Raw genomic sequence first — 133,268 nt, forward strand, 5'->3', positions numbered from 1 at the left:
TAATGATAGATAGCTAGATAGACCCGAACAGAAGGGAACTCCCAGGTGTTCATTGAAGATAAGGTCTTCTCTCACATCCATCCTTTCCTAGCCTCCCTCTATGCTTCTGTCAATGTTGCTTGATGGACCTTCTATGCTTTGTCTCCCCCTTTGCATAATGATTGGTTCTACTTCCCACAGGTCTTCTCAAAGATTCGCTCAACATTCGGAGGTCGTCTTAAGACTCTATGTATGGGAAGCGCCCCTATGAAACCTGAGGCGATCATCACTCTACAGTTGCTTCTTGCTTCACCTGTCTGCGAGGTAGGCCAGAGTATAGTCTACGGCAGTTCTAGTAGTAGTAGGAGTAGTCGGGGAGTCACCTATCAGTATCTTCATGGAATGGTTCTCCTTCACATACAGTCAGATACCCATACAAAGAAGCCGAGCGTATATATGTACATATATGCGTGTGTTTGTTTTCTACAAGGCCCTATGAATGCTCTGCAAGTCGTCAAGCTCGAGAGCACCGCGGGTACATGTATCTTGTCTATATATGGATAAGGTATACAGATATCGCTATAGATATCTCGTGTACGTAGTGGTGGTGTAGAGAAAGAGAGATGTATAGAACTGCTGCCTGGACGTCCGATCACTCAGTCCTTCGGATCTTCTCTGGTATGGAACCTCAGTCAATGGATGTCTTGCTTCTTTAAATTTCCCATCACTCTCTTATTCTCAGGAGACACGGGAAAGCGATCAGGGCTTCTTTCTTAACGACTTTGTTAAAAAGTCGAGTGTAACTCAATATCTCAAATCATTATCTCTTTCCTGTCTATAGACTACAAGGCCCTATGAATGCTCTGCAAGTCGTCAAGCGCGAGAGCACCGCGGATACATGTATCTATCTACATGTATCCACGCTATATCCATAGCGGGCTGTATTACCTACCTACACCTGAAGTATCGTAAGGTAGATAAGAGAATAAACGTAAAACGACTTCATAGATCGTCATTTATAGATAGACCGTGTAAGAAGTAGCCTACAGGTTTTCATGATGTGTCATATGTGTATAGGGCTGGGGTATGACAGAGACAGGTATATGTTTTCTACAAGAAGCATCTGATAGCACGAAAGGAACGCTAGGAGGTCCGCTACCCCATTGCGAGTTCAAAGTTGTTTCTCTCCCTGATCTACGCTATTCAGCGGCTTCAGAAACTCCGAGGCGAGTCAGAATCATCTGCAGGTCATCGGAAGTCTCTCCCATTTGCAGATACCCATCCATGTGGTAGATTGAAGCATGAGGCTCCATCGTACAGTCTCCTCGGAAGATACTCAGGAACATTTCACCGTTTCTTCGAATGTCGCTCTTTGGAAGTATAGGGGGAAGAGTTAGATACCGCTTGATAAATGCTTTAAAGGCTGACACGGGCTTGGTATGTGAGAACAGTTGCTATAGTAGGCGTACAGATGCAGATTGTACGTTATCGATAGTGCTTCATGACTTACTCGAGCTCCTAAGCATGCATAAGAGCCTTGCCTGGTGACTTTTTTTTCTTTCCCCCTTGTGTATATACACCTGCTTTTCTTTTCACAGAGGAGAGCTATGGGTACGAGGTCCTTCTATTATGAAGAGATACTTCCGGAATCGAGAAGCAACAGAGGCAGCTCTAGATAAAGACGGATGGCTTCGCACCGGAGATGTTGTCGAGCTTCTCTTACCTTCAGGAGCCCCACGTATTATTGATCGTGCAAAGAATATCTTCAAACTCGCTCAGGTCAAAAAATACACTCAATCATGTGTGTACATACACCTCTCTCTCTCTCTATATATATATATATATATGGACGAGTCAGAAGTTTGATTTTCCTAGAGGGGGTTAGTTACATCAGAGGGGACTGCAGGCCCGTAGTGATTTGCATGTAGGGATGTGATCGCAGTTCGTCTTTCTTCTTGAGAAAGGAAAAGAAAATAGATGTATTATATCTGTGAGAGGAAGATGAAGAGAACGTAGGAGGCGCTGGTCGATCCGCCTGTGAGATAGCTACTTGACAAACTCAAGTGTGAGAATGACTATACAATACGAGATAGAGTTAGTCCCAAGCAAGAGCTTGATTCAGTGGTTATCAAGGTCAAGGTGGAGTTCAAGTCTTACACTTAAGTGGAGGATACTCCATTTCGTACACTAGAGAGATACCCATGAGTATCCACATGCGCAGTCCCAGTGTCATGATGTGCTGAAACGAAGCACGTAGGAGGCTTAGGCTGCATATGACTCAAACTGGAATTCTGCTGGCTTTGATTAGATAATACTTCCTTTTTTCTGCAGTCGCGTGTACAAGGCTGGTGTACGGGGGTTACTGTAGGCATCGAATGTAGGGTAACGCGGTGGCTCGGTTGAAGGGTGATCTTCTACGCCACAGCCTCTTCGTAACACCTTTTCTTCTTACGCATCTCATTCAGTCCAATTTTCCAAGCGACTCATTAGTTGGAGATATGACTTTGGCTTCTCAGAAACTTCGCTGTAGATCCGTCTTGAATGATCTCCCCTTGCTTAGGTGTGAATACACTAGCCAATTTCCCTCCTCGCTCTTTCGCTTGTTTGAGAAAGATCAGGATCAGAACGAATCGCGCTTGGTGTTTCATTCTGTCGATTGTCAGGAGAAAAGTTTTCGAAATCATACACTCATGAGAATACGACTTAGGACCGTGGTTAGCACAGAGAGAGGGTGTATGTGGAAAGTAGCAGACTATGACGTTGCTTCTTGCATGTGTACCTACGTGTCCGGGGACTTCATTCTGTCACCCCCATGGTGACCTACATATTCACATGCATTCAAACGGAGGCAAAACGTTCGAAGAGCTAGTCTTTCTGTCGGAGTGAATTTCTCTCTGTTGTCTTTATTTTCAGCGATCTATGCTAGAGTCCTTTGAGAGTCTAGTGTGTTAGAGTGGGCGTATAGAAAGCCATCGAGGTGACGTTTGAGAAGTTGCCAGGTGTGTTTCTTCCTTTCTTCTGTATGTCATGAACAAACAGGGGGAGTATATTGCGCCTGAAAGACTTGAAAACATCTTCGTCGCTTCGCCGTACGTGGAGCAAATCTATCTTCATGGAGATTCGGTTCAGGTGAGCCGTCTATAGGGCGTATGTAAGAGAGGTGGAGCATAGGGAGAGGTCCTTCCACAGCACCGCTGACAGGTGACCTTGTGTACGTAACTGTCAACAAAGAGAAGAAAGGGTTGTGAAGAAGAGGAGATGAAGCATGAGGGGGAAGGTGAAAGCTCCTGTGTCGTGTGTTAGGCCGTATCGGATGATGTAACAGATGAATGCCTACGTCCTCGATACAGTGGTGACAGGCCGTGCTTACTGACTCGCGAAACGTGTCTTTTAGAGGCGGTTGGACTTCCTCTTCCTTGGTAGATGCTGTATAGACTCCAGACGTGACTGAGGGATTTCGGAAAGGGGGGGGGGTAGATATGACGTATACGTTTGTCGATCTGCACAGCAGTGGAGGGATGGATGATTTTGCAGTATTCTCCTAGCAACCAAGTTCGGACAAAGTCTTGACTTCACCGTATAGCCTCTTAGCTCCGACTTCTCTAGCTATATATATGTTTACACATCCCGTATGTATATATGTTTGCTGGTATGCAGTATCATAGTAGAAACACCATTACATAGTCCTTGACTGGTAGGAAGGATAGAGAGATAGATCAACTGTGTACTCGCTATGCCTACCCCCCTTCGTTACTTGTTAGTCTTCACGCCTCCGTTTTCTTCTGCAGAATTGCCTAGTTGCTGTTGTTGTGCCACCCAAAGAGCCAGTCTTGGAATGGGCGAAGAAGCACGGAAAGGTAAATTGGTCTCCTCTTCTCTTCTTGTCTCTTAGAAAGCACATATAGGACCAGGGGAATGGAGGTGGTGTGAATAATGATGATGATGAAATGAATCGTAGTATGCCCTAAACCTGCTCTCTTTGCACACGTGGATCAACCCATATGTAGATCACTTCTCTCCACAAGGGGGAGGGAAGGAAGGGACGGCACAATCCGGCGTAAGAAAAACATGTCGGCGGTAGTTCTTCCTACGTCTCTGCTAAGATTTGACTGTCTAGGCATATGTATAGACACAGTGCTTACACGAAGTGTAGAGTCAACCTGTTAGCCGCTCGGGAAGACATCCGTACTTGCAAGGTATATATGGCTTTGACGGAATGCGCTCTCTTACGTAGAGACAGGCGTACTCGTACGGTACTGATGTGCGCTGCAATAGGCGGTCGAGATTTTTGAATATGCCTCGCGTATCTGACACGTAGTGACACTGTAGCATGTAGGTATGGATATGTACATCTTCAGACAAAATGTTCTGTAGGAGGGGCTAGTTAGGATTGGGGAGTCGTGCTGGCGATACGAAGCCGCGCGGGCCGGAAGGAATTGGAGCACTCCGTAACCCCGAATTTCAGACGTACAGGTTGACATAAAGACCTTCTCCCAAGCTGAGAGCACGTCTTGTCGAAAATGATGTTTCACTACGCTGCATGCGCCTGGTGTTGTTTCTGTAAACACACACGCAGGTCTGTTTGACTTGAGACGTTGCTGGGTAAGGGTAGTAGGAGGAAGGACTCCTTTGGTGCCCGACAGTTTGCGAAGCATACCACCACAAGGGACAGATCTAGAATGATAATAAAGCTTTGAAAACGACACGCGGAAGCGCCTGTGTGATTGGTGTATGCGTTCGTCAGGAGGAAGTTCCATATTGCGATTTGCTGAAGGATGTTGCACTACGCCGAACAGTGCTTAATTCTATTGCGGAGGTCTCTAGGGGACGAGTGTACCGGTTTGAGGAGCCTAAGAACGTTTTCTTAACGCCGCACCCTTTTACCACTGACAACGGCTTGGCTACACCGACTATGAAAGTGATTCGGAAGCAAGCGAAAAAAGAATTCCGCAAAGAGATAGATCAGCTATACGAGGAGTTGAAGGGTGAGCAGTAGTTTGTATCGCCCCCTATCAGCAGAGATCTGTTGATTCTCATGGGATGGCAAAGAAGATATTCACTCACTGGCCTTTTAGGAAAGTTTTCATACAAGTGATGAGAATAGTATAGTCGTCCGCCTGCCCGCTAAGTAACGAAAAACGACTCTAGAATGAGCCCCTTGATAGGTGATGACGCCAAGAGGGCCATTGTGGTCTGCTGGCGAAAGGTGACGAGATCTATTTATTGCGCCATGCCCCGACACGCCAACTGACGAAAGGGCAGGTGTGTGTCGGTGATTCTATGCCTTTTGAACTTCGTGTATACGGTAAAGAAAGCATGCGTACAGGCGTTGTTCCGTGTCCCTCACGAGTTGACGGGGGGGTCTCGTCGGGCGCGCCGGCTCTCCAAAATTTAGCCGCCGGGAAAAGACGGCGAGCTGACTTTACCGGGTTGTTCTGTGTAGTGCCCTTGCGGGGTCTTCAGCTTGATTCTGGGGTGAGAAAGGGCAAGTGAATGTGGCAGGGATAGCGTGCGTGAGGCGTGTCCATTGAGTTGTGTCTACACGGAACCAACAGAGCTACTCCGGATGTTCTTCTACTTCTTTTGCCGATCTGTATCGCTGCGGGACTAGTTTGCGGCTCAAGTCAGTGTCTCGTAAATAATCCCCCAAGTTTAGAGAAAAGATACCTTTTGTTGTTTTTCTGCGGCCGTTGAATGGTGTCCCACGACCACAAGAGTCACAGCAGCCTATCGGCCCGATCACCGGGACAGCTGGCTGTGCTTCGTTGTTCGTGATAGGGTTTAATCCGAATAGAAGCCCCCCGCTGGCGCGTGGGACGCTCCCTTGCGGTGCGCGTAGCTGCGCTAGGGCCTTTTCACTTCTCGTGTACCTTCAATGTGCGTGTTCTTTGTGTAACGGGAGGCAGATAACAAGCACGTCACGCGAGACTGGCTTTCCGAGTCCGTTTCCGGGAAGCGGCAGTAGTAGCAGTAGTAGCACGCTAGTCCTGCGGCTCGGCGGTAGAGACCTGTTGGGTGGGAGTGACCGTCATTGATCATATAATACTAGTAATTCTTCACTTTTGATTGAGGCTGCCTGTCGCTCAGGTTATATTGCGGCTGTGGTATGTATATATATATATGTATATTACGACATCCCAGGAGCGGCTCAGTATCCGTGTATAGCCGGGATGGCTTTCACGTGCGCGGGGGAGGGAGCGCCATACACTTGTATCTTCATCACGTTTGTTGGAGTTTGCTGTATGCCAGCTAATGTCCCCTTTGTAACAAGACCTTTTTTTTGTCGTTCCGCTTGTCGGGCAAGAACAATGTGCTTTCAAAATCCCGGGCCATGGTTATTGGCCGGTCTGGTAAGGAGATTCTGGGTTTGAACGCGCCACGCGGACATGCAGTACTGTGACTGGCAGTCAAAAAGGCCTCCCAGGAGCGGCCGGCGCAGTTTGACACGGAAAGAAAGTAGGCTTTGTTCAACCATGCACCACATGCCAAAGCACGTCGCCCCAGCTTCCCCGCCTTGAACGAGAGCGGGGCCGCTGTAATTTAGGGGTCAGTCTCGGGATCAGTCTCGACAGCGGAAAGGCGCACACTTCTTCTCTTTGAGCCACGTCAGGGATGTTCGCTGCGGGAGCGGTGGCAGTGGACAGCTCAGCGCCCATGGCGGTTTCCGGGTCGAGCCTGACTCCTGGTGCTATGGCGAACCAGCCTTTGGTTAGCAGCGAAGGTTGCAGTATCAGGCTCGATAACGCTCGTGCTAACGCCTGCAGCTCGGGCAGCCGGGGAGATCGGGGTGCTACCTTCAGAAATACTCCAAGTGCGAATGTTGCCGCGCGAGGAAACAGACAGATGGCTGCCCTGGGCTGAACAGTCTCAGATCTCGGCTATCGCTTCACATGTCTCAATGTAGGGAGCTACGCTGTCCTGAACAAAAACAAGGGGGGGCATTCTGCCGGTCAGAGAGCTGTCGCACCCTGCGGCTCTGCGGCATCACTCTCTATGATAGGTTGGAGAGCAACATTTAGAAGGTTGTCGACCTGCAGAGAGCATGGAAGACACACCGGCTAGGAGCGGATGAGAAAACGGGTGTTTATTTGAAGCTAACATAAGGGGCAAGGAACCCGGACAACTATGTGGTCGATGAAGAGGCCTCTGGCCGTCCTCTCCCCTTCGAGCAACAAGGCCAGCGACTTCTCGGTTAGAAAAAAGACCCTCGGGAAGCGGCAGGAAGATGGCGCCAAACACGATGTCACCTGCGTCCGCGACTTCTGCCGATATCCGGCACATGCACTCACTTCCACTCAGACCTGAAGCTGTGCGTCCACAAGGATACCCACCACGAGTGGCGTGCCCACCATCACATAGAGTGTCCCTTTCGTTCGTATATGCGTGATTGTGAGCCTGACATTCTCCGGCTCTCTCCGCACTGGCACCCCATGTGAAAAAAAGTATAGTGGAGAGGCGGAAAAAAAGGAGAGGCGCCTCCAGACGGCAGCATTACCCTTGCTGGGACACACACGCAAAAACTCGGATACTTCAGCGTTAGAGTGTGCCTGACGAGATGTCAACATAGTTTGGCAGCTGCCAACAAACGCAAAGGCGCAGGGTCCGTTGGGTGTACGGAAGAACGCGGTCGGTTACCCATCGCAGAGACAGCGCACAAGAAATACCGCTTTGTGCCTTTCACACGCAAGTGCACTTCTTGCCATCAACGGTCGGAGCCGTCAAGGAATTCTCAGGCTCGAGATGTCAGTTGGCGCAACGCTGAAAACACGTCTTACCTCGGCGCACTGCAAAAGAACGGAATCAATGAACTCATCGAGATCCGTCGTCGAACTGTCGGAACGTCCGAGACCTTTGTCCGTGCAGTTAGCCGGGGATGCGGCCTTAGCAGGCGGAACGGGCCTCTCTGGCCCTGCCGAGTCTTTTTGCTCCTCGCCACGGCGGTCCTGAAAGCAAAGTACCGGTTGATGCGTACGGGAAGGAGAGGACTATAGTGCCACGCCGGCTAGAAAGTACCGAAGTTTTGCTGTAGGCGGAACACCGAGCACAGCAGACGGAAGGAGATGGATTAAAGGACCGTACCTGTCGGTGGAGGAGTCCAATGATAGCTTCGTTCCTGGTGGTCTCCTCAAGTGCCTCCTCGATTATGGAGCAGTACTGAAGACGCCGGAGACAGTCAAACCGCGTACCCGTGGACAGGTCTCTGCTCTCCCCGGAGAGAATGATATGTACACTTTTCCGGCTGGCGGCCGCTCAAGGTACTTTACTTCACCAGGAAGTGGACGAACGCAAGCTGCTTCTCGACAGAGAGATGTCCTGTTGGTTCGAACGCAACACGCGGTGTGTCAGCGCCACCCAGGAGAACTAGGCCACGTGGACTTCAGGGTGTCACGTCACATTACTCTAACTGCGTGATATGGTATGGCAAGTGAAACAGCAACAAGTGCAGCAGACAACGGGAAACGGGACTGAATGCGCCAGCACCTGGTGAGTCTACGCGAAGCCAGGTGACCCGCTGGAACACTTTGCCTAGCGCTGTGGCACTATACTTACACAAACTCTCTGCGATAGTAACTAATCCAACAGGCCTGTGTCAGAACTTGAGAAAGCTTTCCTACGGACGGCTTTTGGTTGGAACCGATTTTTCTCTTCCAGAGAGACCCAATGCCCGGTTTCTGCACTTCGAGTCGATCTTAAACTGGCTAAGTCGACATCAATGTGGACGGCAGCGGTGTACTTAGAACCCAGAATTTCAACAGGTGTGTGGACCTACCTCTCCTATTTCAGTGTGTAGCTGCTCAAGCTGAGCCTCCGTTTCCTTCTGCTCTTCCTCCCAGACCTGCTGCATCTCTAAGCCAACGCAAGAAGCAAGACTCCAGTTGCCGGGAGCCAGCAGCATAGCGAACTTGTGTGTGATGTGCTGACTGCACGTGCAGTGGACAGCATGGGATCCTGAGGTTTAGTCGAGGTCTCCCTTGCAGCCAAGGCATTTCTGGGGTGCCTGAGAAGCCAAAGACTTTCAGTTATGGCTTGCAGACACCACAATTCAAACTGGCGTCAGGAAAAACAACACAGCTGTCTTCGGATTGCGTAGAAGCTCGAGAAGCCAGGATGCATAATTGTGGTGCTGGCTCCTGCCGAAAAGACTGCGAGCGTCTTCTCCGAAGCGAAGTTTACCTAAGCAAGTGTACGCTGCTTCTCCAGGCTTTGATAGACGGATGAAGGCACTATGGGCTACCTGCGAGGCATGCGACCTGGAGCTCCATCTTCGCAATCTCTTCCGTTAAGTTGGAAATCTGCGGCAGATCGGAAAGACCCGCTAGCGGCGCCTGCACATCTTCGAATTTGAGTCCCTGTTCTTTTGCTGCCACAGATACCGACTGCACGCTCTGAGAAGAAGACAAAAAGTTCGCGTTTTCCGTTGAAGGCGCGCTATGGCTTACAAAAGACAGTCTCCCGGAGAAGCCCGCCACCCGAGTCGTTGGCTGCGCCCTCTACTCCCAACGCCCAAGAGGCCCACACCTCTTGCTTTACCGTAGGAGATTTCGAATCCCGGTTCGAGTTTGCCCTTAGAACACTGGACGCTCGGTGTTTTTCCAGTGTGCTGTTCCAATCAGGCGCTGCGCCTGCAAAACCAGTCCTCAATCAACTACCAAGATGGCACCGGCTCGCTACCCCAGGGTCAGACGGTATCCATGCAGTGCTGCGTACCGGCTCAGCCGCGGAGCGCCTCGCTGTGGTCTCAAGTTGCCCGGTTGTCTAGCGCACCTCAATCTCCTTCCGCAGCCCCGAACGTGTCGCCTGGATTTGCTGTATGACGCTGTTGCCCCGGACGAGAAGATCGTCGAGCTCCTCGGTATTGATGGCCGGAGTCGAAGGATTGACTTCTACTTTTTCTATGTTGTTGAGTTGTTCTTGTAAGCTCTGTTCTTGTTGAAGCCTCCATTTGCGAAGATTTTCAAGGCACGTTTCCGCTTCTGTCAGGAGAGTCGTGTCTGGGACTACAGGAATGGATAGTGCTAACTGACGTGTTGGGGAGGCCGATGCGCTGCGGCTTCTTTCTTTCAGTTTTTCTCTGTCCGCCTCTCCGTCCGCACACTCGCGAGAGGTATCATGGCCTTCCACAGGCTCCACAGGCTTTGTTAACGCATCCTCGAGTGCGCAGTTGTGCGCACTCGGAGACTTGTCTTCCGGCTTCTCCATAACTGCCGGTGCCGAAGTACACGACGGCCACACGGGCCTAAATAGGTCGCGGCCCCAGTGAGCTGAAGTCCTCAAGCTATTGCTGTCTTTCTGAAGGCCTACCTTTGTACGCGAAACTATATGACACAGGCGCAACAGAAGAAGCAAAGCGGCTGCTGCCTTCTATCGGGGATCAGCTGGTCGTTCTACAATCCCAGCAGCTCAGCTGGCTCTGGGGGCCGCCACAGATCAAAACTGACTGGACAGATCTCAGTCTCAGTCTGCTGGTGAAAGATGCCCTGTGAGAGCTGTAAGCTAGTGGTCATTCAACTTAGTAAGCTCACACCCCAGAAAGGGGGAGGGGAGCCCTGTTCTTGCGTCCCCGTAACCGTGAAGGTCTCCTTCAGGGCCCCGTCAGCCCTGCTCTTAGGCCTTTCGTGCACATGCCCCACACCGTAGTTGACTGCGAGTCCCTCTTGGCTTGACCAGATCGTGGCTATCTGCATCGGCACTAACGACACCAGAGAAGAAAATGTCTGCTTGTTTGCTACCGATAAACTCCGAAGAATAGGTAGGTATCCAGCTTGAGCCAGAGTTCTTCAGTCGGCTTTTCAAGACTCGCGACGTAAGCCGCCCCGGCAAACCTCAGAAAGTCAGCGGCGCCTCCGTGAAAGCTATCATAGGCTTATGCTCGCGGGGGGCACCTGCTAGGTGCCTCTCGAGGCGGAAGCTTTCCTCCAGGTGTACAGGACCCTTGGTGCAGCGTTGCTGAGTTTCTTGATTACCCTGCTTTTGTCCGGAGCCTGGCGCAATGTCACAGGGCCTTCCTCCTGATTACACAGAGGAATGGACTTTCTGCGAGGTGCTCTTGTTCACGAGAGCCCCAGGGTCTTAGCTGTAACTATTATGATTGCAATAGCAAGTGTACTGAAAAGTTCAGTTGGCCCGGCAGCTCCTAGCCAAGTAATCATGCTACTAGGCACACAGCTTTATGGGCTGCTGTTAGCCTTATCCTGTCATTTGCCTTAGACGATACTCCAGCTACCTCTTGCGACATGCACCACACTAGAGCAGCCACTGCAAACGGCCAAACTGAGCAGCATGGTGATGACGTTCTCAGTGCCCTACGTACTACGCTTGACAGGTACACCAACACGTAGTTCTTGTGTCAACAGGTCACTGGTCTGCCTTCGTGCGCCTTAGCGATTGCATCTGTTTGCCCTTCTCGCACCTACTGGCTGACAGATCTCCCGCTTCTGTCTCGTGAAAGATATCTTTTTCTGGCTAGCGCTTGGGCTACCATGTCAGGGTGCAAGGTGACTTGCGAAGAAAGATTGGGTAGCAGCGACTGAATGTAGGGTGGCCCCAGGGGGTCCTCCCAGGACACTGCTAGACAACATCGAAGTCAGATACCTTTACAGGAAGATAGTCAAAGAAAGAAAAAGGGAGCAACGGGTCAGGGGGTTTGAAGTGCGGTTTGGGTTTCTCGGCGGCGCTTGTACTAGTACTCTCCAGTAAAGCAAAGGCCTGACACCAATCAGATAGACTCCGTTGGCGCCCCCGGGTACTCCACGTGCTCGGCTACCCTGCGGTAGGAGGCCCTCCAGCGACTGTTTGACTTTGGGTGTCCTGGAGTGGACCAACTAGTCCACGTTATCATCTTGCACTGTAGTGCAAAGTGCTCAGGAGTTTTGTCCGTGAGGTGTCTTACTGTACTTCACGCACCAACGTGGTTGCGTACTACAAGCAGGCTCACGTGCGCGGGCGGCAAGGTCTGGCCGGCGTGAATCTGCCGCCATGAAGTTCGCTTTCGTTTCCTATAGGTACAGCTGTCCTCTATATGCCCACGACAGGCAGATGAGTACGACGTGATGACCTGCGCCTCCGGGGCACTCAGTCTCAAACTGACTGAGGGGCGTAGAAACTTCTCTATTACCATCGACAGTGAATGTCCATCAAATGCCCGTTTCACGAAGAAAATCTGGACCCCCTGCAAAAAGTCTGCGATACCGTGTTGCTGAAGCCCTGTTTCTGTTTGCGGATGAACGCATTTTAGTAAAAGTAGACATGCGGGGGACTGCTCCACGGACAAACGTGATTACTCCCAGTCAGTTTCCTTCATCCACTGCAGAACCTGCTAGAGGTGCGTCAGCGCGCCCGACAAACTTCAGACCGGCAATACACATAATACTCGCGGAATGCGGGAAAACGTCCAGGGGCTGGATACATTCCACCGTATACCTGCGAACCAATCACACCACATCACGAATACGCCTCAGAAGGCGAGAGACATTCTCCACTTGGCTGCGTGCCTTACAAAGTCCGAGATTTCAAGGACAAGGTGAAAATGGGAAAATGGTTCTGTACCACCTTGCTGAATGATTACACGAGTTTGAAGAATCAAGTCTCCCACGGGAGGTGGTCTACTGCACCTTAACTCCGGCTTAACCGCATACTGGCCGGCAAGCAAGCAGGTGCGCGTCTGCTGCTTTTGTGCGTACCTGTGCACTTCGGCTGAACGGACAACTACGCTCTTACCTTGGAGCCTCTCTCGGGCATCCTTTTTCTCCTGCCCGTTTGTAAAACGCAAGAAGACGGGCAGCGCTGCTGGTGTTGAAGCTGCACGGTACCAAGCCACTGTGATTCTCGTCGGCGACTACAAGAATGAGTAGAGACGCGCTTTCTGCCCTTGACAGTGTTCTCAGACGCTCTTACCCGAGATACGTCAAGGGGACAATGTCACGCAGCATCGAAGGAGGGTAACGAGAGACATACACGATCCTCGGAATAGCAGTACGGCGCAGCCAGCGTCTCAGAGCCTGTACGGAGTCCACAGCAAGAGGCCGTCAGAAGCATCTGCTCAGGAACAATACTTTCAATGTGTGTCTGGATGCATTGCCTGTTTCACTCGAAATGCTGAACGGCAGGTGTCTTTTTATTTGTGTCCAGCCTCTTATCTTCTGTCGATGAAAAACTGCCCTTCCCATGGCGGCATTGGCTGCAATCCTGTCCAGGATACCTCTGGGCTGGGAATCGGCCCTCTGCAGACGGACTCCGGCTACAGATGCACACGGACGCTCGAGGAACAGAAACGTGAGAGTTTGACTCGCCTTGTCACATCCCAGCCGAGGCGGCTGGAGAATCAAGATGTCTGGAGATTCGAGGCCAGGAAACGACACCGGCAAGCCAAAAGGGAGCGCACTAGTACTTTCAGCGCTGATACTTCTATGACCGCCGAAATTGCCGGAATCTCCTCTCTGGCTGTTGCCATCATTTCTGTTGGTTCTCTCGCCTGAGCTGGTGCGAGGCAGAATCTCTCCACGGGATCTCTGTTCTCCTGTAGTCCCGGCTTCTGCATGCAAACTCTCTCCAGAGGAAAAGTCTTCACGAGCATCTTCACCTGCAACAAGCACAATGGTTGAAAGAAATGCGGCGGCCCAGAACGTGGATCCTGAGAAAGGGTAAACCACGCCCTGTATTTGCATGCAGAGTGGGAAACAATTTTGTACAGGATGACCTCTGACAACCGAGCACAGGGGAAGGAATGTTGCTGGTCCCGGAATCCCGACGGCTTGCTGAAAGACACACTTCCAAAGTATCCTTCTCACAAGACACTTACCGTCAAACGCTACATCATTCGTCTCCTGCTCGTACAGCCGCAGAGCGTCGTAAGCAAGAGAATTGAGCTGTTTCTGTCGTCTCCGCCTCTCCTTCACTGGATCGAACAAGCAACGAGCCAACGGGCTCTCAAGGGCACCGCCCATAGCATCCTGAAAGGATTACGCATCAATCCCCACAACAGTCAAAGAAACCTAGCATGCTGCTTCTCTAATAAAACGAACGCCACCCTGGAGTTACATGTTTTTTTCTGTCGTCCACTCATCGACGAGGTCAGGGAGCGGCGAACCACAATCGGGCTTCATTTGCGAAAGCTTCTGTAGCCTGTCTCGATTGTCCTTCGCGGCCCCCAAACGGTTGAGAAGCATGAAGTGCCTCTGTTGCGTTCAATAAGAGAGTCCTCCCCTGAAGATTTGCAACTCTTGCAGAAAAGTCTCCAAACTGTAGGTGACACGGAGCGACTAGCTTTCTGCTAAGGCAACCAGCGCTGGTCGTAATGTTCGCCCGGCTTTCTGGTAGACCGCCGACGGACGGGCTAGACATGCGAAAGCGACAACACGAAGAGTGGAGAAAAATCGAAGAGTAACATTGCCAGTGCGCAGGAAAGAGCCTAACAGCTTCTACACCTTGGATCGTGCTGTTAGTTCAGACGAGCATGAGGATACGGAGAGAGCGCACACTGTCAACACTGTGCCGGTTGTACGCGCGAGGAGGACAAAGTCTTCCCCCGAATGAAGCCAGAAGTTGCGACGTTACTACTTTTGCCAGTTAACTCCATCCATGCTACAAAGTACGTTCCCCCTCAGGTGGACTGTGTTCTGGAGTGCCTTTGAAGATCATGAAGACGACAAAAGAAGCGGGCCCTCACATGGCTTGAAACTCCCTTGTCCAGTGATGGGATGTCCCACCGCCCCGGGGAGACATACTGAGAGAGAACAGCGAGCGTGGACCTACGAGCAAGAGAAGTACACTGCACCACACACATGTGATGCGAATGTGGAGGCTGTCAGTCATATCCATGCAATATTCCAACTACCTTGATGACTTGGGCTGCTGACGACAGCCTAACGGTCGGTAACCGACCCTCAAACTGTAAACCACCGTGACCGGTTTGTTATAAACGCTGATGTCTACTGCGCGCGTGGAAGTGCTCGTCCCAGTCAGATGACCGTGAAAACATGGAGCAACGCATCAAAGATCGGAAGGCCTTGCTGTTGGAAGATTGAAAAAGCCATGGGCTGTAAGGTAAGAATTACTAGGAGACTGATTAAGATGTGCAAAGTTTGTGGCTAGGAGAACGACCAGGTAACACAGCAGATTGTGGGCCGCCTTCTCATAATCAGGCGTCGAGTGACACATCCCCGTATCCGAACACGCAGAGCTTACGCGCATACAACAACGGCATCGTGCCCTGAGAGGCCGGGGACCTTATCTGGCTTCAGCAATATGGCTCGCAGATCTTCAGAACACTGCTGTAGAGCTCCAAGGAACAAACTTTAGTAGTTACCAAGTATACGCGCTACCACGCAGTTGTCCAGAGACAACTGAGCAGCCCTATTGATGAAAACCCTCTCTCTCACCGGGATGAGAAGTCTGCGAGAAAAGCCGATCCGTTCTCGACGCTATTGAGAAAAAAGTTCTCTTCGACCTCGGATAGATTCTCTAGTCGTGAGTCAAATGCAAAAACCTGAGGCGGAGGACACAAGAAGTGGAGACACGTCGAGTGCTCTAACGCGTTCATTCCTAGATCATTTTCTACACTCCACGTAAGAAGCAGAAAGACTAGGGTTGGGCAAGCACGTGAGAAGTCTGAAACGGAGAAAACAGTTCAGGCTGTTGTTGGCTGGATGATTCCCTCGTTCTACTCGTCGCCCTCTCTGTGCGGACTAGAGAAGCAGAAAGACTGGTTCTATGTGAACGGACCCCATGGCAGTTTGGATTCCCGTGCCTTCATAGTGACAGGATACAGCGACAGTACATTAGAGTGAAAGAGCCTGGCGCACCAAACCAAGACTCACCCTCCGTGCACGATCTGCAAGGAGAACTGAGAAGACACCTGAGCCGGCAAAGAACTCCCAGACCACTTGGCCAGGCTGAACTTTTCCTAAGTCCAAGACCTTGTCGCACACAATCTTCAACAAAAAAGCATTTGTGAGAAACGACGTGCGCGCTGCGGCCAACACCATACACCGTAGCAAGCAAAAAACGCATACAAAGAGGACCTGTACGTGTTCAGAACCAGCACATGAGAAGGTCCGTAGTTCTGATCTGTCGCCAGCTGAAAGGCTATTCCCCAGGTAGGCATACTGCGAAGACTAACGCGGATGATGAACACACCTTAACTGATTCACAGCAGACCTCAAATGACTTGCGAACTCTGAAAGAGCTTTATCACGTCTGCAAGCGGGAAGGGGTGTTATAGCTTTCATACGGCGCAGGTGCTAAGGACGTAAAAAATCCGGCAAACGTTTTCACCACTTCTTACACAGCACTTGTCGGTGCTTCTGTCGAAGAGTCTGTTGGCCCGCAACGCAACAGTGACAATGCTCGACGATCTAACGCCACCGCATTCCTCTCCGGAAAGAGAACCTACCTGTAATTCGTACTATGACTTTCCTGCTGGCATCGAGCGACTGAAGCACGTGGTCTACCCCATACAAGACGACTTCTGACTGAGATGAAGCTTCCTTTCCAGGCCTGAGAGAAGACCAATCTCATAAATTTCCGACAAAATACACAATGAAGAGAGAAAGGAGAGAAACGGCCAACGGCCGCACTTAACGCCCAGGCTCTGATGTCAGTTTAGCTCTGCACTTCCACGTCACTTCCTGATGGACTTCAGGCACATGGTATGTAAGTCCTCTCCGGCTCTGTTGCTAGAGCAGACAACTTGGGCCAAGACAGATCGGCACGAGGGGTGCTAGGGGCTCTTTTCCGAGCTCAGTCATGGAACTCCTTCTATTTTCATGCCACAGAGGTGTTGGTTGTCTTCTGATAATTCTCACGGGCCCCGAGTCCTTGAGGGAGGAGAGAAGGGAGCCGGGGGACCGCTCCTTCCTAAGCCGCGTTGTGATATATTAATGTGGTTATACCAATCTGTTTATGGTGTCTTGAATAGCTACTCACAGCAGGTAGAAAGGAGTCACCATATCTGCTCCTCGTACCGCACTAAGAACACACGGGCAATAAAGGGTCAGGAATCATACTAGCAACGTTGAAGCTGCCTATATGAATCTCACCAGATAACGGGATTGGCTACAACACCAGCCAAGTCAGACGAGCAGCTTGTCGCGAGAGCATGGGCGACTTCAGAAAGAGCAGGAGGCAAGGATTCTGTATGCTGGCAGATAAAATTTACAAGGACCTTCTCTTTCCCCTCGCTGTCCACTGAAAACCAAAGAGGATGTCTGTGAGAATGTTGCCATGAGTGAGGCGACCGTCTACCTCAATCTCCGAACTGACTGGCGCCGCGGAGCATGGCCTCCCTGTCTCATTGTTCTCAAAGCATATACATTCATCAGCAGTATAAGAAAGTCCCTTGTACAACACCGACACCACGGCACAGCGCTGAGCTGTCAATTTTCACTGATAGACGGGAGGAAAAGCAAGATAAACTCCGAACATCGCAGGATCATATTCGCAGTCCTGAGGAGGTCCAATGGCATTCACAGCTGTTTGATGCTGCCTTGCGGGGAGTCTCAGATCCGCCAAGGAGAGGTCTGCGACGTGGCGTCAGATGTCCCTCGTTGACTAAATGTGTCCTCTCCAAAGTTCATCAGGACAAGCCAAGGCAGATGACAGAGAAGTTGTTAATCAATAAGGTGAGCAGGCGTCCGCGCCGAAGGCAAGACAGGAGTGAGGTAAGAACGGCACCGGGAAGGACACGAGAAAGATAGTCGGCTGATGAGGTCGGGGCTGTCAGGACTCTCACCCATCGCCCAGCTGCCTAGCTTCGGTGTCATGGCCCGCGCCTCAACCTGTCGAGAGTTACATTGCACTCTTTCCCTCAGTCCAATCATGACAGGAGATTCCTCATGAAAAAGCAATGGACCTTCATGCCCCCCGAGTGACACGTCGCCGAATGTGATGATAGTACAGCTACGAAAAGACAACACACAGCAAAGCGATGTCGTTCACTTTCTGTCGAGTGGACTCAGTTAGTGTACTGTACCTGCTGACCGGAGCGAGAGATTCTTGAGAAGGCCTTGGCCTGTGAGTGGATTGAAGATAGTGAGCTGCCCGTCTTTCAGTGCTGGGAGAAGGTGCGCGCGGGCAGCTTTGTACACTCGGCGGACTGCAGACAAAAGACAAAGTATGCTGTAGACTGCGATAGACTGGAGGTCATAGATCGGAGCTCATGAGCATCTTTACTGCAAACAAAGAGAGTCAATGCCGGACTGCTAGCCTCATATTCTGCCTTGTGTCCTTAAATTTCCGCTGGCAGGCACCTATCAGCATGCATACATCTAGACAGATACCCACCGTACACAAACAGTAGGCGGTCAAAAGAAACAACCTCTGCACAGCCCCACGTCCAGGAGAGTATAACCCTTGTTTGCATTCTCCAGCGTTTACGGTTGTGTTTTCTGACTGTTGCAGAGACGCATAGGCGGGAAAACCTAGAAAGCTACAAGTCGATACTGCGACTAGTGAAACCAGCACCAAATCTCTCTATCCACTGTGACTGGGAATGCGATCTTCTGTTGAAGAGACGAGACAGGACGGTTTGTACTACTCCGGTTCTCTCGCATTAGCGACACTTCAGAGCAAGTAGTGACGACACACTATGAGTTTTTCGACCGCGGCTCGTAAGGACTGCGGAGAAAGCACTGACTTCTTGTTTGACTGCGTGTAGGCAGACCTACAAAAGAGCTCTGGAAAGACGTAGGCAGCGTGCAGGGCAAGCTGTTGATGCCCGACACAGGAGATGAGTATTCGTGTGCAGGGTCGCACACGGGTATCATAATTCCAGCTACTCGTAGTGACCCCTTACTCCATGTCACGCGCGCGCCAAAGGCGAGCATACAGAGCGGCTCACTTGCTGCTTACCGTACCCAACTCGTGTTACCTGCTGTACGTACAATGGCACACCTCCGCCAACGCACGAAGCTTTCATTTACATATAACTACAAGCGTACCCACACCGTATGGAAACACACAGTGCAAGAGGTATCGCCCCTTTGTCCATCTCTGTGTTCTTGCCTCAGTAGTAGAACATACTCGCCAGAGAGAGCTTGGGACACTGGGGAATGTCGATAACTTCTGGCGAGCTGAAGTGAAAATGACCTAACCGGGGCCCATTTCTAAGCTGAAGGATGAAATCTGAGCGATTCCGATACCTGGAAGAAACAGAATGACAGGTGAAAAGCACTTTGCTTTCCTCGCTGCTCCATAGTACCGAGACGACGTTTCTTCTCATTTCACGTCCGGCAGGAATGTATACAGGAAGAGAAGACGGGTCATCGTTCAGAATAGCCACAGGCGTCGCCAGAGCAAACTCTTTGAGATGGCACACCAGTCCAGCGAGGGAAGAAGTCACAGGGTTGTTAAGAGTGAAGAGAGGTTTGAGTGGCTCGAGCTCACACAAGTATCGAAGATGGAGGCCTGTCTTTCTGTAACGTGTCCCCCATCAGCAGGCGCATAGCAAAACAAGTGCTCGAGGCTAGGAATCTGAGAGAGCAATTCTTAAACTAGGACGTCGAAGAAAACAAGGTGCTGAAGAAAACAAAGAAGGGCCAATGTATATCGGGTGGCATGAACAGTTTGGAACGGCAGCCCTGACGGCAGGAGAGATGGAAAAGGTTCTTTCCTTGGTCGCGGCGTTGTACAGCTCTTATCCCGGTGACTATCTAGTCGCGAGAGGGGGGGTCAACTGAAAAAGACGAAAGACGGAAAGAAGAGGCTCACGTTCTTCTAACTATCACGCCGAAGGGGGTCAAAGGAAAGCATTACTTGAAGAGATGAATGCATGCATGCGACACCAGACCATGGAGAAGAAAGGACAAGATCCGCATGATGGACTTCTCGTATGTACCTCAGAGTAAAGTGTGTTGATGCAGAATATCAGGCTCACATCAGTTCGTCAGGATGCTGACACGGAATCATCGGCTCAAGGACTCGAAGATAGTTCGGTAGATGCTCCTTCACTGAAGTCCTTAATAGGTTTTCTTTCTCTTCAACTTGACCATCATACTTCATATGTAGGAGTGAACAGCCCCCGCAGTTCCTATCAAAATGTCGACATATGGGAGTACGCTCTGACTCCGCTGTAAAAACGACGAAGAACAAGCAACTCTCTCGGGAAGAGGAAATCCTTCTTTCCTCTTACCGTTGCTTGTAAAGAGCGGTAGGTCCGACCAGGTCTTTGCTCGGACGGGAAAGCAAAAGTCTATTTAAAGGAGAAGCACAAGAGAGAGATCTCCTCTGTTCCCGCCTAAAAAATTCTTCCTTTCGGCAACCTCATCAGACGCATAATACATGAGTATAACCTGCTTCTCAGCAAAGCGATATAACCCGTGTGACTAAGAGCGATAACTGTTCTCTCCAAGAATATGCGACAGCTAATACTCAAGACTTGAATGGGATGACAACGGCTTCAGAACCACTATTCAACTACGCAGGAGATTCGAAAACGCGTTTGTAACTCTCGGCGTACATGCGTGGCCTCAGATGAATCCTTTGGAGAAGATGGAGGCTCTCACTGTACACCTCACTCACGACACAATACGATATAGAGTAGACAGATTCGCTACGTTCTGCGTTGCTTTTCTATCTAGCGCAGTTGTAAGGATACTGCGCCAAACAGCTAACGAATGTCTGTAACGTAGTCCACGTACACGGCTGACGTCAGAATCACCTAACACATGACAGAAAAGTGACTTCAGAAAAACATGCCTGTTCTCTGTCTGAAAAAGGAATGGTTTCTTCCGATCCCCTCCCCTTCATCCCCCACAACCGTCTACTATCGGAGCCCCGCAAGGAAAGTCTAAGAAAATCTCTGTGAATGTCGTTTCCACAAACCCCAAATACTTACATGGACACGTCGTCCCTAATGAGGCTATTTCAAGCTTTCTACCATCCTCACGGCGCTTAATCTGATCGATTCGCAACGTCACCTTCTCTCCTGGAAGAGCACGGAAAAAGGAGAACGAAAGAACCTGTCTCCATTCTCTCACTAGGAGCCGCACCAGACCGCGTCCCTCCCAGTCTAGTCCTGCAACCTGAGAACCCCAGACATACAGTCAGGCCTTGACCTTTGAAGAAGAAAACTCTGTTGGAGCTAACAACTTGAGCTTAGGCCTTCATCTCTCGTAAAGCTTGTCTCCAGGAAGACAGCAGCTCCCACAGCATTCCTGCTTATTGTAACCAAGACAGTCATCTTCTTCTTGTTCGTAGCTAATGTGTGTCGATCTCAGTTGGAGTAGGCGAAAAGGATGCGGCAGGACTCTCCGATGAGGAGTTTGCCCAGTAACAGACTACGTGAGAAGTCAAGGCCGAGGGCTTATCACTCGGACTGCATTCAGTGCATCCGCGGAGGTTGTCATTTTCCCCTGCAGCATGTGTGTCCATAGAGGAAGAATCTCGGGTTGAGCTTGACTGAATGGAGTACTGGAAGGCTTTCACATGACCATTCTGACAAAAGGGCTACAGGAGGCGCTCCGTGAAAGTATCGACGTATTTGTATGGACGCGGGTCTGCATACAGCGATTTCACTTGAGTGGCAGACAGCCACTTATGCAGGGATACTGCACACATAGACATAAACACTGTTACGCGGAGCACGTGCATCCACAAACACACGCAAATATGACTACATATGTATGTACACAGCTGTTTCAGATCTCTCTTAACTTATCTTACCTTGAGACCATTCAATACATCACCTTTCTGAACTCTGTTAACCACATTGAGGAGCCTTCGCTTATTTACGCTGCATCGAGGAGTGAGTGACGGTGAGGAGCTTTCCACTTCCGTAGGCGTGTCTCGTGTACAGACACTTGCCCATTCACCTGCTGCGTGGGATGGCGTGGTGTCATCGTTAACGGGAAAGCGAGTCTGTCCCTTCTGTCCTTGGGGGTCTTCACCTAACACTGATGCTGCATTTGTCTGCAGTCCTCTAGTAAAGAACGACAAGCCTGTGATGCTGGGAGTTGAATGGAAAGAAGAGGAAGCAGGGGAAGGGCTAGAGTGCAGCGCTTGTGTGGCGAAAGACGACTTAGAGTGAGAAGCAAGAGACAGGCGACGCGAAGGGGGTGGAGGACAACCCCAATGAATGACAGCCGCCAGAACTGGTCCAGGATAAGAAGTAGATGAATAAGAAGACGAAGACGAGTACCGACGAGAAAGAGACGGGATACTATCAAGGAGCCTGGATGGGAGACGAAAATCATGTCTCTGGCATGGCGCAAGATCAGACAAAGGAGAGATATCCCGACTAAAACCGAGGGCAAGCGCCACTCGAGTGGAAACACGTGAAAATGAGGACCGCAGGCAATGAGAGAAGACATAGGACCCCGCTAAAGAAAATCGAGAAGTTGGCAGATGAGGAGGCCTCACGACGCCGACGCCTAGGACAGGTTGGAAGTGAATATGCCGGAGCTTTCCAGACACTTTCCATGATGCAGACCCTGGAGACAAGGCAGAAAAATATCGACGTGTTCCTCCTTTCTGCTGATGGCTTGCAAGACGGCGATCTTCCTGGCACCCGATCCCGTCTTTTCGAGGGATCTTGTCTACAGAGGGGCGAAGATGGTTTCTGAACGGAGCGTCCCTCCCAGAAAACGTAGATCGCCTCCACTTCATTGTCCAGTCAGAAGCAACGGATTTCTCTCATTGAATAACATTTCGTCGGGGAGAGATGCAGAAAAAATTCTTGGGGTCAGTGCGGTGTTGGTCTCTGTTTGTGAGCGGACGTCAGAGACGTCTTCCACACACATGGGCCATCCAGTGTGACTGAACAGCCTCCAGGCTTCACTTCGGTAGATGCATGGAAAAGAGAAGACTGGCACGGGAATGCTGCTTCAGAAACCCGGAGGAGAATGGCGGTAGAACAGCGAGCCAAGTACAGCAAAAGGGACGAGAACAGCGGAAGGCACTATTATATTGTGTGTGTAGAGTGTCCAGCCAGACTTACCGACTAAGAAAATACAGCAGATGACCGTACGGAAAGAGTACCACTTCGCATGTGTTGAAAGAGTGTGTCCAGTCCCAGAGAACCTTACAATGAGACAACATCGTCAGCCCTGCCGTGCTAGCAGATCCGCAGGCTGGGCTGGGCGGAACCGTTTCTGTTGCTCGACAAAGCAACTTGGGACGTCTCTACTTTTGAGAAGAAAAAAAGGGAAAGAACGTTGCGTCATGAAAGACACGGATGAAGGGGCGAGAAGAAGCAGCGGGAGGGTTCAAGATTTTCAAGAGCTGCCACGTTCACACTCTCTAACAGCGTTTCTTGAGACACCAAGGAAAGTAAGCAGTGTCAGAAACTCCACATGAGAGGTTCTTTCGCGATTCTGAAGTTACTGCTGGACCCCCCGAGTACTTGCCGAGCTCAGATGAACAATAGTCATTTGCATCGACGCTTATCCCATGGCAGTTGTTCGTGTTGCAGTCATGGCAGTTACTGGTATGTATATGACCCGCCCGATGTAGTGGTGGCGGCAAATAGTGTTTGTCCTCAAAAAAGCTAACGGAGGATGCTCCTGCCTGTTACCAAGAGGGAACTCAGGTAATGCTTCGATGTTACAGAATCGGTGTTGAGCTCACAGGTGCATGCGGCGATGCAAGACTGTCCAACTCACTGTGCGAGAACAGTTTCGTCCCCTTACCTGTAGCCTGCGGATTCAGATGCACGAAAGGACGCGTTGCATCCCTGTCGTACTTCATACAGAAAAAACAAAACGATCAACCTTGAGGCGGGGGCGGCATCGCTGGAACAATACACGAGAGTTAAGCTAGCTGTGTGGTGACGACTCTTCGGTAGAATGCGGATATAGGCCGGCTCACGCCCACATGCGAGTAACGGTTACTGAAGGAGAAACTGTGTCTTGTTGCATGGAGTCTCACAGACGACTTCGGCGAGAGCGCACCACCGGTGCCTGCGCGCACGTCCACTGTCCCTGGTGAAACCTCCACATCTCCTACGTCAATGTTCCACGGTGCCCAGAGTGACAGTCACAGGCACGTCACGTACGTTCACACCTACGCAGCTTCGGGGCTCCGCCATGCGGTCCGCCAGCCTTTACGTTGACGTGCGTGTGGACGGTTGCCTAAAGTCAGGGGACATTCCGAGAATGCCAGTGCTTTTTTTTACCCAATCAGGAGCTTTTTCGCGTCCATTTGTAATTGTACATCCCTGCTGCTTCCTCCGTAGGGCTCGGCTGGCGGGAAAACACATGCTGCCTCTGCTATCTGCATTCCGGGACACCTACTCAAACGCGTCCCCGTTTACTGCCCATCGTGAACACAAAGAGGTCGGTGACGTTGCTGGTCTCAACGAGGCGGCAGTGAGCACGCCACGTAGAGTCAGTCTACGAAATCAAGACGTTTCAAGATTCACAGCATCACTGTTCTGCCGCCGCCCTTGCTCTTCGCGGGGCGAATCGCGGGAGGTTTCCGTGTCTTTCAACATGGTTTTTGGTTTCTGAGCGAAACCCAGAGACTTTGAAAGGAGGCACTCTGTGCTGGACTGGAGCTTACGCAAACAAACAACACTCGAAGAGCGCGGAAAGAGTTAAGGTAAGCTATCGTCGAGTGAAATTTCAAAGAAATTGGTGCACAAGCCCCTGAGCGGTCCACAGGGGCTGGCTAAAGAACCTGAGAAAATCAGTGGCAGATCGGCTCACTCGGCTCTTCAGCATTTCGCTGAACAAGCACTTTCACGCCGGCTCACTACTCCCGGCTAGGTGATCCCATCAGCGACAGTACGTGACCGGTGACCGGGTACCCCCCAGCCCTCCTCAGCTGTACGACAGTGCGAGACAGAGTCCTGCTAAGCAATCTGAGAACGCCCTTGAGCCATCTGCACTTGCCCGCTCGCAGATGGCCGAGTACCGGCAGAGGCGCACGCTGGCAAAAGAGCGGGGAGTCCCCGAGATCGGGAGATGATATCTCATTCAGTCTCAGGTTACGTATAAGGAGTGCCACACGTTCCCATTTTGACTTTGCCTTTCTTTCGGGACCGGAGAAAGTTTACCTTCCGGGATACGTTGGTACCTCCTTGAATATGCCGTGAGATGAATTTTTTCTGCCCGGGCTTGCACTAGTCTGGTCTGCCGCGCACAGCAGGGTAGTGCGGGCGTCATCGCTCCAATTCTCTCAGTGAAACGCTCAGGTTGAGGGTTTCTGACCCTACCGCTCACTAGCCGCGCGTCGTGTAGACTGGACAAAAAGCAGCCGCTGTGGCATGGACCCACTTTGTAGAGAAAAACAGACCGGCAGCAACTCCGTTGTCATTGAAACCTCCGCTGATACAGAATTGGCTGGCGGTTCTAAGCTATGCTGCTAGTTCCAGGAACCAAGCTTGTCCGCCCGGCAACAGGTCGCACCTATCGGTTGCCCTTACAGAAGCACGGTAACAGGGGTGTGGGGCTTCTTTTCAGAGGGAGCCTCTAGGTTGTTGGCGATTGTCCCCTAGTTGCCATGGACAAGTCCGGACTTCGTAGGTTCATCGACTGGCAGTGCGAGAGCAATCGTGACCATTACTTCGCGAGGCCCGCAAACCCGGCGGGAGGGGGCGGCTCTCATGGTCTGATGTTCGGTGACGTTCCTTTGGTCGGTTCCAAATGCATTCAGCTCGCTCAGACGAGCCGCGCAAATAGATATGGCTCAACATAGAGACCAGCGAAGTATCATGCACTGTACGTACCCGATGGGTCTAAAAAGTGCCAGGGTAACCTGCTCAGTTGCGAAGCCTCCTCATCACCTCTCTGTCCTTCTCATGTTGCTATCTCCCGGACCCTGCACTCTAGGCATTTTGGCTTTCTTAAAAACGACAAAGGGAGGTGGACATGGCTCCTCAATACGCTCCAATGACGCGTATCATAGCGGACTGCTACGGTGACGTGCCTGGCTTGTTCGTGCCTCTGTCCAGTGGGCCGTGCCTGAGGGCGGACTCCCAGTGACTTAGCCGGTAAGTAGTATTCTAGGCTCCCCCATAGTCACACACCATAGAAAATGTTACCTGCATCTTTAACCAAACAGTACCTCCGAAGGCCCCTCCTTCGTTACCCCTCACCTGAACACACAGCAGCTCCCGGTTGTCGTGTCTCGCGCGACGGCGGGGAGCCAGTGTTTCGTAGTCCGATGACGCCCTGGAAGCTGTTAGCTTTGGCCGAAGTTGTAGGTCTGGGGTAGTGTTGCTCTAAACCCCTTCGCTCGAGCGCGCAGGCAGTTTTGCAAAATCAGACAGGGCCACTTCTAATCTTCCTTCGGTTATTGATTTCCTTATTCATGCTCCAGGCTAATGTCCCATCTTTAAGGCTTGCTCTCCGTGTCGGCTGTATGTTGCTGCCGCCAACAACTGCAGCCCCCCTGAATCTGTCTGGTCTGCCTTTTTGCTAGCTTTGATATTCTGTTTTTCTTTGGGGCGTTCACGGTTCAACTCTCTTGAAGCCTTTTGCAAGTAGACGAAACCTGCTAAGGAAACAGACACATCCCCGTGATCTGTGCGTGGCTGAGGGGTCCCTACCACAGCTACTGGTAACCCGGACTGGTGTTAGAACGGCGCTGCACAAGACCGTTAGTGACGGACTGTGTTCTTTTCTTTTTGAATCTTCGAGCGTGACCGGTATTGCATTCTCGTTTTCTTCGTTTGAATTCAGTTTTTTTGTTCTTCCGTGCTGTCTTAATTTCGCTTCGTGCTGGTGTCTTACGTTCAGGAAAGAGAATCTTCTCCGATGTTGCCCGCCCCCCCCCATGCAGAGCGGCGCGGGTAGATTGATTTCCGTATCAATGGCCTTGGCTGAGAGCTGATCAAACTGGTTTTTCCCCGATGCCCCTTTTTTTAATCTGTTATGCGCTTCTATTAAGTGTCTCTTCACGGTGATCGGATGTCGCTGGTTTTCGGCAACAGGCCCGCCTCAAGATGTCACCTCTTTTTCATTTCCTGTCAAGTCAATTTGGGATGTAAACTATCGCTTACCAGAGGAAGAGACAGGCTGGAGAAACGCTCGTTTTTGCAGAATGTTCTTTGAAACGTAAAGTCCCACGCCTTTTCTCGTCCAGTTCTCCTTGCACATTGTCGTCCCTTTTTTTTTTCTTTGGGTCCTTTGAGCCCGATGAGATTCTCATTTCCACCGTCACGGACGACACTCAGCACTACGGCAGTAAGGAGGAAGAGAACATTGAAGCGGCAACAACTCCTGTTTTTCTGGGATTGGAAACCGTGGCTATTGGGTGTTAAGCCGACGTAGGTTGGGAGACATTCTCTCTTTGCTTAGCGATAAGCGAGATCACACGAACTGACCGACCGCTTGACGTGCTAGTTTCCGCGTTTTCCTCACAGTGTTTTCAAGACGACTCTCCTAGCGAACGGTGCCATAAAACGGATGGATTTTGCTTTGGTTCTGTGCGTTTTCCGGGCATTGCGTGTTTTGCGGCAGAGAGGAGCAACCCTGATCGCCGCCATTCGTTCATCAGGGGGTGGATTTGAAAACAGTTCATTCTGTATGACAGTCAGTTTACACATGCAAGTGGGCCATTTCAGTGAAATTTATCTTCTTCCCTGGTTGGTTGAGCTGTCTATTTAGTGACTATAGGAGATCAGCTTTGAAGTAAGAATTCCTTAGTCATTAGCAGCTGCTCATGGTTGGCTGCATCATAGTGTAATCGGACGTACGATTTTATCTGTGTCTCGAGATGGTCGTGCACTGTCTAGGACTAGGGGGCTTGCGAAACGATGTGGTGACGCTTTTTGTTCTCCAGTGGCTCTTGAGTCTTTCAAGACTTTCGAGACAAGTAGCCAAGACCCCGGCGTCGTTCTCTTGAGGAAGACACAGCTGGTCGATTGCATACTGAGGTTCGATCGAAGGCGTTGAGATACCGACAGAAGCTAAGTACATATACACGTGGTTTGTGGCTTCAGGAGGTCTACAGTGTAGGTTCTTGCACTCTACAACGCGGGAACGTACTCAATACCAGGAGATTGCTTGGATCTTCTCTTCAGGTAGCATGGCGTGGTATTTTCTCACTTCCCTGTATACTCTCCCACCTTGGAAAGAGCTTTTCTTGTCGTTCATTTTTCTGTCAAAGTGATCAGTCTCATGGTGTTTCCATGTCCCTGTGTTCAGTTGAGCTAGCCAAACGGGAGAGTTCGTGCTGCGAAGGTGAGAGAGAGGAGGACCCGTGGTGAAGTTCCGACAATTGATGAGGCTTCGCCCCGTCTAAGCACTTCAATTTCCCGGGTGTTTGGCAGGACACGCTTGCTCTTACTTTTCCTCGCTTCGGCTGTTGGGAGGTCTCCCGTCCATAAAGTCTTCTACAAGGCTGGCTTCATTTTTGTAGAGGGGAAGCAGAGATTCATTCGAGAGCCGCTTTCAAATCTATAGGAGCCTAATGTCCGCCTATGTTATCACCGTACAAAGCATAGGATATCATCATGAGTAATCAGGACGGCTTCGATTCTTCATTGAGAGAGCCGAGTGCGTGTAATGTGGGTAGTGGGTCAGATGGCTGTTCTACCTCTGAGAAGAGGAAGAACGAGGTTCGACCGTTGTCACCCTCTTCTTTTTCTTTTCTAAGTCCTCAGTGCTTCCCGACATCCGCTGAGTTAGGATCCATCGCAGATTCTTGCGAACAACTTCTTAAACCCTTTTATCATGGTGAACAGAGCGCGGAAGGTTCTTCTTCTTCCTCACCACCACCACCACGAGAGAACCGGACGCCAGAGGCAAATGGCAGATTGAAAGGGGAATCGAAAGCAATCTCTTGTAGTAGTAGTAGTGCATCTTCACCAGAAGGGCGATCGCACAATGAGCTAATGAGACGTCATCAGGGGATGTCTCCTCATGTTGGGACAGAACAGTTGTCTTCCGCCGCCGTCGCCGGTCACTCGGTGCCTGACAGTAAACAAGGACGTAGTTCATCACTCGCTTACAGGGAATCGGATTTTCCACAGTGTGTCTCTTCAAGAAACGTCACCTGCGAAGACCAAGAATGCACAGATTATGCAGGGTCTCTACCGCACGACCTAAAGGGACAACAACCTGGCCATCCAGATCCTGCACGGGTCAAAGGAAGCCAACGTACATCTTCAGGTTCACCTCCTCAGCGTCAGAAGCTATCAGTGACATCACCACGGCTGGACTGTCTCCCTGTTTTGATGACACCTCAAAAGGAGGCGGTTTTTTCGACTTCTCCAACGCCTCCTTTCACCAGTTCTGATCATGAAGAAGGATATGAATACCCTAGATCTCTGAAACCTTCAGATAATCAGCGCCTTCCTCTAGAGAATTTTCACAGCTCAAGTCATTGGCGCGACCGATCACCGAGCAACTGTGAAAATCCACCTCGAGAAAAATCTCATGGCTCTCTTCACTCGTCTCTGCCTCCTTCCGTCTATGGCACTGCAATGACGCCTGACGTCAAGCTGACCGTGGGAGCTTGCCATGCTTCTTCCCCTCCCTCTGTTTCACTTGCTCCATCACTGGTGGACGGCGAAGAAGAGGGGAGCCGTTCTCCTCGGGTGCCACAGCACCAGCCTCAGCAGGCATCTGAAAGCGTAGCAGAAGAAATGCAAGAGGAGGGCACCTACACATCATCTTCTCAGGACTATGGGGATGGTGGAGGAACGGATGGTGGAGTTCAGGAAGAAAAGAACTCCTTTTCTGTCGATACAATGGCGTCAACGTCCTCATCCGTAAAGGAACCCGGGAGAGGAGATGAAGAGTACAAAGGAGGAAATCACTCGCGTTCTCTTTCCCCTTCTTATTACCAGGCCCAACTAGATCGGTGCCCAAAGGTCGTCGGGGTTCGTTTCGACAAGACGCAGTGTCGATGGCTAGCTGGCATCAGTGTCAACGGCAAAACTATGAATAAATATTTTCCTGTCTACAAATATGGGTTCGATGGTGCGAGGCGTATGGCAGTCAATCATCGTCTTGCATGTCTAAGAAACCAAGGCAAGTCGGCTCTAGCAGCCTCTGTTGCAGCGGCAGCAGCTCAGTTGGAACGCGATGGTGGAGATGACGGGGTTGGAGAAGAGAGGCTGGATAATGGAGAAGATATGCTTTCAAAAGGGCAAGGCGATGAAGAGCTTCACCGATCTGAACATCAGGCAGAGAGATCTCGTCCTCTCCTACCTGGTGGGGCGACGGGTGCTTCTCAGACATCGGGACGGCCCGTGTCTAAAGAAGGGGTAGAGGGAGGCGTTGGTCTGTCAGGCAAGCAGACTGAAGGTTCCAGTAGCGCGTGGTCTGGTAGAACAAGAGGCGTGTGGAGAAGGCGAACTCTAGAAGATGATAGTTTTGAAGCGTTTTTTTCCTATGAGGGAGGAGGTGCAGAGAGAGAAGAGGAAGAATCGAAGGAGGCGGACGGGGAGTATCGCGCTCATTACCAGGGGCCTGGTTATAGATCACGGAATCGTAGCAAACCGTGCTCGACCGGAGGTTTGTATGGTCGAGGCAAGACTACAAGAGACAGAGATGGGACGGCGGATCCTGTCGGAGGCCAAAGTCACGAGGACAGGGATGCAGACAGTAGGGATGAGTCTCAAGAGCAGGACAATGTGAAGAAACAGACTTTCGAAGCTACGGAGATTAGAAGGACCACGCACAACACTGCTGAAGGGGGAGACACGGAACAGCAGCACGGAGAAGGCGGGGATAGAGAACAAGGTACTGAAGGTGGAGAGAAAGAGGCTTTGATAGGGGCAGACGATTGTTCGCCTTCGTTCACAGGTCCCGACCCGTGGGGGTGCAATCGAAGAGGTTCAAAGTTTCGTAATGGCAGGGCTTCAGTAATTCAGCGTGGAGGAAGAGGCGGTCCGATAAAGTCTTTTGCGTCGCGGCATGCAGGGCAAGCTCCTTTAGAGAACGAGTCAGATTTCGCTGACGGAGAAGGTGAGGGAGAAATGTCTAAAATTACGGACAAAGGGGTGGATAAAGTGAAAGAAAAGGACGGAGAGAGAGAATCACTTGAGGCAGATGAAAGAGAGGTTGAAGAAGGACGGTTGTCTCCTTTGTCAGCCGGAAGCTCTGCGTCACCTCCCAAGAGTGGAAGCTGGAGCAGTCGACCTGATACCAGGTCACGCCCGAGAGGAGACGGATCAGCAGAAGGGGGAGGGAGAGTCAAGGGAGGTAGAGGGGTGGGAGAAGGATACAGTGACAGAGACGGGGAGGATGGCAGCCGCAGTGCAAAGAAAAGATGCATAGGTAGCCAAAGGACGCCAAGCATCAGCGGGGGAGAAGAGGAAGACGGGGATATGATGAGGAAAGAGGAAGAAAATGGAGGTGAAGAACGAAAAGGTACTCTCGATCTAGAAGGAAATTCTATACAAGAGAAAGCTGCCCTTGCCGAGAATCTCCGGCCGTGGCCTGAAGGTATGTCAGAGTTTCTTCTTCCCTAGCGTCTCGATTCTTTTCAGAGAAACGTTACACCCACAACGAAAGAGCGGTACACGACACTAGGATAGCGAGTATCAGACATATACCTGTTTTGGACAAGATCTTCAGCTTTCTCTTCCCATTCTTACAGATACGGATATATATATATATATATATCAACTCGTTTGACTCCGTGTTCTGTGCAAAGGCCTTAGCAGGGACCAGGGCCTATGTCTTTTTGTTCGGGGGGCGCGGTGGGGGGGTGTCTTTCGTCAGCTGAGGGGCGGTCAGGCGGCCTTTGTAGTCGGACTTGAATGGCAGAACGAGAGAAAGCATAGAGAGGGAGCCTGCGGGATACTGTCTTCTTTGCAAACCAAGCTCCCTAGTGAGCTACCGGTGCTCTTCTCTCGGCTGTACTGTACTCCGACTTTTTCCAAGGAGACTACACTGTCGTTGTGGGATTGTTTTTTGCTCACGCCTTTACTGTGTCTGCTCTCGATGAACGACGGTGGTGTATTACGGTTCAGTTATTTCATACCAGTATCCACACACGACAGGTGGGACTGTGAATGAGGAGGTTCTACGAGGCAAAAGAGTAGTTTGTGGGTGAGTGGTTGGTCGTGAACACATCGGTTTTTGTCCAGCGTTTCTCTCAGTCAAATTCTTATCGGCGTATCTCTTCCGGGTGTCGCAAGCAGTCCTTTACCTGATAAGTTATACCGCGGTAGGAGGAGAATCAGGTTTAATGGCTACTACAATGCTTGCCGTCATCGTGTGTTTTGCGATGTAGGTCTATGGTGGTCTCGAGCTGACAGTCGGTGGGTCGTTGTATGTCCGGGAGATGCGGGTGATTCTTCAGAAGGGCGCAAATATTTCATCGCGAACAGTGCTGGAGGTGTTGGAGAAGCGTACCGTCTTGCGTGTGCTTTCTTGGATGAAGCGATGAGAAAAGTCGGAAACAATGGGTTGTCAGACGGATCTCTTCTTCCGTCAGAACGTGACAAGGGAGTGTCGTCGCTGTCGCCACGTTCTTCTTCCACTTCAGCCAGCGGCCCGAGCAGTACCCGACATGGAATGTGTACTCGAGGAAGCGGGAGAGAAAGAGGACGTAGCGACGAAGGCGTTTCGGCTTCTCAGAGGCATGACGAGGGGGAAACAGATGCAGAAGATGAAGATAGCGGAGAACATGTAGCAGAGGGCGCGGATGTCTTGAACCGTGATCGAGAGAGTACGGGATCGGATACCGTTGGGAATCTTCAACTGCATGCGAAGGGAAGAGGTCATACGAACGCTAGTGATCGAGGTGAGAGTAAGGGCGGACAAGAAGGAGAAGGGAAGAAGCGGCAGAGTCCCGTTGGAGATGGACGACAGGGGATCTGTGCTGAGCAAGAAAAATATGGGTCATCTGTATTATGGCGTGTTAAAGAAGATACTGCAGCAACAGAGGGAATCAAGAAGAAAGAGAGATTTCGAGAAAAGGAAGAGGACGACAATGAGAGGGGTTCTTCCCACACCGACGAAGGGATCAAACTTTCTTCTCTTGTCCTTGAAGGAAAGGCGCTGCACCACAAGTCGACAGATGTGAGTGAAAGAAAATATGCTTCAGACGAAGACGGACATGAACAGTCGTCTGTGGGCAAGGAATGTGAACATTCTTCTGCCGAATCACCGGCGCATCGACAAGAGTCTTTTGATGTTTCGGATTCAGCAGACTTTCAGACAAGTTCTTCAGGAGCGAACAAGATTTGTACCCGTGGTATGTCTTCTGCTTCGTTGAATGATCGGTCTTGCTCTAGATCGGGTCATCACTTAAGACACCAGTCTACTTCAGCGCTTGCATCGAGTGTCTCCACAGCTCTTGCTAGGCGTCGATGGGGTTCATCTGCTGCGATTGTAGCAAGCGGAGCAGATGCTTGGGCAAGACAGGCGTTAAAGTTACCTCTGTATCCTGGTATGCAGTACGATGCAATTTCAAAATGCTTTCGAGTCAAGCTCCGGAATCACAGGAGAGCCTTTTCTGTTGTGCGTCGTGGTGTGAGAGAGGCTCACATATTAGCAGTGGAAGCTCTGATGAGCGAGGGACTGCTAGATAAGAAAAACGAAGACGATTTCAGATCGTTTTATCGTGAGAAGGAATCATTTGCATTACCTGATGCTGCCGAAGGGGGAGGTAAATTGGGGGATAGATCTCTTCTCCCCTCAGGGGACGGGGGGATGCCTGGCTCGGCTGGGATGAACCATACCGGTGGGTTTACTACAAGGAGGAGTTTTTCTCATCATTCTCGGGGATACCGTGACAGTCTAGGTGACCACTTCGAGGAGGAAGGACATAAAGCGTCATCGTCTCGAGGGGGATGTGGAGGACGTACTCTAGAGGAACGTTACCACGGGGGTGGTAGAGGACGAGAAGAGAGTGTTTTGTCACCTCCCACGTCTTTTTCTCCTCATCCCCCTCGCAAAGGGTCAGGTGGTGCTACGGTAGGAAGCACTGGGGGCCTGGGTTCGACCTCGTGTCATGGTATGGCCACTCGTGGTAGTGGACAAGGGGCAGGAGGGGGTGTATATACACAGTCACGTGGGGGAGCAGGAGGCTATCAGGGAACAGGTCATCCTTCTTCAGGAGGAAGTTCGCGTGGGAGCTACTGGGGTAGTGGGGTTTCTTTTCATCAAGAAGGCAGGACAGGAGACACTGGAGCCAGGCATGCGGCTCAGGCGAGTAACCATAATAATACTGTTGGTCGGCATAGTAATAGTAGAGGCGACAAGTGGAGAACGTCGTCTGCGGGGACAAGCGGAGGAGGATCCTTCGTCGGAGCGGCGCCTGGGTTTGATGAAGAGGGAGACAACAAGGGGGATGATGATGCGTTTTTACCACTTGGAGGTCTAGGGCTTACAAAAAATGCCATAGTGATATGTCTGACGGACATGCGCGATAACTGTCTACCTATGTGTTTCGCGAGCTTCAATGAAAGGGCAGAAAGGCGACGTATGATTCAACGGCATATTGCTCACATACAAGATGCTACGAGACGGGAAACAGTTCTACCTTATCTTCATCTGTTTGAATGTCTTCTCCTCCTCAACCGGCTCCCTCACGAAGTTGAATACAGTACGCAAAGGATTCTTTTCAGTGCGCTGGACATGCATGCGAGAGCAGCCATCCATACATACTTCCCTGGGTATTTCACCGGCAGTGCGGGTGCCTTAGGAGTCTTGTGGGGCGAGGACGACAGTTGTCGTGAACCAGTAGATCCAAGCAGTCTTGAAGCCGAGCTTGTGATGGATGACGATGATTACATGCGCCGTTAAAGACACTGCTTTCCTTTCGTGTCGTAATATGGTATCGCATTTCAACCAATGGCTCCGGAGAGCGAGTCAACATACTTCGACAAACTTATGTTCTTTCGCATGCGGTTATATGTTTGCCTGTGAGTATATATATATATATCTACACGGTTGTGTGTATACATAGGTGCTCTCAACAAACAGCATGTGATGTAGGATGCCGCCTCCTGGCGGAGGCCACGTTGGCTCCTTCCACGTTCAGATAGTATGGCCTTAGTGCCTGTTTACCAGGCATATCCGACCGATGAAGGGTGGTAGTACCTGGTCCAATCGGACTCGAAAGGGGACGGAAACCACTTAGCTTCTTAGGAAAAGCTGATCTGCGTGACAAAACTTTTACACTGAAGGGTATCCTGGGTGGGGGTAGTGTCTTTCTATAGCTTTAGAGCCACATGTGCTCCGGGTTCTCCAGCAGTTCGGAGTGCAGTAGTGCCGCACAGAGGGAAAGTGTGTCCCTTCATTCTTCTGATGTAGCGGATCTCATCGTCGGATAATGGCGCAATGATGGATCAGCGGATTTTTTTTCTGTCTAGAACTGAGTGATCGAGTGTGGAGAGTAGGCAGGGAGAGAAGAAAGTTTCTCGTGGCTGCCTGTTTACCAAGTTTCCTGTTAAGAGTGATTCAGTACAATATCCTTATAATGCATGTGGAATCAAGTGTGCATACACGTCCAAAGTGTGTACCAACAAATACGGAAACAGGTATGTGCTTTTTTTTCTTGGCTATGGAGATCTTGACTACCCGGCTAGTACAGAGGAGACGCCACCCAATATGAATTTCTCTTTTTTGTCAAGCTGAGGGAATCGGAGTGTCTTGAAGTGAGATGATCCAGTCAAAGCAACACGCTGTTTCGTCCGTACTTTCTTTTCCGGGGCCTTGTCATCGTGGATTAACCGTCGAGCTCGGGATCCAAAGACAGGGGACAGGGATCTAAAGTGGTAGAACCTTCTTTTTAGAAAAGTCCCATCTCCTGGTTTGCTAGGCAGTCGCATATACGCAGCTATTTTGAAGCGGAACAGGACTCCCCAGAAGCGAGGAGTTCTGTCCACGCAGTCCGCTGAAGCTGCTGGGGACGTGTCATGGTTCCTATGGGGGACCGAAATAAGTAATGTCAAACACTCCGTTCTTGCATCTACCCTTGTAGGGTTCTAATGCTGGTGTCTTTCAGAGGAACCAGTGGGGGGATTCTCATCGTTGACTGTTTTCACTGCCGCTGTCTAGCTATAGAATGTGACGGTCTCATTGCCACAGAGGCAACTCCGAGGGTTTCAAGTAGTGCTGACGCCGGGGTCACGAATACTGATGGCTCTCTGAGTTACACGTGTTTTTTATGGGTAGGAAAAAATCCGCGACGAATGTGTGTGCATTTTTCTTATGGATAGGCGAAGTACGAGTTTTTCTCGGAGGTGTTGATGGTAGTGCGCGTAGATCCATATCTTCACGTCCGACGTTTGGGGATTCTATGATGACACCATTGGACCCGACGGAACTTGGTGTCAGGCGCGCTGAGACTTTTTTTGAAGACTTCTTGCTTTTTTTTCATCAGGAAGAGGCCCAAGAGCGAAATCTTCCTTTGCTCTTGGGGATCGTCATCGCGTGCATTGAGAGATACCACGGGGTCTCGGGTTGCAGCCGTGGTTACATGTCATAGATCGTCGTGCAACGAATCTGGGTTTCCCCGTATGACTGGTGTTTCAGTAGCACTCCGTTTACCGTGGTTGACCATTCTATACTAGCTATAGACTAGTATATGGCCAACCAAATGAGTGTCGTTTTTTGATTCACGATGTGCGCCGAAACGTACACGGTTGTAGACTTCGGTGAATATCTGCCGTGCCCCGTAGGGTTGTAGAGTTCGGAGAATACCTGTCGTGTTCCTTGTTTATACCTGTGGAGGGGACTTGAAGATGGAGAGGTGGTAGTCGCTGCCTCCGTCCATGGGGCAGAAGGATCAATGACGTTCACATTATGAGGATAGCCCGTCATGCCTTTCTATCCAGTGGGGGTCGAGGTGTTACATTCCTCTGCGTCAGGTACAACCACCGACAATGTCTGCGGCTACAACAAGAAGTTTCAGGATTGACAATGAGGAAACCAAGAATCACTACCGCATGTCTACAGTCAACCGGTCCTCTTCCACCTTTCTGCTTTGCAGCTTTATGTTGGCGTAGTTCGAATTCCATGTCGCGAGTGCGTATCGGGTCTGCTGACCGGTGTTTCCTGTCTTGTCTGAGTTGACATGAAAGACGACCACATGCGGTGGTTCGATTGTGGACTTTTCTTCTATCGTGCTGAGAAAGTCTACAGCATGTTTTTCCATAGAAGAGGAAGAGAGAAAAGAGAAAGGCTGGGGTCGTGACATTGCCATGAACACAATACCGGCGTCACGAGGCGTGTGTGCTGCAGCCCACACTCCACACCTCAACCTGACCGAAGAAAGAAGAAAGTATAGACAGCGAAGAATAGCGAGATCGGGTGTGTGTCTTTCACTAGATACTTACATTGCTTCGTGACACTCATCTCTTCGGAGTACCGTCCGGCCGTGCGGAATGGTGATCGAGCAGGTAGGTGGCATTTGGAGCGTAGAGCCGTTGTCGCGCCAGGGATTTTCTTCCACCTTTCCGCTTTGCAGCTTTCCATTGCCATAGTTCTAATTCCATATCATGAGTGCGACTGGGGAAGCTGGACTAACGAGAAGGAACGGCACACTGCGGAAGAGTGAGGACGGCAGTAGAGTATCGAAGGCTATATCGCACGACTATCGGCTTTGCCAATACCTTCTGGTACAAACGGCTAACGTGGAATGTCGGGACTACGCGAGAAACTTTCATTCTAGGAGCCTGTTAAAGAAGGAGGGACCACGTAGTGTTGTATTTGACTAGGACCGGTGTAGACCATGGTCACTGTACGGCACGGCACACCTCTGCCCGCCGCAGAAGGCCTTACCCCGGCAACACTTCATCCCACTGGAATAAACCAACAGCGTGACAGGGGCCCGTCGCCACGGCGCAAAGCTTGCAGCATAGAACAGCAAGGTACACCGCCAGGCGGACCGTTGTGGCTAGCCGCCGATACAGTTCGGTGCTGCTCCGGGCCGGGACTTCCGCATCCCTGCTGGGTCCGGAGATGCATTATACCCTGCGAAGTCGGATCGATAAAAGCAGGACTCGCCCTCAGTTTTTGTCGGCCATACAATGCAGAGTCTGCGTAGGAGTCGGGGACAGCAGCACGGAAGGCACTCAGGCGACAGCCAGCCGCAGCAACAAAGGATGGTAACAGCAACAGTAGGCGGAGTTGGAGCAAGGGGATAGAAAAGGAGTGCGACATATCTGTTTTGGCTTCTCCTGGAAGAATAGCCCCAGTGTTCAGCATCCATCCGGTTTCAACGCGAAGGGCGTCAGAACAGACCACCATGAAGTCACCGCGGACAAGCGTGTCAAAAACTCTGTGGCACCGTCCCCGTGGAGAGCACCCAGTCCCGTCCTCAGGGAGCGAGACAAAACTCTTCTGGTGTGGGGTCTCGATGAGATCGTCCCTGAGGAAGAAGCTTTGCGTAACCAACCCTGCTATCCTGCTACAGGCGCTCACAATGCGACCGCTGTGAGCCCCACCTCCGTGTGGCGAGGCGTGTGATGCATCCCTCGTCTTCACTGAAACTGCCGACAGCAGAATCAGGCAAGTGGTAATCATGGGCCCAGCGCTTTGAGGGTCTTGCTGTCCTCTCAAATCTTTGAGCCTTCTAGGAGTCCAAACTGGAGCTCAGGCACTCCGGCAAAAGCTTTGCCGTCCCAGCGCGCCCCTCCCCCTGGCTGGCGAGATCCCGGTTCCACTAGGACTTCTTCCTCAGCCGTGGCTGAGCAACGCTACATTGTCCAGCACCCCAGAGAACCTAGAATCCACCTTTCGTAGGTGGTTTCGTGAGTGGCAGTTGCACCCTCTAGTGCTTACTGCTAGTGGCGACAAGCTAACCTGTTACACAAGGAGGGGCCTACGCCTGACAAGACACGACTTACACGTGAGCTCCTGTCCCCCCTCCGCTTCTAAAAAGATACGTCAAGAGGCCCACTTGACGGCAGGCGGCAATTTTCAACGTACTACTCTAGTCCAGATACGCTCCCCCGCCGGCAAAGGTCTGCCTACCCCGACAAGCGGACCCGGCAGCAGGAAAAGCGCATCGCTCTCTACACTCTATCCTGCCGAGTATAACGCTGGATCACTGGGGTACTTTCTCTGAAAAGAAGCCGAGGTATTCATTCCATAGAGTACTATGGACGCTGGCTGGTTCGGGGCTTCGTCAGGATGGACTGCCAACAACCAGCTGTGTAGTTTCGTTCCACAACTCGCGCATGAAAAGCGGGTCGTCACGCTCGGGATCGGGGGGTGAAGGCTGTAGAGGCATCTACTTACGGGTCCACAAACAGGCTACAGGTTTGTGGCAGAAACGGTGAGGGCTTCGCCTCCTCATTCCAGCGAACAGAAAGTCCTGCCCTAAGCCTTGAGGGCCGTTTAGGCGTTTCCAGTCCCTCCTACTAACTGGACTGTCACCCCGGGCGCATACACTCTTTATTTGGGAGTGCCTTGCTCTTCTGTGGCTGCCATTGTTTGCCTCGTGTCCTCTGGTCCGTTTCACCAGCGTTCTTGTTTCTTACACTCGATTCCCCTTCGCATTTTTGCAGGCTCTTGTTTGCTTCTTCGTTTCCGAGTTGAAGTCAGTAACACTTTCAGTGTCTCTGTTTGTCGCCTGTTCCACCGTAATTTCTAGGCTTTCTGCTTCCTTTGCATGACCCGTTTCCGAGAGGACGCGACTCGAGCGCTGGCCGCACGCAGCGTTACTCTCTCTGGGATATCTTGGCGCTTTTTCTTTCCCAATTTAAGCGACTCTGCATCTGCCGTCCCTTCTTGCCGTCCGGTATGTTCCTTTCACTTCGCGTGCTCTCGGCATCCCCCGTTAGTTAGACCTGTAGAGAGCGAGTTCGAGAGCTCTTGTCCAAGACTCTCGCTTTCCTTGCACGGCCATCGAGACTTTGAAAGCAGGATTAGCTGGTAGTTTTGTTAAATCAGCATCTCGCTGTGGCTTCTCCCCAGCTGGGTCAAAGCTCCGTAATGGCCTGGATTGTAAAAGAACCTCTTTTTTGGTCTTGGCCGTCCGTCTCCCCTTCTTCTGTTTTTCAGTCCGGTCATGGTTCCTGGCTGCCGATGCGTCATTCACCAGTAAACTGCTTTTCTTCGGCTCTCTTCTAGGAATGGTTTGCGTCGTAACCTCTCCTCGTTCCCGCCACTCCTACGTTTTCATACCTCTTCCACTTCCGTCTCCACGTCTGAACTGGGAGACAAGCTCACAGAGTGGGAGACTCCTGGATTGAACCTGGGTGGGTACGGGAATCCCGAGAACTCTTGTGTGGCTTCTCGGCAGGGAGGAGCAGATATTATGGTTTGATTTTCTGTCTGTTTGTGACCTCGTAACGGGGCCCGAGGACGATAGGGGAAAGCATTCTGTGTTTGCGGCTCCAGAGCTGTTCGGTTTTGCTAGTGTCCTCACTTGCAGCCACCTTGTCGGTGTTGGTTCGGTTTCATAGTAGGACGTCTGAAGAAGAGGAAACGTCCGTCAACGGGCGGCGGCCGAGCCGTGAGTAAAACGGCTGCAATTTGTTCCGTGTCACCTTCCCCTTGGAGAATATCTGCTCCTCTCATGCTCTCTGCCTGCTTCCGCGTGAATTTTGGGGTTTTCGGTTTCCAAAAGAAGATAGCGTTTTTCATTACTCCGTGCTGGGGAGACAGGCACTGGATGTCTGTTCGCCTCGTTGGCCATTCTCCGAGCTTTTTTTTCTACCAGTCGCCGTAGTCTGCCTCGTGTCTTCGTCACGAAGATGAGCTGCAAGCTCCGGGAATTTATTCGGAACACTCGGGCGGCCAAGACCGCTGCCGATGAGCGGGCCGTTGTTTCGAAGGAATGTGCAGAGATCCGCACGGCATTCAAGGCAAGTGACTACGCCAAAGCTTCGGGAAGCATGTCTGCGGTGCCGTGACACCTTGCAACTGCTTCTGTTTTTCTCAGCCCTCACACGTGCTGCGTCTTTCTCGTACAGAAACACTCAAGTCGCCTTCTCGGGTGTAGCCTGCGTTTCTCATCTTTTCTGATTCCCGGGATTCGCTGTTAGCTTAATGGATTCTCGGATAGGCGCCCGTTTCACCATGTTACGCCTACGGTCTGCGTGCACACGGGCTTGCTTCCGTGGAGTTTTAGCGTCTGCAGCTGCTATCTAATGAAAGCTCTCATTGTGACGGACCAGCATGTTGTTCAGAATGAGAGAAAGGCGGATACGCGGGCATGCATGCCCCTGCTTGTATGGGGGGAGGGAGGTACTTCAGTGGCTTGTGGGACTCAACGTTTCTCCGATTCAACTGTGCTCTTGAAAGCAAGTGCATGCGTCCGATCGTGTTCCGTCTGTAGAATGGATCTGTGCTCACACCACTTGTACGTAGCTGTACCTGGTCTCGGGCGAGCACGCCTCGTCAGGCAGTGCGCAACTTGCTTTGCGGTAAGTAGAGGGTACAACGTAGTAAAGCATTCAGATAGTCTTCTATCGAGATGTTTCATTTGTTTGTGCAGCATCGGACTTTGGTTTGTACTATCTTCTTGCATCCAGCCTAGGGGGTGAATTTACCCTTTTGTGGTATTCAAGTGTATGTGAGTGTATGTCCGTATACAAACGTACGTACTTCTAGTGTTACCCTCTTGTTTCTTTTTCTCCGGCGCGTGTACACGGGCGTGTACAGTCTGAGGGCGGGACGGCCTACTGCGTCAATGACAGTTGTGTTCCTTGGACGCAGGCATCACGGCTGGAGGTTGGAAGCTTAAGGCGGCCACCCCCAGAACCCACTGAGGGACCGGAGTGGCTCAGTCACGGTTAGGTACCTTTTGGAGGCTTGGCTGTCCTGATTCCTTTGTTCCCAGGAGGGCGACGGACGGTACCGGCATCGGAATGTGGCGAAGGTGCTGTTCATATCTATGCTGGGGTACCCGACGCAATTTGCTCAGCTGGAGTGTCTGAAGCTGCTGGCGTCTCCGCGCTTCGCAGAGAAGCGAGTGGGATATCTAGGCCTAAGCTGTCTCCTTGATGAGCAGTCCGAAGTTCTTATGCTGGCAACAAACAGTATCAAGAATGATCTACAGCATCCCAATCAATATGTGAACGGAATGGCGCTGACGGCGTTAGGGAATATCGGCACATCTGAGATGTGCGCAGCTATCGCGTCTCAGGTTGAAGATCTTGTACGGTGTAGCAACCCGTTTATTCGCAAAAAGGCAGCCCTTTGTGGTGTTCGGCTAGTCAAAAAAGTTCCTGATTGCGAGGACAAGTTTGCGGCTTGTTTGCCAGCCCTGCTAGCGGACAGAAATCATGGCGTACTGATTTCTGCATGCGCTCTTCTCATGGCGTTGTTAGAAAGAAATCCAAGCTTGGTTGAGTCGCTTAGGGTGCATCTCCCTGCTCTCGTCAAAAGTCTCAAAGCCTGTCTGACAGCGGGGTATGCACACGCCGCGGAGTATGACATCGCCGGCATCACTGATCCTTTCTTGCAGTGCAAGCTGTTAAGAGTCCTCGCACAACTTGCCAAGGTAAGAGAATAAGACTTAAAGCTGGCCTATTATGATAACTTGGAGACGCTGTTTTCTCAGCAGGTTCTGTGGGCGGTCGTAGTCGACCTCAGGATGCAGTGATGTGTTCCCGGCCACATTCCGGCAGGGAGCTGTGGTGGGCTCAGGAGTTACCAGGTTGGGGACATAATCCATGAGGCATCTGGAGACAGAAGAAACAACACCTGGCTGTCGGGTACCTTGTCTCGTGGTCCAGAAAGAAAGGTAGATTTGATGTTGGAGTGCCGAGAAAGGCAGGCAGGGCGGGAGTAGTGAGGTCAGCGCTTGCGGTTGAGCTGTCTTCTCGTCGTCCTGGAAGGTGTGCCCGGGAATCGCTTCGCTCGCCCCGGCTAAGACTAGAGAGCTCCTGTGTTTTTGTTTGTCCGTCTCGTTGATATAAAGTTCTCTCGGTGCAATAGAGCCAAACGAGTGTTTGTAGCCGAGTGTAATGTTCCGGTGCTGCGTGCGATCAAGGTGTCAGTTAAAGAAGCGAGGGGGGGGGTGGAGCAGCTGCTGGCTCGGAGACTGACAGGAATGCCAGTGAGTTTGCCCGGAGATGGTGACGATACCAATATTTGCTTCTCAAGAGCACAGGTCCTGTCACCGCACGAATAATAGAAGCTATAGGGATTAGAACTTGGAGTTCGTTGTGGTTTGAAAGCCGTCGCCCTACAGACTACTCTGGGTGAGTGTGCCTTTCGCGTGTCGGGCTCGTGCAGGGGAATGCAGCTGCGAGCTCATCCTTGAGTGATGTTCTCGCTCATGTTGCGACGAACACGGAGGGTGCGAAGAACGTTGGAAACAGCGTCTTGTATGAGTGCGTCCAGACTATTATGGCAATCGAAGATGATCCAGGTAAGGTGAAGCGCGGCAAGGCTTCTCTTTCAGCCGGTCTCGTCGGCGCTTTCAGTAGCTTAGAGGTGTGGCCTTCCCTATCTGCTTGTTATCTTCCACGTTTCTTGTTGGCTGTATACGAGCTATCACACACACGAACAGCTCTTGCGGGCTTTTCCTTAGGACCTCATGAGTTGGTTCACGCATCTCTGCGATAGTCTCAGTCGCCGCGTGCGCTTTGATAGGCTCTAGTTGATGGCAGTGGAGTGCATCGTTTGTCTGTACATTGTCATCCCTCTTGATACCTGGGAGACTTGAGCAGTGGAGACAGTGTCTCCAAGAGCGAGGAGCCCTCGCTAGTGCGCCTACATGCCGCACCGCTTTGCGATTCTAAGTATCCATGCCTATGCGGACTTTGGCTTTTATACATTTTCGCTCTCCCAAACCGAGAGTGAAGGCCACAAGGGATGCCGCCGCCGTAGATTTCTTGAGAGCCGAGCAGATTCTCGGATGCAGGGAACCGTTCTGGTGGGGTTCGACACTTTTGCTCGACTCAAGTAGGCGGAGAAGGCATTCTACTCGCGCTGTATGTTGATGGTCTTTTCTGCTTCGTTGGTAATTACAGCTCGCCCGGTTGTAATAGTGAAGCAGGCTGTTTTTTGTTTCCTATGAAACGGACGAATGAGCTCTGTACTCCTGACTGCCGTGCCGGTGCAGTCTGGTGTACGAACCTCTACTTCGCGCACGTCTACAGAACCGCCATCGTGAATGCAAGAAGAGACGTAAGGCTTCGCTAGATATAACTCTGTGAAGTCATATTTGAGTAGTAGGTGCGTCGGCTTCTTGATGTGGAGCGCATAGCGCCGTGGTGTGTCTTTTTTTCCATCTGCCCTTGCCAACCGGCTCGATTAAGTGTCTGTTGCTGTGCCCTCTTTTCACCTGGATGTGCAAAGCGTGAATCAATTCTTGCTACAGTGATGTGTAGGTAACTGACGGTGTACGAGAAGTTTCTCAAACCAAAGTGAGCTGTTATGCCTGTTGCGGGTTCGTTCCCTGGTGTGTTCGCTCAGGTTTACGAGTCCTCGGTGTGAATTTGCTCGGACGCTTTCTCTCGTCACGTGAGCTGAATGTGAAATACGTTGCTCTTGGAACCCTTCAACAGGTGGTCAAAGTGGATAGCAAGGCCGTAATGAGACACCGCGACACGCTGCTCGAGTGTCTGAAGGTGAGTCCTGAGGATTCGGACTTCATGGTTGATTTTGAACTGTCGGCCAAGGTGCCTCTCATGGTGGAGGTGTTGTATGGTGGCAGGGCAGTGTTGTACAGAGGTCGTACATTTATGTTGTCAGGGCTTTACTGGAGCTCGAGCGCGCCACCTAGCCACGGGCTCTGCTGAGTACTTATAGCGCCCCCCTGGCTCTTTTCTGGAAGTTCACTGCAGACGCGGGCCTAGCATCAGTCGGCTTTCAGTCCCATTGCTTTCCATGGAGGAGTGGTGCGACACGAGACTGTGGAGCCACTCGCTTCGTCCGATGTAGGTTTCTGCGGTACCGCGGTGGGCCAGGTACAGCGGGATCAGAAAAGCGTGTGTTCTAGTTTCACCCTCCTCGGGGGTAACAGCGAATGTATTCAGTTTCCGGGAAAATTGTTTCTCAACTATGTTAGTCTACCCTGCTGACATGAGCACGTGATCTTACCGGGCTTGCACCGTCGGACGAGCGCGGCACTTGGTCTTTTTACGACTTGCCTCAAGATTCCATGTGTGTAAGGCTGGTCTCCGGGGTCTGTCAGAGAATCAGGAGAACTTGGAGAGATACCGACGTCTCTAGGAGGACGCATCATAGAAGAGCGTGTTACGTTGAGATGATGCGGTCGAGTCAGTCGAACTCAGCATCTGGAATGTCTAGTGATTTTCTCTATTCTCGCTCTTTCTGTCTGTCTCGTGTTTCTGTCCGTGTCATTATAGGACCAGGACCTCTCCCTCCGACGGCGTGCGGTGGACGTGATCTTCTGTCTGATAACAGACGACAACGTACGGGGTCTCGTGAAGGAGCTGCTGAACTTCCTTCTGATGCTCAATGATGCAGATTTCAAGCAGCTAGTTATCAACAAAATTGCCGTAGCGACTCACCGCCACGCACCGACGACAAGGTGGCAGGTCGACACTCTCTTCAAAGTCATGGTCCTCGCAGGTAAAAGTCGTGCGCTTCTGCTTCAGGCGTTTGTGCTGTAGGAGATAAATCAACTGAACAGAGGAAGGGAGGATATCAGAGAAACGTTGGAAACTGTGTCTGCATCGCCACTGAGAGGCATCTACAGTGCCCGTGTGAGTTGTTGAGTGAACACGTCAGAAAAGGCGAGAGAGAAACCCGCGCCAGTGTGGCATGCGCTAGCGCGGGAGTCTCCTATCACGTGTCGGTGTGGTCAAATTACAGTGATGCATCTGTGGGCAGCGTGGATGCAGGTGTACTCAGGTAGTTTGGTCTCCGGCGGTTGCTTGACACGCCTAGTAAGCGTTGCTTACTGTGGAGGGGTTTCAAACCAAGTATCGTCCGATGTACAACCGTACCTCCTATCTGTCTTCACGTGTTCGCCCGCTCCGAAACGTGCAAGTCATCACTTTGAAGAGCGGCCTTCTCAGCTGGCGCTTCTTCTTTCGGAGTTTTGCACTTCTGTTCGTCGATTCCGGAGGCGGTGGGCGGTAACAGAGAGATTTCAGCACAGCTTCGCGCGCGCACTGCTGTTTCGTGGTCTGACGGAGGGTGCGTGTCGCAGGGTGCTGTGGCGTTGTTCTGTCTGCGGATTCTCTCGCTCGAGTACCTCCTGGGCTTCGACTCTGAGCAGCGCAAACCTGCGTTTCATGAGTAGTGATGGTGACCGGCTGTTGCGAGCACACGGGTGTTGAACTTAACGTGTCCTGCTTTTCTTGGTACCTAGGCAACTCGGTAGACGACGCCATTATCTACTCGTTCGTCGACCTCGTGGTGTCAACGCCTCCTCTGCATAGCTACATTGTTCACAAGTTCTTCTTTTCTCTTCAAGACAATTTTGCAACCAACGCTGCACTCTGGCAGGTCAGGAGGTTTTCCTGCGTCTCGGAAGCCGATTTGCTCCCCCTTATTTGCCGACCATCACTTGGCATGCGGGTTCCTTAGGAGCACCTTCTGCCCCGCCTTGTCTACCGTTCATCTTCACTCCCAGCTGCCACCTCAAGTACTGTCATGTGGAATGATTGCCCGCGGTTGCACATCTTTCGTCTATTCTGAGGCTGTGTCGCGGGAGGAGGGCCACAGAAAAAATGCCTTGATCTCTGAAGAGTCGTACGTGACCTCCTAACAATGACCGTATCTCGAGTCATACCTGAATGTAGGGATCTCCACTGCTGTCCTTACTCCATCGTTTGTGTGTGGGGACGAAGTAGTCCAGGATCGGTTCTCGAACAGTCCTTTATCCGTGGGTGTCTGTGTTCTTTCTGGTCTCGAGCTTCTATTCCACGTGCACTTGCATCGGGCGTGTCTCCACCATCAACTCCTGTCTTCCTCTTTTCTCCTCACATGCACCACAGTGCAACGTGAGGCCTTGCATGGACAGACACCATAGTCTTACGTCTTCTTCACGTGCTTTCAGGCGGGCTTGTACTGCATCGGGGAGTTTGGTGACCTTCTTGTAAAATCAGACAAGCAACATCTTCTCGGTACAAGCGGCAGTGCGGGTACCGTAACGATGGAGTCTTTGCGCATTGCACCTTCCCAAGTGACAGATCTGCTTTTCAGCTTGGCAGACCAACTGTCAAAGTTCCCTGAGCAGAAACGTATTCTTCTGACGCAGACCCTGCTAACCGCTGCTGCGAAACTGGCTGCGAGATTGCCATCGGAGGTGAGCCGCAGCGGGGTGAACGAACGGGAAGACCAAGACTTAATGAATTGTATAAGTATATGTCAGAGCTGTCTGGGCCCTTGTACACACCCTCTCATGCGTCCGAAGGCACCAGAGTGTCTCCGGTTCCTTTTTCCATATGGATGCGGACGGACAAGGTACCATTGTGTGTGCAGAGTCTCTCCGAGTGACTATCGTCGTAGGTCTGAAACACGAGGGGAGCACTCAGGGCTAGAACATACCAGGTTCTTGTGTTTGGAGACGGTATTTAACCGTCCTTGCTTTTTACTTTGGTGGAATCTCTTTGCGTATAGCACGATCGCCTTGTCGGGCTATTGAAGAAGTTTGAATCGAGTTCGAGTGAAGAGGTCCAACAACGCAGTTCCGAGTATATCAACTTGCTGGTGACAGAGGAGTGGCGACAGAATGGTACGATCTTTGATCGCATGCCGGTAAGCGACTCCGCTAAGTTGGCAAGTCGTCGCAGCCTCGAGACGTTAGGGGATGGCTTCTCCAGTACATCGGCCATTCTGCGACCGTCACGGACTACGAGCACAGAAGACAACAGCAACAGCGCCACTCCTCCCCCGTCTCGACCTGTTGGCGAGGTATGCTTTGACGCCACCGATGTACCTCTCGACACTGGTGGGCTCACTGCTTCGAAGAGGAGCGGAGGAAGTGCGACCGCTCCGGCTGCAGCTGGAGAAAGCTCTGAGAGAGTCGATGGGGATCGGCAGACAGCGGTTCACAATGGAGTTAGCTCTGGTACACACACGAAAGCGCCATCTTCCTCGCAGGCAGGCGACCTTCTCGATTTAGTGGACTTAATGGGCCTTGAAAGTAATTCCTCGTCTTCGGCTTTACCCCAGACAGCAACTGCTGGTGCCGCGCCCAAAGTTCAAACTTCTGCTCCGACTAAGACAGACAGCATTGACATCCTTGCGGATCTGCTAGGAGGAACTTCTATATCCAGCACAGGGACAGGGCCCGTACCTCCTGTCGCTGTGACCAACAGTACCTTCGACGTCATCTCGACAAATTCTTCAAAGGCGGGGGGTGCCGGTGACTCGAGCGGATTAGATGATGTCTTCGGGTTGTCAAGCTCGACGTCACCTGTTGGGCCAGGGGCGGGCATCTCTGGGGAGAAAGCACCTGGGACACCGTCTACGCCGTTTGATGACTTTGTAGGAGACTTGACAGGAAGTCGGAATGGCGGCGCGGGGGGTAGGAATGGTAGCGGCCCATCGGGTATGCGTATTTTGAATGAAGATGATTTGTGCGTAGATTTCGTTTGCTCGCGGGAGCAACAAGGGGGGAACCCAATGTCTGCTACTGTGAAGATTCGCGCAGAGTTTGGCAACCAGGGCGAGAAAGACATTTCCAACTTACTCTTCGAGGCCGCAGTACCCAAGTACTTGAAACTATCCATCTTGCCGGCATCGGGAACGTCCATCCCGAGGAAGAGTAAAGCGGCTGTGACACAGGAAATGCATGTGGTTTCTTGTCCGGAGAGTGGTGTTGGAGGAATGGGAGCCAAGGGCAAGCCTTTGCTGATGAAGTGTAGGATCTCGTTCACAAAAGACGGAGTACCTCAACAGAAGTTTGTGAACGTGTCAGACTTTCCTCCTGGACTTCTTTAGTACACACGCTAGATGGGTTATAAAGTTTTCTAAGCGGGGCCGTCAGCACGTACTGTTCTCCTGTCGGCGTGCCTACAGATCGTCGCTCTTTTCATATGCTCGATTGCATTCTTCATACATCAGCTTTTTCTTTTCGTTTGTTTGGTGTTTTTCTGAGAAGGTTTGTCGTGCTTCGTTGGGTGTAGAGTCCATACTTTTCATCCTACACTTATAATGCTGCCTGTCGTACTACAGCTTGGGCAGCTTCGACGCGACTGTGTGTGCCAGTCCGGGGGACATCATGAGTTCAAACGAGCGTGTGACCCGAATTCTGTGCGGATGGCTAACTGGACATTTGCAGGTGCTGGCATTTGACTGACTAAACTGCCGGGTTTTCTGAAGAAGTGAATTTACTGGGAATGAACTCGCCGAAAAGGCTGAGCATAATTCCTCCAACTCATGACGTGAACAATTAGACGGGACCTGCCGTCTAAGCAGGGAGCCCTGAGCGCCGCTTGGCCTCCCCAGACTGTATAGCCACCCTCTCCAAGCGCAGAGGCTCTTAATGCAGCCAGTGCAGGGGATCGTGTCCCGGAATCGACGCTTGCTTTCAGAAGGCACTGCCAGCCACTGGGGGAGCAACAGCTTTTATAACGTAGGGCGGCACGATGAGCTGGCTTAGCACACAGCGTAGCTGAAGACGGAACCTGCTCGACACTTCTCGTTTCTAATGCTGGCACACTCCGGCCGTCACCAGGGCGTCTCTCCGTCCTAGTCAGCGCTTTGCTTCTGCCCCAGTGGACCGAGGACGTCGCACATACTCTCTCCCCGGTCGCGGGTCAAGGGCCTGCCTGTAACAGAAGCAGCCACCGCGACACACCACGGGCTCCGAGCTCTTAAGAACACGTCCACTGGCGTGGAAGCTGCTATCGCAGAGATTCTACGGGGACACTGTCAGGGTGTAGCCATGGCCGCCGCCACAACGCTCCTGGACATTTAGACCAGCAATAAGGTGCAGACTAAATGGCTTGGGTCTGTACTCTGTTACAGTCTTGTGCAGGCATGTCTCCATACAAAGCTGGATGACAAGGCCCTGTCAACGAACATCATGTTACACTCGAAAAGACCTTTTTGTTTCTTCGAAACTCAGCTTCAGCAGCTCTTCACTTGAGCACGAGATTCAATTCACATATCCAGGTGCATTTCCGGTTAGTCCTTTGCTACGCGGTTCAAAGCATCAAAAAATTGAAGCGCAGGAGGTCATGTAGGAGTTCCTAGCATTCCGTAAGATGTGAATACCGTTTGCGGAAGACTTATACCAAACAGGAAGGAAAAGTCGGTAACCACGCGCAACCCCGGGTCGGATACGACCACCGGCATCGCCCTAACGCAACTACGAGAGATCTGGTGAGCGGCACACCCCTGCGTGACGCTGCGTTTGAGGCCCATAGCTTGTCAGGCGCGGCTCCCTGTCATAACTCTACTAGGATAGGAAGACAGCATTGCTCAGCACGACGTCCGACTAGAGCAGCAGGAGTGCTCTGCTGGCCGGCTCGGCTTTCAGGACCGCTTCCTGGAACTCATTTCCTGACAGGGGAGTTGGGCCAAGAAGCACCTCACGGGAACAGTTCCCTCTTTCGGCGTAGAAGCGTTGACGTATCATGCCGCTGCCATTCACCTGCACTCAGCCGAGGCAGACTCTGTTTTCGCACCCGTAGCAGACGTAAAGAAGTATAGTTGCCTCCTTTCCCCGCCTCCGACTACAGAGGGCTGTGGGCACGGCGGCTCCGCTGAAGTGCCAGTGACACAAGAGTGCTGTGGGTCGCCAGCCGTCGTCTGTTCCCCATGCTGAAAGGAAGCGCACACCTGCCTGCTGGTAGAAGTGCGGTCGGGCATTCTCGGGAGTGTGTTATGTGATACCCCTGTGCACCTGTACCGTTATATCTGTAGAAACAGGGGCAAGCAGTCCAGAGGACTAGAGTCGTTCTCTTCCGGCCCGCTCGTAACCGCCGTGGGGTCCGCTCCCGCTGACCGAGACACTGGCACTCCCACCGACTGGCGAGCGGCTTTAGCGGGCTCACGCCGGTATAACCTCCAACGTGGTGGGGGTCCCACCGGAATCTGCACAGACCAGAGCTCTTGCATCAAACGGCATTATTTCTGGCTGCTGGGACACCCTTGGTGTAACAGTTCAATGCTCACTGTTGCCCAGTCGACACTCTCACCCTGACACATATGCCATTTGATACCGCCGTTTTCGACAAGTCAACACAGGTTGCAGAAGACTGCTTGCGTGGGACGCAGGTACATCAGGCACTCCATAACACATGGGGCCACAACGCCTGACAGAGATAGTTCATCCGTACTACACAGGCACGCCGCAGTGCTTACTGCAACGCAATAACTCTGTAGCCATCCTGCAAAGATGCACACTCCGATCGGGACACTACGCAAGACAGTTGTACCGCCGGCATGCATGCAAGAAATAATGGGATGTATACTCGCCGGTATTCCACGGTCAAGATCACTCGGATTTCCGCTTCTTGCTTCTTTTCCCTTCGGTATAGACAGTCGAAGGTCGAAGGTTCTCAGGTTTGTTCGCCTTGTATGTTGAGTATTCTGCTTCCGGCGCTTGCTATTTGCGGCCCTGCCTGTATCCATCCCAAACCGAGCTATTCTGGTCTTGCTTCTGGAGTCTATCAAGACTGTCTCTGACTCCTGCACTTTTTGGGCTTTCGACCTGGTTCGTTAGTACATTTAGTGACGGCTTAGTCCACAGGTCGCGCCATCGTCGTACCGCGTATCTCGTTTGCGCCCGGCCAACAGACACTGCGTTTCGAGGCGGAGCAAGGAAAATGCTCGGTCGCTTTTCGGGTTTCCAGTTGCGTTGAAGCGAGACCATCACTCGTGCGTGCTTCAAAGAAGCGCGAGAAAAGACCAGGTGGGTCACCCTTACGCGTAGGACTGTGTCCTCCGGGTGACTGCACTCCAAAAGTATCCAAAATCATCGACACCCTTCCCTGCGCTTACGGACGTCGGCCATTCTTCATTCGCTCAAGAAGACACCCCAAAATCTCAGTACCGTCTCCGGACTTCGAGAGGCGCGTGATGGCGCACGCGTCTGCAACTGCCGTCCGCTTCAATGCGGGTCACGTTAATTGAACAGACGATTGCACCATCACGCGTGGGCTCTTTCTCGATTCATTTTCCGACTGCTTCGTGAATGACTCTCTCTGCGTACTCAGTTACTTTGCTGAATTGTCTCTCCTAGGAGTTGCATGGGGGCACACCGCTTAGTTTCCCGGCGGTGTGAGTCATCTCGTTCTCACCATGGAGGGTGCTGGAGGGGACTATTCTCTGTTTGAGAGTGAACCCGGAGATAATCAGGAAGGCATTCCAACACAGGAGGTGTTCCAACAGTCGCAAGGGGGGAGTCAAGACGATGGAGCTCACTGGACAGATGAAGAGGCTTCTAGTCACATTATGGGCATGACGGCCAACCAGTATCAGGCTTCTGTCGAAGAAGGGATACCAGGCGACTCGGTCCCACTTGGTGAGCATACAGCCGAGACTATCAGTCATATGGGACACCCACCGAACCAGGTGAGTCAAGGGACGGAGGGGGGAGACGCTGAGGAAGACCCAGAAGACCGCGACACTCAGCATCTGTCAAAGGAGGAGCGGCGACGATTGAAGAAGGAAAAAAAGAAGAAGGATAAAGAAAAGAAGAAAAAGAAGAAGAAAAAGAAAAAGTCACACCATGATGAAGATGGAGAGGGAGAAGCGCATGATTTCCATGAGAGAGCTGAGACATCAGGACAGGACGGGCTCGCAAAGGACGATCTTGAAGATGACACTTTAGGAGGCTTCATCGAGAGAGATCCGGAAGCGGCAATACATGAAGCAGAGGATGAGAAGATACCGGTAGAGGGAGGGATCAACAGTGATGTAAGTCACCTTCAAATTCTGTTTATATGTAGGACGCCCGTCATCTGAGGTGGCCGAGGAACCTTCGCACGACACCTTTTATGCAATACAACCGCCCTTTGTTCGTGTGCTCGGCGTACACGGTGACTCGGTGGGGCATCGTCAGAACTTCGCTTAGCTTTGTGCCTACTCAAACCATGGAGAGGCATGTATGCGGGGTATACCTTTTGTTTACAACTTAGCCAGTCATCATCTGCATACTCTACTCCAGACATTCACTTTTGAGTGAGAGAGTGAAGGCCGAGCTCGTCGTCTCTATGTCTCTCTCCTAACAGGAGAATTCTGAGGTCCATGCCGACAACTTCGGTTTTACCGGCTGTCTAGTGGGCGGAGCACTGCAGAGAACACAAGCCACCCGTTCTTCTCTCCTAGGGTAATCAAGTAACAGCGTACTGCAGACGCTCATGTGGTCTTAGCAGCTGTGACAACGCTCCCGATGACATCGGCCAGATCGGCTGTTTTATCCGGGGTATCTTAGGGGAGCCGAGGAAAGAAGATCTGTTAAGTGTTCACCATTTCATCACCCAGTACGTAGCGTTTTCTCTCTTCCTGAAACAGAATGATGCGTCAGATCGCGATGGCTATGGAGAGCATGGAGGCCGGACACGACCTGTAACAGAATTTGACAGAACCTTGGAGCGATTGCGTCAGCGCAAGAGGAGAAGACAACCGATGTCTGATGGAGATTGCCAGCTATACTGTAATCGCATGCTTCAGCAGATGTCTGACGCTATGCAGAAAGGTAAGGCTCCTGGTGAGGAGAAGTAGGTGTCCGTGGTAAGAGACAGTTGAGAATTACCGTAGCCCAGGAAGTCATCCGTCGGGTTGCAGAAGGAAGAAAGAATACCACACTGGAAGCTCCATGGTAGCATCGTGTGTCTCTTGATCGCTCGCTGGGCGTCTTTTGTCGTATCTTAGAAAGGTGAATGTACGCAGGCTACTAGCTGCACTACTCTCTGATGCAAAGGTGGGGGCGCCGCTGAGGTCTTAACATGTGATAGGACGGGGGGATCTTCGGGAAGAAACGGTAAGGAAGGAAAAACGATTCTTTTCATATCTGCGCATATAACCTCTGTCCATGTTGTGCCGGGAGCGACTCAGTCGACTTACCACTCCGCGTTATATCAGGTTGGTAGCCTATGTCAACCGATTCAACTGTTGCAGCGATGGCCTATTCTTCAAGGAGAGATCAGCTAGTGAACAACATCTGATGTTCTTCTTACCGAGTGCTAGTGGAGAGTTGAAACATCGCATGACTGAGGAAGTAACTGTTGTCCTATTGTTGCTGTGTACGGGTCCCGGGGTGTTGTGTGTCAGACGAGGATGCGATTGAGAAGGGAAAGCCCGCAACGGCTAAACTGGAGATGCTTGATCGCGTATGCACGGAGCTCGTGAAGGTGAGTGCTGGGAAAGTATTCATAAACAGGACGCACCATCAGTCATTGGTTCGTCGCCAGTCTTCCTCTCGTGATTGTTACTCGGAGAAGGATATCGTTGTGAGGGATCCTGTCTCCATGGACGTGTTCCCAAGCTAGCTTCTTTCACATTGGCTCATCGGTCTCCTCTGTCTTTCTTATAACAGGTATGCTTGGTAGTCTTTACTTCCCGTCTTACCTTCCCGCAACTTTATTCATTCTAACTTGTCTCCGTCTCATCTTTAGGGCAGGGGGTCAAGGTTGGAGACCCAAGAGATTCATGCGTTGTACATAAGTGCTAACAGACCACCGGTTTCACTCACGCCAAATATATGCGTAGGTGTGAATATAAAATGATACGTATAGAAGCATGATGTTTCAGTCGCCACCGAGGACTTCAAGGTATTGATCAAACAATTCCGTTTGGAAAGTTAACTTTTCTGGCTCGTCCTGCTCCTGTCTCCTGTCGACAATGTATCCCTTTCCTCTTTGTTCAGCCCAAGTGGCGAAACTGGTTTCTTACAGAAGGCTGCTGTCAGTGCATTGCAACGTGGCTCGCGCCTTTCAAGGATAACACCCTATCCAACTTCACACTCCGAAACCGGCTGTTGCGTGTCCTAGCGAAGCTCCCGATCTCCAGTCAGGAGCTCATGAACAATGACTTAGGAAGAGTTCTTGTTCTCCTGTGGCATCATCCAGGTGGGTCCCCAACGTCTGCCGGTGTGTTCTTGTTCTACCATGCCAGCCGGACGAGAACGCTGAAGGTCCTTCTTCAGGTTTCTTAGACTCAGGGCATCAGCGAACATTTCAGAATTCGAAAGCGCATTCATATCCATACCATTGTCGTTAAGTTTGTCTCATCGACCGAGAGAGCGAGTGACTGACAGCCTTTCTTCTTTACTTACGAAAAAAAGAAGGCGATGTAGCTTCGAATTCTTCAGGATTCACCATCTCGCTGTCGAGCACGGAGAGTAGGGTCTGTCTCGCTTCGAGAACGCAAGGGCATGACGCCCTCTCATGCCGTATACTCTCCACCTGGTGAAGATTGGTTGTGTGACCAATACTGCTTTCTGTCATGGCCAAGCATATAACCTGATTTTTCTCCCATCGAGAGATCTGCCTCAAGGAGAAAACGTGAAGATACCTAACGAAAAACCTCCGGTGCAGGACCACGTTGCACTTGGTGAAACGCAGCACGGATGCTGATGCCTACACGATAGCTGACTGTCTCTCATTAACATCATCGTTTGTCCGTAGCTGAGGTCGCCGTAGGGAGAGAAACGAGTGACGTACTTCGAGGAAATCAGTGGCATTCTGAACAGCTCACAGTCTCTTCCTAAGATAAGATGGTGGGTAGGCACCTCTCACCGAGTTGTCACCTGCGAAACATTGTCACGACTTGGGTTGTGAGACTCGAGGTGTAGCCTCCTGTGAAAGGAAGAAGAATGTAGGCAGCTGGATTCTCCGCTGTGGTGATGCGTTGTGTTTGTGCATGCGTGATAGACGAAAGCGATGAGAACCGTATACTCATTCGGCAGCTCATTCAGAGATGGACTAGGCCCATGCTTGGTCTAGGATCCAGCCATCGGGAGTTCCTTCAAGAGCGTGATCGGGCCTTCGAAGCTAATGATCTGGAACTTCAGCAGAAGCTCATCGCGGTAAAGTCAATTCCCGGAATGGGTCACTTTCACATTGTGATGTGTCCCTTCTTCGTCGACTGTCCAAACGGAAGCACTTCGGCTCAAGCTCCTGGATGCTAGCGACGCTTTTTTTCGCCCTGTCAGTAACCTAACCTGTTCGGGTCGTGACCCAGTCGCGGGCCCTTCGCTTCCGGGTGTCTCTTCACTCGAACACTGTGGTTAGCACGTGTTGTTCCTTGCGGGGCGGCAGACCTCATTTCAGATTCCTAGTTTCGCAGAAGTCCCAGTAGCTGTTACGGTACTAGTGTCTCTACTGCTGGTCTGTGAAGGGCACAGCCTGTTGTGAGTTGATATCTTCGCAGGCGGCGAAGGCAGTACAAGCGTCACACCCTCAGAACGATGGTGAGTCGGAAGGCTCAGGGGACCGCCGCCCTGGCTGATGCCTTGCAGCGTCAGAGAAATCAGTACTACTATTTTACAGCGACGGCTGACTAGAACGCGGAGATGGCTGTCATTACTGTTCGATATCTCGTGGGAGTATGTATCGAGACATGAAAAAGACAGGAGGGGCTAGCGTGTGGCCAGAGTGGTGCGGTCTCGTCTATGTGAGAAGACAGCGCAGGGTGGGCCTTGGCTAATCTGGTGTAAATGTGCTTCTTTATCCCCTTAAGTTTCTGGACAGTCGGATCTTTTTATGTATGGGTACAAATACATAGGCCTTCTTACCAACAGCGGACATATTAGCTTGTATAATTGACGTGTACGCGTTCAACGGTAGATCCAGGGTAACCTCTGAAATCTCTTCACCGTTCATTCGCTACGATGGTCTCGTTTTGCTTTGTGTCTGTGACGGACAGACGCGGAAGAAGGAAGGAGGCGTCACGCACGGATCCCTGTAAACTCCGGACACAATTTCCTCGTGAGTTTCCTGTGACTAGATATCCCCTCGCTAGCAACATGCCGCCGAATGTACACCCCACTATATACTGCTGGAAGACCTTGAGGTCTCTTTGTTCTGCTGTACTGGTTAATTTCTAATGGCGGTTCAATCACATGAGGTGAGGAAACTCTCCTCCTGCTTGCTGCATAGTTCGAGTTGTTATGGACCGAAAACACACGGTGTGAAGACAAGAATAGCCAGTGTACCCGCGACTACCGTGCTTCCACCCCGGCGGGACTGACCCGGGATATCTTGAAGGGAATAGACAGTCGAGTTCGAATGTATTAGTCTCCGTTGTAGTAGGCTCCTTGGTTCTACCTTCTAAATTTACGGCATGTGGCTACGTCACTCGTGATGATGCCAAAGGACTGTTGTTGAATGGCAGGATTCCTAAGAACCTGTCAAAAAAGGGGTGGGGGATCGCCTTGGTTCTGAGGCAATCGCTGTTAGTCGAACTGAAGAAGTGGTGTCTGAGGTTGTGCTGTGTTGCCTGTATTCTGAATGCTTCCGCTGCAGATTCAACCCAAGTCGGACCTCGTCATGAACGAGCAGCCGCGGAGCGGAGAACATGCTGCATCTCAGTCTTCGGTGAGCAGTAGTGGTGGTGGTACTAGCTTACCCTGTCGACTGCGTGTCTAGTTCACGGACGGCTGCATAGCTTATGACTCGCCGAGACTGCTAATGCACTGGAAACTACGTAGGCGTCGATAATCCGGTCTGCTGGGGTAAATGCGAACTGCTGTAGGAATATGTATTGAAGAGTGTGTTCACTTCTATAGTTTTTCGGTCTCTTCATTCCATCGACGGCATCGTCCGTCAGCGTTAGAGGAGTGACCAGCGCTCGTACTCTCACGCCGAGTGCGAGGTACATATCGTGAGGATGATGGAGCCGTCCAACAATTTCAGGTTTCCAAAGCTGAAAGAGCTTCTTTCGATCGTCCTGTATGCGTTGTCATTAGAGAAACTGACCGTTTGTCCTCGTTGCTGTTGCTATCATCCAGCGGACCCTGCACCGGCTCATGGAGGCGAGGACAGTCAGAAAGCCGACCAAGGCTCAGAAAGTTTCGATCGAAGGACGTGGCCTGTAGCTCACCCTCGGTGAACTTGGCAAAGGTTTTGGAGGCTGTGTAGACATCGTGCAGGCCAGGGGGTGGCGTCATTCATCCGGTCCCGAGCATTTCCTCTCGTTGGTGCTTCCTGTAAATACCAGGGCTCACAAAATTTCACGTGCTTCTTTTTGACTGGCGGGCTGCTTCGTGGTGCAGTGTATGTAGTCAGTTGGACGCCATAGTGTTTGTGCGCAAGCTGGGCCACAATAAGAAACCTCGTGTTGCTTTTTTTCTTTTGGCTGCTGGTAGATTCTCTGCTTGTCGTATGGTATCGGTGGCATGTTTCGAAACTGCGGGACTGTCGAGAGGAGCTTATCAAGACGACAGTCTCTGGTGTATGCCGCATGCATGCCGTTTGGCTTCTGAATCGTCATTCCCGTGGTCCCTCATTTTGCGAAGACACGCAGCCGAACATTCCGTAGGATATTCTCTACTTGCCGGGGGCGGTTACACTAGCTTATTCTCATGCTGCGAGGTTGATGCTTTCTCCTTAAGTAAATCAACGGGAACAACACACGCTTCTGGTGCCTGCGCTTGAGTCACTACTCGTTTCCGGTTTCTAGCGCTCTCAACAACTCACTCCTTGGTTTAACCCGGGTGAGATTCCTAGTCGAGACACGAGTTCAGCAGCCTTATCTGACTCTGAAAGCAGACCTAGATTTGATACACGTTATTAGACGGCCGTCGCATTTATCCACCGTTAGAGGTAGGCAAGTAGTGCTCCTCGTGGTAAGGCTGAAGATGATGAATTGCCGCGCACGCAGACCACTCAAACAAATTTCACTGCATAGGAGACGAAAAAACGAAAGCACACTGAGAACAAAGATGTCTTTACATTCGGATGTGGGCCCTGCTCGACTCGAAAGTATTCTACTAGTCCAAATCTGACCCCGGTGTGGGAAATACACAGAACGGAACTGCTGACGTGAACTCGCTCATCACGGATGCCTCTCTCACAAGAGACTTTGTGCCCCCGAATAGTCTCCGTAGCTAACAAAGGGATGGCGGTCACCCCTAGATTCGCAGAAGCGTTTTCTTGGGTCCGGTGTTCAAGACCAACAAAGGAACTAACTCAGCGGCTGCTCCATTCAGTTGACAAGCCCGACCAGGCGAGTCCTGGCTCATATAAGAATCCCTCGCTGCCTTGAAACTGAGGAAACTGAAGGTCGTCGCTTCCTGGAGGGGAGCAACAAAGTTTGCTTTCCGTTACGGTATTCCCCACATCATAACGGAAAAGGCTAGGATTCTTGATGCGAAATGCCCTCCTTTGGTTCTTGGTCTTCAACCGCCGGATGCTGAACATTCCATGGCAGCGTCTGGGGAGAAAAGTTCGTTGATCCTTGAAAACAATGCAATCTGATTCTTCAAAAAAGACTCGGCTCTCTGGCCCCAAGCATCATACCAGTGGGGGCGGTCTTCCTCATTCTTACACCAGGATTCCAGCTTGCTTAAAACTGCACCATACCGGGAACAGTACGCACCAACAGGCAGCAAAAGAGACAACGCGTCAAGCGGGACAGCATCACATACACTCCAGCCACCCCTGGCACCGTCTGAGACAAAGAACATCAGTGTGCACAGTATAGAAATGGGGTATCATGTAAATTGCTGTTATGTCAGGAAGCTGAGCTCAGGCAACTTCGAACCGAAGTGGCGAAGATACACAGCTGGCGGCTCACACTGGATGTAGACTCTCGTAGAAACCGTGGTGCCACCGTACGTACATGAGGGAACTCCTGGAGTCAGAAACAGCTGCAGGTGTGCTTAACTACTGGACCTCTCTCACTACCATCTCAAAGTACTCAAGCCGTGCGGTTCTAGATAATGGAATGTGTGTGTCATGTCAACTCCGACAGCGAAAGCGCACTTGACGACAAGCACAGCCAGCCCAGCGCACCTCATGAGAACAGACCAGCCCCTCCGCTCGTGGCGGGAGACCGAATACGCACGAGTCGTTTACTCAGTCACTACAAAGAATCGCTTGTCTCTGATGGCACCCGTATACAAAAGCAGGGAGCAATGAAGCCACATTCCGCCCTGCCCCCGTACCTTCTTCGCGCGCTTGTAGTAACTCACGAGCAGTCTGGGTAACAGGGATAGTATGCATATCGCCGGAGTTTTCCCCGTCCCCCTGATCGCTGCTTTCAGGTACTCTGCTTTTGTCCGTGCTCTCACGCCTCTCGGCCCCCACCCCCCCTTCTGCCTGGAAACCTGAAGAAGAACCATACACCTTCCCGATTCGAGAAGCTGGCCTGGTGCTTGGGCCGGGCCTTCCCTGGTTGAGATATTCTGCGAGGATGCGCTGATGACGGCACAGGGACAGAGAAGAGCTAGTTGCCCCGCCAGCCTCGGACGAAAGAGCACTACCTGCAGTTGTACTAAGCGGCTCATCGGATGTGCTGGTTGTTGCTGTATGCTCGTTGAACCCAGCACACGGCAGCTTTGCAACCAGCTCGTCTATATCTGGGTGAAGAGAAATCTTCAGGCATTCGAGAAGCCTCGACGAGAAATGAGGAGCGCCTGTCCGTAGAAGGGCCTCGGAGGGGACTTCACAGAGGCGAAGAAGCAACCGGCGCGTAGCTTCATCCGGGTCGTCATCCGGGGGCTCGAAAGAAAGCGTTAGGGTATCGTACGGGTTTCCTGTAAGTTGTAAAAGGACACCAGTCAGGCTTGTAGAGGAACAGAACGCAACGCGCAGAAGCGGAAACGGTACTAACCATGACTGTGACCGCGAAGCTTCCCCGCATCTTACATAAGCCCCCCTTCCATCTCCTCCCACGCTCACAGGTCTACGGAAGCGCAACCGCTTTCACCGGGAGTCTTAACTCCGTACACGAAGCACGAAGTCGGAGAAGGCGCCACCCGCCGCAGCACAGTGGCACCGGAGGCAAAACAAGCAAAGGATTTACAGCAGATTGTTCTCACCCAAATGTCGACGTGACAAAAGGCAACGATGGAGGCAGATCAGAGAGTTTAGGGTTTAGAGTAGTACGCGCTCCGAGCCAATCAGACAGTCCTCTGTCGGACTTGGATCATAGAGGTGGTCTCGAGTCATGGGGGAGAGAACAGCTGCAGCCTCTTGAAGCAGGGGCAATGGCCTAAAGCCTGACACGTCTCATACCGCTTGCGCAGTCCCCAAGTCACTACCCCGTCTGTCTGGTCTATCAGCGGTGTCTTTACACAAGCAAACACTCTAAGGAAGCTATACGGCAAAAGAGAGACGTAGTCACAAGTGAAAGCACAGTTCTCCGCACCAATCGCACCATCAAAAAGAGCTCATCAGCCCACGTAGGGGACACACCTTCCACTGTCTGGCCACCAGTTACTGCGCATTTCATTACACTCATCTCTTCTTCACCTGCCATAAACCCTCTCATTGTTCAAGAGGTCACCTGTCCGTACCTTCCTTCTCTTGTGTGAAAGACCATTCCCCGCAGCATCCTTCTCTATCACTTGTCGTCCTTGTGGCTATGTTCGAGACCCGTCCCCGGCCAAATGAGAAAAAACTGTTGGTTGTGAACCCATAATGAGCAAGCAGTTCCCAGGACTGCATCGGCCCGTAGAAAATGTAGAGCTGAGCTCCCGCGGGAATATCAGCCTGTGTCACGACACAAGCTCTTCTAGTCTGTTCGTCGAAATACGGGAAGGCACACTGCGCATGTACATGGTGATTCATCATGTCTGTGAAAAGAAGGAAACTGGTGGGGTGGTCAGGAATGCATACCAGAGCTCCGTTGTTTTCCTGTCTCGGTCCCACCGTCTCTGCACTGGGAGAGGGAGAGGCAGACAATCGTACTCGGTACAGTGGTGAGTTACTGCAACGCTCTCGAAGAGCGGGAAGAAAAGGAACAACCGTCTCTTCTTCGTCAGTCATAATGGAACCATTGCTTTCATCAGGCACCTCATCCTTCTGTCCTCGGCCGTTTGCCCGAGAAAGTTCACCATCGTCTTGCCGGATGCAGGTACGTTTCGAACACGCACCAGGGTACCCTTCGCAAACCTCTTCCCCGTTCCTTCTCTCCTTGTCATCTCCCCCGTTTGTTGCTGCCTCCTTTCCCTGCAGGAGCTCTCCGTTGCTTGCTTTCGCCCGCAGTGTCTCGTCATTCAGATGTGTCAGCTGTGTGTCTAATGCCCAGCCAGGAAGACGTGTCGGCGGAGGAATCTTTACAGAAAAAGCACGAGAGCCCATAACGCTCTGTGCCCATATACATTTCTGAAGGGTGAGAGAATTGATATACTGTTGAATCTCTTGTCGTATCGGATCAGTCATTCCCCCTAGGCCGGGAGAAAGAGCAGGAGAAGCAAAAGTCTCCTTCAATAAGGGTATCAGTTGTCTGAAAAGATTGAAAGACTTCAGGTGGGTGTCTTCTATTGTTCGTATCAACGGGGTATCCCCCAACATTTCAGGCACTTCTGGAGGCCCGACGATGAGAGGCTGCTGCATCTCGCCACGTGGAGCGGGAATCATCTCTTGAAAGAAGAATCGAAAGTGTGAAGCATCACCCTTCTCGGCCTCAAACAGGAAGTAAAAGAGACACACAGTATCCGTGTCGACCCATGGCATACCAACAGAACATGTACCAGATGAGCTGACAATGATCCCCTCATTTGCAACTCTTTCGTGACAGGGAGACAGAGCGAAGTCTCCAGGTTCCTGTACAACCCCACTTGCCAGCTTACTCGGCGGGACTGCTCCACTTTCAGTGCCCAGATGAGAAGAAACAGGAGGGCTGCTTAGCTCTACGTCATCTGAAGCCTTGATATGTTCTCCACTAGCACCTAGAACCTCATCCCCGAGAGCTCCATGGCCTTTCCTCAAATTGAGAGAATCAACAGGACACTTCTCAGGCACCTCCCCCGCAGCTTTGCATTCTCCAGTTGAGTCTTGTTGACAATCAGATCGTGACTGTACAGGCTGGAGAGTCAAGAGAAAGCGAGCGATATGACCAAAGACAGGGTCTTTCAAAGCTGCATAAACATTCAAGATTGCATTCTCAGGAACCTCAATGAGAGGTGTTCCAGCTGGTATGGACTGGGCGGCGACGAGACCCTTTCCCGCATTTCCGCACCGAATCACATTCACTGCGGGATGAACGTATACCCCAACTTTCTCCGCCTCACTATGATACCTTCGCGAAAATTCCAGATCAGCACAAGAATCTTCATTGTTGCACTTCATGACAGCGTTTGCCGGAGCACAAAATCGATTGATCAAGTGCTGAAGATGCTGTATGTAGGGCTGGAGTGCACCCGAGACGTCGCACAGAGTCAAAGGATCACAGGAGCCCGGCGACGAGGGAATCTCGTTGCCGAAGCGTGACTCTGCGGTTGTGAGGTCACCATTCTGATATTCCACCTGTCGGCATTTTGACAGTTGCAACTGACTCTGGCCGGACATTTCGACGAGCCGAGATTTGAGTTCGAAGAGGGCCCGACGCAGATTGGAGGGCGACTCACATCCCGCCAGCAACCCCCACTCCTCCATAAGACCAGGGTCATCCAGCACGACAGGAAGACGTTTGCCTTCTAGATCACCCTGGTGTGTGCTAGCGTTAGCCTCACTTTCCCACGGCTGTTTCGGCGTTGTATTGTCCTGGGTCGAGACAGTGCATCGCTGGTCTGCGGCTCTCATCTCTAACTGTTCCACCCTGTGCTGACTTGTACGTCTCTGCAGTTCGCGTGCAACACTGTCGGCAAAATATAAGTCCTGGTCACTCATATAACAGATCCGGAATGCGTCGATGAGTTGGGCGCACAGTTGTCGAATCAGTATTGGTGAATCTGTCAAGTGGATTTTAGCGGACTTTACTGGTAGGTTGAGACGAGCTAACAGCGCCTTGCGAAACTCGAGGCGCGACGGGCAAGAGGTCTGAGCGGTAAGAGGCAGAGGAAGATCCAGGCTTCCCGGGGAAGTGCACGAAATGCACAGAGCCTCGAACCCACCGTGACGGAGAGGACGATTGCCCGCCATGGCTAAGGAGAGGTGTTGGGCGACACCTGTTTGTAATGTCCGACAGCGGTGGTGAACAAAGACAAAAACAACCGAGAACGCTCCGCAGAGTGAGACAGCGCGTGGCAGTTCACGCAACTCGCGGACACAGCCGAAGAGCTACCGGGCGCCAAAATGTGTACTCGAACCAGCCACCGCACCGGAGAGCGAAAGTCCACCGAAAGCCGTCGCTCCCGCTGAAGTACGGTGGCGGTTGACGGCAAAGAGGAGCACCCGTCTTAGAACTGTGTGCTTCGTCCGGTCCGGCACAGTGGTTACAATAACACGCCACCACTCCTCAAGACCTTCGGTAATGCTTCATCCCACCATCAGACCACCTGCTCTTGGGCTGCGAAGTTACCCACTAATTGCTGAGTTCCATTCCTCTTGAGCACAAAACCCAAAAGGGGCCGAGATCGTCCGTCCAATCCGGACGCCTGTGCTGCAGTACGGTCGTGTTTGCTGTGGGGGAATGGACGACTTTTATGAAGGGACGGCAGGAATGCCGGTAAAACACCTCGACAAGAAAAAGTACTTGAACAACCGCATAAAACTGCAGAAGCTCCTTATCGCCGGGGACAGCCGGCAGAAAGAGACAGACCTCCTGTACTGAAGCGACCGCGGAGTATGCCGCCGACAACAGAACCTACACCTCCCCCTTGAAAACGGAAATCTCCCTTGTGCGGTAAACAAAACGAAAGTGGATCGGTGATAGAGTAGTCTCTGAAGCATCGAGATGACTGAAACCGAACTCGATTCAGAGCTTCGACTGATAGGGGGCTCGCATGCATATGCAAGGCGAACGAGCTGTAACACTGCATCTGCCCTGGACATGAGACTGGTCTCATCTTCCGGGTAACAGGGAGTACGTAGGTAAGCCGGGTACACGGATGCGAGCCGCAGGTTTCCTGGAAATTGCTGGCGACGCTCGGGGATTCTCACGAAGTCGCGCGCTCCTCAGGTTATCGTAGGCTTCGCTCGACTGCTGTCGACCGAAGGCAACAATCGAAGAGACCGACGGCATACTCAGCCAAACGGTAACGGGATCGGTGGGAAGGTCATCGGGAAGAAGCATTGGTCGCCGAGCAGTTCTGAGCTCCCCGGCCTCTCCTGGTGAATACAGCAGCCGTCGCCGTCCGACCCACAGTTGGAAATGCAGACCAACCCCGCGTCCGACGACGCAAGGGGTTTCGGTGGCAGTGGCCCCGATGTAACGACCAGTGTCAACACCCCGACGATCGGCATGGGGCAGGACTCCTCTTCTCTGTCTCACTCGTGAACCGCGCATTCGAGTTGTGCCACTGCCTGGCAATATGGGTATTTCAATGAGACAAAAAAGATGGTTTTCTGTTGTTGTTTTCACGCTGAGACGCGTATCACGGTTTTGTCTCTCCACTACGTCGAAACCCACGGCCACATGCCTGCAGGGATGACGTGTGGTGCTCCGCTTTTCTGTTCTGGGGCTTCGTCTCCCTTGATGTCTAAAGTCCCTCCTTCCCGTCGTTGTCTTTTCACTATTAAATATTCTTAGTATGCTTCAGGATCTTTAGGCTGTTTTGATTTCCGTAGGACAGTGTGGTGCGCCCGCCGGGTGGTCGTGTCTCTTTCGCCTCCGGCTCCGGGGGTGGCGCTCCTCTTGTTTCTTGGAGCGGAGTTGGGCCTTTGGACGAAGAGAGCTTCGTAACCTGCGATCTTGCTCGCCTTGTACAGCTTAGATGCGTTCGAACCCTTCTGACTTGATTTAGTTTCTGCCCTGTAGAAACAAATCAAGGACGACGAGGCACCTGCCCCTGTGGTCGCTCTCTCTCTGGGGTTAGAAGGGGCTCTCGCTCATTATTGTTCGTTTACGGCGTATTCCGCCCCACGGCTGGAAGTGAATTGTCTGTTCGTTCCCGAGTTTCGGTTCATTTGGCTCGTCGAGTCGACGCCATATGACGATGCAGAGCCGCTCTGAGAGACTTCGTTTTTTTCCTCTGAGGAACCTTCCTCTATATTTTTAACATTCGTAGAGAGCATCCCCATGTATAGCCTCATGTACAGCCTCATGTATAGCGTTGTTTACAGGGTTGCGGTAGACTTCGGCGCATCCTTCGCGTGTGATCGATGGTGCGAGATGATAGCGGCTTCCTGATTGTGGCGAATGTACGGGGTATTTCTCAAATCTTTCGCTACGTGTGACTGTTAGTCGAATTGTGGGTTCCTCCGCGTTGCTTTAGGTCGTCGGACAGGCTTGAGACGCAGTGAAAGTGCGAGTTCTATAATATGCTCGCAAGTCACCTGTTGTACAGATGAATTGAGGTTGTTCTCTCGTAGATTCCTGTTGCTTTGTTACTATCGCTGCTCCGTGTAGCCATCATGCTCTCTCCTGCGTCGCCTGAGTCGCCGCTGTCCCCCAGGGACTCAGACGGCGGCTCTGAAGAGTTCCGTTGTTACTACCTTGATGTTGCGTTCGATTACCCGCCAGAGAACGGATGTTCTTCAGATCAGGCGACTGATCCTGTGTTTACTCGTGTGCCGCCGGACAAACGTGACAAGTGTACTGGTGCGGACGGTGTTCGCAAGTGTTCCCGTGTAAGTGAAATTCCATATGTGGTCACCGGTTTTCCAGTTGCCAGTCCGGACACCGTTGCGCCCAAGGCACGCGGACGCGGCTGCAGCAGAGGCACGAGCGAAGAGGAGCCCACTTACCAGTGTAACTCGGTTTTTGGAGTGTACAGTACACGTGTACTTGTAAGTGCTTGTATCTTTCTCACCTCCTGTGTGCTACAGTTTTTACTCCTCTATCTCGCCGGCACCATTTCTTCTTTCCAGTCACCCTTGGAGAGTGGGGGGTCTTCCGGCACGGACTCACAACGCGCCCGACATCCCTCCATCCTTGCCCGTCACAGTTCTACAATCTGCAACATTCTTTACAATGTCTTTTTTCTTGGGTCGGTGATTCGACTGCTCTTCATGACACCCGGTGTCGCTTCCGCAGTGATCATACGTTACCTCATTTGTGTGTCGATCGCTCTCCTTTTCCGGGGTAGTTGGGCACTTGTGTCGGCTTTAACTGGAGAGATCGGGCCCTTCAGGGAAGGTTTGCATAGACACGCACTTTGGATGTTGCTGGACTCTGTTGGCTTTTGGGCCACCACCGACACGAGTGTGTCACTGTCGGCGGTGTCCTCACAGATGTTGATTGCGTGGATTCTAGTCTCATTTTGGGGCTACTATACTAGCAAACAGCGTGTTCTTGTCTATCTGATTATACCGGTCTTCGTTTCCGGCTTGACGGGGCTACGAGTTGCAGCAAGTGGACAGTTCATATCGGAGACTGCTGCCACACTTTTTGTGTCTGGCATCTGCACGATGTACCATCTGTTGCTGGATATCGGAGTGCAAAGGTACATCCGAATACAATCCTTCTCCCCATCCGCAGGTTGCGTTACAGCATTCAGTGCTCGGAACCCTGTTGGCGATGTACTCATTCAAGCCTTGGCTTCTTTGGAGGCGCTCAAGCTCAGGTTGGAGTGTGTGTTATGTAGCCCCTCTCCCGCCATTGTCACTCACATGAAACTGTCGGCCGACCCGTCAAATGGAGTCGCAGAGGAGATCATGAGTCAGCAGATCACCAGGGAGGATTTGGCCAGTCGTGTGATTCTTGCCTATGCTGGAAGTGGAGATTTCGATGCAACCAATTGGAGAGCCCTCGTGAAGAGCCTACGGAGACGAAGGCCGGAGCGGGATGAGGACATTGGAGCTATAGCAACGGAGTGCGAGATGGAGGTTTTCGCTAATGTTGGCTCACATGCGCGTATGAGCAACGGTGCAGAAGCGCCTTGACACATGTCAGCCTCTCCCCTAGCGGGAAATGTGGATAAGATTTGGGTCCAGCCCTTGTTTGCGGTGCACGGCCTCTTTCAGTCTCAGCGGGCTGTGCGTAGGGGGTTGGTTCCACACTTGAGCGACGGCGTGCTCCGTTTGTGCTGAGGGTATGGCCTTGAGGTCCACGATTCGGGCAAACAGGGGCAGTCCTGCTACGTTGTAGGAAGTCGGGGACGAATTGAAGCGTCGCGGTTAGTTTAGACAAGGGTCATCCTCGATGGTGAGAGGCCCTGCTCTTATACAGATTCTTCGTCAGGCGGGTGCCATTCGTATCTCCGAATCTGTGCCCGAGGTGGCCTGCGTGTCGCGTGCCCAGTAGGTAGAGCGGCAGAGACTGTCTTTCCGGTGAGCCCGATTTCTTTGAGCTCGCTCATGTTGAAGGATAGCAGACGAAAGTGCCCACTGACGTGTCGCAGCGGGCGCAGCACAGGTTCGTGGACTTCTCTGAAGAGCTATCGTCTTGTTCCGACGGTGCGATAGGACAAAAACGGAGGTCCATGCTCGTGTGTTCCGAGATTTGCGTCTAGCTTATTTTTGTGCCGGTGATTCTCATGCAGGGACGTTCATGGGGGCTATATGTTCGAAGGGCTAAATCCATTCGTGGAACTCTCCATGGAGGGCCTGTAATGAGCTATCCATGTATGCGCGGATTTTTTGTCTCCGGTATGGTTCCCGAGTGGCCCGTGCTCGTCATTTTGGCGGATTTTTCCGTGCTATCCTCGTCGCTTCGTAAGAGCACTTCTACGGAACACTGAACTAGATAAGTATACTGCAACGCCGTGTGAATGCTTTGTTGTGTCGTCGGGAAAGAAAGGCAAACACGCTAGAGAGTCCGGAACTATTCTTTACGAAGCAGCGCAACAGTCGACTGAAACACCCGGCTGTGCGAGATGTCCTCTTGCCGTTGCGAGAGGTCGTGGTGAATGGGTTGTATACAATCCTAGCATAGCGTGTCGGGGAACGGTGCTTGTGCTGTTGAAAGTGATGGAACATCAGCCGGGCTTGTGGGCTGCAACCGTTGTGTCAGGAATTGCCTTCGAAAGCTACACGCCAACGACCAGGAGAGAAGAGCTACAGTAGTCATTCCCAGCTAGGGTGTACTCGACCAGTTGTGCTTCAGAACAGCGCAGGTGTCCGTCAATGAACACGAAATTGGCAAGAATAGTGGACACGTGAGATCGTAGACAGACAACGCTGCATCACAGCCTGTCAGCGATGATGAACGGGCAGTCGAAGCTTCGCACTTGCGGTAAGTACTGTCCATTCTCTAGGAAGGATCATGCGGTTCTGCACGGCTGGCTCGAAGTTGTCCACATCGCTGCCTGTCAGGGACAGGCGTATTGCGTGGCCCTTCAAGAATGTCCAGCTGACGGGCTCCAGAGGCATCATCAGTTCAATAATCTCTCCGGCAGCTGAACGATAAAGCAAGATAACGCATCGGACACCAGCAGGTGTCCGCTGTCAGCCGTTTTGGTTGTGGTGCGAGACAGTTACGAGAAACTTACTCCCTTAACCTGAACGCCTACCGTTAAGCGGAACTCGCGACGACTTTGTGAAAGACCTGAAAACCGTGTCGGACGAGCCGATGGGAGACTCCTCCTTCACTTTCACAGGACGGTGCGATACGACGATCTGAGAGCAGAATTGGAAATTATCAGAAGCGGGCACGCTGGCCGCGACGTCGGATGCACAGGCGGTCAGCTACGGCGGAGGCAACTAGGTGCCACGTCGTCATACGTCTTTAAAGAGCCGCAATACTGTAGACTGCATGCGGAGTGAACGGCTACAGGGGTGGCAAGCGGACGGTTATGGCGCGGTGGCAATCAGCCGCGGTGCTAGCAGTCACTTACCTTCCCTTCCGTGACATAATGAGAGTAACCATTGTTCACGTCAACGGCCTCTAGGTAGACAAACACAGAGACGTCCGTGCAGCTTTTTACGAACAATTGGAGGTGCACCCAAGCACTGCCGACAACGTCGATATTCTCCAGGAGAACGCCAGACGTCCACGAAAGCAGGCTAGCGTGGACTGAGTCAAGGTAGAACGGAGACGGATGGAAAGACTCCCCCGCGGCCCCCGGAGGCGGTGACAAGTTGATGGGAAAATCCGGCCTGACCCGGCGGGGGAACAGACGGTTGCCATAATGCACAGCTTGACGAAACGGATGTTGAGCAATTACCCAGCGGCTGAACACTCCTGTTGTAGAGAAGTATTCGACGTTGTAGTGCACCCGCGGCGACCGTTTGGAAGGAAACTGCAAGCAGAACAAGAAGGCGCGTCGTTGAACGTGCCGTCGCCAGGAATGTACGAGGCCTTCTTCTTTGCTACAACTTGAATACGGACACAATGTCCAATGGTCGGTGTCAAACTCCCGGGGGAAACAACTGCAGCGGGCGAAATGAGACTGAAATCAACTCCGATTTAGAACCTATCATAGCAGTCCTGGCTCGAACCACGTAACGATCCTCTGGGCGTCTGAATACTCCGCAGCGATACCCCGTCCTGCAACATAGTGGCCTACCCGTCGAAGCAGCAGGCGTTGCGCCAACGTTGGCCTTGGCCTAGCCATAGCGACGGCAGTCTGGCTCTGTGCTTGAGGTGTAAAGCTGATGGGAATTTCCTTGGCAAGCGATGGGCGCACATAGGACTCTTGGGCGGCATTCAGAGACCCGCCTTCAAGACTCATCAGGTACGCGTTGGGATCGCTTTCCAGAATTGAGAAGGAGTCTTTCAGTCTCCCAACGACAGGCTTCTTGGTCATAGCTCTTCCATTATACGCCGTTCCTTCTCCCCATTCATCCTGGAACCCAACGAGAGCGACCCCGATCAAGTTTGAAATCGTTAAGGTCTGTAAAACCTCGTTGCCCCTTTCGTCTTCCGTCCTCAACTGATGGTCCCGTGCTTGGCGCAGAAGCAATTCCACGTGGGTCTGAAGCTGTTGCCAGTATAGAGCAACATTCTGGACAATGTCGTGAAGTCTGTGTTCAAACGTGGACAACTGCAGATTGAAAGTCGCAGGTAAAAGGACGGGTAAACTAAACGGCGAAGAATCGGCTATTGTAGAGTTCGAATGGGCAGGAGCCATAGTTGGCCCCGTCAATTCTACCGCTGGGCTGCTACCTCGATTGTCGAGACGTTCCAAACTGTGTCGCTGTGGGCGCCGGGCCTTCACAGTGAACGGGGAGGTTGGAAGAGGGCACTTGGGCGCGACGCTGCTGTCCAAAGAGAAGAGAGGAGATAAGCACACATCGGACGGTGTGCCACCCAGGACAGGGCGCTGTTGGATGGGCGCTCTTTTGCAATCAAGCCGATGCAGATTGACGAATTTCTTGTTGCTAAGGTGAAAGTCCACATAGCTCATGTTGGTTTCTGGAGGGTAGTATTCTGATGTCCGCCATTCCTCGGCCCCCACCTGCAGCAAAAGCGAAAACAGACGCACATGGCACTAGGTGGTGTTCTAGTCGCGCTAATGGCTGAAAGCTCGCACTCGGCTCCAAAGTAGCATATACGGGTAGGTGATTTCGCAGCACCTCCATGTTTCGTATTCTCTTTCCCCTCTTTAAAAAAGTAGTCCTCGGCACCTCGGGTTGCTTCTTTTCCAGAATGTGCTCGCCGTCTAGCCTCGCCACTGCAGCTGCCCGTGTGAGAGTTACCTGCCAGTAATGGACTGAGGGCTCCTCAAGTATTCCCCCCCAGCACTCCTCTTTCAGGCGGCAGTCGAAAAACCGCACCGCGTCCAAGTACAGGTCAGCCTCAAAACAAGGAAAACTGCCTGCATATGGACTGCAGGACCGCCGCGCACCATGAGTCCAGCTTCCGAGTAAGAGCTTGGATCTGAATCGAAACGCAAATGCAGGACGAGCCGTCCCTCCGACGCTACAATACCTTATCTGTCCCACGCGGGAAATGCGTCCCTCCAAACCGTTTTGGCAGACGGGCGACCTGGTGGCAGCAGTCAGCTTCAAACTGAAGCGAAAGATGTCAGTGACTCATCCTGCCCGCGGTTACCAGGCCCGTATATGCTATAGATAGTGTACTGCCATCTTCTTGCGCTTAGCTTACCCCGATGTCGGTGCGTGCCGCTTCATGTAGTCATACAATCTTGTGGCTCCGCGCACACTCGCAGAGTCGCAGTAACCGCCTACTACATAAACGCTCACCTGCAGCGCCGCATGTACACACCGCGATGTATGAGAACTGGTCAAAGCACCAAGCGGCCACTGAAACGCATTTCCAGGATCTTGTAGCTGTGACCCGGTGGCGCCCTGGACTAGACAAACTTCTGCATTTCTCAAATCACGTGCACAAGAAAGCTCTCCAGCCCACACACCTGCCATCCCTTGTAGGCACCCTCGTTCGGCTGTGTAGTCGTTCAGTGCGGAGTGCCCATAGAGAAGAAATCAGCACGACATGGCGGAACCGCATTCCGGCGCGCTTACATTTCTTTCAGCTAGCTTTCTCATCACTGCTTCATGAATGCCGAACTCCGCTGCGCTGGCAGTCTCGTTGTTGTGGAGCGTGACAACGTCATCGTAGTATTCCACCATCTTAACTGTGTGCGCCATGTCCCAGTTCTTCCGGTGGCCGGCGATGGCACGCGTCAAATCGCCCTCTCGGCCGAAGACTCCACTGGCGGTACCGAAAGCTACCGTGAACTGCACCCAGACAGTACAAGAACCACACCTGAAGGGTGAGAAACAGAGGCGTCCACGTTGTTCCACCACGGCAGTCAACAGCAGTCGAGAGAGCGCGCACAAAGCGGCTGTCCTGTGTCCAGGGGGAGAAGAACAACGCAACCTTGCATTTGCTCAGCTGACGGACGAATCCTAGGCTGAGAAGACTCACGCCAAGCAAAACGTGCAACGGGTATTTCCAGGGATTGTTGAGCATGTGACCAGCTGGGGTGCCCGTTCTCTCAAAGCCGTAAGTCATCCCTGCGTAGTCCTTCAAAAACGAAGAGCAGATGACTCCTCCGGGAACAAGCAAGTCGCCAAAGACGTGCATGGGAGTGAAGAGTGAGAGAACCGCGTCCACTCCGCCAGCAGCGGCAGCGTTGAGTCCCGTCATACCGTCGTACGATACTCCTCCGCCACCGATCTTCCCACTTGCGAACCACTGTCTCTTTACCCACTGAACAACTTCAGATAGATCTTGGATTTCAACTTCGCTCAAATCCACATACCGTTCTCCAAAGGAAGCGCCTGCACGCAGTACACCAGGCGCACGGCGTCGCAGACCATGGTGGCCTCCCTTCCGCCTTCGTCTGTGAGGTAGCAAACGAAGAGAAACCGCTTGGGCTATCCCTCAGACAGCGAAATCTTCCCTGCCGTTCGCGTTTCAACCACGCGGACCATGCGGCTGCATAAGCGCACCTGTTCCTCTTGCGTCCACAACGACTACTGCATAACCGTTAGCCGTGAAGGCCTGCTGGGCGGAGAAACTCCACAAGTTTACTGTCGCCCCCCGTGGATTTTTCCACATACGAAGCATAGACAATGGCCAGAAAGCTTCTGTCCTCCTGTTATATCGAGTGATATCCAAGTATACTGGCAGCTGCTTGACGGAACCAAGTAGAGCATCGCGTTCCGCAGTCTCCTCTCTTAGCCTTTTTTCCAGGTGGACTTGGAAATGAAGGAGATTTCGGATCTCTTGGTACCTCTTGAAAACTGTTTTGGGCTCTTTGGTTTTGCGTTGCGCAGCTTCGTCGCGCTCTGACTCCTGCTGTAAAACCGTGAGCCTTCGCTGTGTCTTCTCCAGTGCCTTGTCCAACAAGCCAATCCTGTGTGTCCTCACCGCGAGGTTTTCCGCCGTATTGTAATATGGTTTTGGAAGGTAAATGTCGGCTGCCAGCTCCACACCGTCTCTCATGGGGATGTAAACTGAGTACAGTACGGGCGGGGTATTCACTTTATCGTGAACGCTGTCGTTGACGAAGGCAGCAGTCTCCTGTGTATGGAAGTCTACCCAGTGCTTGTCCTGCATTCCGTGATCTCAGACACAAAAAGTCATTCTTGATGCAAATGAAGCAGTAGCGGTGGCACCGGGTTCGCTATCAGAACATCCTGCGCCCGCGGAAACGCGGAACATCGACCGAACGTGAACTCTAAGCTAATGCGAACTGAAGCTTCGCTTGGAATAAGCCGCTTGATCCTTACTTTCGCATTGCAGGCGGGCAGGCCATGAAGGTTGATTGCAGCGTAGCCCATGACCACGGTGAGCACCATCCCGGGCACTAGCAAGTCCCGCGGCTTCAAAAACTCTCGAATTAATCGTACCTGCGTCACCCAAGCAAAAGTTGAACCACCAGGGCGCCCCGGCTGTAGGCTACAAACGGAGAGTTTCGAGCCAAGCTGTCACACGTGCAGACATACCTTCGTCCAGGTGCCCCAAACGTCCAAAAGAAATCCAAGAGCGGTGAAGACAAGAAGTCGGTAGTATACCAGACCTTTGGATGCGTCTAGGGACCACTTCTGCAGGACCGACCGGCTGCCAAAGGACGCTGCAATTGACTCCTGACGAAGTGACTTCAGTCGGTCGAGTGTCTCTTCGGCAGCTGGAGATTTTAGGACAGATCTTAAGTTCTCTGGTCCGGCCAGTCCTCCCTTCTTTGTGAGAGACCCCAGGTAAATATCGGGAAAGCCGACGGCTTTTGACGGCCAGCCCCCCCAGAGGAATGCCGTGACCGTGACGAAGAGAGACAGGAAACACGCAAGTGACACAACCCTTGAAACGAATCTCATACGACGACGGACTTGTGCGTGTGACCGGGCGGGAGGCGCCCTGCTGACTTCATCCGAGGCCCACTTTGAAAAGCTACCGTCTACTGCGGTCGACAGAGTCCGTGAGTTGCCAGGTACACATGTAGACGGGAGGCACCCCCCGTTGCGAGACGTGGGACTGGCCAGTGCAGAGGAGATATGCCCTCCCTTTTTCGTCTTGGGAGACCGGACTATGGCCAACCTTAGTAGATGGAGAAATCCTGCGTGAATGAGGGCGGCTGTGACACCTCTCTTCACAAACACCTGTATAGATGTGTTCATATAAAAGTAGAAAAATCCCAGGAGTGAATCCGGGTGTGGCAAATGGAGAAGCGGATCGGTCTGGAGGTCGGGCCCAAACCGAACGGCAGAGTACAGTGAGGGACAAAAGTGCAGTGACAGAGTATGGAAGGCAACAAAGGAGTAGGAGAACACAAGCAGCTGCTTCGTCAAGCAGTCAAGCTTCCCAGCAAAATCCAGGGAGCGGACTGGCGGCGAAGTGCGGATTCCTGTACGGCCACCGGCTGTCCTCGCCGCGTCCTTCGCTTTCGAGCCTGCTCTTGGACTCAGGTTAAGTTCAGCAAGTATGGACGGGACAATGGTAGACGCCGTCAGTCGCCGTCCCCTCCTCTCCATCTCCCGGGCTAGCAAGTCTACGGCATCTACGGGCCTCCCGGCAGGCGTCGCTGAACCTCTCAATGAGTAATACGCATTGGCCTTGTACGCGTCCCCATGGAGTAAAAACCGCGCACTCAAGCTAGGGCGACCAGGCGCCTTTGTGTCCTCCGCGACATTCCGCTGCGCATCCGGCTTTTTCGGCGCCGGGGTGGTGACGTAGCAAAGCGCGCATGGCTTGCCTGGAGAAAGACATTCCTCCGCAGCAACAGCCACCGAGGTCGTGGGGGCGGCACAGGGGCTGAGGTTCCCCAAGCTGCTGCTGAATGTGCTTTGCTCGCTGTCGCATTGTAAACACGTTGAGTCCTGCCCTCGTTGAGGGCAGCACTTCTCCGGACAGACTTCCATTGCTTGAGAGGAGCCTGGCCGCCCCTAGGGGCCTGAAAAACCTGTGCAGGGAAAAAGATGCTATCACGTTTCACTTCTGGTTTGGTTCACGGGGTCCTAACGCTTCGACTACAGAAACACGGCGGGAGACAGTCAGCGACTCCCAGAGTACAAGTACGATGGTTGGATTGATAGGCTCGATTGAGCAGCCCTTGAGAGCCGGACAAAGAAGTCGACTACCTTCAGAAAGTGGGGCTTAGCCACATAGATCGCGTCTCGACCTTACCCTCCTCCTTAAAGTTGGGGCTCGAAGGCCTTCCGTGAGACAACAGCAGATGAAGGAACCACCGAGACACGAGAATGGTTCAGCTACAAGAATACAGTGCTTGCGAATTACTCTTCAGCTGCGCTCAACAGCGGACTGAAGGCAGGGAAACGCGGCGGAGACTGGACAGTTATCGGTAACACAGGCGCTTGCAACGCAAAGCCGACTTAGATACAGCTCGAGCCCGCGTAGTCAAAGTGCTATCAGCCTTGAGAGGAAAAACTTCGGGGTATTACTCCGCAGACTTCTCACAAAACAGCGTTACAACCCTTAGGCGACTGGAATGATATGCAAAAACTTTTCGAACCTGTCAGTCAGCGCGGAGATTTCGACTCCAACGCTGTCAGCCTTGTCAGACAAGACGTACGCCCAAAGGTTGTCCGAGACAGGGCGAAAGCGTAGAAAAAAAAGAAGCAATTCTACACGAGTCACTATCTAGCAGAAGAGGCACCTGTTGCTACTAAACTCGGCACTTCAATAAGGCGCTACCTTCTGTACATCAAAAAACACTGATACTGAAGAAGGACCTACCTCCTCACGCGCTACACTGGCAGGACAGTGTCACGCTAAGGACAATCAGCACTCTCGAAGCAGGCATGCATCACAACACTTTTGTTGTCTGCGGAATCTACATGTGGCGAGAACCGCGACACAAGCAGAGGCGGATGGCAGAGCGTCTCTCTCCTACCCTGCCGGCCACGGTCCGACACAACTTGTTTTCTGCTGGCGTCCTCCTGCTACGTGCCACTGAAGACCCAAACACGAGCAACCGACACGAATACTTTTGCAAAACGTTCTTCTCTTCGCAAATCACACCACCGCTTCAACCCCTGTCAGTGGGCCTCCTGCGTGGCAGCTCACGGCAGCGCTGACGGTGCCAGGAGGGCTCGGCAGCGAACAGATCGGGTGCCCGCCCCGCATGTGAACCGCCGCCGATCTGATAGTGTACTTCTGCAGCTGCTACGTCAGTTGCACAGCTCTCCTGAACGGACGCCTCCCCATTCGGGACTCGTACTGCACTCGCGTTTCCGCAATATATTGACATCCAAACGACCTCAGGGTTCCTGCAAAACTGAGTATCACTCGGTTCTTGACGTGCTTGGGCGCACAGAACGCAGCCACCTCCTGGCAGTACACGGCTGTCCAAGTTTCCGGACGGCACGGCGAGCTGCCACGCGCTGGAGCGAAGCTTTCAGAGCAGATAGAGGGTTCTAGCTTCGCAGCCCCAGCGCTAGGTCACCGATGGCTCGGCCTACTTAGTTGGTTTTCTTGATGCAGTGCCCCTGCATCACTGCACTTCTAACGGCCCTTGTCGCTCTGATCAAAGTGTTCTGGAACGCACGGCCATTCAAGCCGGAGTCAGCCAGGCTCATCGTTGACTACGGTCTCTCATTCAGCAAAGGCTGTTGTGAAAGCGTGTCACCGACGCGTCCGATGCTGTTTCCGTGTGTCCATTATGGTAGCACTTTCCTGGTGTGCCCAATGACGCACCGCCCAGGCGCAGGTCAACTGAGCGGGTGGTTCCAATGACGCACCTGAAGGTGTCTCCCGGGCGCAGGTCGACTGACGGGGTGACTCCCCAGCACGGGCAATCTCTACGCACCGCTTAGCCACACCAGGGGTCCACCAAAACCATGAAGTCCTGCCGTTAGCAGGATCAGCAGCTGTTTCTTGACGTACGGAACCGCTGCCAGGCGCAATCCAGTATGCAGGCTAGTTATACAGACGCAGAAGCCGCCAACGGTTCGAAAATTACCCCGCGGCGCGATCAGGATAACTGCATCGAGGTACAGCTCATCCACCAGTGCTGCGTACCTGGTAGCGGCAGAGGGACCGAGCAACCGGGAGTTGTCAGGCGCCAGCCAACACGTGATGTGCGCCAATCCTCGTTTGTCTCCACCATCCCCCCCTGTCGGCACTCGACGCACCGGACCAAGATCACTTTTTCACTCATCCAACACCGGAAGTCCTGCCTGTTCGGCCCCAAATCCGGGTACAGTGCGCCGTAAGCAGCCCGCTGGCGGAGCTGAGCTCCGCATCTCATCTCCTAGGGCTATAGTGTCGGACCAATCGCCAGAATTGTTGAAATCGTAGCTTCCCACCTGTCTGGTCACCTCAGTGTCCCTGGTACACGACAGTCGTCTCAGACATCAACACTGGTTGACTCAACAATCTTTGTTTCACTTACGCCTTACACTTCGATGCGCTGCCTGACCAGTCGAAGCATCGAGGCCCATCACCACGCACAGGACACGCGCTCTGCACATATGCTGCGCGTCCACCTCATCATTCACTACGCCTAAACAATTTCCTCCTCAAGAACGAAAACGGAGCCTTCAGGTACGACAGCAACTTTGTAAGGAACGCATGGACTCTAGAGTGCTTCGGTGCCAGGGTGGTTTCCTCAGAATCCTCAAGAACCCGGCGACGGACCCGCTTCCGCTCGCCCTCGCCACTGCTCGGCACGCTAGCTGCCTCATCGTTTTTTCCTGTCCCGGAATCACTTTGCTGGATGAGGCTCTCCACGGCCACTTCCTCTGCCACCTCTGCGCCGTCTTTAGCCTCTGCCTCCACACCTTCCGCACCTGCTGCAGCTTGATAATCACCCGCAGCCTCCGCCGCCTCTTTTACCTCTTCAGCGGCGGCCTGTTCCTCGATCGATGTGTCTATCGCCTCCAGTACGGCCCCCAAATTACCTTCGCCCCCTTCACTGAATGTGTTGAGCATCGCCTCCTGCGCCGCCTGCGCTTCCTCTTGCTTCTCCTTCAGTTCCTCCTCTGCGAAGTTAAGAGCTACCTGCGGGGTCACGCTTTCTCTTGCAGTTTCTAATGCTGCCTCCGCTGCCCCTTGCGCATCTTCTAATTCCTGTTCCGCTTCCCGGACCGCCTCCTCGGCCTCCGCGATGGCTTCAGCGTCTCCTTCAGATACCGCTGTCTCCAAGGCATCGTTCGCATTTACCTTCTTCAATAAGGCGTCGTCAATAGCATCGTCGGCGCTATTTAAGATTTCCTGTTCTCCAGCTGACTCGACCGCCTGCAGGGTTTCTGTAATCGCGTCTTCCTTCATCTCCTTCAAAAGATTTGCGGCTCCATCCTGGAGAGTTTTTAGCTCAGCGTCACTTGCCTCCTTTGACTTCTCCTCCTCCTCCGCCGCCACAAGGTCTCCTCGCTTCATAGCCATTGCCTGCTCGAGCGACGCCTTCGCTTTTGTTTGCAGTATCTGAGTTATGAGGGCATTCAACATCGCCATCAGATTGTTTTCGTTGCGGTCTTCCTCAGCCAATACGTCCTCAGCAGTGTCTAGTCCCCGGTCCGCGATGGCAGCTGCCTCCTCTGCCACCTCCTGGCGAAAGCCGCTTAGCCGCATCAAATCCATTAACTCGGCAAAGGGCCCTTCAATCTGCCTGAGCGAAGACACAGCACCGAACCCGGGATGCGCTGCATGGAGGGCTTTGTCCTCTTGACTGATTACTGTTGTGAAGCCACTCTTGAGGCAGCTTCGATCTACGGTATTACACTCCCTGCATCACGCACTTGTTTGACCAAGCCTGCTCCCGTCACCCCCGCGAGACTGAGTCCACCAGAAAGGTACGAGCTAGAGACAAACGGCTCCATTACGAACAGGTGCAATACTCTGTGGCGCCGCCCCCCCACTGGTTAGCAGAATAAAAGCAAGTGAACCTATGGTCTGCTCGCCACAGCCCGACAACGCTGTATCCATTCCAGTCGACCTTCACGGCCCGCTTAGACGTGTGTGATTGACCACAGGACTCATCGTGCCTGCCCGAGAAGACGAAACCGCGCTGATCCTCAGACATGGCACGAGCCCCCGAGACAGGGCGGTGCATTTCCCAGGTTGTCTGCTCAACATGGATGCGCAACCCTAGGACTTACCCGGTCGAGTCCGACGCACTAGCGAAGAAAGGAGTGCCATCACGCGCCCAGGGAGCCGTCGCATGTAGTGACTGCAAGATGCCATACACGGCCAGCAACCTCGTAGCCTTGTTCGCCATTGTATCACACCGACTCGAAGAAAAGCTTTCTAGCTAGAATACGTGTGGCAGGAGTAAGGGCTCCGAAGCCGTTTTCGAGAACCGCAGTATCACAGCGGTGACCGGCAGTCACCTCACCGACGGCAGGGACGACCCGCGCGGCCGGGGACGGCGAAGTCAAGAGCTAACGCCTCGGTGTACTCCCTGGAATGTGTCAGCTGCAATCTCTAAGCATGCCTTTGAAATGACTGGATGCTGTCAAAGAGGAATGTTTTATAGTCTTACAACGAAGGAAGACAGCGGCGAAGTTGCGTTCCCCCACCGGAACCCGACGGCGCGAACCTCGCAGCCGCCACACCGACGGCCCGGCTGCCCGCTGGGTTCGACCTCCACTCTACCCGGCGGTCAGTCCCGGATTTGCCACCAACCTTAGCTCCCCCTGCCCACACAGACGGTCGGAGTTTGTCGCATGGCCCGCCGAGAGGCCATCGGCCGACGGTTCACCGGATAGCGCCCTAGTGGCAGGGCCGCTAACTAACAGAAGACGTTTACCTGTGACATTCCACTGGGTGAACAGTCTCAAGGACGCCGATAAAACTTCCGTAGTTAGAGTTAGGGAGGGAGCTAGCATCTTTGGTTCATGAGCCGCACAGGGGGCACGTACAGACAGCCTCGCAGAACCGTCGTCACCCCGAGGAACCGAACTGTAAACCGGAGCGCAGGCGCGCAGCAGCCCCTGTATCGACGGGAATCCGAAACTGCTGGATTGGTTCTGTGGCTGCCGCGGTTTCGTTGTGTTTGTGGGGCAATAGCCATCGGGGCCAGCAAGGTCAGCGGTCGCCCACTGCGGTCAGACGGGCGCCACTCTGGAACTAGGCTGTCAGTGCAGTCTGCAAGCACTTTCAGCGCGGGGCGCTCAACCGAAAAAGAAATCACTTGTTCAGGGCCCTGGGAGTCGCGTTTGCGAAGCTGTGCGCTTAATCTGTTTCCACTTCGAAGACCAGGTGCACGGCAGGAGTGAACACGCAGGCTAGGCGGGCGAGCCACCTGGTGTCGTGCCAGGTAGCGAGGTTCGATGGCCCGCTTCCGTGGAGAGCTGTGCCCTTGTGTCCGCTGAGGGCTGTCGACCGCGCAAGCCTCGCCTCACGTCTTCTCCGTGTACATCCCCGTTGAGGAAACCGTGCCAGAGTGAGTCGGGGGTCCTCCCGAGCGCTGCGCAAGGTGTACGGTCTTTGGCCACGAGCCTCTTCCTTGGGCGCAACCCTGTCACGGCAATACACTCTTTGAGTTTTTTTCGACAGAAGCTGCTGATTTCAGCTGAGCGCTCCACCTCTCAGGTGGACCATTATTGCATGGTCACCCCCCTTTCGCGTGGCAGAGGAAGGAAGAATGCTCCCCTGCACCCACGCGGCTGCATGCTCCTGTCGCACTCCCCTTCTTTTCTCCTATCACAGTTTCGCGAGTAGTATGGACCCAACAGGAAGAGACTTCGGCTCAGAGAGGAGCCGCCTTGCGGCTCTGCGCTACACCGCAGGGGGGGACTCCCTGCATGCGCGCGCGGCGGGAGGGATTCGCTGGCGGCACATTGAAATAGCAGATTGGGAGGAAGAGTAGTTTCACTTTTGTGAGTGTACGCGTGGTTTCTTTCCTCCGAATGCGAGCAGGATCAGTCTTGAGTAGGCGGGTCTGGGCATGTATCTTGGAGCGCGGGACCCCAGCGGCGCGACCGGAGAGTTCTGGGCCGTCACCAAAGCTCCGGGAAGGAGTGAGGATTGGCTATACGCTCGCCCAGTGTACTACCGATATTTGCAGTGGGGCGGCCAAGGTCCGCTTGGCTGTTGACCGCGGTAACAAAAGCCTGCCACCCGCCTGACTCTCCTTGACAAACTCCCGCCCCCCGCCCAGGTGCCCCGGTAACCAGTGTGCCTGGGTTTCCCCGTGCAAAATTATCTTTTTTGAGTCCTCTTGCCGACGGAACGCTCCTGCAGCGCCCTAGCAAACGAGGCGCAGTGGGGCGTGCGTTGCCGCGTGCAGCCCCAAGCACAGCAGTGCTGTCGTCAGGCGTCTTTTAGGGCGCGAGAATCGTTTAGAGGGGGGGTCGTGCAGGAAGTTGCAGCTACACTCGACTCGGGGTGGCGACTTCCGTACCAGGTTGTTCTCGTCATTCCAGCCAATAAAACAGTTTACCTTGGCGAGACAGAGCCGGCGAGTTGTCATCATTACATCCAACCGAGGGAAACTGCTCGATGTGATGGCACCACATCTGATGGCATCGTTTGCCGAAGACTCGCTGTTTTCCAGTCCCTCATGCTGTAGCGAAAAACCAGCAACTGGCATTGGACGAAGTGTGTACGCAAATGACCAGCTGCCCCAACCAGGTCACGAGCAAAAGCGAGAGGGAAAAGAGCAGAGGAGGCAAGGCGAGTACGTCAAAAAGCATACGCTTCCGACAGAGGAGAAGTGCGCGGACCCGTTGACACGTCGAGAAAAAGAAAAAGTGAATCTGGAGGTGTATGAGTTCTTCAGCGGCATTGGAGGGCTTCATGCCGGCTGGAATCGTGCCGTGGACATCTTCAATAGAACTGTGGCCGGGAATCTGCGCGAAAACAGCCAACAGGCTACTGCCGCACCCCACTTGAGCGCCCATGAACGTCCAAGCATATCTGCGGATTCCTCTCCGCAGGACAAATCCTGCAGCCCTGACGAGCGGGCATTCTGTTTTACGGGAGAAACAAGCAAACAGCACAACACGTGGAGCTATAGGGAAGTCCATGCCGGCCAGCGCAGTGCCGATGATTCTACGGCCGCTGGCAGCACCTGCAGAAGTGACGTTCTTTGTCCGAGGCGAGGCCTGGGAAGGGAGAGAGCGTGCCTAGACGATAGTACGCCGAACGGGTCTTCGGGAGGAGCGTTGTTTTCAAAGGATCACATGACGATGCTGGAAGCACCAGTGTGTCGTGCACATGACGTCAACTGTACTGCTAACGCGGTGTACGCCCATAACTTCCGGCTGGCTCCGCAAGCTGTTTCTCTTGAATATCTCTCTGCGTCGTGCCTCCTGAAGAAAAAGAACTTGCCGGACGCAGGGGGAAAGCAAATGGAGTCTGCGGATGTCTGGTTGCTTTCTCCACCCTGCCAACCCTACACAAGAGGCGGAAAGAGACTTGACGTGAGCGACTCCCGGGCGGCCGGTTTGCTGCACTTGCTTCGCCTGTTACAGGAGTTAGACGACGCACCCCGCATGCTCTTCCTCGAAAATGTTAGAGGATTTGAGAACTCAGAGAGTCATCGCATTCTCATGGAGACGTTACGCGTACGAGGCTTTCAAGTCGAGGAGTTCTTGGTCTCTCCGACACAGCTGGGATGCCCGAACACGCGAGTCCGCTACTACTGTCTCGCATGGCAAAAGGGGGGAGAGGACCGATTCTGGCTTACCCCAAGAGACCCTATTCAGCTAGGAGAGGAGATGAGGACAGAACGCAAACACGGAGCTGGAGGGGACACGTGTAGTGCCACAAACAGCATTCACGCGAAGCAAGCAGAGGGGAAGGGAAAACAGCTTCATCAGGGACATGGAGAGGCAATAGAATGGAAGCAAGAGGATACCCGGACGTCGACCCCCGAGACAGGATCCCAGTTGCATTGTTCGCTCCCCGCAGAAGCCCTCCGTCTCTGGTGTAAGTACAGCTTCGCAGAAGCTGACTCCTTGCACGGATCCACACAAGCTGACGGTGTGTTGCAGCCCCCCACGAGGCAGATAGGTGATTACCTTGATGCGGAGATGGACGAAGCCGAATATCGGAGTCTTCTTGTACCTCCAGAAAAACTCAGCCGCTTCGTGCGTTTCGCGGATGGCAGTTGCACTCATGCGTGCACTGTCGCCAAACCTCCTCGAGACAGCACCGATAGGTCCGAACAAGTACAAGCACAGATCAGCTCGTGCAGTTACCCTGGTGAGGTCGAGCCGCATGAGGGTAGCAGGAGGCAGGCGCAGGACGGGGCCAGTGACGGTGCGCCCCGGAAAATTTCTACTATCGACCTGCACAGCGTTCGTGCGGCTTCGGGATCTTGGTATGAGAAGAAAAGTGACTCAACAGCGTCAGAAGATAAGAGCATACAAATTCAGAATAATCACTGCGCCAGCTCGCCAGGTGGAAAAAACGAAAAGGGTGACTCTGTTGAGGAGACAAAAACATCCTCAGCCACCGAGACCGCTGCCGCACTTCGAGAAGTAAGCAAGCCGGTTGCGGAATGTGGCCATGCTGTCCCGAGCACCGCCAGTGGTAGTTCATGTTCATGTTGTTGCTGCGTGGCCTCACAATGTATATGCGGTGAGGTAGCTTTCCGGTTGGATATCGTGACGGCTGCCTCAACTGCAAGCAGCACTTTCACTAAAGGCTACGGATCTAACCTTCACAGGGGGGGCCCTTTGCTCTTGATCGGATCCTCTGCTGATGCAGGGTGTCCCGCTTCGTCAGCCTCTGGTTTTGTTGACTACGGCGGCACTCGCTCGGCTCTTCCGCTCCGTCAACCGGGTTCTTCTGGCGGAGATTCTTCCAGGTGGACGAAGCCGCCGTGTTGTCGCTCTCCCGCTGCATTCACTGGGTCCCACAGTACCTGGAAAGCGAGTGAAGACCTCTGTTCTCCTTTGCCGCTCTCCTTCGCTTCCGCGTCGAATGATAATGCCCACGTCTTCGCCACCGAGTCTATGGACAGTAGCCGGTTTCGGCACGCACTGAAGTCCACTGACGTGCTCAGGCTCTTTTCACCCCGAGAGTTGTTGCGGTTGCACGGGTACCCTCCATGGTTCTCTTTCCCTAAGAATGTGAGTATGCGGAAAGCAATTAGTCTTGTGGGCAACTCTGTCAACGTCGACGTTGTAAGCGTCCTGTTACTTCACATGCTGCTCTCGTATTTTGGGAAAGTTTCGAAGAGAAGCACGCAACAGGAAGGGCATTAGCCTAAGAATATCTGATCAGACATCGGCCGCGGAAAGGGGGGCAACTGGCTCGAAGACAGACGACAGAGCTCACAAGCTTGGCAAGGCCTCACGGCAAGCTTCTCAAGGCAACAGGGAAGCCCACAGGTAGCCGTGGAGGAAGCTGTGGCACTTGGACGAGCGACACGACAAGCAGTCTGGAGCGCGCGCTTCTAAAGCCGTGTAGTCAAACTATGTCCTACAAAACACGTGCGTAGGTACCTGTAGGTGTTGGGTCGTGTTTATGGACGCCGAACTGCCTTCTTCGAAAGCTAGCATCTCCAACATTGCAAACCAGATCCGCAGTGTTCTTGCACACTGTGTCGGGGTTAGACCGCTGGGGCACCGCACTTGGCGGCGAGGAAGCAGAGTGTCCAAGCGGCTTCAGCAAAGACCTCCCTTGACCTTTGCCATGTTGATGTCCGCTATCGAGGCAGTCACATTTCTTTCCCCAAGCTAGATTGCCCTGTCGTAGACCTCTTGGGTTGCTGTCTCCAGGCGTCGGCTTCTCTATGGAGTGTTTGTTGGCGACCCCGTTGGGACCGACTTCCCAGTTGTTGGCATTCTCAGCAGAAGCGCAGCTTCGCCAATCTCATAGCTATCGGTGGCATTTCCTTTGTTCGGTGTCCGCCGAAAGGAGTGGTATTCTGTACAAGTAGGTCACGGACACTTGGTGAGTCCATCACATCCCCCTGTTACGCAATATTTCACTAAACGGTCAAAAGCTCGAAAATGTTAGTTATGGAGCTAGATACCATATTAAAAACAGCAAATGCTGGATATTCAACTTGGGAAAGAGATAGCCAGGCCTGCGGTTACAGGGACGTCAGCAGTCTGCAGACCACCCCGAAGGTTTCGGTTTTAGCGTGGTTTCTAATGTCGTGTATCCTCAAGCGGTTTCGCAGGCTCGGGCAAGAGTGCAGTACCCCGCCAGCGGGCCGAGAAGCACTCGGAAGTTGCCGCCGCTGTGGACAGTCAGGTAACCGATGTGATAAGGGCGTTCCGGCTTGCGCACCAACTGGGGACTCCCGCTTCTTTGAGAGACTGCGTACGAAGGTGTCCCGGTGCCGTTCAGCTTTCTCGAGTGAGGGAGCCTGTTAACACGCGAGTGACGTACTCTACGCGACGCCCAGTTCGCAAGACGAGAGATCAAGGACGAAGCTGCTACCGTCGGGGAAAAAAAACCGTGCAGTGCAAAAGAGTGCCGAAAGACCTACCTACGTGTGACCCCGGTGACGACGCGGTTCACGAGTGTTGATTTACCGGGGCCCGACCAGCGGAAGCTCCGGGAAACTGCCGCATCTTACCTATGGCACAACAATCGAGTGACGTTAAGCAGTATAGACACTTTTCTTGGCATCAAACTAGGGCAAAACGAGTGCTGAATAGCTGATGAAGTAGTCACACTCCCGGAGTTCGTGACGGTCACACCACCACGAACAGACTGAGAGTTACTTCCTCTGTGGTTGCTCTCCGTACAGAAATACCCCAATAGACTCAGCTCAGACGAACACTACAGCTTTTGTCTGCAGTGCCACCGAAGGGTGAGCTGCATCCCCATCAGTCGTCCGGGCGCCAAGTGAATACCTGCCCCGTGAGCCAGTGCGAAAAATCACAACCTCTGTCTACACATGAAACTCAACGGTTTTGGGTGTTGTATCACAGACTCTGTCTACATACGAAACTCAAATGGTTAACTATAGGCTGTATATCTATTCTAGGTGGACTGGTCTGGGCACGTCGTATGATGATAGCAGGATTAGAGGTGGATACTTGCGCATATTTCTCTGCTCTGACGATTATGATTCCAACAATTACTGGTGGTAAGGTATTCGAATAGCTCGGAACCCACATGCAAGTAAGTATGCTACTAGGAATGATTCGTCGGTGGCTCTTAGGTTTGTTCTGTTATTTACACTGGAAGGTACTACAGGGGCAGTTACGGGCAACACAGCCCGCTATGGATGTAGCATTGCGCGGCACACATTCTATCGTAGCTCACTTCCATTCTGTGAAACCTGTACGTGCTGTACTAGCTACATCTTTGATTCTGTACACTATGCTATAGATATGTTTGAAAATATTTCTAACTTCTTCCCTGTAACGAGTGGTTCACATTTCCTATTGGGTTCTTCGTATTCCTACGTGATATTAGGCTCATGTTCATGCCTAGGCATACATTATGTCTTAATGGTGTATGTGCCTCGAAGGATCCCAGATTACGTCGGCTTCATTACTGATATCAACACTATGTGTTCGACTGGTTCAGTTTCTATCATCGCAGACATTATTTTTTTTTCTAGGCTTTTATAATACAGTACGATTACAGGCGCATGTAAACCAGTGTTAGACCTGCCGAGCGCGTCACGTAAAAGAACGAGTGGTGAGTCCCCTTGGGTGCTCGTTCTGGCCAGACTTCGACTTGTTCAGTGAGCCTGCTGTCACAAAATATCTTTGTATGGTAAGATTGAGCTTTCACGCTATCTTTAATGCCTATCGAGTCGCTCAAGGAAGATTTTATCCTGTTTATAAGTCAAGGGATGTAAAGGTGCTCAGGGTCTAAGCGTCGGACCAAATCAGTCCTCATATTCAAAGGAAGTTCTATTTTAAAGAGTGTTGTATGAACGACGTACAAGTCGAACCGACTTTTCCGGACGACGATATGTAGCCGGAAAAAGTTTCCTACCTTCGGAACGTCACAACACAGCCACCGTCTACACATTCCTGTACCGGGCAGATACTATATGGTAGCTCCTCACCGGAGTTAGCAACCCCTAGTGTTGATGTACGACCGACTCTCTCCGGTGACCGATGGAAAAGGACTAGGTTATTTACTAAGCTCGAGTCGTTGTTTGCTTTCAAGACTCCAGGGGAGGTACGTGTGGCACTTCATGGAGGTGTGACAGCTCTTCCTTCTCCTGCTTCTCCTTCGCGGCCTCTTGAAGATTTCTACACGAAAAAAGTAGACAAAGCAATTAGAATGGCTTGCAGCGTACGACTGCCGTCACGGGGTAGCCATGCACCTGTACAACTCGCGATGACATGGGGTGCAGTATTGGTCTCCTATCCGTTAATGTTCCCCGCCACGAAAGACTTTGTCTCTGTAACTTTCTCTCAGCAACACTCTCACGAGCAAAAACGAATGGGAGCGCTTTCATGCTTTCCTCAGCCGACAAGCGAGTCGTCGCTTAACAGGGGCTCTCTTTTTTTTGCTCCGCAACTCACGCGCCTGTAAACACCGTTAGTTTACGATTCCACCCATCTCCATATAAGTACGGAAGCCCGGACGCTCTACAGCTCCGCACCTGCGTTTCCTAGCAAGTCCCTGCTTTGCTATCCGTGCAACCATCTGCGAAAAGATCGTCTTTCACAGTCTGATTCTTCAAGTCGCAGGAAAAGGCATTATCTGTGAGCCATGCTGTATACGGACGTCTTGCGACGGTTATGAATGCACCAGCACATTCTTATACAGGAGGTACCAAGAGGCTTACCTGACGGTTTCCAGTTTTTGCATCTCACACTAATAACTACTCACCAGTATGGCTCAGCTGAACAGGGAGCAGAAGCTTACTTGGGGAATTTCCAAAACGGGACCCGTTCCAGAACGCCTTCATATTCCGTGACAGAGTGAACCCCTAGAGCTTGCAACCGGGCGACGACCTTCGCGGTAGTCGTTTCAGGAGTGGACGCTGAAGAGGTCAAAGCGATCTTCTTCACCCCTGTCAACCAACTGGGATCAATCATATCTGGATGGTTCACCAGGTACGCTCTGAAAGCGAGAGCAAAAGCCCATGAAATGACTGCCCGGATATGTCGAGTTCAATCTCAACCGCGGCGGAATGAGTAAGAGACTCCGGAAACCAGCACAGACCGATCAGCGTGCTGCCGGCCAGGCAGTTCAGATATCATCAGCTACGGTCAGTGGGCCCAAGACATGTCAGCCTTCCAAAAAATTGATGAGACAGAAAGCACAAGGCTACACTCACAGACGTAGATCCGTATTCATGGAGCCCAGTAAACAGACACCCATGAAGCTGCCGAACGCCGGCTAGAGAACTAGTGTTTCGTACACTCTGTCGGGACGAAACGCCATTCAACGAGCACCCCGTACATGCTGCGAACTCTGCGTATCAAACTCTTTGCCGAATATTGTGCTGTCCCCCCCCAAACCTGTGAACGCATAAAACCCTCCGCTCAAGGAGTTCCGTTACCGAAGACGCTTGCCGCCCCAGGACAGCACGAGCAGCTTCAAGACGATGCTTGTGACGGTAGGCACCAATTAAGATACAGGAATATTAGAAGAAGAACTAGCTTGTTGATTCATTTCTGTATCTACAGCAGATGACACACAAAAGCCGACAGCGGAGCAGTACAAGTTCGCCTCTATCAAACTCACTTTACTCCCCGGTTCGTCGCTGTTTCCACGAGTCTCTTAGCATTTGAGGAAGCGCTGCTGCCAACGACAATCGCCAGGTCGCTGAGTGGGGCAAGCTTTTGGAAGGCGGTCTGTCGATTAGTCGTGGCGTAACAAACGGACCCACTGGGAATGCATTCTATATGAGGATACTTTCGAACTAACGCTGCCTTGATGGATGCACAGTCGTCCAAACTTAGGGTTGTCTGGGTAGCGTAGAAGAGCTTGGTGGTTGGAGGATAGCGGAGTGCTTCAACATCTGCGACATTCTCCACAACTGTCACTGCGTCGGGAGCTTCGCCCTTCGTACCCATGACTTCAACTGAGGAAAAGACCAAGAGAAATGTACATAATCAGGGCGGGCTTGAGAGGAACTAAGGAAGAACCCCGACAGTTTTCCGCTGTAGCCTAACTCAGAAGTGGTTTCCGTTCTTCAGAAACTTTCGACACCTGATATCTCCTGCCGTCAGGGTCCCCTTTGTTGCTCGTATTGCGGTTCAGCTCCGTTGCAGGACACGAATTCATGCACAGCACATACATCGACCAGCGTTATCTGGTGACTGGAGATTCTCTAGACTGAGAATACATCTAGGTAGACGATGTGACCGTCGGTGTCTTTGCTTTTTTTGTGGCTGTTGATCACAGGCTGTGAAAACGTATCAACGGCGTATTTGGGAGAAATTCTCGCATGCTCACACTCAGAAAACGTGTTTCTCGAAGACTCGCCCCCCCCGTACTTCACTTCAAGCTCAATAGTGACGACTCTTGCATCCGTTCTTGTCTGACAAGTTCCATGCAGCCACAACTATGGGATAGCTAAACAGTACCCCGCCTCGGAGACCCTGATCTCTCCACTGCCACGTATAAATCCTAAGTGCAGCTTTTTCCGAGATTCCACTGTATCAACCTGGTGCAGTAGATGAAAATTCTCACCGTGGTTCTTGTGTCCGATAAGGACAATCTTGTACCCTTGCTGTGCCTTCTGTCTGACATACACATGGACCTTGGTGACAAGGGGACACGTAGCGTCGACAACTTGTAGGCCTCGAGCCTCGGCCTCGGCTCTCACAGCAGGAGAAACCCCATGAGCAGAGAAGATCGCGACTGCGCCTTGCGGAATATCTTTAATTTCCTCTACAAAGATAGCGCCTTTTCGCTGTTGCAGCAACACATGCACCAAACTGACGTCGTAAGAGGAGGAGTGTGAGGAGACTGCACCGGGCTCCGTAGCTGACATACTTCGTACATTCTACCAACCTGTATGCAAGGTATACTGTTTCGCCGACAAACGGAAGCCGGACAGACAACTACAAGGGGGCTTTCACCACACCAAGTCAGCACAAGCACAGGACTGATCACATCTCATATACAGATGTATGTATGTTGGCCAACGCATGCCAGGGCACGCGTAACCAGATGTTTGTGTTATGATGCCGCCTCCTCATGCTTTCGTGAATGCTAAGAGGCTCGCAGTGTACACGGCTTCTTGAAATCATGGAGGCTCATCCTCTCACGTGTTTCTTGGGTTGACGGCAGAGACAAAACCCTCCCCACTAGCATAAACAGCCAGGGGAATAGTGTTGAGGTGGTGTGTATCAAGAACAAGAGAGGCTTTGTGAGACACACTCTGCAAATAGCCATCAGAGAACGGTCGCGGCACGGGTATCGGCTTCATGTCCGACGGCAGTAGCATAGTGCCCCGGCTAAACTCCACAACCCTATGAACAGCGAGGAACAACTATAGGCGCCTCACGCGGCCATCTCCTTGTGGCTGTGTGCTCATTTGGAAACCAACGAAAGAGATGAGAGGAATGGATGTAAAGACGTGAAGATGCGCATGGGTTATCAGCTCGCAGGGGTTCGAAGACATACACACACACTGACTGTGCCTGCGGGTATATTCCCTCCATCTGTTGGTGAACACACAAAAAAGCCGTGTACATCCAGACACGGCGGCACTGAGTAGTCCGTGGTATATGTAAGGAGGCCTGTTCAGTAGTGTCTTGAAATATTGTATAGTCCGCGGAGAAGAAAGAGGAAGGAGTAGCACGGACGAGGCTAGGACATGTTGTCGAGAGGCAGCATTTGCTATTGGGGAGCTCCATTTCATCACAAAGAAAGCTGTAAAAGAACTTACGCGTAAATCATCACAGACAACCTCATTGTGAACAATACTATGTTTCACAAATACAGGGGGTCCCCAAATACGAAGAGCTTCTTCGACGATTCCGATGGCACGAGACACGCCGGCACAGAAGCCACGGGGTTTCGCGAGTGACAGCTCCACATCTTCAGTCTCCCTCGTCTCCTTTTCTTCCTTATCTTGCAGTGAAGAAGACGTACTGGAAGATTCCCCCCTCGACACCGTCGCCAGCAGTGCGCGGCGGAGATACGGACGGGAGAAGAAACAGGATTCACGTGAGGCCGCGCACGCCGACGAGGGCAAGAACTCTCGGGAAAGATACAGGGGGGAAGAGGAATGAGCAAACATCTGTGAAGAACGACAGGAATTCCTGACTGACGATGGAAATGAGGAAATGAAAGACAAAGACAACACGCGTCGCCTGGCGGGATTGATAGTTACAGCAGCGAGGTATGGCATGCATTGTTTCACCGAGTTGGTAAGCGAAAAACAAGGTGTAGGCCTTATACTCATCAAGGTTTCCTTGTCTGAACTCTCTCGCTCTCCCTTCAAGTTTACCTGGTCTATCTCCGTCTTTCTTACCCAAAGTCTGCTTAGTCTTGGACACGGATTCGTGGTGCTTCGGTCACCAGTAACTATCACTGGAAAGTGTTGAGATGTCCCAAGAGGCGACGAAGTCGAGCCGGACTTGAGTGAATTCGACGGAGTCTTGCCGTTTGCGATGTATAGACACTCCCCACCAAAGGAAGATAACAAAGTAACGGCAACTAGAGAAGCAATAACTAGAGAGGCCAGTCGGGCAGATCCCTTTAAAGAAAGCCAACCAGAATAGAAAAGAACGGAGCTAAGACAACTACAGGCGGAGAGGAAGTCTCTAAGGACTGGAGGCAACCGCGTAACGAACCATTGTTGCCAACTGAAAGGGGACAGCCAAGAGGAGAAGTAAGGAGGCCTAGGAAAAGGCAGAGAAGGAGAACATGATAATGTCCCACGAGGGAAATGCGGCATATGAACAGCTGTTGTATCTTCCGGAAGCGGTAAGAAGATCGTCTTTCCGAACGTTTGCGGCCTGTTCACCGAGAGAGGACGGAAGACAAAGGACGAGGAAGGAAACCATGAAAATGACGAGGATGGTAACCCGATGTCGAGTTCTTCATTTCTATAGGGGCCAGTCGCTAAAGGTTTAGACGAAGCTCTAGGTGTGCTGAGCGTTCTATGGTATCTCCTTCCTGTATCGTCCGCAGACGATTTGCGTCGCACGTCCGCCATGCTGAAAGCCTTGTCAAACTTCCGCTTTCCCGTTGTCTCCTGTTCTTTACTCTGCTTCCCTCCCGGACTGACTTTCCCGTTTCCTGGGCTGCGCCACCAGGATCGAAGAAGTCCAGGCTTTGCTTGGGCCGGGAGATGTGGTGAGTGAGATATGAAACTTGTGCAGAGAGAGGAGGACAGGCACGTCGATGGCCAACGTGCGGAGATCACACCCGATACGCACGGGGTTACACTCGGAAGCGCGACGGATTTGTGCAGGTCGCAGTTCCTCGGGGAGTTTGTATGCTAGTAAGATAGGAAGTTACGAGAGACTTCAAGGTTTGTCTCACTCAATACACTTGGTGTGTAAGCGAGCCTCACAGTGCATAGAGCAGTCGGGTGAAGCCTCTCGTGTAGCGAGAAGAGCATACCATTGCGAGCTGGTGCAGTCTTCCTTCTTCCTCCTCTCTCCATCATGAAGAGCAGGAGACTGTTGCTTTACGTGTTCATTCTCTTTCTCGATGCGCTACAGAAGGTGACAGATCCGGGTGGTCTGTAGAAAGAGATTCCGCCGCGCGTATAGGAACGTCAGTCTAAGACTGGAGCTGCGCCAAAGGGAGTACAGCGAAGGGATGAAAGGAGAGATTCCTGTCACAAGAAACGACACGCGACCCATAACTAAAGTAAAGAAGCCTATAAATATTCATGCCTCCGCGTACCCAAACGGGATCACGAGACAGGTTCGAAGTTTCAAGACACGTTCGCGACTACGGCTGAACGTAGTCCCTATCTGTCCAGGAAGTCACTCAGGCTGGACCGAGAAGAACCATGAATACCATGCATCTGTTTTCTGAAGCAACCCGTACAGCAGCCAAGATCGGAAGGCTTGCCCATACGGCGCGCAGACGACTGTCCGTCATCCCCCAACATCGACACATGTCTCCGTGTGCGCTTGCATGCAGTTGGGCTGTAACAAACCTTGGGGAGAGGACTAGCTTGAAGGTGAAACACCCGCGGTCCCATCAGGTTGAGGGCAGAGCAGACCGACTGTTTTCTATACTGCGTCCCCCGAGCAGATGGTTCCTCCCTTCAAAGAGTCACTTTCATCCGTGATTAGAGATGAACACCAATCGTTGCCCGGAGCTGCACATCTAGCATGCAGCAGCGTTCTGGTCCTTACGTCGCACGGAAGCTTGACAGCATGTGAACGTCCCAGCTTGTGAATTTCATTAAAGCCCCATTACCAGCATACCCCCGAGGTCACGCTCTGTTCGTCGATCTGACATTTCTCCTACGCTGCATCGCTTGTGTCGTCTTCTTCCTTCGGTATCCGGAGGCCTGCCGTGTTTTGCCTTCGTCACTCCAGCAACTGAAGACATCTGGGAACCTGCGCCTGTGCGTTTTGCTGCGTCGCTTCTTGCTTTATTGTTCTTCGGTCCCCGCTCCTTTGAGCGTTGTCCGGAAGCCTCTCGACCTCTCTCATTCTGCGGTGCCGGACACAGCGACACTTCCCGACTGTATAGTCTCGACCGCATCTGCTCTCGCTTCCACAGAGCTGTTTCCCTCAGTCAAAATATGAGTTGGCTGTGACCCGCGCTTTCGTTTATCGGTCCCTTTCTGTTTTGGCGCTCCGTCGCTGCTTTACGGTGCCATCCCATCCGGTCCCCGTCGTCTCTTCCCGCCGCGCTGTTAGCATCTAATGCAGCAGTGATTTCTCCCCTTGCGCCCTCTCAAGTTACGGTCAAACTCACGTGGCTTGAAAGAATGTGGAACCGTTTAGGGTGGCGGCTTCACAGTCTCTCACACCATTTTGCGCTATACTCGGAGTGACGCTCCGACAAACCCGTGGTTTGTGCTCTCTCGTCCGACTTTCAAATGAAAGACGCCGACAGGCTTTCTTTGCCCTGACGGGCGCTTCGCTAGTTTTCCCGTGCCCATGAATTGATGGGACGAGTCCGCGTCGCTGTCTTTTCTTCTTTTCCTCACCCTCGTTTTTCATCGCGAAAGACTTTCTTCAGGAGAGCAAGATTGTCCAGCGAGCTCGCGTTGGAATGATCGGGAAGCATCGTAGTACAAAGCGGTCCTCTTTCTTCTCTCTTCTGTTCTCATGACTCCGCGCACCACGTCGGCGAGTAAATACGACTCCAAGCGCCTAGTTGGACATCACATACCTCCTTTTCCTGTGTTTTGTATACGTTCACACGCGCGTGTATGTATTTTTTATCTAGGACACCGACCATCAGGCAATCTGTCACGAAATTTTGCCTGAAAACGAGGCTAGATGGAGCTTACGGAGGCGCTCGAGAAGAAAGCTAGTATTCCTTTTCACTGTTATGTCAGGGGAGGTAGTCTGTCCCTTTTGTCACGTCTTCTTCTCTTCCTCATTATCGGTGTCCAAGAGAACGATGCTCTTTGGAGAGGCGAACATTCCTTAAGGCTGGGTCGGTCTGCTGTTTTATAATGCAGTCAAGAGATGTATATGTTGGAACGAAGCCGTCATGAAGGAGAATCTTGAAAGTTCCTCGCTACCGCTGCCGTTGCCCTCTCAGCCCCTCGTTCCCACATTTCTCCTTAGGCTGACGGATGCTTTCTTTCTCAGTCCTTCTCTTTCTCTTTTCTCTCGTCTTCACCCTCGCGCAATCTGAACTTGGGGCGATTTTTTGCCATCATCTGTCCAAGCACCTTACTTGTATGTCGTCTTCCCGAAAGCACCGAAGAACACCTCAGGGACTCTTGATGCTACTGCTGCTGTGTAGACGGCACCGGGCCCTTGAATGTATCCTCTATGGCTCATTTTACTAGTGGAGACACCGAGATGAGCGTTGAGGCGGGAGTCTTGTTGCATGCGTATGCTTTGGCTACCATGATGTTTTTCCATTGTCAGTGGTGCCGTGTTATCTTTCTCAACTTCGTTTCTCTAGCTCTGATATTTGTTCAGCTGTTTGGTTGTTATGTCACTCTTCCCCACTTCACAAAACTCTTAGCCCTTCTTCCGTCTGTTTCTCTTTTACGTTATAAATCTTTAAACAACTCTTTGTATTGTCTTTTCTCGTCTCCGTGTCTTGCATTTTTGCCTCCTTTGTTCTCGTCTTCTTTCACCATATCTGTACGTGGTGCCCCCATCTTTTTCCCCGAGATAGTTACAGGCCGTTCTCCACTGTCGACGACATCTTTCACATCTCTTTCTTCTCCAGCTGCTCGTCTACCCCGGCCCCCTGCAACCCTTTTCCCTGTCGCGTCGTCTTCGTTCTTCCTTTCTGATGAAGGCCAAGCTTCTTTCTTCTCCCTTGTCTCGTCGACTCCTTCTCATGATGGTTTTCCTTCCAATGATGTCTCCCGAAGAAAAGATGAGATGAAACGTAAGAAGAACCCCTGGCTTTCCTCAGAGGATCTCCTGTTTCACAACTTGCCCTCCGCACTTGGCGATCGTCACACTCTCAACATTGACGAAGAGACAAGTCGAGAGAAATTCAGAGAAGAGAGCCAAGGAGAGACCCAGCAAAATTTCAAGACAGATTCCAGTGTATCATCATCTCTCCCTGCTTCCTCGTTCTATGTAAATACTTCCCCAGCTTTTTTCGTACCTTCTTTTCAGTCTCAACCAACTACATCCACAACTGCTATATCTCCAAGTCCGATATCTTCTCACCCTCTCAGAGAAGTTTTTACTTCTCCCCCGTACTCATCTGAGCTGTCTTCAACTGGCCTGGCGTTCCCCTTACCTAGCATTTCTACCACGTCCACGTCGATCCCATCTTCTAGCTTGCAGGTGTTATTCTCCTCTGTGTTATCAGCAAGCGACAGGACGGACGCCGGGCTTTCGCATGAGAAAAACGTCAGTCCAGCGAAGTCTGTATCTTCACTAGACAGTGCAGCAGAACCTGGCGTTCATCCGCATGGCGATTTTTCTTCTGTAACCCCGGGATCATCTATTTTGGTTGACTTGCCAGCCTCTAGTTCAAGAAAGTCAAGTAGTTTCAAAGAGAGAACGGCTGACAATGGTGAGAACACGAAGCAAATTCCTGGAGACGATTCTGCGTTGGTCGGACCTCGGTATACCCCTCTTACAGGCTCGGTTGAGGAGACGTCTAGCGTCTCCCCCAGACTGCCTGTGTCCCGCCTGCTTTCTTCACACTCATTGGTTATTCCAGAGAAGTCGCAGCGAGATGCTCTGTTAATTCATAAGCGAGATGGGTTGAAGGAAAATCTGAATGGACACATATCTACACAGATATCTCCAGGAATTTTGGTAAGGGGCTTGTTGTCGTCTGAGAAAGAAGACGGTAGGAGTCTACCGCATTCTTATGGAGGGGCTTCGAGAGAGCACGTGGAAAACTTGCCGGGTGCGGGTGATCAAGGACAAGCGGGAAATGCTTTCGACGAGGACGCAGAAGTAAGAGGATTGATTGGTACATCTGTTAATGGTGGAGAGGCTGTCCGAGTTACTAACGAGCAGAAGGACACACTGTTATTCTCCCCTAGCCATGGAAACAAGAACAAGGGTGTCTCCAACACGCGGACCAGTAGGAACTCGGATGAGAAGGGTAGAGGACTGAGGAGCGAAGATTCTGCACCAAGGAGTGAGGTCTTTCTGAAGAGGTCGCGAGGCCGCATTGATCACGTCGACGGTGACCGGACTGAAGGTGTTGAATCGGTACACCAAGAAATAAAGCACATCGATGTCGTCAGCAACTCAGAAAAAGAAAAAGGGTTGGAAGAGTGGAGCGGCACTTCGTCGTTGTCGCAGGAAGATGATCTGAGTGCTCGGGTAGAGGCCTCTCCCTTTAATCAAGAAGAAGATGGTAAAACTCCTCATCCTGCGGGTGTACTTGCAACTACGCAGGCTCGTAGTGTAGACGCTAAAGCAGCACTTCTTAAGGAGAGGGGTGACGTTCCTGCAGTTGAGTCAGATGTCCGCACAAGAAGTGAGAGCGCAAGTGTGTTGAACAGTCCTCAGATACTTCCTAGGTTAATTGGAAGCCATTCAGTTCCTAACAATAGTAACGTCGAGTCCGGTGTCGAGGCCTCTCAGCCCCGAGTCCTTAGTGACGAAGCAGCAGGCGTGACGGAGTCCTCTTCGAGTACCCAGGTCGACTTCTCTTCCACGTCCCCCGGGGATCTAATAGAATCGCTCAACAAAGAAACCTCAGAGAGTTCGCGGACACCGGGGTCTGCTCCTGTTAACAGCTCCAGTTATTCAGTAGAGGAGACCGCCTCAGGTGCACAACAGGTAGAGGCGGAGGCCACTGTGAGAGGGGACCTAGTGCGGGGTGGAGAGTCAGGTAGAGGATGTGCGGGTAGCGATGTACTTGGAAGTTGTCCAGGCTCACGAGAGGACGGTGAGAGTGAAAGACAAGGAAATACAGAACAAGTAGTAGAACCGAATGAGGAGAGCGTTTCAAAACCAGGGCTGGTAGGAAGCCAGGAGAAAGAGGGAGTGTTGCTTGCGAACCCTAGTAGCCCTGCTGAGGAGCGGAAGGGAGAAGAAGGGGAGGAGACTCCAGAAGAAACAACGGATCAAGAAGAGAAGACTTCTCTCAGTGGTGAAAATACACAACAGGGAGAAGGTAAAAAAGAGGAGACGTCAGACAATGGGGGTTCAGACGGTACAGGAAGTGATAGTCCGCAGGAACAGGAGAAGAACGGGAAAGAGCAGGACAATCACCTCGTACAAGACGAAATACAAGAGGGTAGTGATGAGAGCTCAAGTAATGCTCAGTCCCCTTTTTCGATAGTGGATGGTGGAGGGGAAGGAACTTCCAGCAGAGAAACAGACGAGGAAGGAAAAAACGGTTTTCATGTCATGCAAAGATCGGCCACCCCCGGTGGAGGAGAAGGCACATTCTCAGTAGACACTACGACGTCGTCTGCTGACGAGGAAGTGTCCTTGAGAGATGGTCATCGAGGCGATACAGAGCAAGATGAAGGAAATCCGACTGGAAAAGTAAAGGAAGAAAAGGCTCGAGGTGAGTCATCCGAAGATGACTCCGTATTGTTTCCTCCCATGAAACAGGTGAAAAAGAAGAGAGGCTTTACACGAGGAGGAAGATACTTCGGGTCTTCGGCACTGTCGTACTTTTCCTCTCTATTCCCGACTTCCGGTGGTTCCACACCACCACATCCACTACTGATATCACTTCTGTATTCTCAGCCTGACAGTGCGCACCATGCTCTTGTGAAAGATGGAGACAGTCGTTTGCTGAATGAAGAAGAAGAGCAGGTTTTTCTAACTGTGGAAGGTGCAACGGAAGATGCAGGAGACTCCTTTGTCCGGGGAAAGCAAGCAGATCCGACAACTGGAGGGACCAAGTCTGAAGGTTTTCAAACCGACACGGATACGTCTCGAGGAAAGACTCCCCCTCCTTGGGGGTTACATTTCGCAGAGACATTTGAAGGACAGATGATGTGTTTCCAGTGGAACGTCTTCAATGGTGCATTCTCTTTGGCACTCGCTTATCTATGCTCTCCTCTGTACAGACACAGCGCGGTCTTCACAAATCAGCAGACACCGCGGGGTGTCTATCGCAGCGGGGGCGGCCATCCTCAGTATGGGCGGTCAGGATCAGAGGAGTCATCTTTCATGAACACGTACACAAACAATCACTGGGGCAGCAATAGCTTGCCTTTCTCGTCGTTGACGAGCGCTTTATTTTGGTCTGCGTCGTGGTTATCTCGTCACATACAGAGTGCCTTAAGAAGCTTAACTGTGAAATGGGTTCACAATTATGTTCCAGTGCCCGTCCTACCGTCTTTCTTGCCTCTTGGTTCTTTGTCGGGTGTACAGCATCCGACGACCTCCGTGTCGAGTGATGATTTTGGAGAGTCGTTGGGTTCCCCAGGTGATGAAGTGTTTTCTTCTGCCGTCTTCCGTTCAACTGCGACAGCGTCTCCTGCTCTCTCGTCACCAGGATTCTTCTCCAATTCCTTTCGATCTTCATCGTCCTTCACGAGCTGTTGTGGGGATATGCCAAATGGAGGGAGTCCCCCTCAAGCCCGATTACCACCACTAGATCTTAGCTATGGGTCCGTAGCTGGATCTCGTGGAGCTCCCGATAGTTACAGTTTGCCACGGGCTATGATGGCTGGGCCCTTGTTCTTTCAAGGGCCTGGGATGACGGGGGGACGGTTTCAAGAAGATAACGGTTCTTCGAGCATACCGTTGAGATCTGCATGGCGATTGGCGTGTATGTCGGCTCAGGCTTTGCAGTCGTCGTCTGCTGTGTTACAGTCCTTTGGCTGTACATACACATCTCCTGCCTCAACGACGATAGGGTGGTTGCTCGCAACTCTGAGCATGGCTAGTTCTTTTTTGCATCCAATGCTTTCTCTCTTCAGCAACTGCGTCTCTGCTGCCTATGATGTGTATGCACTTGTATGGTAGTCAAACTGACGCCGGTTCCCGTGTTGAAGCGCACGCGAGAGCACGGTTAGGTATTCAAGAACAGCTCATCCTCAACGATCTGTCTTGCTCTGGGTGACATTGCCGAGTAAGTTTCCAGATACGAGGTCAGTCGAGACCTTCCTACGTCTTGTACAAGTCGCTCGAGATTCCTTCGTCTCCGCTAATATGTTTGGGTCTTCAACTGGGTGAGTTCTTACTTTGTCGCCAGGGCTCGTTGACACGGGTACCCGTGTACCGTAGACTTGGCCGGCAGTTTAAATAGATGCGCGACGGAGCTCGTGTGGTAATGGATGGGGTGGACACCGCAGCCGCTGATTTGTTAGCCTTGCATTTGGGTTTGTTCCCAGGTTCTTTCCTAACATCTGCTACTTTCAATCACCAGTTAGTTTTCCTCTCTTCAGCCTTCCCAATGTGCGGAATCAGAGCTGAGAGTTAAGTCTGTCGTAGACAGGTCTCTCCTCACTTGGATGTCTTTTTCTTGCGTGTCGCCTTTATTTGTTGTATGTCCGTCAAACTTTTTATCTCACTAAATTGAAGGGCAACGAGTTGTATGTCCAGATAGTTTCTCTGTTCAAGTTTAACCCTGGCAAGAGGTTGTCTCTTTCAGTGATAGCAGGAACTGAACCACTTCTGCTATTTGAGAGATTTGGCTGGCGGTTGTCGGACTCGTTCTGAACAAGAACGTGCAGATGCTTTCTTTGTTCTGCGCGGGTCCGACACACGCTATCTGCGTTCACACATGGATAGTACTTGGCACACAAACAAGGGTGAGGTGTCCAGGGCGCCTCTCATTAACAGGCTCACCTAGGCTCCGCAAGGAGTTCTGCTGGTGTGAAGACGACTAGAGGAAGTTTCGAAAGTTCTAGGACAACAGGTCCTGATTGGCAGCGCTGAGGATGTGTTACCTCGTAAGTTTCTCGAAGCGGTTACGCGACGCTAGCTTATTTTGCGAGCGTAGTCGCGCACCTCCGTGGTTTGCAAATGCTACCAAAGGGACACGTGTTTCCGGCGGAAGCCTGATCAGCTTTCTCTAACCGCGGGCTCAAGGTCTGAAGTGAGCATAATTCGCTACGCTGGTAAGCCATAGCGAACCATGTTCACTCGAGGGTAAAAAGAGGACTTAGTCCTCTACAGGTTGGCACTGGCATCTTGCCACTGTTTCGTAATGGAAAAGGCGAGTACCCCACCCTTTTATTGGTTCTTCCCCTCTTTTCTATGCAATCCGTTGAACCGCCAAATGGCTGGGGGTCGGAAACAATTCGTGCCCAAGCACCTTGTGGGTCGTGCGGATACTGGCAGGCGAAGAGCACGAAGACGATCCTGGACTTTGGTCTCCAGGTTCAAGTTTGTGGTGGTGCGGCTGGCGAGCAAATCCGACGGCCGGCGCTGGAAAGAAACTGGGACAGCCTTTTTGTGGTCCCCTACGGTTGCAAGCCACGAAGACTTCACTGCCTTCGTTACACAGGAAGTAGAAGCGCGGAATCTCGGTTTTTATCGTCTTCGCTGAGGAGACATGATCCCACCTCCCTGTCCGTGATGCCTCTGTGCGGTTTTCTTGCTATCGTTTTGAGACGAGAGCTGTCATACAGCCAGGCTCTCATTGATTGGGCGGACACAAAAAGCAGTCTTCTTTTTGGTCAGTCTCAACCGATGACGCACACGGCAGGCAGCGGAAACTCGCTGCTCAGGTCACTACTATTCCAGGTTCACATCAACTGCGGACTCTGACAAGTTCGGAAAGCACAGAAGCACCCTGAACCTGAAGTCCCGACTACACTCACCACATAGACCGTCCTAGTTACGCAGTTTACAACCCCTCCCTTTGTCTAGCGTGCTGAAGCATGTGGTGTGCATCCGTTGGCACGGACAAGCTCTTCTACGGCAGAGGTCCGAGACGGCTTTCGCGAATTTCCCGTGCTCCAACCTGCCCTGCTCCTGGTGAAGCAGGAACGGGACAACAGACACTCGGGAACACAAGGTACACGAGAGCGTTTTTGCTTGCGGCAGACATACTATTTCCAGTCCTCTTCCGAGTTAACAATGACATCACCGCCGCTTAGCCCAGGTTACTCCGGATGTCCGCGTCCCCCGATGTGGGGATACAAAGGAAGTGTTAGTATATCACAAGAAAGGAGGAGCCGCACAGGCGCGCTGCAGTGAGCTTGTGGAGCGCGTGGGCCCCCTATATCCGCTGACCCCTGTGTCTCCTGGTACTTCAGTTGGTGGAAGGAGGATCATAAGCACTTCAAACCTGTCAGCACAATCTCGTTGTATGACACAGCATTGGCTCCTCTGTGACCTGCGTTGTCCGACCACCTCCTCTTGATGCTTCCTGGGGTGTCAAGAATGCTTGTATGGAGGATGCAAGTCTTGGGACCTATCCGCTCCCAAAAACGCTACCTAATTTGTTCATTAGATGGAACATAGGCAGCCGTTTCTGCAAGCTTCTCAAGGTCAGTCGTGAGGCCCATGAACTTTTTTCGACTTTCGTGAAGACCTTCATTGCACAGTTGCGCTAAGCATTCCCACCGCTTCCGGAGCTCAGCAGCCCCCTTTGACGTGTCATCACGGAGGAGCCCGCCTGCCATGTCTCGAACCTTCAATGCAACGTCGGTACGCTCCACCGCCACCTCCCCTCCATGGTTTTCTCCCCGGCAAGTGTCCTCGCCGTCCGCATCATCAGTTGGCGCAGCTTCAAGACAAAGCGACTGTGTTGTGCTCCCGTTTCCTCTTCCGTGCGGTAACTGTGTTCTATCCTTCGTCGCCGCCGGAAGAGGTACTATCCAGCAATCACCATTGAGTAATACGGGCATTGCCAATTGTACACTGCCAGTCAGTTCTACTACATACCTTTCACTATTTCTTTTCCGACCACTGCCTGTCTTTTTCGCATTTTGTTTTATGCACTTTTCTGATCCAGAGTAGCTCGCACCTGATTGGTTTCGCACGCTAACAGACTCTGTTTTCTCTTCGCCGTTTCCAGTTGCTGTAGAGCCCCCTAGATCATCCGCTGTCGAACATAAATGCTCAGGCTTACGGGCGGCTGGAGAGCCACAACCGCCTGCCGGGGAGACAACGGGTGAGTCGACAGTAGACTGAAGGACTTTGCGCTGGCGAGACAAAACAGCCTGTGACTTCAAAGACGCCAACTGCGAGACTGGATCACCAGTTCGCGGGTCCTTACGCGTGGATGAAGGATCGCCCTCAGCTTCTGTGTCAAGAGCATCAGCAGAAGAGGAGGAAGAAGACACATGAAGGAGAACAGCCCGGTGAGCGTACGGCTTTGCTACTTTAACAAGGGATAGCGCATCTTGCAGTGTCCGGCAGCACACGTGTAATATGGGGGCCTCCACTTTCAGCCTGTGAAAAAAAAAACATGACATTGGCAGCATCTTCCGATCTCGCCTCGACGGAGATCCCAAGAAAGCCTTTATCTGAATCCTGAAACACTCCGGAAAAAAGGGCTGCTCATAACTCACACTCACGCCATTCTGTAAAACAGGAAACGCACGGGGCACGGGGCGGTACTTCTTCCTTTCGCTCAAGGAGATGCTTGTACATGTTCCTATGATCGACAGCAGACGAGGGGGCGGTCCTCCCCTCTTCAAGCAATGACCGGCTACCCTTCCAACCGGCAAAAGAACGGGAACTGGAACTTCATAGCGGACCTTCCCGGCTGGGTTCTGCACATCGTCAACATCTAAAGAACAGGATAACAATATTCTCTTGGCCACATGTAAAAGCAGATCCTAGCATCTTTCAATTCTGTTACTCTATACTTGCTCCGCGTACACAACCGCTGCAGTGAGACTGAGAAACTCTCAAGTAGTCATCAAAAACGAGAGTAAGCCGGTCTACAACAGATAAAAAGAGGCAGGACAGGGATGCTCTTTCAGCAGTCAGAGAGAAAGAAGGTGAGTACAGACGCTTGTGCAGCGTCTACACGCCGTTTGTGGCTGTATATGACACACCAGATTTCTTCGCAGCAGAGCGGGCACTCCCTGATAGCTTGAAGGAGTAACTCGGCGTTGACCTCTTCGTGGTGATTCAAGAGAAAGATTTTTGAATGTTTCTGGCGCCTTCGTCCCTCTCTTTTGTCTGATCCATTCTTCAAGTCTTCTTGTGTGAATGCCTCGATCCTAGCAGTTGAACTTCTGGATTGCGAAGACACCGAGCAAGATAGAGAAGCAGCAGAAGAAGGAGGAGTTGCACTACTGGATGCTGAAGCAGTGGAGCTAAGGGAAGACGCAAGAGCTAATCCGTTAGACGAACCAGACTCATCAGCGGAGGGTAAGGATTGAGTAACAGGGCTCTGGGCGGTATTGAGGGGAAGAGTCGGAGAACAGCTTGGTGTTACAGTAATGCAATCCTCTTTGGGGATCCCAAGAAGAAGAACTCTACCAGAACAGCTGCTAGAGGTATAGAAATTCTCCAGAGCATTCAGTTGATTAAGAAGAGGAAGAATCTCTTTATCGACAGATCCCTTCCTCGACCGATCTCGTGGACCTTCGACAACGGGACGTATCTCTTCACTTCCGGCGACGCCGGGATTTTTACCTGCTTAGACAGAAATCAGAACGGCTTCACGGTTATGCTAACTGACGTAACGTCCTCGGGCAGGAAGTATCCCCGCACCGTTAGGTGCACCCGGAAAGATTCCAGTGGGTTAAGTAACGAAGATACGTACAGAGTGTATGAGCTATTCACAACACCATGCTGTAAGAAACCTCCCCAAGTGGCAGCAGCAACATACAGTTCGACAAGAACTTGACAACACCGGGACACAGTACAAGTGTGTCCCGGTGTTAAGTGAACTCTCACCTGATGATAGTCGTCGCAAGCTTCGTGATCGAGGACCTCGGAAAGAAAGTGGAGGAGACATCGAGGAGGCAGGTGGAGAGGAATCTTCAGCAACTGGGTGTACTGGGGTATCAGTCTGGTCAGAAAAATAAATCTGTGAAGAAAACGCAGCACCTTAAATGAGAGAAGTTGAAACACGTAAACAACATGCACTGGCTTTCTTCGAATGAGGGGCTCGGGCAATAAAGCAGCGTGCTTCCTTTCAGTTTTTCTGGATGCTAACTGTCATGAAGTGATAAAAGCCATCTCTTCCTTTCCTGTCTCCCCGCATGACAGCTCAGAGCCCGCGCTGGTAGAGAGGAAAACCAAAAAGTGGATTGAAGCATCGTCTGCAAGGGAGAAATCAAAGACACAGGAATGAATAAACAGAAAGGAGGACGCCAAACGAGATGTTAGACGAGCATGCGGATCAGGTCTGTACAGCCGTCGTGTTAGCTTCTTCCTGCCTATATACATAAAGGCTCCATAGTCTTCCCTACGACTTACCGGTGTCAGGGCCGCAATCTTTCTCTCGTCGAACGCTGTCCTACTAAGAGGTTGCTTCAGCTTTGATTTATCGAAGGCTGGAGGCTCCAGTGGAGAAGAAGGAGATGCTAGGGATGGAGAAGGAATAGATGAAGGAGAAGACTGGCAGAATGGAGAAACTGCGGGAGATGAAGAAAAAGAGAATTGAGAAGCAGGAGCAGCGAGACGAGGCGTCCACGGGTACGTTTTCTGAGCAAAGTGAAATAAAGGGGAAAACGAATAGAGAGAGCATGAAAACAGAGGACGAAGAGGAAACAGTGGAGATGAAAACGGATGGTACCATGTCACAGAAAGGGAATCGACGGCAGACGGTCGAAGAAAATCAAAAGAGGTACTTTCAGAGAAACATACAGGAGAACCGTTGGAAGATGAGCTGGTGTCTATAGACGGGGGCAATGCAGTTTCAGCAGTTTCCTTCACCAGTTCTTCCTTTCCCTTCGATAGCTTGGCGTAAATCGCGTTCTCCGTCATACGCGGCTTAACTTCTCCCGAGTGCAGCGGCGTTGTCTTTCCCCCCCCAAGTGCTTCGCTGTCTACTACTTTGCCATGTACCGGAATGTCGCAACTTCTTGAATGGCGGTGACTATGAAGTGCGGATGAACTGCCAACAGAACAGAAGCTATAGATCTTTGCTTGAGCGTCTGGGCGGCTACAACACCCTCTTCTCCCTTCCGTTGACTGGCCTTCCGAAGACAAAGTCTGTCCCTCAGAACAGCCTAACCTAGCAGACGCGGGAACTCTGTTCTGAAACAGGAAATGTCCGCAACCAGGGATGCGAGGTCTTCTAGGTGCTCTGGCCGTAGGTGACTGGCGTCCTGCTTTGTGTGTATTGTTGGGGGGGTGGTGACACAGGTGTCCCCATCGAGGGTTGGGACGTGTCATGCTTTGCAGGTTCGCTAAGAGTGATGTTTTACATAGGCGCCGATCTAAGGGAAAGTCGACCGACGACTTTAGCGGAGGATGGGGGACCAGCCAACGAGTAAACGAACGACGAGAGAAAAGAAAGGCTGCCGGCCCCCATAGGCGCATGATGAAACATTTGGGAGATAACATGGAAGAAGCTGTTCAAAGACGGTGCATGGCATACAGGGCAGGCACCCAGCCTTCTGCTGGGCCAAGAAAGCAAACTAAAAGCGGCAGCCGGAAGAGGATGGTTGGAGAGCAGGGAACGCTGCTGCCCCCCGCACACGGCAGCAGGACACGAGAGGACGCGGGGTGGAAACGTGGGAACATCAACCCGAAACTTCAGGGTGCGTTCCAAAATGACTTTACTCTTCACTAAAAAACAAGCTACAAGGTGGAAATGCACAGAAAATCAAGTAGGAGTGAACTGCGTACGGTTCACAGGTTTCGCCTAAAGGCACATCGACACACGTCCGGAGGTTTAACGCCTCGCGGTGTGCGTGTCTTCACACTGTGCATTGTCGCGTGGGTCCAAATGATGAAAAAAGCTGGGTGAAGTTTGACCCGGCTGCCATGAACGTGTTCTACCTCCTACTGGACCAGGTATATTTGGCGCTTCTCCCTACTGAACTGCAGAATCGACCCCAGCCGTCCGGCACTATAACCCTCCACCGTTGTCCGGCAGATTTCAAGCCGGCGCAGACAATGCCTGCCCACCCAACCAGCAATGCTGACTGTGACTTTCTGGTCCTAACCGAGTTCCAAAGGCTTCTGGCGCGTCCCGCCCTCTTCCCGCGGACGTCACTTGTGGAGCTCGAGCGAGTTAGTCGGTGGCTTCCTAGACAAATTTGCGGCCACCCGCTTGTCAAGTCTGTCTACGCAGGATGCAAACTGCGCCTGTAGGTTTTTTGTTAAGAAAGCTTGCAGCACTTCGAGTGAAATTGAATTCAGAGGCTGCAATAGACCCTAGTAGATGCAGAAGAGCGGAGATCCTGTTGCGAGCTGGCTTCTACTCATTCTTCTTACAATTGGAGTACGCTGCATGCGGGGGACTGTTGGCTGGTTGTCCAGGTCCAACTTTACTACAGTGGGTACTGCCCATTCGGATAACCACCCAGGGGCGCTTTCGAACCGAGCGTGCGGTGTCCCCCACCCAAGGTGAGGCTCGGGTTACGCGAGTCCGACAGCCAGGGCTGCTTCGTGTGCATGCCTGTTTCTCTCTGTAACCATCACCTCCTCTCTTCTGTAGTTTCTGTGTTGTTCTTCTCTCGTGCTGGACTGGAAAATGGCGCCGCGTCTGACTTACCGCCGACACAATCACTACGCGACCGCCTCCAACAGAGTGCGGCGTGTACGTACACCTGGAGCCCGCGTCGTTTTCCACAATGTGGGCAAGCAGCCTTCCCGACAGAAGTGTGGCAATTGCCACCGCGCATTACCAGGGGTGAGTTTGCTGTCTCACGTTTTCTTTGTCGGCAACTAGGGCTGGTCCGTCTCACTCTTTTACTTTTGCTCAAAGTATGGTGTTGTATCGGGTCCCCACAGTTCGTACCTCTTGATGCCAAATGATGCATGCCCGGCCTCCTTTCTCTTGAGATGCTGGTCGACGCCTCGCCAACGAGCGAATCTTGCTCGGCGACGCTCTGCGTACCCAGTTTCTCCCAGTATCAGGCACCGTATGACTGGCTAGTCGTCGGTGGACACACCCTTACCGGGAGAACACTGTCACATATCTCCATGAGCAATGCATTTTTTGTCTCACGCGATGACGCCGCGTTCTCTCTGCGCTCGAAGTGTCGTTACTTGGTTGAGTAGGCCTCTCTGTGGCCAACGCCTGCGCCTCCCGGTTCCGAGAAGGCTGCAGCGTCTTGATTTCGGGCGTGGATCGAGGGGGCAGCCGTGTGATGTGAAAGTGTAACGCTCGTCAGTTTTTCCCGTTGCGCACCCAGGCACGTATTCCACTTGGTTTGAGTGTTTTTCCTGAAGGCAGTTCTTCCGGCTCGGCACCCAGATCGGGAAACGATCTTCCACTTAAACTGATGTGATCATCTATCAGAGCAATCGGCTGATTTGTTTGATATGGACAATGAGAGGAAAGTGTCGTTTGTCCCCCTCCATTCCCGCTGTCATATCGTCCTCGGCTGACTGGTTCTTTCTGGCATCGTGTACAGATCCCTGCGGTTGCTCCGCACAAGATGAAGCTGCTCAAGAAGAGAGAGAGAACCGTTCACCGTGCTTATGGAGGGACTCGCTGCCACGCCTGTGTCCGTGAAAGGTGAGGAACGAGAGACAACGATCACGTCTGTTATAGTCTGTGTCCTTACTTTGTTTTGATCGGGAAAATCACGGTACCTGAGGCACAGACCGTCGTATCCCTCGACCAGAGAAGCAATTCAGACATCGGGCAACAGTGCTTACGGTCGCACAAGTTCTTCGAAGGCTTCATGTTAATGAGGGGCCATTGTTCCATTTTAGAAAATTGTTCTGCCTTTGTTAGAACCACTGGCGGCAGCGCCTGATCAGCAGTCAAACAGTGGAGTAGTGTGTAGGCATACCCGTGGGACCCCAGTCATTGATTATACTGAAGGTGCTGTGTAACTATCGCTCTTGGCTGCGAACCCGCCCCCGCGTCTCCAGAGGCGCCTGTGTCTTCGCGTGAACCACTGCAAACTTTCCAGCAGGTGTGCAGCGAAGAATGCGCACGGCCTTTCACTGGAGAGGCTGTTTGTTTCCGGAGTCCATAGCAGTGCTGTAACTGCGTGTGTCTCCTCTTTTTTCAGGATTGTCCGTGCGTTCTTGGTAGAAGAACAGAAATGCGTCAAGCAGGTTCTTCAAGTAAAGGAGAAGCAGAAGAAGGACGAGATGAAGGCGGAGGCGAAGAAGTCGAAGCCAAAGAAGAAGACCACGAAGGCCTAATCTGTTATTCGCTACTATGCGTCACGTTCCCTGCATTGTCTTTTTCTTCGCTCAGTAGGTGCTCTTCTGTGTCTACCGCACAAAACTGTACTCGCTGCTGTATACCTGCACTCTCATCGAGGATGGATCAAGCATCCCTAGAGCCGCCAGCTGGATCTCTAGCAACTGTTGTGCGGTTCCAGGAACAGCTAACCGGCTCTCCGTCAAGATCCTCGGCGCTCAGCAGCGTCACATGATTTCGGTCTCGACATCGAAAATTAGAAACTGTCAGTGTCTGGCAAGTGGGCTTAGTATCATAAGTAGTCCCTAGTGTAACTTCGTCAAGTCCCACGGTGTAGAACTCCACAGTCAACTGCGTTGGAGGGTTTACTGCGTAAGCTGAGCACCCGGTCGTTATCGTGATCCGGGACCCCCTAGCTAAACGCGGGCCCATCTTCACTTGGTGAATGTGCTGAAGTCAGAGTTCTGCATCCGCGAGGAGTTCAAAGCCGCGGTGTCGAGCGAGCACAGTCATCTCTACACGGAAGTAGCTCCGAAATTACGTGGGAGTGCGGACAACCTGTACTTCTCGGGGGGGATAAAACGTGCAGTCGCATGCTCGGCGATCGAACACCGAAGGGTTGGCTGATCTGGAAGCAACCTTTCTACTGCCGGGTGCGACCACCACTTTTACTACGGTGTGTGCATGGTGATTGTGTACACATATCAGTGGCGTCGCAGCAAAAATAAAAAAGGCACGGGGTAGAGGTCACAAAATTTGTAGATTGCGCAAGATGAGACCAAGCTTGTGGGAGTGCCAAGGAACAAGACACCCACCCTGGACCACAAGCGTGAGACACCTCCCGGAACTGTTAGCTGCAAGTGCCCCGCACTTTCCATGAGCAACTCGGCTCGAGCTTGATACGAAGTGAGGAACATCGCTCCTGCACTTAAGCAGCGGGTGCCTGCGACTTTGTGTAGGCTTGCGCAGGGTCCGTAACTCAGCAGTGGCGTGGCGTTCACGTGCCGGACCGCTTGCCTCGTGCCGAAGGCAACTCGAAGGCACTAGTGCCCAGTCAGTGGACAACGACTCCTTTACGTCAAAGAACAGGCGTCACACAACCTCGGGGGCCCGGTGTCCTTGATGTTGCAGAAAGATGCCCTGTAGAGCTTTTGGGATCTCGGCCGAGCTAAAACTAGTCTAGCACGTGCTTCAGTCGAAACACATCCTGCCTCTCACAGTTCCTGGGACGTGTGAAGAGCTACTAAGAAAGAAAATACAAAAACACTGCCACGCTGCCCTGGCTCTTGTGCAGCCTTCTTGCCCACTGGCAACGCAGCCGATAACGAACGCTGAGGCGACAGCGTTTCCGGGGCTCTTCCATCCCCACAGGGCCTTGAACGTGAGAAGCTCTTCAAACTCGATTCTAAGTATTGTACGCGATTATTCACTTCGTCGCTCACGTCCCAAGAAAAAGCACGTGCAACTGCATAGTTCGATCGAGAATTCACTCCTGTGACAAACAAATCTTCACCTCCGCGGTCCGCATCAGATTCATGAACACGGAGACACTGCCGCCAAACAATCGGTGTCCCTTCCAGTTGAAAATCGAGGCTACAGCCCTAAAAATCTAGGCACTATGCACGCACTGCGAGTCGGCACAGGTCCGGGAAGTTCTCTACTGAGCGAGTGACGAGGGGTGGGCAGTGTAGTTCTTATTTTTCGTAGAGGGCCTTCAAGCGTCGACTCAGTCCGGCAGCAATCTCATATCTGGCTTCGACACCACTTTAGGAAGGACGAGAACTTCTCGGCCTGCCGTCACGGACTCACTACCAGGTATTGGAAGCCACTCATTGTCTCCTCCGGACTCCCAATAACGACGACCCGTTCCCTCTGTCCCCGCGTTGTTTTCTCTTGCCAGTGCTGAAGGACGAAGTCCAGCTGCGCTATTATGTCGGCTGTGACAGCCAAAGCCGCTGTTTCTGGGATCGCTCGGCCGTATGTAAACCCGGACGACAGGGAGAAACAGAGAGCCTGCCCGGAGAGGGATCAGCTGGAATCGCACCTGTGCTTGGGAACGAGCCGGCAATAATGTAGTGCGACATTTTGAGCCGACCTGAGAAAAAATGAAGACAATGGAGTTCAGAAGCACTCGCGCCTACAGACTTGAAGAAGCTTTGGTGTCCTTACGGCTGTGTGTCGACAAAGCTGGGAGTCCAACCCTGCAAACTGCAGACGCTAGCTAGTAGCCCCCGACCTTGCTGTTCACACTGACAGAACAGGAGCTGATTCATGGATTCAAAAGCGAAACCGTATTTCTTCTTTGAAGGAAAGCGCGCTCGTTCCAAAGTGCTACGGCCAGGATGATGTCCGAGACCCTCACCATGAGCCAGTCGTGACATTCTCCAAGCCTGGGTGAGTTGGCTGTTGGCCCGGCCCCACCACCCCCGCCTCTCGTCTGACCCGAGGCGGAACTATCTCGCCTGCCCGTTGATTTCTCCAGGTGCTGCCTGATGCTTTCTGAACGCGAATCTCCCTTCAGAGTCCGCCGTTGGGTCGCGTTACTCAGGCCCCGGCCGCTCCGACGAGATGAACACGCTTCATCGAACTCCAGCGATACCGCGTGGCAAACCTGCAGTGGCATCTGAAGGCAGTTTGGCAGACCCCCAAGGCAAAGAGAAGTCAGCTCATACATACGAACATGGTCTAGACTTTCTACAGTCAAAGTGACAGAATACTAGAAGAGAACTTCTACGTATGAGATGGCAACCCCATATGAACGCAGCACTGCGTAGTCATGCAGTTAATGAGGAAAAGATCCCGCATCATAGATAGGTAGCCCCATTTCCGACCTGGTGAAAGGCAACTTGAAAAGAACGTCCGTGGTGATTTGGCAGACGAGGAACAACCCTCGAAACATTGCTGCGTGACGACTGGATCCGATGACTGCTAGTGTGGGATGCGTAAGCCACCCCTGGCACCCCCAGCGAGACTGACACAGGGAACTACAATACCAGTTCTACGTCAGAGTCAACTTGGTAATCTCTTCCCCCAAATCCAAACTGAGAAGAAGCCAAGAGAGAAATGAAAAAGCAACATGTTAATACAAGAAGTGTCATAGACTCTCTCTAATGATGCTTTCTCCTATTCACTACATCCAGAAACAGAGCACGCAGATCTTCCTTCCTGATGTTCTTAAGACACTTACAGCCGAGCAATTCGAGAAGAGCAGTGCGACAACAACAGCCGTAGAAACACGTCCTGTCCTTGGAGCGAGAACCTTGACATCGACAGGGAATTTCTGAACCGGCATGAGGAGAGGGACCTGGTATAACAAAGGCTTGTCTTCTTCTTCTGCCTCTAAGCAGGCGCCCGGGTTGGCACCATACGGTAAAGGCAGTCCGCGCCAATTGTTTTCAGGTCCGGCTCCCGCTTTAAGGAGATCATCCAGGCCTGTCATTGTTTCTTTCGAGAATGCAGCTAACAAGCCTCGACGTGCTCCCTCTTGTCGCTGGCGTGCAGCGCGCAGCTTCTCAATCTGTAGAAAGCGATAACGGATGGAGAGGAGGAATGTCTCTAATCGTGGCCAGAGAGAAGCCTCCTCAAGCTCCTCCCCATCAGGACATGAGCTGTCGGGACACTGTTCCTCACTGGCAGTTTTCATACCACCGCCTGTTTCCCCGTTTAAGACTTTGGCAGCTTCTCCAGATACGGTTCCGTCTTCTTTCTCCGATACACTTTGGCGATTGTTGTCTCCTCCTCCTGTACTGCCGTGATCTCGCTTGACTGCGACATCGGATGAACCTAGAGCACCTGTTTCCTTGTTACCGGATTCCTTCTTTACCCCCTCCTCATATCTCTCCGACAGTCCTTCCCCGTCCGTTATGTTCTTACGCCGCTGTTCAGCGCTCTTCTGTCGTGAGGCTTTCGGAAGGGAAAGTGTCTGGAGTGCTGAATCACTGCGTTCCGTAGAATAGGGGAGCTGGGAAGGTAACCCCTGACAGGAGATTGAACGAGCTGAGGTGTTCATGACGCTCCGGCTCTTATGCTGCAAACGGACTATAAGAGTTGTCACTTTCCCTCCGAACAGCACTGTGTGGAGCTGTACTGATGCTATAACAGTAAGACACACACTCATCACAAGAAGACGACAAGAACATACCGTGCAGCTCTTCGGAAAAATGTTGAGAACGAAACGCACTACACACGCCCTTTTCAAAAGTCTCACCTTTCCTGCAGACCACCAGGCAATCCAAGAAAGAAGGAACTCACTCGGGCCAGCCGACCGGAATCCAAAACGTCCGCCCAAACCCGCAACTCGTGCCACTGATCATCTTGCTACACAGGAGCAACGGCTAGATGACCGTACAGCTATCATGCAAGTCTGCTTTTCCCGTTGCGAACGAAATAGAGAGGAACTGAGATATGCGTATTTTTTTCATTAGAGGTGAAGGTGTCTACATCTGAAAAGTAGGCAGAAACAGACTCATCGGATGTGACAGGTCCGACATCGGACTTCCAACGTACCTGCTTGCTGGCAGATGTCCACAGGGGCGAAAGGACCTCCGCCACCGAGAGGAGTGGGCGCAATGAGTGTGACAGAAATACCTCTTCCGGCTCCCTTTCTATAGGAATCACTTCCTCTGCATGCACCTGATGCTATCCTCAGTCCTAAGTCTTCGCTGCGTAAAGCGCTTAACTGCGAAAACGAGGAACCACTGTCGTTTCCTTCCGCTCTCGCCCAGTCGGCTGTCTCCTCCATGGGATCTTTCATATTGTCCATATCAGTCAGTCTTGTTACAGAAGCAGACTCAACTAAGATCGCTTCCGTCGGTGAGCAGCTCCTTAGCATGACTTGCTGAACGAGAGTATCTCCTGAGAGGCGAAAGGACCGATGGGAATGAGCTAAGGCAGCTCGTATTCCAAGACAGTGTACTCGAGATGTCTTCACTTTAAGCACTGCTACCGGCTGAGGATCACCAGAGCCACTGGTAGAATCGGCCCTGCATCCGTCATCCCCATCTTCGCTTGCTGATTCATCTTCTCCGTCACTCGTTGTCGACGTGTCTAGAAGATACCCTTGACTCTCGACACAACGACGTTCTACATCTCCTCTTCTCTTGTCGTTTGTACGTGTTTTTCTCATCATATCGCCGTCTGACTTCCCTTTGCGACCATATCTCTGTTGCCACAAAGCACGCGTCCCCGAAGGTGACCGTGTAACAACATCGAAACTCTCCTCGAGGCCATCAGCGGCAACCAGCGCCCCCCCTCCGGCTCCTCCACACCCACCCATATCACTCAGACACACACTTTCAATTTGCCCTACTCCCGGGTCATCAGCCCGAGAAGGCAAAACACCAGGAACGTTGTGTCCACCCTCGAACGACGAGGATCCTTTGGAATCGAAGGAAACAGACGCACAAGGTCGAGAATTTAAATGTGACGAAGACGGACAGCCATGCTGTTTCGGCTCTACAACAGGTGTTGAAGTGGCTGAACGGGGATCGAACGAATCAAATTCGGCATCCTGACATGAGGGGCCATGAAAGACTGATGGTATAAAGACGCCGAGGCTGGAAATTTCACATGACCCTTGAGCTACATTCGACCCTCTCATGTCAAGAACATTTGGTTTACAAATGTTACTACTAGCAACACTGAATGTGGCGCAACCTGCCGTGGCCACTCCATCTTTCGTTTGACCGCATGCGCTCGTGGTGGTAAAAGAGGTTGAAGAACCATCTCTCTTGCCTGGTTGAGAGCCTGCTGATATTGTTTTCTCGCATGGCTTCTGCTTGTTCTGCCCTTTCTTTGTGCTTTTTCTTCGGCATTTCTTGAGAACCTTCCGATCCACTCCTGTACTGCTATAGAACTGAAGGGAAGCAACTACGTACGCATGGGTCTCCGTCGGTGGAAGAAGTCCTGAAGAAAACAAATCTTGCTGGTTACTCGACTCTCCACATCCTCCTGCGAAGACGGACTGCGTCTCAACAACATCTACCTGACCTTCCTTCAATTGACGAGTTCCGCTGCCGAGAAGCCTGCCTGGCGTGTGTTGTGCTCTCGAACGCCAACGGACAAGCGATGCATGCCGAAGGTACTGCTCATGATGCGCCAGCCCACTAGGAGAAGCGCGGTCACTAAATCCCGAGAACGACCGCATGAGAAAGCCAGGGGCTGTCGAGTTAGTTCTTCCCGACGGGCTCCCCTGCCCTACCGGGTCTGATCCTTGAAGGAGACACCCAGCACGGCTCGAAGGCTGACGCTGAACGCAAGTACGAATACATACAGCTACAGCTACAGAGTAGATAGAAATGACAGAATCCACGCACTACCAAAAAGCAAAAGAAAAGAACTCCGGGCTCCAAAAACAGATGGAACTGAATGGTATCATCAACCTAGTGAAGAAGCGACCCGTCGAAAGATCTATCCTTCCTGTGATCACTTAAGCTTGCAGCTGGAAGACAATGCTCTACAAAGGGTAATATGCACGGCACTTATCTATGCTCCACACGGTCAGAGAGGTTCTTTCTTACAAAACCATCTTCAAACAACACACATTTGCACCCGTAAGCCTTCTCTACTCACCGGAGCCTGGTCCCCCCCTCCCCACGTCGCCTTTCCTGAACAGCTCAAGGCTGCCGATCTACTACGACCTACATGCAGACGGCTGTCGTAAGTCCGTACCGGAGAGAGATTTTCTCCCTCGGGGGACCAGGTATTGAGTGACTCCAGAGGTGCTAGAGGCGATGTAGAAGCTTCTCCGATAAAGCCAGACTGCACAGGGACAACGGGAACTAGGACTTCTATACTTTGCCTGAAAGCAGGGAGATCTAACCAGCCTTGGGATAGAAACATGTTTCCAGTTTCCCTTTCTTTTCTCTCGCCGTCTACCCCAGCCATGTTGCATGGGCTCATTCCTTCCCTCGTACTATTATAGGTGTTCTGCCTATCGCCACCATCATTGTTGGAGGGGGAAGAGGCCTCGAACTCCCTTCTCTCTCGATCATCCTCAAATGTTGCAGCACTCCTTCGTGTGTCCGGAGCCCGGTCCAATCCCAGATGTCGGCTGTTCGCTGATCGCCCCGCTAGTCGCCTTGGAAGGAGAGCTAGGACATCGGCATCTTCCTCATCGTCAGCACGTATGCGAATGAAATCAAACTGGTCAACCGCGGTACCCGCCGCAGGGGTGCCTCCGCCGTTAGAAAAGTGATCGCTCATCCGGCTTCCCACATAGTCCGTTCTCCGTTCCTCGTCAAGTCCAGCACCGACACTCAACGCGCTCGGCAAACGTCTGTGATCTCCATTTGCTGTCAATTTGCATGTTCTCTCCGGGAGCGTGTTTTCATCTACTTCGCTTTGGGCCAGGTTCCTTCCGTCGATGCTTTTCTTCCCTGGTGTGACCCCATTTAGGGCGCTTGTTGTATCGTCACCTTTCCCATTCTTCGATTTTACTGGATGCTGGTCTTTACATAGGCGCAAATTCACGAGTTGTCCGTCAAGTGACACCGCGACTGCGTCTTCCCAATGGAAATTCAACTGAACGGGAGCGCCTTCAAATATCTGCTCGTCACCATCCCAAGACTCCCCTCCTACTGAGTGAGGCCTCATCTCGCCACTTGACATAGGTGTTTGACCTCCCTCACCCCCCCATACAGATGGCGGGGTATCTGCTGCTGAACTTGGGAGCGTCAATAAGTCAGGTAGACCGTCCCCCCGTGGCCACAATAGTTCTCGTCGTGATCCCCCCCCGCGTGGAGGAGCACTGCGAGACGTCATCTGCGGTTGAAGTCGCCGAGTTGTTACGGAGCCATTCCTACATCCCAACAAACCCGCATCAGTGCCAGGAGCACTTGTAGAGGTAGCTCCAGAAATCTTGGGCGCCGTGCTTGTTGTTAACGCAGCTGAATCTCCACGAGATACTTCTCGAATAGAACTCACGGTTGTGCCGTCTCCTACCGGGCCGGGCTCCCGGGAATCTGTCAAACGTCTCTCACTAGTAGTTGTACCATCATCCCATGAGTCTGGAGATTGCCGTACTCCCTGGGAAGTACCAGCAAGCCGCTGACCTCCACTTTGAGAAATGGTTGGGCCCACCCTGGTGGGCACTGAGGTCGCTGGTACGAAGGCGGAAGCGTCAGGTGGGAAATCCTCGTCATCGAACTCATCGTCTCCGAGACCGACGGATCCGTTGAAGGCAGCCGGTAAGAGACATTGGAGCACGCGAAGGCGTGCCGGCTTAGGAAACACCAAGAGACCCGGCAGAACATCAATGCGAATCTTGAGAAAGTTACGAGCCTCTAAGAATAAAAAGTTATCATTTGGACCAGCAGCCTGTACAGACACATGTACGGCCGTTGCCGGCGGGCGAAACTCTAATATAAGTGGACGTAGCATACGTTCTAAGGGGGCCTCAGGGTGCGTCAAAGTTGCACCACAAGGAGAATAGCCGGAACGAAAACCGATATCAGGAAGAGGAGCCATGCGGTCCTCAAAGGCCAGAGCCGCTGCCACATCACCCCAGTCTGCAAATGAAAAGTAGGGATTAGCGACAAAAGTGGAGACTCGCCGACGTCTTCGAAGATGACTCGAGCCTTGGATGCGGGGGTCTGCAAGCTGATGACAGGATCTCTTGGCCTCGACTTCAATATTTTCCCCTCCTGTGCTGTTGACCCCTCCTTCTTTACGATCAACAACGTCTACATTTTGGTTCATCCGCACAGAGTCAACGGCATCCCGAATACTTGCAACAGCGTCGCTTACAGCTTCCGCGGCTATCCTATGTGTACGAGTTGCCTGGCCAGACGGCGTAACGGCACGGATTCTCCCATATGGAGTCGAATAACTCGAATCCGCCCTGCCTCCTATGAACTGTACGGAACCCAAGACAACACTCTGCATAGCTTGACGCACATCATCCAGCATACCTGGGGGAGGCAATTCGCACGACCATTGCACCAGCACGACTGCTCCTACAACGATACACACTTGCTCAAGCGCGAACAGTCCTTGGAAACGACTACTCCAAAATAGCGATACCGCATTCACTCCCGGCCGTAGCTGGAAGGGCCCCTCTTGTTCAAGTCGGGAATGCATGAGATCCTGTTCTTTGTTGCTGGCAGAGAGACTGTCAGGAGATTGTTCATATCCGGCGGGCGAAGCCACGGAACTCTCCTTCGCTGCCGTATGACTGCATCCTCTCAGCGAGGACGGAGGCCTCAGAACCAACCATATAGGAGAAGACGACGATTGCTGGCTATGAGTTTCTTCCAGGTGTTCTCTGGCTGAGAAACCTCCTCCTGCTAGACTAGCGCCAGCGAAGCCCAAACCTCCTTCACGCATCGAAGGTTTCGATGGACTTCCGGAAGGAAAATCCGACGACGGTAACTCCGACAGTCGGAGAGCTATCGCATCTACTGCTACTGGGGCAACCCAGCTAGAATGTATGTACAGCTGAAGCTCGACACATTGTCCAAGGCTCACGGATAGACTGGGGATTGCTGCTTGCGAACTACCCATCTGAAGAACAGAAAGCGCACGCGAAGACCGGTATACAGTTGCTATCGAGTCCTCGCGCCGTACTCGGAGCCGGCTATCAGATTCGTCGTACGCTGTCTCCTTCCTAGAGCCTTCGTGGCTCGGCGGAAACGACACCCTCTCTACCGTGGCCTCTCCCTCAGCCGCGTCTCGGACGCCTGATCCTTGTTCTCCAGCGCCTTCGCGAGATGACTGCGCATAGGTGCGAAACTGTAAAGAAAGGTCTGGCCCGGATAAAGGCCCAGGACGAGCAGCTAACCCTTCTCCAGATTTCTCATCAAGCCGTCGCGTTGCAGGATGTCCAGTTGGCCGCGTCGAAGCACGATTTTCAACGGATCCAGAGTTCATGGCTGTTCGGGATGTACTTGGGTCGCTGCTGTTTGCACTACTCAGGGCAACCCCTTCCTCTTCATCTCCGGTTTGTCCATCGGCATGCTTCAATGAGTCAGAAGAAAACAGCCCGTGCCCCAGACCTGTCGTAGTTGTAGTAGGAGAGTTCTTTTTCCTTCCTGTTTCTTCCCCTGCACTCAGTGATGTCGCGGAAGACCTCCGACGCCGAGAAAGAAGCATAGACACCCGGCCTCTACTTGCCCCTCCCCCTCCTTTACAGTCATTTCCGCTGCTACTACTACTACTGCCACTGCCAGTGCTAGCTGGTTTCGTATCTGTTACCCCAGCAGTAGAAGCTTCGGCAGCTCCTGCACTGTCCCCCCCAAGGCTACCTCCGTCTTCTTCAGTAGACAGGCGATGATGCTTGTCTGCCGAAACTTTCCCGATATCACTTAAAGTTCTGCTTCGTCTCCACTTCACCTCTTTTCCTCCTCGAGACGATTTCCTATCAGAGTCATCCACTGTACGGAGACCGTCTGTCTTGTTTTCTTCACCGGTGATGTCCTGCGATGCTGTTGTCCGTTTGGGCTCTTCACTTGCTGCACGGGGGGCCTGTGATACAGACGGAGGTCCAGTGTTATCATTCCTTCCTTCGGATGATTCACCCGGCATATCCTCCCCTGCTTGCGATACCGCACTAAGACTGCCTGAGCGTCTTCCCCAAGGGGTAATCTGCTGTTTAGTACCGCTGCTCTTCTCCGATGGAAAGGCTGAAGACAAGAAACGCTGCTGTTGCAACTGCCCTAGAACCTGAGCAGTTGACTTCGGCTTCAGTCTTTCCAGTGTGGTCGAATAGGCTAGGACACATGCATGCTGTGGTTCTAATTCAGGATGACATGATAACCTATACAAAGGAAGCAGATCAGCTAATTGACGTAACACAGCATGCTCTAATAATTCTTGGTCAGCGGCAAGAACACCAGGTGGTGGCCTTGAACGAGAGCTCCCCTCAACACGAGGAGATGCTCCTACGCCTCCTCCCATACGGGCACCTCTAGCGCATGCCGCAGCACCTGCCTGAGGGTTGAAGCCGGCGGCAGGAGAACGGCCATTGAAGTGTGAGTAAGAAGGCGTCCCAGGCCCCCCGCCGGGTGGAAATTCACGATAATGAGGAGCATGTCGAGGAGTACAGTACGACGCCCCCCCTACAGAGCTTGAGGAACCATGACGCCTGAAGCCTTCCGCGGCTGCTGTAGCTTCAGCAAATGGATTCACTACCGTATGACAAGCCGAGCCTGCTGACGTTGATGTAGGCGTCACAAAGGCCATTGTACATGGAGTGTCATCGGCTGAAAAGAAATGGCTTCCTTGACCAGCTACTGGTACGATGTCTGGCGCAAGCTGAAGACAAGGCAGGGCAAAAATCTCTGTGTATGATTCCATTATCATCTGTGAAGCAAGTATGTTGGTTTCAACTCTCGTCTCTTAACCCGGTCCTCACTGATGTAGCAAAGATGCTAGGCTGCGCACAATCCCCGCGTTGACGACGACAGTACTCCACGGAACTGTCACTACGGAAATGTGTGAAGTCCTGCCTGTAGTAGGCGTCGCTCCAGAGCTGGGCCGATGAGAAACACACAGACAGCCGGCTTGAAGGTAGACACTTGCTGCTCTACATACTAAACACGCTGCCCTTGGTGACTATTGCTCTGTTCCATTACCTGAGGGAAAGATGCGAGAGGAAGTGCTGGGCGCCTTCTATTCATGCCCTCCTTCTGAGATACCCGTCTCCCAACAACAGGTTTAAGCGCTGCCCAGCAATAGATATTTGGTGCAGCACTGAGGTGAAGCTGGCCATGCCTTCGGAGTATCTCAGGCACCTCAAGCCCCATCCAGGATGTTGACGTGAGCGTAGGAGAGCGTGTGAAAGTAGGAGGCTCGTCACCCTTTTCAGATCTTTGACAAGAAAAGGAGGAACCAGGAGATGTTTCATCCCCATGTGCAGATGGTTCCGGAGGTCCATGTGGCTGGGGTGACGGTTTAGCATCTGAAAGACCTCCGTCTTGTTCAATGGTGTCCCCTGGGGAACCCGTACTCTCTCCGTTTTGTCTTGCAAGAGATACAAATCGTTTCAAGTACACATCGGGAGAGAACAACACCGGGGAGACACTCTCCGCTTCCCCCGGAACCCCTTCACTTCTTTCCTCCTTTCCGCTATCACACGTAGATGACTCAGGCAGTCGGCGTGAGGCAGAAGATTCTCTCAACGCGGCACCATTGGGTACTGTATACTGGGTCATACCACGTCCAGCTGCATGCAGCTTCGAAAGATCAGATGACGAAGACGACCTAGTAGATCTAATCAACTTTTGAGACAGTGAGAAAGAAGAAGAAGAAGAAAATGCGGCCGTAGACGGCCGGGGAACCGCATTGACGTTGGACAGAAAATACGCAGAGGAGATCTCCGAGACTGTGTCTCCGAGTCGTTGATCAGCGATGGCAAGTAACTGTTGACACTGAAGCCATAACTGAAGAGGCAAGGCAAATGAATAGAACAAACTTTTCAAACGATATATCGCAAGCCACCCGAGAGCATCTGAGAAACTTCTTCACAGACGTATACAAAGAGAGTTTGTACGGTGACCATCCAGAGAAACACCTTCTCATTCTTTCACGATTGTCGAGTGAAACTAGAAGTTCCATGCTCCCGTCTGCGTTCAGATATATGACGGGCTTTGATGTCTAATAGAAGAAGAAGCTATGTGGTTAAAAATGAAAGCAAGTCGAAGCGCATGTTCATCATATGCAACAAAGTCGTTGACAACCTTTTATAGACGGAGAGTTGAATAGCATCATTTATGCCTATCTATTATGGAACCTTTCCGCCTTGTCAGCTGAAACACTATGGAAAAGGAAGTCTATGACGCATCCATGGCTGCAAACAAAGATGTTGAGAAATAACCAGATGAGCAGCAAATATAAACAGAGATCCCCAGCAGCCTTGAAACCTGCCTGTTTGGATATATTTGTGATGGCAGCACAGTAGAGGGAGGGAGTATGTCTACTCTAGACACGAAGACAACAGGTTCAAGAATCGAGCCGCGGTAACTGCAATCAGTGCTATTAGCTAGTAGGCCAGTCATACACTCACGCTATACACGTCAGCTCACTTACACATACCTACAGAGAAACAGACAGGGGCACACTTTAAGTGTATGTATGTATCTATACATATTGTATACACACAGTAACAGGCTAGGACTGAAAAGTCTTGTGCATGCAATGACCTTTGTGTCAGATGAGAAGAGATGGTCATACATACCGCGGTCCAAGGTTCTTTGACAAAGAGAGGGAGCATCTTCCATATGGCTTTCCTACATTGATCCATATCCCCTCTCTTGAAGTTTGCATGTGCTAGCTTGAACTGAAGTAGAGCAGCATGGCGATAGTACCCACAGTTAACATATTGTTGGCCAGCAAGGACATAGACGTGAACGAGGAACTCTTCGACTGTGGCAGCATTCTGTAATTCTTCTATCAATTCAGCCTTTGTACAGACAACCACAGGAAGCATTCCTTTCCTTCCTCCACCGCATTCATGGTTACTCTCTTCTCCTTCACGTGATGAGGTTACAGAGAGTTCAGAAAGAAAGAAGATCCCGTCAGGTCGTCCATCGCTATCCGATGATAAGCCTTCACTTGGCTTGAGCGACTGGCCCCCTCTTGGACTAGTTACACCCGATTTGGTAGAAGAAGAAGGGAAAGTAGACGTATCAGTAGTCTTTGAAAGATCATGAGAGGTTTCAGACTTTAGAGGAATATCTGTAAGAGGTAATGCCCATGTATTCCGTTCACGCCACGCAATCAATCGCTGAAGTTGCTGAGCCGCATAAGAAAAGAGATGCGCCGCACTTCGTGCATGACTACTAGGGATAGAAAAGACTGCATCCGAAGAGGACTGTTGTGTAGAATGACTTGGGGAAGATGACGTAGGGACTCCCCCTTCAAGATGATTCTCTATGTTTGGAGTAGCGCTTCCTCCGGGGGAAGATGATGACGAAGGATGATCTGTAGAAGACCCAGGAGGATGACCTCCTGAAGAAGACAGAAGGGATTTGCCATCCCGGGAGGATGATGACGCAGAACTACGCTGTGAAGGGTAGAGACGACGCGTCGGAGACAATGAAAACTGAAGAGGCGTCAAACGGTGAAGTGTCCTGGCTACAGCCAAACTAGGACGTTTAAGTAACGCTGGATTGAAGGAAGAGGATGTAGGAGAAGAAGGATGAGAAGAAGCAGAAGAAGGAAGGTGAACAGATGGTGAAGACGAAGAAGAAGAAGACGACGAAGACCGTGGTGACGTTGAGGAAGAACCTTCTTTTCCACAAGGAGACGACGAGGAATCAAAACTCGAGGAAAGAGACTAAAAAAAGCAAAAGAAATTACACGCACACAACGTGGGGGGTGGGCGGCAATGAGAAAAAGCCAGCGTATAAATACCTGCCCTCTGTGGCAACCTCTCAAGACGACACCCCATATGAATAGGACCTGCAGTGTATACACACTTCTAGAGCTTACTGCGGAAAGAAGGAAGTAGCAGTGTTGCGCTGCATCTTCCCCCCCGGGCAGCAGCGTACAGGCACCTCCGTAGAGCCATAAGCCCATACGTCACTCAGGTCCTCACACACACGCAAACCCTACACCGCATAGCGAGAACCCGATGAGGACGCGAAGGCAACTACAGGGAGTCCACTAGAATTAAGAGATTAGCTCAGCTCCGCCTTCACGCAGCCATCAGAGAATGAAGTGCAAGCGTCCCTGCGGTAGTATCGTGCGTTTCGAGGTTTCGGCTACGTATGAACTGTAACACAACTAGCCAGACAGGCAACGCAACGGCCCCGGTTTCCTGCCTCCTCCTTTCTCGGCCATCTCTCCGAGGAATAAGTTACCTGAGAGACAATGGTATGGCCGCAGTTGAGACACGCGAGGACTGCCCATACGTGGGCGCCAACTGTGAAGCCTTCGATGAGAAGTTCTTTGTGCAGAGATGAGGTGAGCTCGACAGCTCGACAGCCCAGTTCCTCCACTGCGGAACACAAGAAGAGAAAGAATATCTCCGAGGAAAGTATGCACTCCCATCTACTACCTGGCCAGCTTATAAGCAACTCTCAGAGAAGCCAGCTACAGGGATGTAGAAGGCTCCTTTGTTTTATTATAGTCGATCACGACGTCTTTTTTTTCAAAGGGCCGAGCACAGCGCCACATGCATAAAAGCAACCTCTGCGAATATCACACAGTACATACGACGGAGTGCTCAGATGTCTACATTTTGATAGCAGGCAACCGGTGTCATCTCTTCCTATCAAAGACGCCTCGCCTTCCCCTCCATACAGTGTCCCTGCAGAAAACAAAGAGTAAAGAAGACGAGGAAAGCTTCTGCTTCTAAGCTGCTGCGCCATCACATGGATCTTTTTGTGGCTGAGAGTGAGCGAGACTGGGCTCAATGGAATGGAGGGACTGAAGAACGTCAGACGTACATCGGCGAAGACGGATAAGAAGACCGGCTTGACGAGCAAACAGATACTGCCGAAATTGAGTATAGGAAATCGAATCATCCCGAACTCGCTGCTGGAGTTGTCGAAGACGTTCTGAACTGAGAAATAAGGGTGTCTCTTCCTCGGTAGATTCAAAGCCAAAGGAATGGAAGAGGCTCTGACAGTGCTTCATATCGATGTTAGGATTGCGCCGACTACTGCTTCCCAGGTCCATGGTATCATACACCGCTAAAGCATCCTGTACACAAAAAGAAAAACAAACCTTTAAAGCTTATGCAAGTTGAACGGTAGCCCTTTCTATTTCACTACTGTGTGAAACAAGAGAAACAAGAGCGCCTGACTAGAGAAGAGCCCATTTCCATTACAAACGAGAAACTTCTCCTTTGGATGATCTGATACTGTTCAACCATACAGATCCTTCCACCGAAGAAAAGGCGACTACAGTTTTTCTTTCTTCTTGCTGATCTTCGAACAAGAAAGAACTACCAAGGACAAGACGACGATGTATTATGGTTGAGATCATACCGTAGGACACCGACTTATCTTGCTCAGCTTTACATCTGAAAGAAGACTCAAGAGAACTGTATGAAACCTCACTCTGCCGTGTAAATACTCATCCGGCTCTTGGAGCAAGACAACACCTTGTTCCTCGTGGCTAGAGATGACTTCTCGACAAGAAGATGAATGAAAGACGTCGTCATGATAACCTATCCACGTATCCTTCTCCCTGCGCTTCCTTGTCCTCATCCCTACCTCTCTTGCTATTATACACGCCACAGTATACGAAAGCTTCCCACTCGGGATACGGAATAGAACAACCTTCTCTCAGGCAAAATCCGGTGTCTCAAGGTCGAGTTCTCCGCACTGGGATCACACGGTATCCTTGTATCGAGCGTGGGCTATCGACTGAAACAATGTGTTCCACCGCTATAGACGAAAACACAACGCGTCATTTAGTAGAGAGAGGAAGAGGAGGAGCAGAAGTGTATGTATGTCGACTATCGATGAAGCCGATGAGGCATGCATAACAGAGAAAGAAAAACCTAAGAACCTCTCAGATCTTGAGTCTTTTTCTCGGGAAAAACAAAAGGAGAAAGACTTCTTAGTTACCTCTAATCGATTGCAGCGCTCATGAAGTAGAGCTAAGTTCTCTTTCGCAACAAAGAGAGGACAGAAACGAGGCTCAGGCATCTGACTCTGTCGCTGGATATCGTCTTCGAGTAAGATATACCGTGTCTCCACGGCGGCTACAAGAGCCTCCTTCAGTCGCAGAATGAAAGCCTTGCGAAGAACAAAATAATAAGGAAGTTCACAGCATCGTCAGTTCAAAAATCCAGCACAAGACAGACCTCTGCTGACTGTGCTCTACACGCCCTCTACAGCGTGACGATGATACATACAAGTGTGAATAAAGGTTTTATCAGAGATGGAAATCTACGAAAGGCTTTCCTATCCTCTGCTTCTCTGGACACCCTTACAGTGCAAGAGAATATCAAATCCAAATCTCCGCGAAGGAACTTGGAAGTAAACAGGGAGCTAAACTCTATGCGAAGTCCATGGATCGAGGGGAATGAGGGTGAAAAGCCGAGAGACAGCTAAAATCTTTGACGATGGAATGCTGCGCGTGATGCAATAGCTTAGCTACTCAAACGGTCGGGTAGTGAGTGGCGGATCTCTGCAGAGCAAGACAGCAAGAAGTGATGGCTTCTTTCCTCCGAATATAAACCGAAGTCGAAACACAGAACAGCAAGAGAGAGTGAGTGACCCGATGAGTGAACAAGGCCCGGGGGTGATTTTCTTTACGTTGCATACGCCTTGTGGAATGACAACACCACAGCGGATGATCCCATCACCATCTATGGAAGGAGGGGAAGTTCCGCGTGCTTGCCTCTTTATGGTCGTCTCTGAGGAACGAGATATGCACTTGCACAGTTAGAGAGCCTCTTCACCCGGACATGCATGGGTAGAAATGGCCCATGCAAAGATCGCTCAGGCTATAATTTAAAAAGCTCTCCTGCCCTCGGTGTGGTGAATACACTACTTCCTAGCATCTCTCAGCGAGCGCATGCATACGACCTTGATCTCTTATGCAGAACTAATTTCGACAAGAAGAGTCATGTATGACGAGATTTTCTACCGCAGACACAAGGCATACCCTGACGCGCCCAGATGAAAAGAGACACAAACTGAACTCTTTTGTACACGTGATAGATACATAAACAGAAGTGCATTACTGCCTATCATGTCTCTATGTCTCTTTCTAATTCTCTCCCTCTCTTGTTATACAAAGCCTTACATTCCATAGCTCTTGAAACGGAGCAGAGGAGGCAAACTTTCCAGATGGATCAGCGAAGACACGTAAAACGCGTTCTTTGCTTCGTGACCCTTGAGGGTTAAGGTCACTACGGAGTTTATCAAGAATCTTCTTGCACGCCTTGTTTGTCGATTCGCTTTCGGAGTATGGAGTCACATATAAGACAAGCCATTCCTCGTGTTGCTCAGACAGACTATCCACCCATACCTTCAAAACCCTGTCCACAGGCGAAAGGACAGAAACATTGTCTTCTATGAGTCGTGTGTATAGACATTCTCCATATACATGCCTAGTTACTAGGCCAGGGATACTACGCTCTCCCTACACAGGCACTGAGTGAGCTGAAGGCTGTGATCCATAGGTACGAAACAAGCAAGGAGGGAGATCACAGCTGAGTGAACTGTCTGCGTGTTGCCCTCATCCCACTCTCTTCTTGATAATGTATAGAGGAACAGACAAACTGAGGCACTTCGTAGTGTTCCATTCTGTCGGACAGAACTCTGCAGAGATAAAGCCGCTTGAAAAGAAGATAGTGGCGTATCAGCTATATAGAACCTTCACTGCTGTCTTTCCCTTGATGTTAACTGTAAGCATTCCTTATATACGCTGTATGTATGTACAACCTCCAGCCCACCTCGTCGTCCCTGGTGCACTCCAGGCCTTCTTTCTCGCTTCATGATCGTCCCCTGCGACTACAGGCTTCTTCGTCTAGACAAACATGAACCACTGCGGACAGATGTCTCTAGACCTCTACGCAACACCCATCAGGCGACTCCTTCTGATATACTGCCTTACGACGGGCACTCAAGTATCTTCTTCTATAGCTCGGTATGATGCCCTAGCTTAAGTCACTTCGGCTAATTTCCTGCGATGAACTGCATACGTCCCGTCAACCTTCACTACCACTCACCGTCTGTGATGAGTCTTATAGACATCTATTCCATCGAACTGAAGAATCTGCAAGTAGACAAAAGGCCGATCTGCCGTTGCGCCAGCCCCTCCCGTTCTCTGTTTCCTCTATTTTCCNNCCCTCCCTCACCCCCCCCAGAGACACCCGCCCCCCCACTAGGTGCTCCTGCCCCTCCGCCTACACCAGTCGCCACTCCTGAGCCTCCGCCTCCTCCTGCCCCTCCTCCACCTGTGACAGCTACAGGGACATGAGAGACAGCGACACCTGCAATGGTCGCAAGCGCTGCTTTAACGGCCACGGAAGAAGCTGAGAGAGAGGAAGAGGCAGAAGAGCTTGTGTGGTTATGAGGGGGGAGTGAGAGACCCTCAAAACACGCCGCATCATGAGGGACAAACTGAAGTCGCAGTCCATTGCAGACGACAGGGACAGTCGGAGAAAGAGGAGTCCGGATCGGTACCGAGTCTAGGGGAAGACGGGCGTCAATGTGAGGTAACAGCAACGAGGGGAAGAGGTGCTGGCCATCTGAATAGACAAGCAGAAACGAGATGACCACAACCGCCGACTCTTAAAAGTCGTTAGAAAGACAAGACCAATCATATGATGTAGAGAGTAGAAAACAAGAAACTTTACTCTCGATGGACGAAAAGAGCGTAAATAGAGCTGCGACCTTACAGATAAAACAAAGAGATCAAGACACAAAAAGACGTAGCAAAGCCACAGGCTCTGTTATAGGGTCGTAACGGCTCACGCCGCCGACCCCACAGGAGAGAAGCCGACAGGATTCTCGGAGATGACTTGAAGACACGCAGCAGGTGCATCCACGAACCATGGCATGCCTTTCAAGGTGAGCTGGATGACTACTATGAGGCACACGAAGAGGAGATGATAAGAGTGTCTCTCTAGATTCATTCCCAATGAACGAGAGCTCGGGGCACAGCTTCTACAATAAACATACCGAAGATTGGAAAGAGGCAGCAGGACGTGCACTACGCAGCAACACGACGCTTCATCCTCATGTACTGCGCCAAGCTTGCAGCGAAAGAAACGGGAAAAGAGGTGAAAGTACAGTACAGGAGGAAGTCTCAAGCAGCACCATGCGAATGGTTCACTCAGATTTCTCCTATGTGCGGTAGTGAAGGGGTAATGAAGTTGGGGTCATGAAGGCACATACGAAAAACTTACCATAGTACGCGATCTGAAACGCTGGGGGCTGCGACATGGTGACGCCCGCCGCTTTGAGCCTAACTGTGACGTCGTGTAAATAGACAGGGAAATGACAAACTTGACGCCGATCAGTTCACACCTCTTCCTTATCACCATCAGTACAACGCCTCTGTGGAGTGTAGTCTGAAGGGGAAGTGAAATTCAAACCCGCGACCTTCGTCGTTTCTTCTCAGTCGTGACAGCCCAATAACCTGAAGAAGATCGGAAGGTAGCTCTGTCGTCTATCCCAGAGAAGAAGACGGTAAAGCCACTTGGTCACTAAAAAACCTGAAAGTGACAGTCCTCCACAAGTCCTCTCCTGGATGAAGCGAGACGAAGCTGACACTACGAGGTAGTTAGGGGGCAACGAGGAAACAACTGCGGACACCGCATCGTCATAAACCGAATGAAAAGGGGATGATCTAAGTGGCTACATCGTTCTTCTCGCCTCCCAACAGTTCAGAACAAGATGTGGGCCCGCGGCAAGAACTAGCATGTAGTCGGGAGGGCATGGATGAGAATAAGCAACTTGAATCTTGAGCCCGGGATGCATCCTGAGTAATGCAACGTAGGCATTTCGTTGCGCGCAGGAGACATGCATGTTCGTCTCTTCCGGGGTGCTGAGATGAAACGAATATCGAATCTCCACCTTAAATTGTTTGAAGAAGCTGGCAAAAAAAACTTAAACAAGACCTCACAGTTCAGACAATGTGCGCATGCGTAGTAAGCCGTATCTGAAAGATACCGCGGGTGCTTACTGTGTACTTATAGGGGAGCTGGAGAGAGTGGAATCACACCCGAGAAAGAGGCCTACTCAAACGACACGCATGACTGGGACAATGCGACTGAGAAAACAAACAGAGTGGATCTTTATATGAAAGCGCGAAGAAGAGTAAGACGGCTTAGAGACCTCCGCAGAGGCAGGGATTCGTTGGGGCCTGAACAAAAACAAGCTCGGCAGAAAGAGAAGGAAAAAAAGATATCGTAGTGTGTTAATCATACTGCCCTTTGAAAGACCTCCCACTGGCCTTAGGCTGCAACTTTGAATGAGAAGATAGAAAAGAGAAAAAGAGATCAGGACGACTACAAGGGAAAAAGGGCACGCGAGGAATACTCGAGGTGAAGACACGAAAACCGGGCCAGCAGCAAGCACATGCGACCCATACGGGGGGCCAAGGAGACGACGGCAGGGTGTACTGACTTCGAATCTGTTCGAAGGTGGATCTCAAAGTCGACATCTCTGGCTGCCCTTCGCTAAACCTCTTTGCTATTTTGGACACCGAGATGTCCCCGGCAGCCGCTAAGCGCACACAGTAAAGAAAAGGAACTTCGCTGTTTTACTTACCCGCTTGCCCCAGAGCTTTGTAGAGCCGCCAGCGGCCGCAGCCAGCATGCCCCAAAATCTCTGCTGCCGGTCCCGCCGAAGTGACGCATTCGGAGAGAGATGAACAAGGTTTAGCATTCGAACTCAGAGACTTATTTCAGTGGAACAGGGCCGGTGGCTTCGCCAAGTACGATGTGAGAGAAATGCCAGCAGTTACCGCAAGCCAAACGTACTGTGGAGACAGTACGCCGTGTTCGGCCGTTACAAGGACTCGTCGGTTCGTAGTATCAAGCGCTCTCCACGACACGTCCTTCTCTGCGCACTACCTGGTACGTGTATAGGTCTCAAGATAAGAGGAATAGTTCTGAAGTCAAGGGTAATACTACATAGGAGTTCATGCCGCGTAAGCAGAGCATCAGGATCAGCGTGGCGTGGCGGCTCGGCAGCCGTAGATGCATTCTACAAGTGGCAAGTGAGAGTGACACTAATATTGAGCGTCGACCTGCAGTCGGAGTAAAATTCAAGGGGTTCACCAGTGACGCGTGACACCTGTACATCCCAGTGAGGGGGCAAGACGTGTACTCGGTCCCTGTGTGGGCGATCCTTTGTCACTCGTCCCTGCACAGTCAGTCCAGGAGTATTATGTATACCTTGCATGTCGTCATATCTCACTATGCGTTGCGCATGATAGAATTAGCCTGCGCGTAGCTACGAGACGAGCATGAATGAGGACATGCAAGGTATATATAAGACTTCCGGATTGACTGTGCAGCGACGGGTCACAAAGAATCGTCTATACAGGGACCGATCACTCGTGACGTGTATGGAACACTCCCGTCAGAGCCACGGCGACAACACCTGCCAGCCAAAGGATTCCCTGCAGCAGAGCACACATGCCAAGTACTCTCTAGCGCAGTTAAGGCCAGGTCAAAAGTGGCGCCAGCACTGACAACTGCGCCAGGAGTCAGAGCTGAGAGAGGAAAGCCTCGTGTTGTCCAGAGGATCTCTTGTGTCCCCTGCTTGGACACCCCGCCGTCCCGTAGACCGCGATTGGAGAGACTAACGCGGGGTACAGGGTCCATCAATTCAAGGGGCTCGATCAAGCTGTTTCTCAACCGTCCGTGTATTGTCGAGAGGCTGAAGTCCCGGCCCTAGTGCTCTTGGGTTTCCTCATCGCAACACCATCTAGCCTGTCCGGCTAACACTCTTTGGGCAGGGTTCGCTGCTACCGAAAGTCGTTCTCAGCAATGCAATGTTCTACGTGCGGCTTCCTCGTAGTCGAGTGGCCTCAGCGGCTGCTGCCCTAGACGCCAACGATGGCAGCAAGCCCTGCAGGCCCCGCTGTCCCGACCCGCTGGGCTCCGTGTGGTGTGCCGGCCTTTCGCGCGTAGGGAGACGTGTGCGGAAATTTGGGCCGTCCGTGCCCCAGTTGGCTTGAGCCTGGCTCCAATAACGAAGACCAAGTACGCTTCCAGTGACACGCAACACCGGGGAGTGCCAAACAACTCCTTTCATAACACTTCAGGCACACACTAGCAGCGTACAACCGTTACACGAAGAAACCAACGCCTCCGCTGCTGTGTCCAAGAGCACCCTCCTCGTGGTTGCTGCTGGCGACACCTCACTACCCCGGGCTCCCCGAAGGTGTGCGGGGTGTGACGATAGAGTTTGAAGTGTCTCCAAACAGAACTTTAGCATAGTCGACAACACCACAAATTGTAGCTGATGCAGCACCTGGAGGCAACACAAAATGGATGTGGTAAGAATGACTCCGCAGACTACGCATGTCTCCATACCAAGCGGAGAGTAAAGGGTCTGTGACCGTAGCTAGTATTGCTACACCATCCCTTTCGTTTGACGGAATGTACCCCGTTTTTCCTCCGCCCGCCTCGGCAGTGGTGCCCACGTGGGTTGCCCTGCGCGGTTCAGCCTACCGTCAGGGAATATCGGCCCGGCGACTCCCAATGGCCAACGACGGTTCACGTTTGCTGCCTAAACTATCTCGCACTTGCCGAACATACTGACAGGCACCGTAGCCTCGTTCTTCCCGCGTACGGCGCTGAAAGTACGAGCTGCTTGTCAGGCCGTCTGCCCGGTGTGTTGAGTCTGTGCCGGAAACGTTCACCGCCCCTGCCCCAGGAGTGAAACGCGAGAGGTGACGTGGACCGTCAGAAAGACAGTCGACGCTCGCATAGTATTCTGCTTCCCTGGTGTGGGGCACGGTAGCCTAAACGAGAGGCGGTACAGGAAAGGGATGATGCAGACAGGAGAGACAGTCGGCCCGCACAACTACATAATGTCGCTGCGGGAGTCACGGCCGCTCCTCGTCGGCGGGTGAGTCGGACACAGGAATATCATTTGCTGCGTAGCTGAGGTAGACTGGGGCACTGATGCTTGTGGGGCTTTTTGAATTCAGTAAGAGGAAGCGTGGGAATCTGATCACTGTCAACCAGACCGGCACGGGTTTTGACATGTAGTGTAATGGAAACTGCCACACGCTCCACACAAACAGCGTGTCTCCGGTGTCGCGCAGCCTTGTTGAAAAAGTAGAATAGGAAGCCTGCGAAATGGCGGGTGAAGTTCACAAGACCGCCTGGGATCCAGGTAAGTGGACGTCATGCCGGACCCTGCTGTTTAAGATCGAGTAGCAAGCTCGTTCCCACCGCATGTGAACGAACTCCGTCCTTGATAAACGTGTCAGTCGATAGTGTAACCTCTACAAACAAGCAATAAGAGCACACCTAGCGCAAATGCGCCCTCCCAGCAAGCTAGTTCTCTTGAAGAAGCGCCGCACTGTCGTCTCGGGAAGAGCGTAGGGTGCAACGAGGGCCAAGACCATAGAACCTTCGAGGTGATGCACAAGGATCCAGCGGACTAGACAAGAAAAATAAGGTGATCTTGACCTGGACACACAAGTGATACCCAGAAGACGGGACACATTTCTCCAGCGGAAAAAAAGAAAAACCACCTACTTCACCCAGCCGACCAAGGAGAACCGCGTTCTCCCATTCACATTCAGAAGATCCGGTTTCGCGACGACATTCGGAGTGAATGAATGGAAAAAAAGAGAAACGAG

General features: G+C 52.0%; 16 protein-coding genes across 16 annotated transcripts in view; 7 read left to right on the plus strand and 9 right to left on the minus strand.

The window, feature by feature from the left end:
* Window positions 1–6,083, plus strand: part of CSUI_000711 (amp-binding enzyme domain-containing protein) — a 17,065-nt gene extending 10,982 nt beyond the window's left edge. Inside the window, exons 10-15 of the mRNA XM_068060942.1 lie at window positions 181–303; window positions 1,057–1,148; window positions 1,578–1,758; window positions 3,019–3,108; window positions 3,768–3,836; window positions 4,724–6,083. Of these exons, the coding sequence (XP_067927067.1) occupies window positions 181–303; window positions 1,057–1,148; window positions 1,578–1,758; window positions 3,019–3,108; window positions 3,768–3,836; window positions 4,724–4,975 (807 nt within the window). The 3' untranslated portion in view covers window positions 4,976–6,083. The remainder of the gene's footprint in view (window positions 1–180; window positions 304–1,056; window positions 1,149–1,577; window positions 1,759–3,018; window positions 3,109–3,767; window positions 3,837–4,723) is intronic.
* An 846-nt stretch (window positions 6,084–6,929) lies between these two features.
* CSUI_000712 (uncharacterized protein) lies at window positions 6,930–10,179 on the minus strand (the record flags this gene model as incomplete). Its single annotated transcript, XM_068060943.1, has 6 exons — window positions 6,930–7,010; window positions 7,755–7,922; window positions 8,059–8,133; window positions 8,750–8,826; window positions 9,215–9,365; window positions 9,745–10,179. The coding sequence occupies 6 exons, from the start codon at window positions 10,177–10,179 to the stop codon at window positions 6,930–6,932; spliced, it is 987 nt and encodes a 328-aa protein (XP_067927068.1).
* Window positions 10,180–12,069: 1,890 nt separating this feature from the next.
* On the minus strand, window positions 12,070–23,615 carry CSUI_000713 (family rna methyltransferase). Its single transcript, XM_068060944.1, has 14 exons — window positions 21,637–23,615; window positions 20,810–20,996; window positions 19,850–20,042; window positions 18,997–19,115; window positions 17,948–18,070; window positions 17,016–17,163; window positions 16,370–16,473; window positions 15,795–15,946; window positions 15,357–15,463; window positions 14,645–14,726; window positions 13,778–13,928; window positions 13,212–13,558; window positions 12,874–12,977; window positions 12,070–12,399 (listed from the first exon to the last, which is right to left on the minus strand). Exons 1-14 carry the CDS (start codon window positions 22,576–22,578, stop codon window positions 12,267–12,269), a joined length of 2,892 nt encoding a protein of 963 aa, XP_067927069.1. The 5' UTR covers window positions 22,579–23,615; the 3' UTR covers window positions 12,070–12,266.
* A 2,910-nt stretch (window positions 23,616–26,525) lies between these two features.
* Window positions 26,526–36,958, plus strand: CSUI_000714 (ap2 domain transcription factor ap2xii-5). The gene is made up of 3 exons (XM_068060945.1): window positions 26,526–27,181; window positions 28,062–31,310; window positions 32,104–36,958. The coding sequence occupies exons 2-3, from the start codon at window positions 28,370–28,372 to the stop codon at window positions 34,620–34,622; spliced, it is 5,460 nt and encodes a 1,819-aa protein (XP_067927070.1). The 5' UTR covers window positions 26,526–27,181; window positions 28,062–28,369; the 3' UTR covers window positions 34,623–36,958.
* Window positions 36,959–39,092: 2,134 nt separating this feature from the next.
* Window positions 39,093–48,644, plus strand: CSUI_000715 (adaptin n terminal region domain-containing protein; the record flags this gene model as incomplete). The annotated part of the gene is made up of 8 exons (XM_068060946.1): window positions 39,093–40,636; window positions 41,614–42,276; window positions 43,014–43,149; window positions 44,199–44,353; window positions 45,095–45,320; window positions 46,066–46,202; window positions 46,756–47,004; window positions 47,319–48,644. The coding sequence occupies exons 1-8, from the start codon at window positions 40,526–40,528 to the stop codon at window positions 48,642–48,644; spliced, it is 3,003 nt and encodes a 1,000-aa protein (XP_067927071.1). The 5' UTR covers window positions 39,093–40,525.
* Window positions 48,645–50,815: 2,171 nt separating this feature from the next.
* On the plus strand, window positions 50,816–57,951 carry CSUI_000716 (iws1 c-terminus protein). Its single transcript, XM_068060947.1, has 9 exons — window positions 50,816–52,571; window positions 53,169–53,352; window positions 53,928–54,007; window positions 54,523–54,724; window positions 55,529–55,688; window positions 56,028–56,067; window positions 56,523–56,584; window positions 57,122–57,193; window positions 57,607–57,951. Exons 1-7 carry the CDS (start codon window positions 51,954–51,956, stop codon window positions 56,562–56,564), a joined length of 1,326 nt encoding a protein of 441 aa, XP_067927072.1. The 5' UTR covers window positions 50,816–51,953; the 3' UTR covers window positions 56,565–56,584; window positions 57,122–57,193; window positions 57,607–57,951.
* CSUI_000717 (phospholipase) lies at window positions 57,348–64,779 on the minus strand. Its single transcript, XM_068060948.1, has 4 exons — window positions 61,117–64,779; window positions 59,764–60,354; window positions 58,295–59,168; window positions 57,348–57,802 (listed from the first exon to the last, which is right to left on the minus strand). Exons 1-3 carry the CDS (start codon window positions 63,683–63,685, stop codon window positions 58,996–58,998), a joined length of 3,333 nt encoding a protein of 1,110 aa, XP_067927073.1. The 5' UTR covers window positions 63,686–64,779; the 3' UTR covers window positions 57,348–57,802; window positions 58,295–58,995.
* An 80-nt stretch (window positions 64,780–64,859) lies between these two features.
* Window positions 64,860–68,402, plus strand: CSUI_000718 (uncharacterized protein). The gene has a single exon (XM_068060949.1). It carries the CDS (start codon window positions 66,059–66,061, stop codon window positions 67,526–67,528), a length of 1,470 nt encoding a protein of 489 aa, XP_067927074.1. The 5' UTR covers window positions 64,860–66,058; the 3' UTR covers window positions 67,529–68,402.
* Window positions 68,403–68,592: 190 nt separating this feature from the next.
* CSUI_000719 (hydrolase family protein) lies at window positions 68,593–73,846 on the minus strand. Its single transcript, XM_068060950.1, has 10 exons — window positions 73,727–73,846; window positions 72,944–73,547; window positions 72,417–72,772; window positions 72,011–72,226; window positions 71,634–71,731; window positions 71,225–71,405; window positions 70,093–70,983; window positions 69,421–69,825; window positions 69,097–69,202; window positions 68,593–68,982 (listed from the first exon to the last, which is right to left on the minus strand). Exons 1-10 carry the CDS (start codon window positions 73,793–73,795, stop codon window positions 68,780–68,782), a joined length of 3,129 nt encoding a protein of 1,042 aa, XP_067927075.1. The 5' UTR covers window positions 73,796–73,846; the 3' UTR covers window positions 68,593–68,779.
* A 4,096-nt stretch (window positions 73,847–77,942) lies between these two features.
* CSUI_000720 (uncharacterized protein) lies at window positions 77,943–81,108 on the minus strand (the record flags this gene model as incomplete). Its single annotated transcript, XM_068060951.1, has 2 exons — window positions 79,550–81,108; window positions 77,943–79,059 (listed from the first exon to the last, which is right to left on the minus strand). Exons 1-2 carry the CDS (start codon window positions 79,666–79,668, stop codon window positions 77,943–77,945), a joined length of 1,236 nt encoding a protein of 411 aa, XP_067927076.1. The 5' UTR covers window positions 79,669–81,108.
* Window positions 81,109–81,963: 855 nt separating this feature from the next.
* CSUI_000721 (dna methyltransferase) lies at window positions 81,964–84,607 on the plus strand (the record flags this gene model as incomplete). Its single annotated transcript, XM_068060952.1, has 1 exon — window positions 81,964–84,607. A coding segment is annotated over one exon (2,643 nt), but the record flags the coding sequence as incomplete, so codon positions are not given.
* A 2,721-nt stretch (window positions 84,608–87,328) lies between these two features.
* CSUI_000722 (4-hydroxy-3-methylbut-2-enyl diphosphate reductase) lies at window positions 87,329–93,269 on the minus strand. Its single transcript, XM_068060953.1, has 5 exons — window positions 91,177–93,269; window positions 89,973–90,195; window positions 89,022–89,361; window positions 88,197–88,394; window positions 87,329–87,574 (listed from the first exon to the last, which is right to left on the minus strand). Exons 1-5 carry the CDS (start codon window positions 92,449–92,451, stop codon window positions 87,484–87,486), a joined length of 2,127 nt encoding a protein of 708 aa, XP_067927078.1. The 5' UTR covers window positions 92,452–93,269; the 3' UTR covers window positions 87,329–87,483.
* Window positions 93,270–101,708: 8,439 nt separating this feature from the next.
* CSUI_000723 (methyltransferase tyw3) lies at window positions 101,709–106,270 on the minus strand (the record flags this gene model as incomplete). The annotated part of the gene is made up of 5 exons (XM_068060954.1): window positions 101,709–101,767; window positions 102,229–103,192; window positions 103,804–104,389; window positions 104,654–104,786; window positions 105,179–106,270. 4 exons carry the CDS (start codon window positions 106,268–106,270, stop codon window positions 102,229–102,231), a joined length of 2,775 nt encoding a protein of 924 aa, XP_067927079.1. The 3' UTR covers window positions 101,709–101,767.
* Window positions 106,271–107,068: 798 nt separating this feature from the next.
* On the plus strand, window positions 107,069–109,272 carry CSUI_000724 (ribosomal protein rpl34). The gene is made up of 3 exons (XM_068060955.1): window positions 107,069–107,564; window positions 108,292–108,395; window positions 108,901–109,272. The coding sequence occupies exons 1-3, from the start codon at window positions 107,406–107,408 to the stop codon at window positions 109,034–109,036; spliced, it is 399 nt and encodes a 132-aa protein (XP_067927080.1). The 5' UTR covers window positions 107,069–107,405; the 3' UTR covers window positions 109,037–109,272.
* Window positions 109,273–110,435: 1,163 nt separating this feature from the next.
* CSUI_000725 (trafficking particle complex subunit 10) lies at window positions 110,436–129,924 on the minus strand. The gene is made up of 13 exons (XM_068060956.1): window positions 128,848–129,924; window positions 127,725–128,187; window positions 126,738–126,972; window positions 125,552–125,722; window positions 124,424–124,679; window positions 123,836–123,972; window positions 122,209–123,309; window positions 120,608–121,414; window positions 115,608–120,287; window positions 113,544–115,284; window positions 112,225–113,129; window positions 111,400–111,660; window positions 110,436–111,132 (listed from the first exon to the last, which is right to left on the minus strand). The coding sequence occupies exons 1-13, from the start codon at window positions 128,882–128,884 to the stop codon at window positions 110,764–110,766; spliced, it is 11,163 nt and encodes a 3,720-aa protein (XP_067927081.1). The 5' UTR covers window positions 128,885–129,924; the 3' UTR covers window positions 110,436–110,763.
* Window positions 129,925–132,275: 2,351 nt separating this feature from the next.
* On the minus strand, window positions 132,276–133,268 carry CSUI_000726 (uncharacterized protein; the record flags this gene model as incomplete). The annotated part of the gene is made up of 1 exon (XM_068060957.1): window positions 132,276–133,268. A coding segment is annotated over one exon (308 nt), but the record flags the coding sequence as incomplete, so codon positions are not given.

This window comes from Cystoisospora suis, assembly GCF_002600585.1.
Source record: "Cystoisospora suis strain Wien I chromosome Unknown contig_283, whole genome shotgun sequence".
Classification (NCBI taxonomy): domain Eukaryota; phylum Apicomplexa; class Conoidasida; order Eucoccidiorida; family Sarcocystidae; genus Cystoisospora; species Cystoisospora suis.

Coding starts and splice junctions, on each gene's coding strand:
- CSUI_000713 (XM_068060944.1), bottom strand. CDS start 22,578: ATGAAGTGGAGGCGATCTACGTTTTCTGGGAGGGACGCTCCGTTCAGA. Junction 20,997..21,636: donor ATGTATTGAATGGTCTCAAG/GTAAGATAAGTT, acceptor TGGGGTTCTCAG/GTTGCAGGACTAGACTGGGA. Junction 15,947..16,369: donor AGTCATAGTACGAATTACAG/GTAGGTTCTCTT, acceptor TGTTGGCCGCAG/CGCGCACGTCGTTTCTCACA.
- CSUI_000714 (XM_068060945.1), top strand. CDS start 28,370: ATGAGTAATCAGGACGGCTTCGATTCTTCATTGAGAGAGCCGAGTGCG. Junction 31,311..32,103: donor TCTCCGGCCGTGGCCTGAAG/GTATGTCAGAGT, acceptor TTTGCGATGTAG/GTCTATGGTGGTCTCGAGCT.
- CSUI_000716 (XM_068060947.1), top strand. CDS start 51,954: ATGGAGGGTGCTGGAGGGGACTATTCTCTGTTTGAGAGTGAACCCGGA. Junction 52,572..53,168: donor AGGGAGGGATCAACAGTGAT/GTAAGTCACCTT, acceptor TTCCTGAAACAG/AATGATGCGTCAGATCGCGA. Junction 54,725..55,528: donor TCTCCTGTGGCATCATCCAG/GTGGGTCCCCAA, acceptor CATGCGTGATAG/ACGAAAGCGATGAGAACCGT.
- CSUI_000717 (XM_068060948.1), bottom strand. CDS start 63,685: ATGGCGGGCAATCGTCCTCTCCGTCACGGTGGGTTCGAGGCTCTGTGC. Junction 60,355..61,116: donor TTTCACACAAGAGAAGGAAG/GTACGGACAGGT, acceptor TACAACTTACAG/GAAACCCGTACGATACCCTA. Junction 59,169..59,763: donor ACTACAAGCGCGCGAAGAAG/GTACGGGGGCAG, acceptor GGTATGGTGCAG/TTTTAAGCAAGCTGGAATCC.
- CSUI_000718 (XM_068060949.1), top strand. CDS start 66,059: ATGCTCTCTCCTGCGTCGCCTGAGTCGCCGCTGTCCCCCAGGGACTCA.
- CSUI_000719 (XM_068060950.1), bottom strand. CDS start 73,795: ATGGTGCTCACCGTGGTCATGGGCTACGCTGCAATCAACCTTCATGGC. Junction 72,227..72,416: donor CGTTGCACGTTTTGCTTGGC/GTGAGTCTTCTC, acceptor GTCTGGGTGCAG/TTCACGGTAGCTTTCGGTAC. Junction 69,826..70,092: donor AACGCCTGCTGCTTCGACGG/GTAGGCCACTAT, acceptor TTCTGCTTGCAG/TTTCCTTCCAAACGGTCGCC.
- CSUI_000722 (XM_068060953.1), bottom strand. CDS start 92,451: ATGGCGGACGTGCGACGCAAATCGTCTGCGGACGATACAGGAAGGAGA. Junction 89,362..89,972: donor TATCGGACACAAGAACCACG/GTGAGAATTTTC, acceptor TCTTTTCCTCAG/TTGAAGTCATGGGTACGAAG. Junction 87,575..88,196: donor CCGTTTTGGAAATTCCCCAA/GTAAGCTTCTGC, acceptor TTTTTCGTGTAG/AAATCTTCAAGAGGCCGCGA.
- CSUI_000724 (XM_068060955.1), top strand. CDS start 107,406: ATGGCGCCGCGTCTGACTTACCGCCGACACAATCACTACGCGACCGCC. Junction 107,565..108,291: donor GCCACCGCGCATTACCAGGG/GTGAGTTTGCTG, acceptor CATCGTGTACAG/ATCCCTGCGGTTGCTCCGCA. Junction 108,396..108,900: donor CACGCCTGTGTCCGTGAAAG/GTGAGGAACGAG, acceptor CTCTTTTTTCAG/GATTGTCCGTGCGTTCTTGG.